Genomic DNA, 130,836 nt, shown 5'->3' with positions numbered 1-130,836 from the left:
TCATCACTCAGAGCCAGCGGGACAGGTTCAATGAAATCGCTTCGTCCGAGTAATAACAGGGAATAACAGCTCGCCGACAACGAAGCAACTACGAGAGAACGCGCGCTAGATGCACTGACAACGGCGAGTGCTTTCACGTCATTAATTCAGCAACTGTACAGACAACACGATCGGTCGTGCGCCTTCTACGGTTGCATTCCGCCGCGCGGCCGACGCAGCGTCCTGCCACTGTGTCCGTGTTCCGCGTGAAAATCACCGGCGTCAGCATTCTGCGACCGTGGTGACTGAGCACGGTGCTAGTGACAGTTGAACGTGGTTGCTCTTACGTTGAGATTACATGCAGTGCTGGTGGAGAGTGTACCAAGCGGAACAGAAAAGGTGTTTTAATACGCACATGCAAGTTGTTACTGTACACACACAACACGAAACTACGTATGTGCACATGGTCCTCACGGCGTCTTGCTGGGCTCAACAGCGTCGTCCGTTGTCACAAGCAGGAGCACTGCTCAACCGTCACTGACCTGCAAGGCGTTCGTCGTCATTCAGCTTCGTCATGGTGCCCAACGCAATTTCGCTGAACACTAACTGCTTCATCCGCGTCATCCGCCGCACGACACATTGATATGCACTTGTTCTACGCACTGTTGAAACCCCGTGATGGACAAAGGGATTTGTAAACGTTGCTAAGAGTAATGTAACAGCCAAGAGAACACTGCGTAACCAATAACGCGGCGCAGAGCACAGATATTGTCCGCCACAGCTCAGAACGAGACCTGGGGAGGCACACATTCCGCCGCCAGCCGCGGCCGCTCACTGCTAGACCAGCTCCACTGCTCAACACGTAACCATAGCAACGCCGCCATTGTGCCGTCTGAATATGGCCGCCATGATGTCATTTCCGCCACACTTTTTACGCCCTGCGCCGGCTGGGCATGCCCTCTCCTTACCTTTTTCCTTCCTCCGTGTACCCTGACCTATACCCAAGTAATCTTTGTCCACATTGTGGGAAAATAGCTTCATTAGAACACATGCTCTGGCAGTGCACCCAATTCGCTCATTTATCGCACATCACCTCTGCCAGGTGGGAGGCGGCAATCCGCAGCTCATCCTTGGCAGATCAGCTCTGGGCTGTCCACCAAGCCCGCGAGGCGGCTGAGGAGCTTGGCATCTCAGTCCCCACGTGGGAGCTGCCCGCAACACAGTGATCTGTGTTTTGGAGGACCAAATAAAAGTTTATCCAATCCAATCCACTGCTCCCCCTCCCCTCTGCCGGTGCACGCCTAGAGAATGAGGGCATGACGTGGACGTATGAATGGCCCTACGTACACGGCAATGCAGTGACGTTGGTCATCTACGTAGACGACTCTGCTCTGACGTTGTCAGCAGTATACCACGTGACATGGCAAAAAATATTTAACATAACATGCGTAGCTTATGTATTTGTTGCTGTAAGAGGTTAATAAAACTTGGCATAAATAATGAGACGCAATAAAAATTGTGCGCGTTCTTATTTCATTATTTCCCATGAAATGCTACGAGATGCGGGGCTAATGTGCCAGCGTTTCGCATGCGTTCGTGTCCCCGTGGTCAGTCTAGGTGGTGTTGATTGAGCAGACGACCGCCATGGAACGCTCCTGCGCGTTCGTGCACTTATTGTGCTCATCTACTCTACCGCGTCTAAGCTAGCGTATTCAGACCATCCCGCAGAAACAGGCAGGAGACCACAAAATAATGATGGTCAACAAAGCAACGCTGCTCGCGTGCTCGGGGGATGGACTTGTTTGAGCACATCATGCGCACGTCACCTCTTGGTCGGGTGCTGGAAAGGGTGGGAAAGAGCTTTGGCTTGCGAAGGCTACGTGGAGGAGCGGCAAGGGTTTCGAGCTCGCCTCCTCTCATCTTCGTTTCGCGCCGCTTCAAAAAACCTGTTTTCTCCGCCCGTGATAAACCAATTCGAAAAATTTTTGTGGCAAATTGTTCTTTATCGGACACCCAACAACTTCCACTGTCTAACTAAAATTTGGCATGGGGCCTGGTGAGTGGCCCTTTAAAGGAACACTAAAGCCAACAAATAAGTCGACGTTTATGTTGAAATGGCGGTCCAGAAACCTCGTAGGGTTACTTTCGTGCCAAGGAAGGGCTTATTTTGAAATAAAATCACGTTTTAGTGCTCCGCATCAGGTTAGCGCACTTCAAATTACTCGCCTCAAGAAGCGGACCAACCGGACCGTCTCACGTCACTGTTCCCGTGCACAATGTTCCCCGGCTTTACTGCGCTATTAGCAGCAGACCGAAAGCAGCGGGAGCCACAGCAGCAACAACCGCCATTGATCAATTTCCCACCATTGGCTTCGAGATTGCAGACGCTTTTGTTTCAACTGGCCCCACTAAACGGCATCATGCGAAAATTGCAATTGTTGAACCACTAGCGCCATTCCCCATAGTAACGTCCAGCGGTTCTTTTTTTCATGAATCAAACAGAAACGAACAAGTAGCATTTTATTACGTCTCTTGATGCACGGAAGGTTCTTTATTTAGTGGAGTTAGATCCATAACTAGTGAATAACTGTAGGCGGTCCATCTGATTTCATTGGGATCATTTTGAAAATGTCCTACTGTGGCGCTTGTGTTCTTGTACACTCACAATGTCTCCGTAAGTAGGGCACTGTTGTTGATAATATTGTCGTTTTAGATGTTGTCATACATTGAGCTTTCACTCTGACGTAAATTGTGATTTGACTTTAGTGTCCCTTTAAAACATTATCCACTCTCCGTAAATCAGTTGCAATGGAAGTAATTTATTTCACAACACACAGAAATGTTGCTCACATGCTGTAACATTGATTTTTCTTACGCGCAAAAGAGCAACGGGCAAAAGCCACGCCTTTCAACCCGCCGGGAACGTTCAGGTGACGCTGCGAGCCGCGCCGCTTCACCTAGGGACCTTAATAAGCGAAGAAAAAAGGGAAAGGTTTCGCTACCTCGGAAACTTGTTTCATCTAGGGACCTTACGCCACCTGTCCACCCCTCACTCTCCGCCCCTCAGTGAGCACACTGCCTCATTCTAGTCAACGCCTCCTTTATTGGGTAGAAGAGGCGTTGTTCTAGTACACTGTAACCTGCATGCACGGAGCTATGGTGGAGCCGTGCAGTGCATGATTGGTGCCGCTAGCGGCTAGGATAATTTTTCATGGCATTGAAATTCTCATTATAGAAACGGCTCATGCTGGAGTGCGCTAAGAGTGGAACACGCTGTGTGATCTTTCACCGGATTTGACGTTCGCGAGGCGCTCGTGCAGCAGCCGATTCGGCGACGTTCCGTCACACTGCGCTGCCGGATCGGGCATCGAGCGTACGTTGAAATTAGCAAATTTTTGTCATCTGCTGGGTCCGGTGAACGCACAGCCGTATATCCACAACGGTAAACAGTGTGGAAGACAGGGGACGTAGACCCGCTTGTGCTACCGGTTGTTTTTTTTTTACCATTCTGATCATTTTGACCGAGGATATATACCGGTTTTTTATTATTCGTTTCATATGCTAGCGTTCTCATGAAAATGATTGGCTACAATGGTTTCATTACGTGAACTATATGCCTAATCCAATAAACTGGTGCTCCAGTGTGCCACTCATTCAGAACAGCGCCAGCTTAAAGGCTATATATAAAAGCTGAGATCGGGAACCACGATGCTTCGGCATTTATCAGCCAAACAAGCGACACTACATGTGCCGAACCGGTTCACTTTGCTTCGATCTAGCGACAACCTTCCAATCGATGTTGTCGAGAAAACTGCTTGCGCATCTCGACGCAGGCTAGAAATCGCAGTCTAAATCATCTCCCAGTTTCATACCCAACCAGACAGACTTCTGTCGAATGTTTTACATTCAGGCTAGAAATGTTGCTTGCGCGCGATCGTGGACGGCGGCGGCATCTGCCCAACTGCTGCTCGCATGTGTTAGTCGGCGAGCGGTTGTCGCGTGTCTTACATTCGCGAAAGCATAGTTGTATTTAGCGTGTTATATTGTGTAAATCCCCCCCCCCCCCAAAAAAAACTTGCCTGTTGTGTCTCAGGATTACACACCATGGTTGCACAGCCCGCCATGCTGCCGAGTTCAATGGCACGGGCTCGCTTGCCGGCCATGGCGTTGGAATTTCGTTAGGGATAAATGCAAGACAAGAACTACGTGCTAAAATCGAACAGCCCTTTAAAGAATACCAAGTGGTCGAAACGAATCTCGAAGTTTTTACAACAACGTTTCATCACTCATCATATCGGGGTTCTTGTAAATGAAATCTCACCAATCCTCTTCCGTCCTGAAAGTAAGTCAACTTCAAGTGCATGCTGGTAACCACATCTTTATTATGACAACTTTCAAGATATGCAGTTCGATAGCCCATGGCTTTTCCCGTCGCCAGCTCAAAGGAAAACCAAACACGCTTATGACGCCTTTCACGGTGATGTTAAAGCATTGCAGCCTGCAGCACACGCGATTCCTCTTGTACATTATTCGCCTGTTATTGAAGTTCAAAGGTTCCACAGAGTTGCACCAACAAAATCTATGGTGCTTCAGTTCCCGCGCGCGCAAGAAGTTGTAGGACACGACGACGACAAAGCACGTGGTCACCAGGCAAGTTTTAGTTCTATAACAGAGGCTCTCCCACGGCCGCCAGGCTGCCTCCAAGATGGCAGGTATCCGAGCCCACAGAGATAAAATGGGGGCTTAGGCAGGGGTGTCATCTGTCATCCTTGTTATTCATGATGTACCTACAAGGATTAGAAGCCAAATTAGTGGGGAGAGGATTTGGCTTCAGCCTCTCTTTCTTCAAACAAGGAAAACTCATTGCACAGGCACTACCAGCATTGATGTACAAAATAATGACCTACAACAAGGCATCCGCAGTAATGAGGGAGATAAGTTAGATTGGTGACTCAGTAAAAAAATCAACAGTCATGATTTTTAATGATAACGAAGGTAGTGAGCTTAGGATACAGGAGGCCACGCTGTAGAGATAACTGATAAATACAAATATCTGGGCGTATGGATAAGCAATTGGCCCGAGTATTTATAAGGGAACATGAAATATACGTAACGGGTAAAGGTAACATGAATGCAGCGGTGATGAAAAATAGGGCACTGAGGAATTACAATTGGTAAGAGGTTGTGAGATGAATTTGGAAAGGGGTCATGGGTCCTGGTCTGACGTTCGGCAATGCGGTCTTGTGCATGCATGAGATCAGAAGTTCAAGCTAAATTAGAAATTAAGCAAGGTGAAATATAGGTATATAGGATTGCTTTAGGAGCTCACGGGAATAGACCAAATCAGGGAGTACAGGGTGATATATGGGATGGACATCATTCGAGGGCAGGGTAGCTAGCAGCAAGATAAAATTTGAGAAGCGATTGAGGGAAACGGGAAAGGAGCGTTGGGCTATAAAGGTTTCAGCTACTTGTACACGAGGAATGTCGATACAAAATGGAGGAAGCGTGCCAGAAAACTGACGGCTAAATACTTAGAAAAGAGCAGGGGGCCAAACCAAAAAGAACTATTGGTTAAGAAGAAGGGGAAGAAAACGGAGGCCGACATGTGGAGAATTGGCATGATTAAGCAGTCCGCACTAGAGATCTATCAAACTTTTAAGCAGGAAACAGCTAAGGAAAGGATCTATGATAATACTCGGGGTAGTTCTCTACTGCTTGAGGCCAGGACGGGAGTATTGCGAACCATGACTTATCGGACCAAATACAAAGGGGTAGACACGGTATGCAGTGCGTGTAGAAAAAAAGAGGAAAGTGCCGAACACTTGATAATGTTCTGTAAAGGGCTTCACCCTATAGTTCAGGATGATGGCGCAGAGTTCTTTAAAGCACTGGGGTTTAGGGACAAGGAGGGCAAAATAGACTTTATGCGGGTAGAATTAACTAGAAGGAGGTTATCTGATTGGTGGCTAAAGTCAAGGCACGAGTGAAAATTAAACCCTTCACTGCAAAGTACCAGTCCTCAACCTCACTATTTAAAGGGAAAAAAAGATAAATTTAGTTGTTGGTTCACTAAGTATTACGGCTAGGTGGCATTAGCCGCCGTCCGATCTAAAGGGTAGAGCCACATCAATCCATTTATTTTCGTGGTAGATGTTTTATGGCTCCGTGTTTTATGGCGTGGCTACAGTGTACTAGAAGTACACTCTAGCTGTGTGACGTGGCGTGTGGCCGATTGCACCGGCTAGCTTGCACGCTGGGCGAATCGGCGTCCGTGTTTTTTGTTGCCATGCCCCAAAAACTCGACTTCATGTGACAGTCTCTCACTGCGACGTAACAGAGATCCACGAAACAGAGAAAATGTCGGGTGTAATTTCAGGATGCAGTAGTGACTGTGCGTAAACGTCACCTGAAAGCAGAGTATCGTTCCATCATGGCGGCACCCTAGTGGTTATGGTAGAGTGTACTAGAAGTGTTGAGTGGCGTGACCGCGCCTCGCCACCTGACGCTTTCCGCGTTGCCCGTAGCGGCAGCGCTGCAGTCGAATAGCACTGAAAGAGCCACGCGCTGGAACTGCTAGGCGCTCCAGCGTCTCCGGTGCGCTTTTTTGATGCAGATTTCTTCGTACCTGCCCATCATTCATGTCTAGCTCTAGATGTCATAACCTTTGAAGTATTACACGTCAATCTACCGAATTTGAGCTCCATAAATGTCCGTGTGAGAGATCGAAAATTATTTAGAAAGGGCGTGTCTTATTCTGATTTTTTCTCTCAAATCTTTTTCGTTGAGCAGGCGTCTACAATATTAAATATAACTGAGTCGATTTATTGGAAGTTAGCTGCGCTCAGAAAGCTGTGAAATGAAAAAAAAAATACCGTGTCGAACGCACGCAGAACCAGGAGGCCGTAAGTAGAGAGGGGTGAGGAAGGGAATCTTAACTCCCTACACCGGGAAATGTTTCGTAATTTAACTTTTCACGGTATACTAAAATATTTACACGTATTCACAGCGACCACCAATTTCCAAAGTTAGTCGTTCTGCTGCACCTCCCCCCCCCCCCCCCCTGAAAAAAGAGAAAAATCCCGAGCAGTCTTGCGGCAAACGTTTACAGTTGGTGAAGCTGAATATAGCGTGCCTCTGTACTAATGCGCACCGTAAATTTCACCTTTTCGACAGTATAAGGTCTCAAAACTAGTTCATGTCTAACTTAATTGGACAAAAAAAATGCACGGTGTAAAAATAGCGGCTGCTCTAAGTGGCACTGTATATATATATATATATATATATATATATATATATATATATATATATATATATATATATATATATATATATATATATATATATATATATATATATATATATATATATATATATATATATATATATATATATATAGGAGTAATAATTCAATGGGCCAGTTAGTCTTCGTGAAGGTATGGGATATGGCACAACGGGAGCGTTGTCAACAAGGATAAATATATTTATTTCCCAACAGTTTCGGGAGGGGTCCTCCCTTCATCAGGGGATGAGTTATACTGACATGAACTTCCAAACTTCGTTGCTGCTGCGTCCCTCTCGCCTTGAAAGATGTTTGCGAGAGTGAGAGGGAACTAAAAAAAGGAAAGAAAACAAAAAAGGGGGGAAAAGACGAAAAAGAAAGAAAAGAAAGAAAGTAAAAAAGAAGAACCACTGTCAACACTGAGAACGAAACCAACTGTCCGTGTACGTCCACATACGGTTCATATCACGTGCTGTTCAGTTCTCGACGTGTGTCGGGCCACCCAAGATTGTCGCCGCAGTGCCGGGAGGGTCCGTGACGGCGTGCGTAAAGAAAGGGTTTCCCCGTAATGGGTCGGTCGGCGTGCGGCGTGCGTAAAGGAAGGGTTTCCCGTTAATGGGTCGGTCGGCTATTTAACTTTAATCTTCGTCCGTTTCCCTTCAATGGTCATCAAGTGGTAGGCGAACGTAAACACTTTGTATGTGCATTTGGAAAAAAAAAGGAAGAAAAAAAAGAAAAACAAAAAACAAGAAAGGACAGTGTACACATACGAGTCAGTCAGAAAAAAGCATGTGAATTATCGCGAAGTGAATTAAATTGAAATCTTGTGAATTATCGCGTGGCACCCGTTCTTCTTCCGACGGACCACCGCTACAGGGCAGCGGAAATAGCCCACGTATCCCGCATGAAGCCTTTCATACGGCGTTTTTCTTCGCTTTAGACTGCGGCCAAGAACTGCGGTCAGGATGACCGCTTTCACGTGGGGGGGGGGGGGGGAGTTAGTGTAGGCACTCATTAAGCACATCTACTATCTTTACACATATTCATCATCATGAGTGGTCGTCATCTTCATCTGCTGTGGGGACTTGGTTTTTCTGAGTTCCGTGCCTTGGGCGTGGTCACTTCATCGTGTCTTCTGGGCCTAATAAAGGTTGCCTTCACCGTTACATCACAATACATATAGTTGGCATAGATGATCAGAGTATCTTCTGATAACCGTAATAAAAATGATAAACTTCGAGAATAGTGCAGTATAGTGTACAAAACAATAATTTATTTATTTATTCTTATCAGTTTCGGCTGGTGGACCAGCCTTCTTCGGAAAATCTAAGCGAAATGATACAAGTTCCGTAGCAGAAGGCCACCCTCACTGTTTAGAAGACCCCGAAGCGAAAAGGAAAACAAGAAAAGAAAAAACGAATCGGTTAACGAGGCAAGCGACCGACAACAAGAAGACGAAGAAGAAGAAAGGAGCGAAGGAGAGCCGCCGGTAACTAGGGGTCGACGCGCCGCCCGAGGAAGCGACCAAGGAAAAAGTGAAACATACTGCCGCTTACTCGGGATGCGAGTAAGCGGCAATATGTTTCACTTTTTGTTTCACCAACGCCTAAAATGTTTCCCTAATGCCTGCCTACACTTTTGACACTTAATAAAAGAACTACATCTATGATACTAAACATCGCCATACATTTTCTCGCTTGAAATGGCGTTACGCATATATAATGTTGGGAAAGCAGTAAAGTTTAAGCTGTCGATACAAAATGAGAACTGATTACAGTGAGTTTACGCAGAGTAATTAACAAACTAGCTTTGTATACTATACAACTGGCACTCTTTAATATGTTTAAGATAACCTCTTTAGCACAGAGTTCTTGACTGGGAGGTACAGGCGTTCTTTCAGATTGGCTCACTGGCTCGGCCTCCTGGAGCTTGCATAAAAGAAGCAAATTGAGTGTGAAAGCACGCGGTTGAAACAAGAAATCCTTTCAGAAAGCAATAAATATTATTTTCCACAAAACTGGTGTTACATGTGTAGATTAACTGATGGCCAGGCGGTAGTGACAACCGTGAACAGTAGGCCATTAGGCCCGCGAAGAACACGAGAACATCTTGAGCCATTAGCCCAGAACGAACTGTTTTATTATTTTCCAAAACGGCCACCCCGCTGCTGTGCCCGGTTTGCACAGCTCAACACAACTATCAGCGCCGCGTAGGGGCGCTGCATTTAAACCAATATTGTAACAACTGGGATAATAAAACTAAATCGTCACCGATATAAATGTTCTGACGTTATTACTTAATTACAATCGGGTTCCTCATGAAACAATCAAGCGCATGTGGACCTATATGGGGACTTATACGAGCGTGGTTCTGATACTTCTCTCTTTTTGTAGCACGCCAGTAGCCACTTATGATGTAGCGCCACTCAAAGCAATGCTTGAGTGAAGAGCTAGGCGGATGCGTGCAAATTCTGATTGTGCATGTCTTTTTTTTTTTTTTTTTGTAGGCAGGCTCTCAAACAGTGAATGTCCCGACGCAATTTCTGCGTGACTGCAGGTTTAATCATGCACTATTGCGCTTAGCAAGTGTGCATACACTGATAAAGGCTCTGAAATGCATTAGACGCGCTAAAACAAGCAAATATATGCTTTCACGGGCTACTCGCACGCGCTCCCAATGCGGACGCTTTTGAGATCTTCAGTACCCTGCGACTCTAGCGCCGCCGCTAATGTCACCCGCTGGAGAATCAGCCGAGATACGGTGCGGCCGCCTCGTTCACTCCACTGCCCCCTCCTAGTGTATTGTAGTTATGGGTTGTTATGGGTTTTAATCATGGAGGAATGTTTTTAATGCATGAACCCTATGGGGAGCTTTTTCTCTAGAGTCTGTATGTTAGGTCTATGCCGCTACTACCGCTACCATAGCCTCCTAGATTTACCTTGCCTGCCATCGGCGGTCACTTGGGAAACGGCCGTCGGTGGAACTATGGTAGTGACGCTACTTAAGTAGGGGCCTCTTCAAATAAGCTTTTACGTTTTTAAAGCTTATATGCAATAAAAATAATGCAAAAAGTTTTAAGAAGGCGTGAACTTAATTATAAAAAACATTACGTAAGTGCCGTTGCTATAAATGACAAGCATTTTGCGCTCATTCAGCAGGCAACCTTTTCAATACAAGGCAAAGCCTCTGAAATTAGCAAACGCCAAAATTGCTTACCTCAAAGGCCAAGTACAAAGACCTTTACCCCTACGTAGGTAGCGCCACAATAGATGACGGGCGTTTCGCGCTCATCCGGCAGGCAAAAGAAATCTAGGAGGCTATGACCGCTACAGTGTAGCAGCACAGAACTTCTCAGGTGTTTTCCGACTTCTCTAAACAAGCATGGTGGGGTGTTTGAAGGTGGTGAGTATTTGTCTCCTACACGTCAAGCTCAACATGCTGTGTCCGGCAGTTATGTATGCTGGGAGCGTGTGTCAAGAATTTCTTTTTCAGCAATGAAGTATTTCATCGTAGTGGTACGAAGTGATCAGTTGTAGCCGAACATGGAATGAGGCCAACGTAGTTCTGACGGGGTTCGTCGTCACAGCAGCGACGGCGTGGCTGCCGTGGCGTTTACTTTCCAATTTCATTTCCCATCACTTACGCTAGTTGTGAGGTGTCAAACTTGTGCTTATTAAGAGGCGCGAATCCGTACAGTAGAGACGCATAAGCAGGATTCGCGTCCGTCCTATTTAGGCGTTTCTCTCCTATCTCTGTTCGATCCGTTACGTTTGCCAAGATGCGCAAGTCCAATCACCAGTTACTGCACGGGCATGGCCAGATGGGAGGGGGGGGGGAGAGAAAGGAACCCCTTTTCTTTAAACTTTTCGATTTTGTTTAGGTATTCACCGAGATTTAAAAAAGCAAAGACAAAAACTGATTCATAAGAAGCCATTACTGAACTAGCGGTGAGGGGGAAAGTTCATAAATTCATAGTTTTGCTTCAGGATACATTTGAGACACTATGAGGTAATCGACATTAGCGTTCACACAGTGAACGATAATCTTACTAGTATCATCAAAGAGTGTAATGGAAGTCGGAGGTACAGTCACTATAAAGGACACGGGCCAACTATCTCAAGAGACGAAAAATCTTATTAACAGACGACAAACTATGAAGAGCTAGTGGAGCTTTCGAAGTTATTCTATAGGTGTAAGATAGCCGACATCAGAAGGTATAACATGAAGAGAATTGAGCGGGCTGTAAAAAGTGGCAGAAGCCTAAAAGCTGCAAAGGCCAACTTGTGCATAAGCAAAAATATGAATATGCATTGAGCAATAAGGAAGGCGATGTCACTCATAACCAATTGGAATACACAGTGTTCATGTGATGACACTTCCGCCTTTGTCGCCCTCTCCCGCCATGCCCAGGTGCCTCCCTGGGTACCTATGGCAGTTCGCGTGCTGCAGCACGGTCTGTTGGGGGCTCGTCATCTGTTGCTGTGTACCATGTTGAAAGGGAAGCATTGTGGTTTTTTGTTGTCGTACTTTAACGAGCTCATCGTATCAGGAAGGCCTCGTTTGTTCACTCGATACAAGACGAGAAAATCAAGATATGCGACACATATACCAGCCACCACGTACACCGGCTGCCAGCTACGACCTACGAGGGCCCAGTATCCCGCTTTCACTACAAGCACTACCAATTGCATAGCGCAAGAACAAGTGAAAACCCAAAGTCTCTCGAGCCGCAATTTTAAGAGTGGCTGAGCGAAGAGCAGCAGCTCCCATCGAGAACGAGTCGTGCAGAGCTAGGCAAGTTTACAATAGATATAATATTAATGTATTGCTGCGGCCAGCGCCCCTCCCCCCCCTAAGTATTTTAAACAGTGCTGATGTCGAGCCTCCTTGATTGAAATCTGTGGAAACAGCCGAGGAAAGTATTGTGTGAGGCCGATAAAGACTTTGTGTGGTGCGTGCCGTGGTAATGCCGATCATCACTTTTTCTTGTGTATGTTTCGACACATTTTTAACCTTGTATTTTACTTTTTTGTATGCTAATGTACATTGGAGTCCTTGAAAATGATGGAGACAGTCTTAGGTAATTAATAGATCAATTTTTCAAAATCCTGACCACCCCCAACTCGAACCGATCGGCTATACTTCAAAGTGAAGTAATATTGTTTTGCATCCATTTTCACAGTTAGTTTCAATGCAATACCTGAATTTACGCGATCGCCATCACGATTTTAACCGCCTCCCTGACACGCTTATAGTGAACGCAGTGGTTGCGGACAAATTTGTATGTACAGTATCTTGGTAAGCTATCTCTGTTTGCAGGTAAGTGTTGGCTATGGCACTTACCCGGAATGAAGTTGCACCTGAAGACGCAAACAATCACCGAGTTTCTTCAAGTAGTTTTCTTGTTAATCCGCGCCAGCCAATCACGCTGGTACTTTTCGAAAAATCGCAATGTGCATTCTCAATTTTAGGCAATAACTTTTGGCGAAGAAACACCCCGAAGCTCTGCTCCCTCTTTGGGGGCTACTAAATCAACTTGCCTCACTAACAGCCCTCAAACTTGCATCGTGAGGCAAAACTAAACGGGCGCAAGCACGAGAAGACAACACGGCAGCGGTAGGCGACGGAGTTGGTAGGTACCTGGGCATGTCGGTGGCGCATTTCGGAAGTGATGAAGGGGCGCTGCGTGACGCACGTGCACACTACGTATAGGATAGTCGAGGTGGCAGAGAGCTGTACAGAAGCCAGAACAACCAGGATGATACCGTGACAAACAATAATAGCCAGAGAAGTTCCACATACTACCAGTAATGACAGGAAAAGTAAGGAAAGCCCTAGAGGGAATGCTAGGAGGCATAGCTGCTGGTGAGAATAAGGTAACAACGGACCTCCTGAAAGATGGTGGAGAAAATGTATAAGAAAAGCTGGCCACCTTATATATGAAGTATCTCTTTACAGGGAGGGTTCCAGAACCTTGGAAGAACGTCAAGATCATCTTAAACCATAAGAAAGGAGACATCAAGCACTTGAAAAATTACAGGCCGATCAGCTTACTGTTCGTTCCCTACAAACTATTTACAAAAATAATAGCTAATACAATTAGGGCGAGTTCAATCAACCAAAGGATGTTCTGGATGTCAACCAAAGGCAGTTCTGGATGTTTTTCGCAGAACCACTCTTCAACTGAATTCTGAAAAGTGCTGTTCTGGATGGCGTGAAATCACTATACTCTGTCACCTTGTAAGTGCTGCCGGCGTACAACCGGACCCCGATAAGGTGTGGGCAGTGCAAGAATTCGCGGTACCGTGCTCAACCAAGGACGTCCACAGTTTTGTAGGATTATGTTCCTGTTTTCGTCGCTTCGTCCGCAATTTCGCTCACATTGCCCGACCTCTTACTGATCTCTTAAAAAAGGACGCTTCTTTCACGTGGGGTGCTAAGCAAGCTGACTCCTTTTCTACCCTTATCCATCTGCTGACTACGTCACCAATACTGGCCCATTTTGACCTTGCTTCGCATACAGAGCTTCGGACCGATGACAACGGCCACGAAATTGAGGCCGTCCTCGATCAACGACAGGGCGGCAAGGATCAAGTAATTTCTTACACCAGTCGTGTCCTTTCGCCCACTGAGCAGAAATTCTCCATCACTGAGCGTGAATGCCTAGTGTTAGTGTGGGCTGTGACCAAATTCAGGTCCTATCTATATGGGCGAACGTTTTCCGTTGTCACAGACCATCAAGCTCTCTGCTAACTCTCATCACTAAAGGTCCTGTCTGGATGTCTCGGTCGCTGGGCACTACATCTTGAAGAATATTTATTTGAGGTACATTACAAGTTCGGGCGACTTCACACAGACGCAGACTGTTCGTCACGTTATCCAGTTGAAGAGCACAAACTACAAGACCTTGACTCGAACCCCTGCGTGCTGTTCATCGGTGCTTTGCTTGACATCGCCAATGAACAGCGACGGAACCCATCGTTAGTGGCTATTATTGACCATCTAACGTGCCCATCATCCGACCTGCCTGTCCGTCTGTTCGAGCTGAATGACAACATTCTGTATCGTCACAGCTTCAATGCTAATGGCCCGTATATACTACTTGTGCTACCCTGCCATCTATGCAACAGTGTCCTGAAACAACTTCATCATGTACCAACTGCCGGTCACCTTGGTGTCTCTCGTACATACGATCGAGTGCGACGTCCCTCTTTCTGGGCTGGTGCGTATCGTACCACCACATATCGTACCGTTACGTCACCTCATGTGACGACTGCCAACAACGAAAGCGCCCCTCGGTACAGCCTTCTGGCCACCTACACCCTATCTACATACCTATGGAGCCATTCTTTAGTGTTGGACTTGACCTGCTAGGTCCTTTTCCTACGTCCACCTCTGGTAATAAATAGGTTGCTGTTGCCACGGATTATAACACATGCTTTGCCATCACTCGAGCACTGCCGACGAGTCCGCGACTTTCTTTTGTACGACGTCATTCTACGTCATGGCACTCCTCGACAGCTGCTTACCGATCGAGCAAGGTACTTCCTTTCACATATCGTCGGCAACATTCTCCGTACTTGCTCCACTCAGCACAAGCTTACCACAGCCTATCATCCCCAGACAAATGGATTGACCGAGCGTCTCAATCGAACGCTTACTCAGATGCTGTCAATGTACGTTTCGTCTGGTCACCCTGACTGGGACAGTGAACTGCCATTTGTCACCTTTGCTTCACGACATGATACAGCAGGTTATTCACCATTCTATTTGCTATTCGGTTGCCATCCAGTGTTACCATTTGAGACCCTCCTTCCTTTGACCAGACCCTTGTCTACTACATACGCCAGCGATGTCATTGTTCGAGCACATAAAGCTCGACAAGTCGCCTATGACTGACTATCTTTGTCGCAAGCACAGCAAAAAGGTCGTTACTATAGTTGACATCGAAGCGTCCACTTCACTCCGGGATTTCTGGTACTCCTTTGGTCACCCTGCCGCCAAGTCGGCTTATCTTCCCGTTACAACGGCCCCTATAGAATACTCCGCCGACTCAGCGACGTCAATTATGAGATCGCACCTCTCGACTCAGCTTTGCCCAGGTCACCCCAAACAGGCATTGTACACGTTTCTGGACTGACGCCATATTACCCTGCTAGCTCTTCATCGCCTTAGAAAGCGCCGCGACGGCGCTTCCGCCACGAGAGGGTAATGTTATGGTGCGACATAGACATGAACCAGTGTAGTGGTTGCCGAAGATGAAGACGACGAGAAAATGTGGAGCTGGCGCTGGGTACTCTTCGGCCATATCGTCTGGCTGACGATCAGCTGTTTGAATAAACCTCGATCTAGCCTCCGTCACAATATTTACTTTAGAGCAATGAAACCTGAGCAGTTTATAGAAAATTTTACGCTGATTTCAAATAAACAATTTGTTTTCTTACAAGTTGCATACTTTTAGTTTTTCAGCATGACAAAGTGAAAACCTTAAAGCGGTACTGACACAAAATTTTGCAGCAGAGATAGCCTGTGGGGTCAATTCCCCTGAACATTTGTATATCATCAGCAAAATATCAAAAGAAAATATAGCTTGGAAGGCATTTTAAATTAATTTTAAAGTTTGCATGATCGCTTGACTCAGTTGTGCCATTGACACCCTTGAAAGAGACCCCTTAGGGACCGCTTACTTCCCTCACGTCACCACGCTGTAGTAATAGAACAAGTTATGATGTCGTTATAGCCACCATTTTTCTTTTTTCCTGTTTGTTCCCGCGGTGTATACTTTTCGGCGAATAGTCGCGAGTGCGTGGTCGTGGCGCACGCTTTGAAAGTTTTGGTTTAGAGGCACTGCTGTCTCGTTTCGTATCCGAAAGTAATTTTTGATATGGACAGTGTGGAAGTGTGTCACAGTTCTGTGTGCTGTCGTGGTCGAGAGCTGCACGCACTAGGTGGTGTAGTTAAACCCAGCGGCTCCTCGTTTTTGGAGCTAACTGAAACTGGTTGATAATAAGGGGCCTGAAATGAATTATCTCTCATGTGCTACAGCAAACAATGTGTCATGTTATATAACATGCCTCCAGCAACACATTGCAGCAGAAAAATGTGAGGCCAAAGTTTTTTGTGTCTGTATTCCTTTAAGCTCCCGCCCCCCTCTGTCCATCACTAAACTTACATAAAAACTTTCATAATTCTTTACCATTGATAGTTCATAATGTTTTAAATGATGCAGAAAACTAATAGGAAGTGCATACAAAATATGTAACAGACATCAAAATAATAGACGGGAAAAAGTCCATATTTCTTCTACACCAATAAAATAATTTTTATTGTATAATAAAAATATTGAAGTTTAGAAAGCATTTCTCATACTTTGAAGAAAAATTGGAGCTAAATTTTATGCAGATCCGAGTACCAGAAGTATCTCAAAAAGGGGGGCCACATGGAAAAAAAAAGCAAAATCTGTGTTTTGAGAAAAAAGAGTTTTCAAGTTGAAATTGAATGTTTATTTATGAAAGATGTCATTAAATGCGATGCCACACCAAAAAGAACAATTTGTCTTATAGTGGCCACTGCCACTAAAATGCGCCTGCAGCAAAAGTTTGTCCCTCGCGGCTCTTTTAGGCCTACTCCTCACAGACATTTCGCTCACAGACGGCATCATGAAATGCTTGCCAAACTTTTTCCGCTCCAGCTGGCAGAGCTTTGTGCCGACTGCAAGCTAGGGAGAAGTTCCACAGGACTTAAAAATCTAGACAAAGTCCAGTATCGAGGGAGACAACAGCGCTGATGCAATTATAGCTCTTGTGCCACATACTGTTGTCGTCGATAACGGCATAGTCGTCCCCGCTACCTACTTTCACTGTGAGCTTCCTTGACTTCTCAAGATTAGTGCTGATGGCGTAAACAAAAATTTAAGAAAAAAGTGAACAAAAACAAAATTCTGCTAGCCGCATCTCACCTGCCCATTACTGTTCAAAAGTTATCTTCCAAAATGAGGTGTTCCATAGAATCGCCAGCCATCACCAACTCTGCATTATTCTACACATGAAGCAAACCTTGGGCAAGGATTATTTTTGCCAAATTTTATGATTATAGACACCAGCCTTTGCAGCCGTCCCTGTGAATATTCAGTTGATGCATCAAATTCAGTTTTAATGCCACGAAATAACAGAAATGTTCACTTATGAACAGGAGTGTAGGCGAAATGTTTTTTTTTGGGGGGGGGGGGGGACCTATTTGAGATAGTCATTTTTGGCTCGGTGTATGTGCCATGACGAGAAACATTTTTTTTTTTTTGGTGGTGTAGGTGGCATGAGCCTAGTATGCCGCACGTACCCTGGCTATGACACTGCTTATCGATGTCTAAAATAGGCTAAAGTTACAGATTTTTTGCTTTCAATGAATGCATTAATATTGTTGGGGCACTGAAGGAGATAGAGCAGCGGATGCAGTAGATATAATATCCAAAGTTTCATGTCCCAAAACGACATGATTATGAGAGACGCCACGCTAGAGGGATTAGGAGATCATGATCTCCTAGAGTTCTTTAAAAGCAAGCAGCCCTCTGCAGTATTATGCCTTTATGGAAATGCATCTGCCATGGCCGGAATTCAATCCTGGAACCTTCAGTCGGCAGTCAAGCCCCGTAACAACTAGCCCACTAATTGCCACGCAATCGATGAAATTACAGAAGATTCTGATTAACTAAAGTCTGTTTGTAGCTAAATACAAATACACATCCATCTCTTTGGCTTCCAGCCTGGATTCGCAGCTTGAATTCACATGGTTCACATGCCAGTAAAGTCAAAGCATGGCTTCCAGATGGGTGGAAAGGCGTTCCACAGACACTCGGACTAAGATGGACATAGACCGCTGGTGCTCGTCGCACGGTTTTTTTGCTCACTTTAAGCGACAAACTGTGCAGGTGTTTGGTAAATTTTGGCATTTTTGGCTTTAAGGCGAAATGTGAATGAGTCCTTAGAGATTTGTGTCCACTCTATGAGAATCCTACTTGAGCATTAATTACGACGGTGTGACTTAAAGCCCGAAAAAAAGCCAAGTCTTCGAATTTAAGTAGCCCAAGTATAACCACATAGCCAAGTCGCCCAAGATGAAGACAAATTTTTTTTCTCTAGCCGATTTGGCTATATATAGCCAAACGTGGCAATACTAGATGGAATGCCAAATGCGGAGCATGCATGTTGGTTCATGAAGGTGGTGCATGCGATGCACTTAGCACATGCTAGCAAACCCTTCGCGCTTTTCGTTTTCGCACTGTACATCAACCGATACTTTAATAAGCCGATATTTCATGGGAGCGAAGATAAGCTTAGAATGTTCACTGCATCAGACTTCAATACCACACCCGCCAACTCTGCCGAATTGTCTGGGAGATTGCCGAATCTTGACCTAATTTCCCGATTGTATGAATGCTATCTCGAGTAATCTCCTGAAAAGTGGCCGTCATAGCAGAGGGATTTTTTTTATCACATGTGTTCGTCGGCCTTTACTGCTGCGACAGTTGCATTGCTACAGAAAAGCTCTTGCCACTGCACTTCTAGTTCTTGTAATGAAATTATAGAGTACCGTTAGGTATTTTCTAGGCATTGTAATACCGTACTTCTGGGCAAAGGCCTGTGGTTGTGACACCTGCTCACCACCCAATGGAAAGGAGGAAAGGGAAAAGGTACCAGAACTTTTGCATCTGTCTGCTTTGACCCAGTGTTTTGTACGCGAGGCCTCGACGTCAGTTGTGATTCTTACATGGTTTTGAGGGGGCGTGTTTCTCCGAGTTCAGATGGAAGGTCGATTGTGGGGTCAAAAGCAAAGGAGTACGTGCAAGTGTTTCTGGACTCGTACACAACTGAGTTTTAATACTTTGTAACCTCGCAGAAAAGTGGCAAGTACGGATTCTGTACCACTTGCCTGTGCTGTAAGCGCTTTGCACAGTGGCTGGGCCGACGTATCACTTCACAAGAGCATCATAACTATGTTCATGCTGCGGAAGGGCAGGACAACATGAGAAGTTTCTTTCAAAAGAGTTGCTAGGACAATGCGATCCGCCCAAAATGCCTATTAACGGAATTTCCTGTGGAGCACAACTTACCGCTATGCCAAAGTTATCATGCCGGATTGCTGTTTTAAAAAATGGTCCCGAAGTGCGAGGACGCAAGGCGGTATGGGTGCAGACATACAAGAACAACTGCCATTCCATTGGCGGGGAAGTGGCTGCAGATGCCAGAAGAATAATGCATGGAGACTCTAAATCGTTGGGTTTTTTTAGTAGCAATGTGTGGAAGCAACAATAGCGTGTTGCAAATGTCTTAGTCTCAGTTATATTTGATATGCAAATTATATATATATATATATATATATATATATATATATATGTGTATGTCACCCCCCCCCCCCCCTCCTCGCTGTGGTCTCTCAAATCATCATGGTGCTAGGCTGGCAGGTTTACAATAGCTTTATCTGCTACCAAGAGCGGCCAGTTGCAGAGAAGTATGTGAAAATATGATGAGCTTAAGGAGGGGACCAACAACTGGCCAGCACGTGTGATTAAATCCTAAAAGGAATGAAAAGACCATGAAATATAGTGACAAATTCCAGCATTCTTTTCACATTTTGACTAGGACTGATATTTTTAAATCGTGCTCAAAAGTAGCAAAAACAGTTATGTCGCACAGCCTAGCCAAAATGCCGTGAAACTTGATTATTGAATATGGAGTTAATCACTTTGCTGTACCTAGTCGTGTAGACGTAAAAGGAGTTGCACGGTCAGAAGCGGCACTGCCGTCATGGCCGCCAGTAAACCAAATCAAGTCACGGCGCATGTGCGTGGAGTGCATACAGTAAACCACCGTGCTCGATCAGAAACTGCTCCTGTGCTCAGCTCACTGTTTGCAGCATGTAACTTCATATTTGCTGCAGATGGAAAAGTTCTGATTATCACGGCGTTTTCAACAATTTTGTGATTAGACTTGCTGACTGGTAAGCATTCATTTGTGCTAAAGAAAAAAAGTTACCATAAAAACTGCTTGTCAGTTCTATTAAAGTGGTACCGACACAAAATTTTGCGGTCAAGATAGCCAGCAAGATCAATTCCCGTTAACATACATATATCATCTTTAAATATCAACACCGAATATGGCCTAGAAGGTATTTTTTCAATAACTTTTAATTTGCAGGATCAATCAACTTCTTTGAGCTATTGACACCTTCAGAGGTAACCCTCGGTGAGCCCCCCCTACTTCTCTCCCGTGACCGCACTGCATCAAGTCATGATGTCATAGCTGTAATTTTTCTTCGCTGCATTGGAACCAGCAGACTATTACTCGGCAGCTGCACCGAGTCGGTGGTCGCGGCGCATGGGTTGAAAGTTTCGTGCTTGGTGACACTGCTGTCCCATTTCGTGTTCAAAAGGACTTCTTGATGCTGACCGAAATTAATTAGCCTGTAATTAATTATCTGTCACATGCCGCAGCATACCATGTGCCGTGTTATGACTAACAGGCCTCCAGCATCACATAGCAGCAAAAAAATGCAAGGTCAAATTTTTTGTGTTAGTACCCCTTTAACAGTGAGAGCCTGCGAAAAATAGCTACAATAAATAAAACCACACATTTTTGGGCTTATTGGAAATCCAACGAGCAGCAGGCAGAGTCACAGCTAGATAAACTTCGTCCTAAAGAATACAGAAGCACTTTTTAATGCTTTCATGCACACAGGCGGGGAGGGAAAGTAGCCAACGAAACTGGGCGTGCGTCGCCGTTACGATGTTATGTACATGCGGCGGGTTTACAACTCTTGCTGCCAGTTAGTGCTGCACTGCCCATCAGTCAGGAGCTCGCGTGTTTCCTCTGACAATGGGCTGTACGGTACATAAGGCATGGTCGACCCCCACCCTCCTGAACAAAAGTTTCTTGCTACGCCCCTGAGTTGGTACAAAACGTATCTTAGCAGTTACAGAATGGGGGCACGGTATTGAACAGAGATTGATTTTTGCAGCCAACTTGTCATTTAAAAACTTGCCGTCGTTGCTGCTTCAGCCATTAGCCTCGTGGTTGCAACTCCATATCTTAGAACGGCAGTTATAAAACACCGTCTCGTAACGTAGCCCTCTCATCTCATTTCAACTTCAGTGCTTTCTAGAAAACAGCATTAAGCATTCACCAAACCTGGACGGGCCGGACTTAGTTTCCGAGCTTAGTACAATACTCGTTGTTTGAAATGGGACACTCTGAGCTTTTGGCCACCACGACATGCACTGCTGCTCGTGGGTGCTTGTGGAACCAAGGTATTGCATTGTGGCATAAATTGAAGGAGGTAACATCTACGCAAAAGATATGTGCCTTCTGGTCACCCATGAGCTGGTCTGCAGTTCACCACACAGCCCGGATGGTGTTGCAAGGCTTGTGTTGTGCTCTTCTGTACGCCGGCTGAAATGACTCCTATTCGTGGCGTAAACAGTGGATGCTCTTGTTACACAAACTTGTGCAATAAGGCACACGTGCTGTGCGTGCGAGCAAGGAAAAATATTCAGTCTAGAGGTTGTGCCTTACATGTGTTCTTTGACACTACATCGGCCACTGATTGCAAGTTGATGCAAGATTACACGAAGTGCGTTGAATATCGGCGAAGGAAGTGGTTGAATACACATTACTTTTTATGTGAATGTGATTTTTTGTTGCGAATAATAACTGTGACAATGGCAAGCCCTACACTTACAGAGACACTAAAGAGAAACAGTAACTTGGGTTAGATTGATTGACTGCACTCTGAGAAATCTAATGCCATAAGTTTCACTGTCATAAGTTCATTTTTAGCAAAAAAATATTAAAGGTTCAAGTTTAATTTTTAAATTTCACACTGAAATCTTCGCAAATGATTTAGGGAGTTACAAAATGTATTTTTCGTAATTTAGCAACATTAGCTCGATGAAATTTTTCTTAACTTTGTATGCTGGGTCTTTGGTATACGCAGATGACGATTTACTTTATTTTTATGGAGTAGAAGCTATGCAGGACCCAGAAGACTTCTTCAAAATTGACTAAGTCACTGTGGTGCGGGAATCTCATGATGGCGTCTCCGCCCACATCTTCTTTCCGTGCGTTTTCTCGCTTGCCAAGCATCATGTGGCAGTGAGAGTGGTGTTTTCGGGATTGTGAAATTGTGCTTTACTGATACGTGAAAGATCATTTTTAGTGTCTCTTTAGTTGTTAGTAGAAGGCACTACTTACGTGCACACTGTACAGTGCAATCTGAACCTTGAGTCTTCCTTGCACATCTTGTGGGCCACATCGCCAAAGTGTGTGTTACAAAGCCTTTCCTGCTCGTACTAAACTATAGCAAGTGTGCACAGGTGAGCCATATTAGTTGGCATACGAAAGCCTTGCAACACCACGCAGGCAGTGTGGCAGGCTACCTGGCCAGGAGCTATTCTGTTGTGTAAATATTCTCTTCTCTCACCCTCATTTTTGTCACCTTGGTTCCGTGAGCACCCACTATTGGCACTGCATAAACCACGTGCTCAGTGTTTCCCATTTTAATCTGTGAGTACTGTACAGTAGATTTTTTGTATGTACACCCGTCAGGAAACTAAGTGTAGACGCGCAAGCAGCGACCACAGTCTGATAAAACTGCATCGCCATGCTATGTCACAGAGCGTGCCTTCTGCTGAGCCAGTGCAGTGCATGTCCTTTCATGCTCGCAGCTTTGTATTTTTACTTGCTTGCAGTTGTCTAGGTGATAACATGTAGTGTGTTGCAGCACGGGTTCCTTTCATTGCTCAATCCGTCACGCATTCACTCAGTTCAATGTGAGCACTGTTTCAGCGAAGTGTATGAGACTTGCTTTGCTCTTATCAGACAGATTACACACAGCAGCCGGATCTCCTCGTTTTTACTCTTGTTAGTAAACTGATGAATTTTTTAGCAGTGTCAGTGTCGCATGTCAGTTGACCAAAAAGAATGTGCAAAAAAGGAAAATAATGCTGTATGTGGCACCAGTTGGTCACTGAGACGACATATTATCTCATAAATGAAGGTATGGCAAGCAGCATACGCTTCACGGGCACTGTGCCCCCATTGAACTGAGCACATGACAGATTAAACAAAGAAAGCAGCCCCTACTCGAAAATGCTAAATTGTTAGCTAGTCCACTGCAAGTGATTAAAAAGACATGACTGCACACATGAAAGGATGTGCATGCGTAATGCAGTGTCTCGACCATGGTCTCGACACCAGGCGCTCAATGTCAGATGGCATGGTAATGCAGTTTTATCCGATTTCGGTCGCTGCTGATATGTCTGAATGAATTCTGCTGCTGAGTTCAGTGATGGAAGTGCTGCTCCGATTGCTCTAAACTGCTCCAAAAGAGAAATGCTGCTGTATAATGCTTCGAAGAGCAATTTTTATAAATAGCTGCTTTAAACCTGCTCCGAAATAACACTGAGAGAATCAGAATAATGAACTTTTACTGTTTGACTAGCCCATAAGTCCTAAACAACTGAAAATAATCTGTATGCTACCGTGTCAGTATGCGACTAGTGTGCAGCATTATCGGCTCTGGGGGGGGGGTCTCATTTGTGCGACAAGAACTGGCATATTAAGCACATGGCTCATTTGACAGTTCTTTTTTGTTGTTGTTTTCCAGCTAGACTTGCAGGCTAGTACGGTGAAATATGAAAATTAGCAGGAGTGCCTCTATCTGATACCAATTATCAACCGCTTATTTGACGACAGTTATGTGAGACTGGTTACTTCTGAAATGCTCATTTCACAGCACATTTTTGACAACCGGCCATATGTTGAATTGTTTGCTTTTTGAAATTTGCATTGATTGTTGTCTGTGAAATATATTTTATATTAAATAATAATATTTATGAAATGCTTCGTCGATCTTTTCAATTCCAATTGATGTATGGCAAATTTTGTATCCGCTCCTAAAACATCATTAGCTGCTCAAAACTAACATTTTTTTCTGCTCCAAAAACACTTATGACTGCTCCAAAACTCCAAAAAGTAAAAAATAATTTTTATCACTGTGGGTGTACACCCTGCTGCTTGGGATTGATTATCGATGATTCCAGAGGCAAAGGGGCTTAACACCGTACAATGTCCTGCTGTCTATAAAGAGCCACCCAGCATCTACAGCAGATGTAGAATCTGAAACATCTGTGAACAACAAAAAGGTTATCAAAAGACTGTTAACCAGAGCAAACAATACAAAAGGCCACAGCACCGGATAAACACCGATATTCAACCACCCATCAGTCAAAGCATATCCAGAACAAAATAGAAGGCGATTATTCATGATCCGATGCACACTGCTTCGTCTCATCAGCATTCACTCCGCGGACACTTGTAAATTTTTTCTCCTTCTTTTCGCTTTTTTTTTTTCTCATGAGTCTTGGTGCTCTTCACAAAAAAAAAAAAAAAAGTGGGTGTGCAGGTGTAACAATCATGTGCAAATTTGATTGATTCTCCTTGGCAGATCAAGTCGCCCAACGAAAATGAAAAATGCCGGACGTTCGTTTTGGATGACCAAGATCATACGCTCGGAAATGCTCTGCGCTATATGGTAATGAAGAAGTAAGTTTGTTTCCTTGCTACAGTGTTGTAACACTAGCCTCAGTGTTGTTGCTTATTTTCAGCCCAGAAGTGAGGTTCTGTGGGTATGCCATACCACACCCCTCGGAAAGGAAGGTACATCTTCGTATAGAAACCCATGGTACGTTCTAGTCACACTCCTTAGAGACCTGTATGAATGCGGGGTTTTTTTGCTGTTTCCTTATTACTGTCTTTTTCTGTGCTTGTGGCACTTCATGTGATTTCATGTGAGACAGGTTAGAGGAAATCCTCGCAGGTAGGTCTGGAAAATCTGGTTGCCCCTCGAAGTGTAGAGGGAGAGCTCGCGGTCGGGCTGACAGCCTACGAGCGCTTCAGCAGCCGGCACCAGTGTGTTGAGAAAGCGGGCAAAATAGCGGGCTCTGACTACGTGGTGGGCGTCTTGTCACAGGCTTACACACGTGTTGGGACAGGCGTGGTCGCTACAATTGAATGAGCTGGCGTGACTAGGGTCGTCGAAACACTTAAGGCAGACAGTGCAGCTGAGCAGGTTTCTGCAGTGAATCCGACGGTGCGTGGGGAAGGGGCCAGCGTTGAATCCGTGATTGAGAGAGGCAACAGCCATGGACTCCGGGGCTGTGGGTCTCCGGGCTGTGGGTCTCTGGAACAATGAGTCGATTGGCACGGAAGGTTGGTCTCTGTTACTTGTTTGGCCAGTTATTGTTGGCAGAGGAACGGTCTGAACTGGCTGTGGTGCGGGAGGCGTCCTGGGTGGTGATGAGCCAGGTGCAGTTGTGTCGCTTTTGGGAGAAATATCAGGTTTGATGCTGTAAAACTTGAGCATGGCATCTCGCAGATCATCTTACGGGCGAGGGCTTCAGGAGAAGTATGTGAGGCAGCGTTCGAAGTCATGTGGAAGATGATATTTCAATACCGTGTACATGAACTCTTGGATCCATATGTCGTTGCAATCCAAGGCAGGCTGCCACAAACTCCTCGAACTGCTATTTTAGGCGAGAGGTCCAAAATGGTGGCAGTGGCGGGTCGAATTGAGGCTGCCAGGCTTGCACCGACTGGAACATAGTCGCGGAGCTTGGTGGCAGTTGTGTAGCCTCGGTCGCTTGTCCGTGTGTCCGTGGTCACCAATCTATAGCGACGTGACGGCGTCTGATGCAGACGTGCTGTCGTTCTGGTTTAATGAAAGGATGACTCAGGAAAGGAAGTAAGCTGCCGAAGTAGAGTGGTGGTGGTGGCGTCCAGCCAGCCAGATGCCAATGAAGGCTCTAGGCACCTCCTGCCACAAGCCACCAGTGCTCGTCATCTTTTTCTCTAGCCGGCTGGCCGCCACTAGCGCCACGCTACAGTACCATCTGTAAGCTAGAGTCATAAGCATAGGCACACGTGGAAGCAGGAGCGTTAGGTTCACAACGGATTATTTTTAGCCCTTTTTTTGCCGTTAGTAGCACCTGCGGTGTTGTGATGTTTTTGTACAACTATATTGCTGCTGCATTCAAAAGTTGAGCTTACTGATAGGGAACATACTGACTTTTCGCAGTTTCAAAAAACACATGCTCTCCAGATGATGGCATTGACAGTGTCTCAGACCTTACTAATTGGAAGATTGAATACATCACCTGCTATACTTTTTGAAAGGCCAAAGGAGGCTGCATCTTTTTTACATCCCGCAAACAACCTCACCAACTCGTAAGCATACTGCGGGGATCACATTTTCTGAATATTGCAGCGCTGTGCCCCGCATAGGCTCTTAATTTTGAAAAAAAGAAGTCCTGGGCCTGTTTCGATTGCTTAACCTATCCTACTTGTACGCACACACTGAATATCATTCTTTCGTCCGCTTTGAGGAAAGAGCGAGCGTATCCTGTATGTAAGACGGGAATGATTTCTTCTGTTTGCTCTCGAGGAGCCAGCACCTTGTTGACTTTTTTTGCCAGAAGACTTTCCAAGCAGGGCACTCATCATTTCTAAGCACTTTTCCCAGCTTTCAATTTACAGCAGTTGTAGGGAATCTGGAATGCTGATCAGCCACTGCAGGGCTCCATTGTATTGTGTTGTTACTCCACACCTCCACCAGATCATCACGAGGCTAAATGTATTTACCAAATATATACTAGGAAAACCAGCAGCAGCTTGGGTGGCAGATTGACAGCAACATGTGTGCTAGTGGTATTGTTGTCTTAAACATTGTCCTATCATTATTTCAAACGTTTGTAATGGTACATTATTCAATGTGCAGGAATGACTTACGTAACAATGTCGGGGTGAAAGAATTTGTTTCTGTATCTCATGTGTGAAGAACCCAGTATTCTGTCGTCCGATCAACTGTACCTATGCCTCGTGTGTACGAATCGATGACTGTGCACCAAACCAGTGTATGGTCATGGGGTGTTAAGATGACTCTTGATTAATGGACCTTAAGTTTATAGCGAGGGCCAGCGAAGTCCTCAGTCCAAAGCTGGACAGGGAGCCTGCCCACATGAGCTGTTCTATTTCTTCTATGCTACTGTTTTCAGACAAGCCGATACTGTGGGGTCTAGGTTGGTCTTTTGGCTGCAACAGCTAGTCAGAGAAGGGCTCAATTGCATGTTGTCTGGCTAGATTGTTGAAAGTCCTGGTTCGCAGTTGCCAAAGCTGATTTTCGTATCATATACCCAGCATTTTTGTGGGTTCTGGAATTTTTTTTAGGGGCAATAAATTCCAAACTGGAATAAAAGTAAAGCATTTTTTAAACTTAAACTTGACCCTAAGCATTATATTTGTTAGTTCAACAGCCTATTTTTATTTTTTCAAGGTACATACAGTGCATTTTTCAGGAGGGGGGAGGACTGGACGGTTCACTACAAAATAAGAGAGCAAAATGAGAAGTAATATAAATGAAAAATACCCTACGAGTATCATTGGAGTCAATGCCTGTAGAAAAAAACTATCCCTGGGACATGAGTCATGGAAGCACTGCCTTACCCTTTCCGTTATCCTCCTTTCCACCTGGTACAGTTGCTAAAGCCTCTCGTAGCGACTCGTTGCAGTTTGCAGCGGCGCTATTGGTAACTCAAGCAGACGTACCGAATCGAGTCGGTTGAAAGAATGCCAGCATTGTTGAAACCAATGGAGGAATTGATCAAACTAGAGCACGACAAAACGTATGTCGAACGCACTAGTGACACGATGTTGTAAACAAGTTGGAAATGATACTGTGCAAATAACCAGACATCGAGAGAGAAGCTGAAACACCCGTTCTTTCGGGAGATTTTCTTGCCGTGATTTCGTGTGTTCATGAGAAAAGTGATGTCTTATTGAGCTGTGTGTTCATCTTGCCTAGAAATTCAGTTTTTGTGCGTGCCCGAATGCCTCAGAAAAAGAGTTGCAGGTATCTTCGGAGAGCAGATTTTGGGACCAGTGACTTCGAGAGATGACTTAGCGCCTACATGTAATCCAGTTGTGTGCACTAAGAAGTAACCGACAAGAATGCTGCTTGAAAGGAAACTTCTGTTGCGAAATGTGCTTTAACAGAACTTTCTGAAAGGAAATGAGTAGCGCTTCTCTAACGCGCTCCATAAATGTGCAATCAAACACCCGCAAAAAGCAGCCGGCTGCTATACTCCACCGACACAACGTTGCCAACACGGTCACTCTCGCTGGCTCCACCGGTACAATCACTGGCACCACTCCATGGCACCTGCCCGAAAGGCACGGCAGCATGTGTCTATTGGCAAAGCTAGCGACGTCCAAGGCATAGTTTTTTCTAGGGGGCATTGTTGCAGTAAATATAGCTTGTGAAGTCTTAAGAGGAGAGCGTTGCTCTTGAAAAACACCGTCGTGGCCGAGCCAAACCAAACATTGTGAACTATAAAGATGATTTATTGCACTGGAGCTGTTAACTGATTGCGCACAGTTTCGAGCCCAGTCCCCTAGCTAGTGTCTCTGCTGCAGACATGATGCTGCTGACCTTGTGCTGATCTATATCCTCTTTATTTCAATTGGCCTCCATAGAAGAAGGAGCCATCAGTGGTTGTGGAACCGTAATACGGCTTGAGCCTTTGATTGTGTACAACCTCGTGGTTATGACGTCGCAAAGCATAAGGTGGTGTGAGAGGTTCTCCGAAATAGTTGAACTGGGAAGTTTTTTCGAGGATGCGGTAAAGCCCATTGTACTTTGGAAGGAGTTTGGAAGCAAGTCTCCGTGTGTGGGAGGGTGGGGGGGATGCAACACTGACAGCCATATGGAGTCACCGGGCAAAAAAACAAGAGTCAAGATGTTGGCACTGTGAATGGCTTTCTGGCAGTTTTAGTCGTCTGAAGTAAAGCGGCAGGCCAGCTGGCGACATTCCTCAATGTGTCTGCTGGCGTCCAGTGTAGGCGGATGCTTGGAGGCGTCTGCTCAATAGGGCAAAATGGTGTCAATCGTGTGCGTAGGGCGACGGCCGTAAAGGAGATAAGAGGGGGAAAACCCAGTTGTGGCTTGCGTCACGGTATTGTAGGCGTAGGTTATGAACGGCAGAGCCAGGTCCCAATTAGAGTAATCAGGTGTGACATACATAGCAAGCATGTCGCCAAGAGTTCGATTAAAGCGCAATCTATAGTGCCATTGAATGGTATGCAGTATGCTGTAGATGGTATGCAGTGCCTGTGCGATGAACAATAGCGCAGTCAGCAAGCAATTTTTTGATGACCTCGGATAAAAAGGTGCGGCCTCAGTCAGTGAACAATTATTTATTTATGACATACTGCAGGCCCAGGAAGGGCTCAAGCAGGAGGGGCATGGGAAGTACAAATTATAATAACCAGAGGGAAACAACATTGTAAGTATGGAACGGGAAAAGAAACAATACAAAAGTTGGCATATAAACTAAGCATATGCAAAGCATATACAAGGCAAGAACAAAAAGGCATACACAAGGCATATACAAAGCATAAAAAACTTAACATCTTAACTGAGCAATAGCGTCAATATTGGACAGCTGATCACAAGGCAAGTTGTTCCAGTCTGTTATTGTACGCGGAAAAAATGAATACTTAAATACGTTGCTTTTAGTGCTATAAGGCGTTAGGGATTCAGCGTGGCGATGCCTTGTCTGGCGTGCTTCGAGCGGAGTTATGAAAGGCTGCGGGTTAAGGGATAAACGGTTATTTTTCAGCAAGAACATAAATTTTAGTCTGAGAATTTTACGCCGTAGTTGTAATGTTGGAATGCAATTAGTTAGCATTAGGGTTGATGGGGAATCAGTTGAACGGTATTTGGAGAAAATGAATCTTATTGCTTTGCGTTGTATCATTTCTAATGCGTCAGTGTTACGTTTGGTGTAAGGGTCCTACACAGTGCATGCATATTCTAATTTTGGACGGATTAGCGAGTAATAAGCTGTTAGACGAGTGTTGTGGGGAGCCTGTTTTAATTTATGCCTCAAAAAGCAGAGCTTACGGAAAGACGACTTGCAGATGTTAGAGATATGCATATTCCAGGATAAATTGTTAGTAATAGTAACACCTGGGTACTTATATTGATTAACTTCAATTAGGGCTTTGGAAGCGATATTATATGGAAAGGATAACTCTTTAACCTTTTTGGTGATTTTCATATAGACAGACTTTTCTGCATTTAATTCCATATTCCATTTTCCACACCAGGATACGATATTTTGAAGGTTAGAATTAAGTGCAGCTTGGTCGTCTCTGCAAGTTATTTCATTGAACACCACACAAACATCGGCGAACAATCTGATTTGAACGGGCTCAGTAATTGTGTCAGTGATGTCATTAATGGACATCATTAATTCTGAAGGACCTCCGTGACGCAGCAAGAAGCGGTGCAGTATGAGTGGCGACCTCTTGTGCTGTAGCAGTCTGGAGAGTAACAGTCTCGGCATCGCGTGTTAGGTGGTCGACTGCCACTATTATCCACCGCTTTCCGGCAGGAGTCATGGGAAGGAACCCATAAACATCAATACCGACATGATTGAAGGGTCGGGACGGGCATGGCAAGGGTTGTAATTCTCTGGCTGAGATGGGCGGGGGAAACTTGCGGCGCTGGCATTCTCGGCAAGAGTGGACCAAGTTGTGAACGAAGATATACAGACCACGTCAGTAGTATCGGTGCTGAATTCTGTCATATGTCTTGAAAACTCGCGCGTGGCCACACTGTGTGTCAGTATGGAAGGAGGAGCAGATCTCTGATCTCAAAGCTCGTGGTATGACAAGCAACCATGCGTGTCTCTCTGGAACATAGTTGCAACGATAGAGCAGCTTGTCAAAAATCGCAAAACTGGCAACTTGACGCGGGAGCGTTTGCGATGGTGGGACTTGAGAGGTATTCGAGAGAAGATCCAGGAGAGGCGTAATCCAGGGGTCGTTGCTTTGTTCCGCAGCAATATTATCAAAGTCAAGAGAAGACAACGTGCGCTCACACACAGGGTCATTGGTCGGTTGTAGTGCAAGAGGTGAGCGGAAAAGCGCGTCAGCGTCAGAATGTTTTCACCCTGAATGATAAATCACGCATATGTCGTACCCCTGGGTCTTTGAGGCCAAACGGGCAAGGCGGCCGGGTGGGTCTCTCAACGTCGAAAGCCAACACAGCGCATGGTGGTCGATGACGATGTCAGAACAGCGGCCATATAATTATGGGCGAAACTTGCCAAGCGCCCACACAATGGCCGAATGCTCCTTTTCTGTCACGCTGTAGTTGCTTTCAGCCTTGGTGAGTGCACGACTCGCATATGCCACGACGTATTCTGTGTGGCCAGGTTGACACTGTGGGAGCACTGCACCCAGGCCTACGCTACTTGCGTCGGGGTGGACCTTAGTGGGAGCTTGGTGGTCAAAGTGGCAAATGATGGGTGGCGTCGTGAGCAGACGTCGCAATGTTGTGAAAGCCTCATCACAGGCTGGAGACCATGACGATATCGTGAGTGCCACCAAGAAGTTGCATCAGAGGGGATATAATCGACGTCAAGTTTCGAATAAATCGCCTGAAATAAAAACAAAGGCCAATGAAACTGCAAATTCTTTGATGGTAGTGGATTTAGGAAGCTTGGTAACGGTGCACAGTTTATCAGCATCAGGGAGAATGCGGCCTTGGACACATGTCCTAGAATGGTGAGCTGACGTTCAGTGAATCGGCATTTCTTGAGATTTTATTGTAACCTGGCTATTATATAGTAAAGGTTTGGGGAGCAGGCTTTACGAGCCGTGCGAGAGTTGCCGGTTAGGGCAGCAAAGAAGAGGACACAGGTACTCTGCATACAAACGTATATTTGAATGCACAAACACGAAAGCTAACAAGATACATACTACACTAACTACATAAGCTGGAAGCCCGAAACGTCTCTACAAGAGAGTTCAAATCATGGAAAGCTCACAGTTTATATGGGGCGAAGCGGTCGTAGCGTTGTCCATCGCAGACCCGTACGACGCGACGCGGTAGAGAAGTTCCTGTCTGGTTCATCAGCGTCGGGACTGCTAGGCGCCAGGAACAGGAGACACGTCATTTTAGAAGTCCCTCGGACGTTGGCGCCCTACGAGGTTCTTCCGAGAGATGTTGACCTGTACATTCACGCTCGGCCAGGCCAACGTGTCTTCACTACTTGCGATCCTTGCTTCGTCTCTGCTATGGGCCTTGGCTTGAAGGTCGTGGTTGCATCGCAGATCGTGGATGCTGTCAGGCGAGAAGGGCCAGGCGGGATGTCACAGGTGCTGCGTCCGCTAGGCGCTGGAGGAGAAAACGTCCCGTGTACGGAGTCCTTTGGCCGTTTACGTCTGACGAGGTACCTCTGGCAGTGTTGCCCTCCTGAACATCGTCGTTCTGCCAGGCCAACGCATCTTCTTCTCTTGAGCTTCTGGCTCCATCTGCTCGGCCAACGTGTCCTGTTCTTTGTTCTTTTGCACGTACCACAAGGGCACGTGCCGAAAACCGCTTCTGATTTAGTGCCCGTACTTGGGTGTGTTTTCCGCCGCTTCGTTGTCCTAGCAGCACTAGGGAATCTCATCACAGCGGCGTTAGTTACGCATGTAAGCACGTGCTGAAGTCGCCGCAATTGTGCTGGAAAATCAGGGGCGAACACCACGTTGTCACCGAGGTAACATAGGCAGATGTTCCATTTAAGACCTCGCAGAACAATGTCTATCATTCTTTCAAATGTAGCAGGTGTGTTGCACAGTCTGAACGGCATAACGGTGGATTACACTGTCATGCAGTTACACTACAATGTAAAAGTAATTGAATAAATGTACTGTAATGAAGAGGAGGTAGATCAGCACACGGTCAGAAGCATCTGAAAAGCATCGTCATCGATCCCTTTCATTATGTGCTTTATTTTGTCAGTTTCCGTCGTGTCAGCATTGACGCGTCTGCACAGATCAATGTCTTCAATGTAATTAGTGAACGAGCGTCTCACTCGTGTCCTGTGCAGGCGAGCGGAAATGCTGTTTGGCACGGAGTTTTCTGACGGCGGGTCGATCAAATACTGACGTGATTGCTGTCTTTAAGAATGACCACGTTCGGGTGTCGCCCTCGTGGTTCCTGAACAACAGACTTGCCACACTTGCGAGATAGAATGATAACCCGTGTTAACTTCTCCGCGTCGTCCCACTTGTTCAGATTGCTGACCCGTTCGTAAGTCGACAGCCAGGCTTCAATGTCGTTTTTGTCGGTTCCACCGAAGATTGGAGCTTTTGGCTGATCGCGCACAGTTCCGAGCCCAGTCCGCTAGCTCGTGCCTATGCTGCACACACGATGCTGTTGACCTTGTGCTGATCTACTGCCTCTTCATTACAGGTTATTTATTCAACTACTTTTGCATTGACAATATTGTCTGGCTACTCAAAAACGTCACTAGTGGCACGCTAAAGAAAGAATAAAGTTCATTGACTGTTACTAAACCAACTTAATACAATATTTCAATACACTTAATCAACATGATAAACAAAAGGAAATGCTAAGCGGGCATCGCCAATGCTAGACTCACCGCAAGAGGTTCGTGGGAAACAACCTGCACTGCCGTCGCCCACGGATCCGCCGCGAGAGACTGCCATCCGGATCGCCGCCTTAACACCAAAGAGACTCGCATATGTCTTCTGTGCGGCCACCCAGCCTCACCGCTGGGTGCACGACTTTACAGGGATGATAGCACCCCTACAAGCTTTTAACAAAAAAGAGGTGATATTAATGCAGAACATAAATAAAATATAAAGAAGAGTAAATTACAGACTGTGTGTTCATATTTGCAAGCTTGGTAAACACAACACTGGACAGAACTAGGTTCAGTTGATAGTTGAGTAAGGGCTTGTCTTGTGTCCATTTGCCTTTATTGTCAAAAGTTGCGTGCTTGTCAAGCCTCCATGCTCACGTACATATTATGTTATATTTTCTTGAGAGTGCTGAGCTTGACACTAGACATTAAGAAGGGCACTGTATCACGTGGTTATTGTACACATGCGTCAGCTCTCCCAGTCCCCATTATTATCATCATTTTTTTCCCTGTGTTAGAGCACCCAAGCTCAGGCCAATCATCTAATAAATTCTGTCTCTATGTCTTGTTTCAAATGGAAGTGTGCAGCGATAGTTAATGTATCGTGTTGGTTTACATTTATGGTGAAATTACATAATTTCACGGTATATTTATTAGGCATAACGGCAGTTGAAGCACTGAAAAAAGGCTTACAAGACCTGCACAAGATGAGTGAGCACATGCTGAAGAAGTTTGAGGTGTGTATTCAAAACGTGCGATTCCTCAAACATGTATTATAGTTAACACAGTACAGTCACAGATGTTCTCTCTCTGTTGTCATTACAGGAAACAGCGGAGAAGCACAAAACAGAAAACATGATGAATGTTGAGTAACACAATCTGTTCATTGTGTTGTCGCTCTGTGTCCAACAAACTTTACAAATATTCTGGCCCTGAGGATCCCAAACAACACACCGTGGAACCAGTCTAGGAATATGGCTTGGTGCATGGCCTCCCATTAATTGTCACCAGGGGTCAGTGGAGCCATGGCGGTAACCTGCCGCATTATTGAAGCGCCTATGCTACAAACAAGTGGAGCTGTGGCCATCACGATCTCATTGTAATGTAGCCCATTGGCATCGACCTATGCAACTCATTTTTGCCATTACTGTGCTCACAAACACTTGTCAATTGACTCTTTCAGGTGTGACCTGTGAAGAACTCTGTAAAGGCAGTCATGACACTTCGATTGCAACAAAAATTATGCTTTGGTATGTGTGTTTAGAAATACCCCCCCCCCCCCTTTTTTTGTGCTAAATTCAATAAAAGCTGTAAACTGGACAGTTTTTCATTTTGGTTTCAATAATACGATTGCTTTTTAAAGTCTGCTAAGTGGTTGTAGAGACAATGAAAAGTTATAATTTGTTGTTCAGAGAACACTGTCGAAAAGAGACCTGGCTCAGATAATAATGTCGACTTATGGCTGGATACTACGAGCGTAAGGAACACAACCGTTGGAATAATTTTTTATAATGTGGGTATTGCAAATTTTATAGCAATTTGAAGTTCAATCTCCCAACATCACTATCGTTTGGCCCAATCAGCACCACAACGAAAAAAATTTACAGAAAGACTAAATTTAAAAACCCATTCCTACATTGCCACATGTAGCTAGCTACATGCCAATACAAGAATCGTAGCTGAAGACTGAGCTATCACTGCTGGTTAAAAAATGACGAAAATAAGATTCTGTGAAAATGTACAAAAACAATCGACAACCGTTGCAATTGTGTGCAAAAGAAACTTGGTAACTTCCGACGAACAATTTATTTTACGAAGCAAGCCTACACTGTGTGCGTGTTAAACGTTTGTGTCGGTGTTTCCACCTACGGCGGCGGCATGTCACTGGCGCTGAGTAGGGGAGAGAGGTAGGATCATGATTAAAAAGTTGGTGGAGATAGAAACTTTGAAAAAAAAAATTGAAAAAAAATCTGATTCCTCGAAGATATGAAGCAGTTAATGGCATGTTTTAATGTTATTAATTTACGAATACAGCAGTCTCAGTTCTCGAGATGTTTAAAATCTTGAAAAAATACAATTTAAGAATTTACGCAATTCTTTTTTTCCAATCACTCAGCAGCTAGTCTCTGCAGATACCCATTTAGCTCATTCCAAAAATGCACGTTCTGCAGGAAAGCAAAAAACAAACAAAAGGAAACAAAAGCAATTCTGAATTTATTTAATGAGTGCAGTATTTAGAGGATGAAATCACTGGGCATGGTGTGCACAAGATGCAACGAAGGATATGGGTGCTAGAACACTAGAACTGCAGTGTTAACTGTTTTATTCATGCAGGAGGATGACTAGATTGCAAGTGCGCCAATGTTAGGGGCTGCAGCGATAAAGTACGCGCGTCAGAAGTATGCAAGAAACGCTGGCCATAGGGACGAAATATAAGCAATATTCCTCCGTAAAATAACAGATTATAACATAGTTATGTCATGTTTGCGGTGAGGTGACCGAACTAGCAACGAGTGTTCCAGTTTGACCAAAGTCTTACGCACTGTAAATCCGCTTTCTTCTGTCGAGTTTACTTGAGACAAAGATGCCAATGTTTTCGAAGCGCTTGCTGCAGACTGTTTCAACGTACGTGTGCCATTTTAAAGTTGCTGTGAGGGTTACACAATTTCTACCTAAACTAACGTACTGGACTTGCACCGTCATATGTAAATGAAGGGCGGTTTCTTCTTTGAAAAAGTTGGGACTACAGTCTTTTCGAAGTTTGCAATCTTTCACTCCCATTACAAAACTACGAAAAGAAAAAAAAATTCACAGATCCCACATACAATGAGAATCGATCATATGAGAAGCACGAATGAGGGAGGTAGATATGTCACTTTAAAATCAGCACAAGGTTACGAGATGGATGTCAATTATGCCGTACATGACTTTTATGTCATGATTATCATGTTTGAACATGTCCTTTACCTTGATGGTCCATTCATGTCATGTAATACTAAATTTGGTATATGTGAAGATAGCGAAACGGCTACAAGCGCATCATGAGCGTGGCATGTTGTCATGTCATGATTATCATGTTTGAACGTGTCGTTCACCTTCATGGTCCATTTGGGTCACGTAATAGCAAATTTGGTATATGTGGAACTAGCGAAACGGCCGGGAGCACGCTACAAGCGTAGCATGCAGTCATGTTTAACATGACACGCATATCATGATTATCATGTTTAAACGTGCCATTTACCATCATTGTCTACTCACATCACCCGATACCAAATTAGGTATATGTGGAGTTAGCAAAACGGCCGTGGGCGCGCTATGAGCGTAGCATGTTGTCATGTGGGTGGGTGGGTGGGTGGGTGGGTGGGTGGGTGGATGGATGGATGGATGGATGGATGGATGGGTGGATGGATGGATGGATGGATGGATTGATGGATTGATGGATGGATGGCATCAGTGAGAGGGTGGTAAGTATCATAATTTAGTTTAACAAAAGATACAAGATGAATTGTGGTACAGGCCTACGCGCCTACATCGAGCTATGATGATCATTTGGTCGAACGCTTTTATGAAGACGCAGAGTCAGCCATTAATAAAGTAAAGACATAGCATACTATTCTTGTGGGCGATTTAAATGCCAAAGTAGGCAAGAAAGAGGAGACCATGCAGTGGGAGACTATGGCATCGGCTCTAGAAGTGCCAGAGGGGAGTTAGTAGAGTTCGCAGAACGTAATAATTCATGGATTATGAATACCTCCTTCAGAAAACGGGCTAACCTTAAGTGGACGTGGCGAAGTCCTAATGGCGAAAATAAAAAAATGAAATTGACTTTACTCTATATGCTCGCCCAGACATTGTACAGGATGTAGAAGTAGTTGGCAAAATTAGATGCAGTGACCATAGAATGGTAAGAGCTCGTATTCACCTAGATTTAAAAAATCAAAGACAAAAACTGATACGCAAAAAGCCAATGAATGAACTGGTGGTGAGAGGAAAAATACAGGAATCAGAGTTTCGCATCAGAATCGATTCGAGGCACTAAATGAGATAACCTACATTAGCGCTGACACAATGAACGATAATCTTACGTATCATCAAAGAGTGTGCAATCGAAGTTGGAGGTTCAGTCACTAGACGGGAACCTGGCAAACTATCTCAGGAGACGAAAAATCTTATTAAGAGACGACAAACGATGGAAGCCTCAAATGCAACCGACAATATAGAGCTAGTGGAGCTTTCAAAGTTAATATATAGGCGTAAAGTAGCCGACATCAGGAGGTATAACATGAAAAGAATTGAGCAGGCTGTAAAGTGGCAGAAGCCTAAAAGCTGCGAAGGCAGACTTGTGCATAGACAAAAATCGGATATATGCATCGAGAAACAAGAGGGCAATGTGATAACCAAAATGGATAGGGTAGTCGAGATGGCGGAGGAGTTCTACAGAGAGCTGTACAGAAGTCAAAAGAACCAGGATGATGTTGTGAGAAACAATAATAGTCCAGGAGGATAATAGTCCGCTGGTGAGGATAAAGTGACAACGGACCTCCTGAAAGATGGCGCAGAAATTGTGTTATAAAAATTAGTCACCTTATATAAAAAGTGTCTCTTGACGGTAAGGGTACCAGAATCTTGGAAGAACACCAACGTCATCTCAATACATAAGAAAAGAGACGTCGAGGACTTGAAAAATTACAGGCCGATCAACTTACTCTCGGCTCTATACAAACTATTTACGAAAATAATATCTAATAGAATTAAGAATATATTAGAGTTCAATCAGCCAAAGGACCAAGCAGGATTTCGTACCGGCTACTCCACAATAGACCATATTCATACTATAAATCAGGACTCGCTCGCTGGATTTCGTGCCGACCGGTTGTGCCCTCGTGATCTCCGACAACAGCGCAGCTCTGGCCGACTGGGTTGGTCCTACGCCACCTCCTGCCGCCGGTATCTACGACAGCGCAGCTCTGACCGGTTGTGCCCTCGCGATCTCCGACAACAGCGCAGCTCTGGCCGATTGGGTTGGCCCTATGCCATCTCCTGGCGCCGACAAGAGCTCTCGCAAGTGGTGCCCCGTCCTCGGACTCCTGTGACCGTGTTTCCATCTTTCCTATCTCTCTTATGTCGTCGCTCACTGTCTTAGCGCTTCTCTCTCTCTCTCTACCTTTAATCCTATCTTTTAGATGCGGAGCATCTTATACTCGCGCCTTATAGTGCGCCGTCCGCACCGCTTCTCGAACATTCGACAGCTGACGCGCGCGCATGCGCCGACGCGCCGTCGCCCACTCTTCCACCATCTGTGCATCCCTTCCTCCTCTACACACCGCGCGCGCTTCACTCCTCCACCATCTGTGCACCCTTCCTCCTCTACACACCGCGTTCGACATCTACAATTCTCCTGATTCTCCAGTGGACGCGCATGTGGCGTCGCGCTTCGAGAACATTCAACAGCTGACAGGGCATGCGCCGTCGAGCTGTATATATACTCAAGGTCGGCGCTCGCTCGCTCAGTTGCCGCTCGTCGGTTGGTTTGTACGGCGCGTCGACGTCCAAGGTCGCGGTGAAATGAATTCCAACGAATCCACAAACACAATGATCGACGTCCCTTCGACCAGCGCCGCCCTTTCGCATACGTGTGTACGTGTTCACTCATTTAACACCCCCTCCTACAACCACGTTAACCAATTTAGCCATCGACCCAAGTAAGTCGCAATTTAACACCCCATTTCACAACCACGTTAACCAATTTAGCCATTGACCCAAGTAAGTCGCACTTTAACACCCCGTTAACCAATTATATGGTCCGCATCCTCCTCAGTGTTCCCCCGAGGGAAGCTGCGGGCAATTTTTAATCCCTCCTCACTCCCATCCCTTGTGAGCTACTGTTGAGGTGTCGCACGCTGATGCAGACAGTTACGGTGCTCACTTTTCTTTTCCCTCTTATAACCACAATCTCAGGTAATAGAGAAATGCGCTGAATACAGCCAACCCCTATACATAGCTTTCATAGATTACGAGAAGAAGGCGTGAGAACTGGTAGGTGTTCTGTGGTAACGCAGGCACTACGTAATCAGGGCATCGAAGAACCCTACAGAAACATACTGGAAGAAATCTACAGAGAATCCACAGCCACCATAGTTCTCCATAGAGAAATCGGCAGAATCCTAATAGAGAACGGTGGAGGAAGAAACAGGAGGATTTCAGGGCCCCGATATTGGGAAGAGTTGGGGATAAGAGTTATTGGAGTATCTTAGTAACCTGCGAAACGTTGCTGACATTGTTTTGATGAGTAACTCAGGTGACGAATTACAACTCATGATTACTGAACTGGACACGGAAAGCATAAGAATGTAGGTCTGAAAATTAATATGCATAAAACTGAAGTAATGTGCAACAGTCTCGGCAGAAAACAGCGCTTTGCGATAGGTTGAGAGAAGCTAGAAGTTGTCTATTTAAGACAGATTGTAAACGCGGAGCCGTACCATGATCGAGTGAAATAATGAGAATAGGGTGGAGCACATTCTGCAAGCACTCTCAAATAATGACCGGCAATTCATAAAGAGGAAATAATCCCTCAACAGGAAGGTATATAACAGGTGTACTTGCCTACCGAGCAGAATCCTGGAGGCTTACAAAGAAGGTTTAGCTTAAAGGGGCCCGCGAAACTATTTTAGCATGTATTTTTCATCGGTTCTTTTGGTGCTGTGGAACGCGCCGATATCGTTGCGCAAATGCCAACGCCGAAATTTAACCTGTTGTGTGACGTGTCGACAAGGACCGTTTGCTTTTTATTGGCTTGACGCGATAAATAGAGTGCAATATTCGTATAGCGGTAGCTAGGCCTTACAAGTGAATGTTAAAAAGAGCAAAACAAAAACGTTTTTACACTTTTTAAGAAGGGAATCATTGCCGTTTCTAGATGACGTATTTTCAGAACTACGAGCACAACAATTAGCCTGCAAACGAGGCAACTAAAGGTGGGGATGCATGCCGCGAGCCAAAATGTGACAGACGGGGGGCGCCGGCGTTGCCATAGAACGCATCTTGCAAGCAAGTCGAGAAGCGACCCCACCCAAAGCGGATGTATGTATCTTACGTAGTTTGACCGTGGGGGCGTCTGCTACCCGACGCACGTATACGGTCCATAGATGGAAAAAACTTGTTTTTTCTAGGGACCTTAAACGCATGTGCACATGGTTCGTAGTAGCCATGCTAACAATGCCGTCAAAAATAGCGGTAGCGAGGTATTGTAGGAAGGCCACCATGAGGTGACATTTCCGGTATGTCTTTACTAGATGCCCGCTATGATTGGAAGCGGTCTTTGACGTCAGCAGGCGGGTAAAATGCGAAAGAAAACGTTTCTCGTCGTTGTCTGCTCGAGTTTTGAACTTTGAGGACTCATAACTTCACTTTCCGTGCACTGTTATGATGGCCTGCCTGGCTTGGCGCCGCTTGGACGCATGAAACGTTGCGGCTGAGCCCACCCTTATTCCTTCCGGGTCAGGGCTTCTAGACATGCAAAGAGTGGCGACAGCACGAAGGTCGTTCATCGAATTATCCAGGGCCGTCGGAGCCCCTCGTAAAACCTTTTGGGCACGCCTGACCGATTGACGGATTAAGAAGAGCTGTTGGCTATCGAGGCGACTTGCTTTGTGCTCAGGGAGCCCTGGAAAATGGGCAGGCGTCTCAGATCCTTGTTCGGGTGCGTTCTCACATTTTTCGAGGTGCTGCCATGCCGCCGTTTCCACAAACCGTGGCCAACCCGGCGCCGCGTACTCATCACTGCAGCGGACTACCGAGTCGATATCCACAGTACTCAACGCCATGATCCAGTGGCGTAGCCAAGAGAAGGGGGGTGGGGGGTTGAAACCTTCCTGAAATTCTTCGTCCAACACCGCCCCCCCCCCCTTGCCACTTACTCAACTCATTCTTTTTGTCGCTTCGCGGTGACATGACTTACAAATTAAGCGCTGCTATCAATATCATTGCTGGGTACTTTTACAATGGATAATGTCTGCATACGGTAAAATATGTTGCGGTGTTTCTCAAGGCTTAGCATTCTGTGAGATTTTGGGCAGGAATCTCGGCCGCGACTGTTTTAAGTTGGCTCGGCCACAGGATTATTGCTAAAGCTGTGCTCATACTTGTACCCGCCGGAAGAGATCTCACCGGAGTCGAACACTACAATAATTTTCAATGGGGAAATGTTTCTTTTAATGGAAATAGCCAGACGCAGTTCCAAGGTCTGACAGGCCACGTTCAAGCATATTACAGTGTGACTCTTCGTACGTGTGCTCAGATATACTAGAGCCAAAGAATAACATTTTTGTTTGACCTTCGCACGTTCTGCTAACATTTAAACACACACGCACGCGCGCGACAGAATATTCGATTTATACACCTAACTCGGTTGGTATGCGAGTGTACAATATATTTATACATATCTTTATTATGCCCAAACGTTAAGGCACTCCGAAGTGTTGTCTAGTGACGAAGGTGAAACACAGGCAAACGTGCAGGCTAATCACGGCCTTAGAAAGGCCTGCTAAAATACTCATAATGTAACTTAAGCTCATAAATAAAAAAATGGGGGTCCTAAACCTAAAGCTGTGTAATGAAAAATGCAGTATGGGCAGCTGTAGTGAGCACAAGCTTTATTGTTCAGCCCTGTGGCAAGCAGCGCAAGAATAAGGAACATAAGGCTGAAAAAATATACTACAAATTGCATACATTGATTCGCTTCATCAGTTCGTTTCTTTACATTGACATGACTATAGAAGGGCACACCGAGCAATTTATGCAACTAACGACATGACGCACGACAAGAAATGCACAGAATGGAGAAACATAGGTGGGCGTGCTATGTGAAATTACGAGCAATATACATAGGAACCACAATTTTTTACAATGAATGAAAAAAAAACTTTGTGCAAGTAATGTCTCATGCCGCAAACAGACAGATTACATAGCGTAATACTGTTGATTATCTTTTTCAATAGACACAAAGATTATCCTGCGCATTGCATGTCACATTATATGCCCATATCTTACCCAAAATTTGCAAGAATTGCCACATGCAAAATAGGGTTGTTGCATTGTCGTTCACACCTTTCGTATCCGCTAACCCCGTCTGGAAGTCAAATGTGCCACTGGAAAGCAAGAAGTAGGCAATGGGAGAGAACGGAATCACTCTTCCATGCTGTCAAAGTGATTTTCAGCAATATGTTTCATACAGTTGAACATGCTTCCTTACAGCTGGATGAAAACTGTACCGCATACTGATTTTACCAGAACCGTATTTTTTAATACCTGCCAGAGCAGTCCAGTGGTTTTGGTGATCTATTGCTGACGTGCAGGTAGCGTGATTGAATCCCTGTCGTGTTTTCGATGTAGGCGAAAATGCTTGAGGCCCGTGCACTTTTGATTTAGGTGCATGGTAAAGAAGCAAAGCGGTAAAATTTCCGGAGCACGCCACTACGGCGTCTCTCGTAGTCATATCGTGGTGTTTGGAGGATCATCATCATCATCATCATCATCATCATCATCATCATCATCATCATCATCATCATCATCATCATCCTGACTATGTCCATGTCCACTGCAGGACAAAGGCCTCTCCCATGTTCCGCCAGTTAACCCGGTCCTGTGCTTGCTGCTGCCAATTTATACCCGCAAACTTCTTAATCTCGTCTGCCCACCTAACCTTCTGTCTCCCCCTAACCCGCTTGCCTTCTCTGGGAATCCAGTTAGTTACCCTTAATGACCAGCGGTTATCCTGTCTGCGCGCTACATGCCCGGCCCATGTCCATTTCCTCTTCTTTATTTCAACTATGATATCCTTAACCCCCGTTTGTCCCCTAATCCACTCTGCTCTCTTCTTGTCTCTTAAGGTTACACCTACCATTTTTCTTTCCATTGCTCGCTGCGTCGTCCTCAATTTAAGCTGAACCCTCTTTGTAAGTCTCCAGGCTTCTGCTCCGCAGCTAAGTACCGGCAAGATACAGCTGTTATATACCTTCCTCTTGAGGGATAGTGGCAATCTACCTGTCATAATTTGAGAGTGCTTGCCGAATGTGCTCCACCCCATTCTTATTCTTCTAGTTACTTCAATCTTGTGGTTAGGCTCTGCGGTTATTACCTGCCCTAAGTAGACATAGTCTTTTACAACTTCAAGTGCACTATTACCTATCTCGAAGCGCTGTTCTCTTCCGAGGTTGTCGTACATTACTTTCGTTTTCTGCAGATTAATTTTAAGACCTAGCTTTCTGCTCTCCTTGTCTAACTCCATGATCATGAGTTGCTATACGTCCCTTGAGTTACTACTCAGCAATGCGATGTCGTCGGCGAAGCGTAGGTTTCTAAGGTACTCTCCAGTAACTCTAATCCCTAACTCTTCCCCTTCTAGGCATCTGAAAACCTCCTGGAAGCACGTGGTAAATAGCAGTGGGGAGATTGTATCCTCCTGCCTTACACCCTTCTTGATTGGTATATTGTCGCTTTCTTATGGAGCACTATGATGGCGGTTCATCCCCTGTATATTTCTTCCAAGATGTTTATATATGCTCCGTCGATGCCCAGATTCTGCAGTGTTCGCGTGACTGCTGATAGTTCTACTGAATCAAACGCCTTCTCGTAATCTGTGAAGGCTATGTGTAGTGGTTGGCTGTATATCGAGCATTTGTCTATTACCTTATTGATAGTATGAATGTGGTCGATTGCTGAGTAGCCTGTTCGAAATCCTGCTTGTTCCTTTGGTTGATTGAATTCTAACGTTGTCTCAATCCTGTTAGCAATTAATTTTCTAAATATCTTGTATATGATAAAGAGCAAGCTTACCGGTTTGTAATGCTTCAAGTCCTTGTCACCTCCTTTCTTATGTATTAGGGTGATGTTACCATTCTTCCAAGATTCTGGTACTCTTCCCGTCAGGAGACACTTCGTAAACAGGGTGGGTAGCTTCTGTAACACAATCTGTCATTCGTCTTTTAGCATATATGATGTCATGGGATCCTCACCAACAGCTTTGCCTATTTGCATTCCCTCAAAGGCTTTTCTGACTTCTATCGTTACTCGTGGGTGCCGTCTGGGTTACTGCTAGTTCTTATGTTAAGGTCGTGGTTGTCTCGGCTATTGTACAGATGTCTGTAAAACTCCTCCGCTATTTTAACTATCCTATCCATATTGGTAGTTTGCCTTCCTAGTCTCTTAGTGCATACATCTGGTTTTTGCCTATCCCAAGTTTCCTCTTCTGCTCTTTGACGCGTCCTCTGTTCTTCAGATCGTGTTCAATTTTCTCCATGTTATACCTTCTTACATTGGATACCTTACGCTTATTAATGAACTTCGAAAGCCCTGCCAATTCTATTTTGTCTGTTTCTATTAGAGGCTTTCATGCTTTGACGCTTTTTAAGAAGGTTCTTCGTCTTCTTAGACAGCTTGCCAGAGTCCTGTCTAACTATCGTACCTCCAACTTTCACTGCACACTCCGTAATGATACTCGTGAAATTATAATTCATTGCGCCAACGCTAAAGCTGGTTTCCTTGATAAGAGCCGAGTACCTGTTCTGAAGCGAGACTCTGAATTCCTGTACTTTCCCTCTCAGTGCTAGCTCATTTATTGGCTTCTTGCATATCAGTTTCTGTCGTTCCCTTTTCAAGTATAGGCGAATTCGAGACCGTACCATTCGATGGTCCACTGCAACGTACCTTGCCAACCACTTCCACATCCTGCACGATGCCTGGGTGGGCACTCAGTATAAGTCTATTTCGTTCTTACTTTCGCCATTAGGGCTCCTCCATGTCCACTTAGTTTCCCTCGTTTTCGGTAGAAGGTATTCAAGATCAGTAAATTATTCCGTTCTGCGAATTCTCCTGATAGCTCTCCTCTGGCATTTCTATTAACGACGCCATAATCTCCTACTGCCTGGTCTCCAGCCTGCTTCTTCCCTACCTTGGCATTGAAGTCGCCCATGAGATGTCAAACCCTATCAATTGATCATTAACAACTACGTGTTTACTGCTGTTCAAAACGTCTCAATCCAAGAATGACTTCAATTTACCGTTATCCTTGATTGAGCTGGTGCCTATGGTTGATAATACACACACATTCAGCTGAAGCCGACTACGTTCCCGTTAAAGAACAGAGAGAATGTCTTTCGGACGGACTTCTACGTATTTCACGGTGGATGTTCAGAGAGAGATGTCAAACAATCTTTCATGTGTTGTTGTAGCTCTCAGGTACAACTTCAGCCGCCTCAGCTATGAAGAAACCCATTCTGCTTCAGCTGTGCTCACCAGCAAAGTTGCCGGAATCTTTAGAAGATGATGCACGTTTAGGAAGAATACCTCTTGGCAATGGGCAACCGCTTGCATCGCAGACGTGTTAAGCGTTTCTCGCTGCTCTCGCTTTCATTTCGCATAATCGTCCTGCTAACTCCCCTTGCAATGCTGAAGTTGAGATAATGTTCGAGTATACACGTCAGTAAACTTCTCAGCAGTGGGTAGAGTGGCAGAAGCGATGAAAGCATCTTCAAGGTGTGCCGATGCCTTTTAAAGCGCCCATTGAAGTGTTCTATTAAATAGCCCAGAAAAGGCCAGAAATACTGAAAGCCTAAAGTGCTCTTCCACACCAGCCACTGGTACGTTACTTCGATAAAGCTGCCTGCCTGTGACAAGCGGCATTCTCATTTTTGCCAGTTGTCAAGTGTGCACTGGGAGCAGCGTCGCTTTTCGAGAAATAATCACCAAGCATTATACCGTGGGCGTTTCGGCTCGATCATCGGGTCTCATAGAAGGGCGCTGAGCGACCCAGGACAGGAACTACCAAGAAATACGTATAGGCTGCGTATTTCAAGGGGGTGACTTCGAATTGCTAGGAGGCAACGAGCTCAGCAATGTTCGGGCAGTGACCCTGAATACGAGAAACGAGAACTTTAGTGACGATGCATGTCGCCTGGTAAAGTTCCGCCTTAAACACTGGCGCTTGTTTTTCGACTGGCGGAAAGATTCACAGGTATACGTTTCCTCCGCTTCCCTTCAGGTGCTGGCAAGGTTGCACTCGCCTATAGTATCTTGCTGTGCGCACGAGATGTCTCACGATTGTGATTGCGCCCATACGGAAGGCTGGTAGTTTCTGTCGCGTTGTGATGAAATACCACAAACGTTGATGAACGTGAAGGAGGGGATGGCAGTAGTGAAATTCCAGCGACTCGCATCAGAATGCCCGAAAAAGAAAACCAACAGGCATATGGACGGCGCACAGTAGAGCGTAAGTAAACTCGTGTTGCATGCGCTGGCAGTTCTCGCCGGTGCTCACGCGTTCTGAGAAATGGATTATGGTGCACTATGCTCTGGGCAACTCCGGAGTTCATTCCTTCACCACTGGTGAACCGATCACTGAAGATTTCGTGTAGTTAGAGGCTGCTCCCGTTCACGCTGGTGTAAGTGTTAGAAACATGGATGCACGTATGCTGCGTGGTGAAATATTCTGTACAATTCTAAATCTGTTCAAGTAAAGAGAAAAGCTGGCTACACGCTTGCAAACAACGGAAGACACCTTGCCGTAACGCTATCGTTTCAGGGAGCCGAGTGAAGAGAGCTACGAAAACAAACAAAAAAAACGAGAACATACCGCGTTCTTGCGCGTATTCAAGTGTTTTAGCGCATATGCGCAGCGACGAAGTTTTATGGGAGTAGGTGAAAAATAGGTGTGAGACCAAGTGAACATTTCTCATCAGTGATTACCTTTCCCTTGCAGATTGAACGATAAAACCTCTACGATTAAAGTACTTCATTGAGATCAACAGTCACAGTGCAACTGAAAGTCTCCCCGAAAAATGACGTGTGCAAAATGGTATTGGCGACTCGCAGCATATCTTAAACAAATTACTTATTGCGTATCACAAGCATGTTTAGATGCACGCAGTAAAGTAAGAAAAAAAATGTTGACTAAAACTACCACTGCGTCAGGGTGGTTTGACATATTGTCGCTAGGTGAAAATAACAGAGTACAGGACGACGGTGCGACCAGAAAAACGAGGTCTGTATTAACAGAACAAAAGAGCAGCCACTTCGACTTCTTCTTTCTCAGAGGAATCGTGGGTGCTGTCCACGCTCATCACTTCGTCGTCCTCTGTCTCCTTGCCCGGCCTTTAGCCGTGACAATATAGAGATTAATGTAAAAATTATTCCTATAGAGATTAAGTCACAGACATAGACAGTAAGAAATTTACTAAGCAAAGTAAGCAATACAAAAATGTAATTATGAATGTACAAAAAAGTGCTGTGCATACCTCTCATTCCTCGCTATAAGCGGAACTCTCCTTGACCTGTCAAACGCACTTCACCTCGATGAGCACTACGCATCTACGCTTAACAAAGATTAACAATTAACGATGTCTTCTTCGATCGGGTGGGTGATCGCAATAGTGCGTTTTCGAAGACTAGTCCATTCAATGGGGTGGCGAGAGGCCGTTGCTCCAAACGGTCACTGCAGCTGCCGTTTACTGTATTTCGAGTACTTCTCACAGTACTGCCCTGCCGCCGTGGTCTACTGGCTAAAGTACTCGGCTGCTAGCTAACCCGCAGGTCGCGGGATCGAATCCCGGCTGCGGCAGCTGCATTTTCGGTGGAGGCGAAAATGCTGTAGGCATGTGTGCTCAGATTTGGACGCACGTTAAAGAACCCCAGGTGGTCTAAGTTTCTGTATCCCTTCATTGCGGCGTCTCTCATAATCACATAGCGCTTTTGGAACGTTCAACCCCACATATCACTCAATCATTCTTACAGTACTTTTACTTACTCTTCACCACCAATCGCATGGGGAGAGGGGGGATCTCATGACTTTATATACATGTGCACCATCTGTTTAAACTACCGCTGATAGAGACGTCACAGAGAAAAGCTGATGCCTGTACCCCCCCCCCCCCCCACCCCCGAAAAAGTTTCTGGCTACGCCCCTGACGCCACCGTGCTGTACCCTGTCGTGCGCAATGTGCAGTGTTTTCCCCCTCGGCATGGGACGAACTTGGCGTGCCTCTTCCCTCCCTCCTGGGTAGGGAACGAGGCAGTGGTTCACTCTTCCTTTTTGGAGGCGGATATGACGATGGCAGTTTTCACTGGACTATCCGGGCCCACATTGTTTTTCTCTGTAAGGAATCCTGGGAAGACCGGGACATAAAACGCGAGTGCTGAGACGCTCCCGAGAAACTCCGAAAAGCTCCCGGAAGCTCCCGTCAAGCTTCCACCGAGAGCTTCCATGATGCGACCACCATCATGTGGTAACACGCTACCTGTAAATAATGTTAATAAAGGTTACTGGTAACAGCTTCGGACTCCTCTCTTCGATATCCCCCCGAGACTCTCACTGGTTCTGATCCTCTGGGCAGACCCCCGACTACATCAGCACCAATTTCTATAATTCTTCTTGCATTCGTCTCAGTAACAATCGCTACACGCGTTCTGGTGCTAAATAAGGCTGCCCCAAAAGTGTCGCAGGACCCCTTCAAATTGAAGACGACGCAGCGAGCGATGGAAAGGAAAATTATAAGTATAACGTTTAGAGAGAGGAAGAGGGCAGAGTGGGCCAGGAAACAAACAGGGGTTAAAGATATCATAGTTGGAATCAGACGAAGAAATGGACATAGGTTGGGCCCGTAGCGCCTAGGCAAGATAACCGCTGTTCATTAAAGGTAACTGACTGTATTCCCAGAGAAGGCAAACGCACGAGAAGAAGACAAGAGGTTAGGTGAGCCTATGAGATTAAAGTGACAGCAGAAAGCACGAGATTGGGTTGATTAGGAAATCATGGTAGAAGTCTTTGCCCTTCAGGGGGCGTAGCCAGGCTGATGATGATGATGATGAAACAATCGTGTGGGGGTGGAAGGTGGAAGCAGGACAACGATGGGGCCTGGGGCCGCTCTATATATGACCAAAGACTTTTGTGCCTCGGTGACCCCTCTGGCCCGGTTCACTGTCCGGAGCTCTGGTTACAACCCGCACAGAGCAGCCTGCTATCGCTCCTGGTAAGGTTCTGGCTCTTGCGACAGGGACTCAGAAGTTATCTAGAAAGAATAATTGGAGTTGGTTCTGGTGCTAGGACACAATCTGCAGTGAGCAGAGGTTTCGTTATGCCTATAAGGTGGGCTCTGCAACACATTCAACAGTGAAAGCTGTTATGAGATCACAACTCGGGTCACGCGCAGTTGTCCTCCGCCGCCGCCACCGCCGCCAGTGTCCATAACCACATCGCGCAAAATCAGAAAAAAAACTAGCAAATAATACACCGGGGCTCGAACCCAGGTCCGCTGGGTGCCAGCCCAGTATTCTGCCACTGAGCTACGCTGTTTTTTTTGTTGCTTTATTGCCTGTTTGTAGGCAAACCACAAGCACAACAAAAACAAGCAGTAACAGTCCGACACAAACTAAAATTCTCTATGTGCTGCCAGAGGCTCTGCCCTCGACAACCACTCAGGTACAATCTCCTGAGTTTTCTGCAGTTCAACAAACTTGGCCATACATTCACGGAAATACATTCGTGCAGACCGTGCATCCTGATCGCAATAAAAACGTTCCATATAGACCCGCCATAAACAGTGAAGGCCACATAGCATAATCAAATCAAAAGGCATTCCCTCTTCGTCGACTATTGGCAGTAATTTTATACCATAAGAATTTAAAGGTAATTTCATTTCTAACGTCCTTTGAATTACACCCCAAAAATATATTCCCTCCCGACAATGTGAAAAAAAAAAAACATGCTATATTGTTTCCGGTTTTTCACAGATAAGGCGATTTGTCCCCCAAGGTGGGTAAAAACCATGGTCTGCTTCAAATGTCCAGACAGATAATGTACCCGTGTGAAACTTAAAAAAAGAACTTTGCGGCAGAAACCACTTGCATTATCTTCACTTGTTTAAACACATCTTTCCCTTGCCCTCCAGTGCACATGGCACGATACAGAGGTTCAGCTAAAACAGCATCACACACATCGTTGTACAACTTTTTGCGAGTCACTGAAAACAAATATTCATTGAGAAATCTGACAGATAAAAATCGTACACGTTGCTTGTCATTTCGTGGCAAACTTGCCTTAGACAGGCTCGATGCCGGGAAAGCAATCATGTTAATACGACTTACAAAGCGTTTTAACGCAGTGGAAGAACAACCTATAGGGTGCCTCGATGCGCGCGCCCCCGCTGTGGGCATTCAAGCGCTCTAGAACAATCAGTCGTCGAACAATGCGAATAGCGTGACGAGTGGGCCGTGCAATGCTCCAACCCATTAGAAAATCTTGTTTTGTTCCTCTATTAAACTTCAGCCATAATTCGTCATCGTCGACAGCCACTGAAAAACAATTGACACAAAATTCCATGCAAGCGTTAAGCGGATACCACGCTTCTCAGAAGAATGACGAAAAATAACACAGGGAATGCTGGCCTACTACCAAAAAATTTATTAATAATGCCCTATAGCGGATATCAAGCTAGTGTGCTTGCAGTAGTTACCCAATAAGTGTTTCGAGAAGGCTCTGAAAGGCCGCTCTTCTAGCTTTCGTTGTGACTTCAGCAGTATTTGTTAGCAGTATTCATGTTGTGAAGAAATTTTAACAGCGAAGCTGTTTAGCGAGTTTTCCGCTCCGTACCAAAAAAACTATCACCATCACAGACGGGCATGCCTCCCACATAGTTCACTGAACCCCCCAAACGGTTATGTAGCCCAGAAGTTTACGTGACCCTTCGGAAAACTATCATCATCATAATAAGGTATCTGCCACAAAATAGGTCAAATATCTCTACATGCAACTTCTAATAAAAAAATGAAGCAAACAGTAAAGATGGCTGTGAAGCGACTGCAGCGGTGAGCCAAAGACGCCCGAGTGCATAAAATACCTTGGAAGCAACAGCGGCTTCGAGAAGGCCATGCGCGACGCGCCCGAATCGCGTCTGTGACTTAACTCTGCCCTGAGGATCAACGCAGCCACGACTTAAACAGGAGCAACCTAAAAACAACCTGCGCATCACCTAAGGCCTAGAAGCGTGCGATTTCGCTGATTTTTGGCTTGCGCAGGGCAAGCTTCACCAATTAAGCTTCACATGCAGTGCAGGGCAAGCTTCACCAATTTTTTACTCAACCGCACTTACTTCCTCATTAGCGCGTAAATTAAATGCTATAAGGCCTGGTGGGTAGATGCGAAATAATTATGAATAAATTTAAAAAGAAATAAAAAAGGCAGATCCTACGTACAGTGGGAATCGATGAGCACGAATTAGAAATGTTGATATATGTCACTTTAATATCAGCACAACGTTACGAGGTGGAGGTAAATGGTGCCGTACATGACTTCCGTGCAATGATTATCATGTTTGCACCAGTCATATACCTTAGTCGTCCATTAACGTGCCGTAATACCAAATTTGGTATATGTGAAGCTAGCAAAACGACCGCCAGCACTGCTTGAGCGTGGCCTGTAGTCATGACTCACATGACATGCACGTCATTATTTCCACGTTTGTGTCGGTCATTTATGTTCGCCACGCAGTCATGTCATACTATACCAGTTTTGCAACATGCCATGTGAACGAAACCTCCGCAAGAGCAGCAAGACCATGAAATGTAAATCACGACGTTCATGACATACGTATCATGATTTTCATGTTACGACTAATCAGTTATACTCGCCATACAGTCATTTTATATCATACCAATTTTGGTATAGGTATACCATTATCGAAACGGCCAGGAGAGCTAAAATTCGAAGGCGGCTAAGATAGATAGATAGATAGATAGATAGATAGATAGATAGATAGATAGATAGATAGATAGATAGATAGATAGATAGATAGATAGATAGATAGATAGATAGATAGATAGATAGATAGATACGCTCAAAGTCGCCGAAATTCGCTAAGAAATGCTTCGCATTTAAAATGAAGTGACTACAAGGAATAGGTGCACACTTCTGCTTTCTTTGACCTCGCGGCGCGCTGAAACGGACACCGCAAGAACTGGCACGCACGCATTCATCGTGGGGTCACGTTTAATGCGGAAACACGCGAACAACAAACAAACGCGCCACAAGAGCAGGTGCGGCGGCGGCTTTTGGTTTTTTTTCTTTCCTTTTTTCGTTGGCCAACCACGATCGCGGGTGTGCGTGTGGCGGCAGCTCTGCTCCCCACTCTCCATAAAGCGTTCTCTTCGCTATTACAGTTTCGGTTCCGTTTCTGGCCGCTTCGCCTTTTGGGTCGGTTCCCGTTTACGAGAAGACCGGAGCGAGGCGGCCCATCGAGCAGACGATGCAACAACCACCATCGGCGGTACGCACCGAATGAGTCGCGATGAAGTGGACGAGGTTTGCGCTGTTGCTGTTGCGTGTGTTGCGGTGAGCGTTGCTTCTTCTGTTGCCGTCATGGATTCAGTGAAGCGTCATCTGCATAGAGCACTTTGAGAGAAGAACACGCGCCAGGTGTCGTCCTGCTCCAACAGGTAAAACGTTCTCTCGTCCGCACCCTTCCCCCACTGTGTCGCGTACTGCCACTGTTTGAAACTCGGTGGACGCTCGTTTCGGGCAGCGCATGCGACAACTCCTGCACCATTCTGGCAATCTGTTTTTGTTAATTAATACCACTGATAGCGATAGAACCCCATGGGGATAACAGAGATTGGCTGCAGCGTAAGGAAGCCAATCGCGATCGTGAAATTCCATCGGGATCAGACTCTTCATCAAAAGTACCCGCGTGACACCGAAGCGTGAAGGATCGAAAACAATGGTGAAGGCAAGAACACGGACGCAGTCGGCACTTCCGATAAAATTATTTTGGTGATACCGCTACCACTTGCGGCGTCACATAATTTGATAATTTTAGTACATCTGTATTAACAGTCAGTAATCCTTCGAAAGGGCGCTGTCACACCCTTTTTTGTTTTTTTTTCTTCTTTTCTTTGACGGCGAATAGTCGGCAGGCTCAATACTTAATCTGATTTTCACTTTGATCATGTGGGCTTTCATACCTCGCGCCGCGTCTTCCTACGACAGCGTTTGATGAGGCACCTTATTAGTGTAGTGGATTCTGCATAGTACGTTTTTCGGCCTGATTCGTTTCACTTTTTATTCCCTGCCAACTTGGCGCGCTTTATACCATCATATTTTTGCCCAAGATTGGAAAATATGACCGTGGCAGTGGACCCTGAAATTCCACGTTTATTCTTCGGTAGCTCAAACAGCATTCCAACTATTCACGATTAATTAAGACACTCCGTCGCGAATGCAGTTTTTCGGCTTTGCCTTTCCGTAGAACCACTAGAGAATAAAGTGTAGCTCGAAAGGCACAGCTACTTCAACGTTGGTCAATGAAATGTGCGCTTTTTTTTCTCTCTCATTTTTAACCACTTTGGTTAATACAACCTTTGTATAATACGTTTTATTTTCCGGCTCCGTATCAACGAGACTTGACCAAGCTGGGCAAGGAAAGTGGGAAGAGTTCGTTAGACACACGAGTATACTGAGAAACAACAGAAATCAATGCATGTTTTCGCAGACTCCATGCATTCAGGTATTATTGCACGGTCAGCTGCCTTGTGCTGTTGGGGCGAACCCTTGCAAGTGTCTTCCCTAGAAATTTCTCTTTCAAACATATATCTGAATAGTCTGACTATTATATATAGCGCGTCCAACTTTTGTAATACCTGTCTTTTTTATTGTTTTGTAGCGTTTACCGGTGTTCCACACCATCAGTTGTGTAAGATCGCTACGGACGGTTGATCAGTTTCAGAAAGGAGTGAATAGGACAACGCATTTGCCCGGTTGGGAACCCATATTCGTTTATGAATTTCATCTGATCGAAGGCATGCTCATAATTTTTATATAGGTAAAAAAATTAAACCTACAATATTTATAAACACAAGATGGCCGCCATGTCAAGACGTGTGTCCGCCCTTGCGGTTTTTCCGAATTCACGTTACGGAGTTGTTCACGAAATCGTGAGCACCAAGTTTCAAAGTAAGCGTGAGGAGATGAAAGGAAGCTTGGAGTTGGTTGAACGAGTGGCTTAAGCCTTTTCACATCAGAACTGTTACGGTCGAGATGTGTCGAAAGTCGTATACAGAAAATTATCATCATCACGAACCACCCAAACACTGCGCCACCTATATACCGCTCTATGGCTGTTAGCCCTAAATGCTGCCTCGGCCGGGCTAGACTGCACCTGGCGCAGGTGCAGTTTAGCCTAATTATGTAGTCTAATTTTGTGTAGTAGGCCAGAATTCACCATGCTATCCTTCTTCATTCTTTGGAGAAGCGTGCGCGGTATCCGCTACACACTTGTTGGAAATTTTTGTTCAATTTTTCATGCAGTGGCTGATGACGATAAGTGGTTATGCGCCACAGTCAATAGGTGATCGAGAAGATGTTTTCTAATGGGTTGGAGCACTGGGCGACCCAGTCGGTGCGCGATTCGCATACGGTGACGCCCGGTTATTCCTTTGATGTTCTAAAACGCTTTGTTACTGATATTAACGCGATTCCTTTCCCGACATCAAACCTGCCTAAGGCCAGTTTAAAAACGAGTTCCTACCACTGTCGCGGCTCAGTGGTAGAATACTGGGCTGGCACGCAACGGACCCGGGTTTGGATCTTATTGTGTCATTAGTGTTTTTTTTTTCTTTACGGAGTTTTTTACGTTCGATACTCGCTGCGGTGGACAACTGAGGCGCTCCGCGTGACCCGTGCTCTCATAACAGCTTTCGCTGTAAAAAAACAAAAAAGGGTACTCAGGGATATCAATTCGCATCATATGTTAACACAGTTGCCTCACAGCAGAAGTAACCAGTGAGGACATATGCAGTGAAAATAAAATTTATAAGCCCTTCTCAAATAACAGTGCAGCGTGTGTGCAAACTCTTTTTATTAGGAAGAGGAGGAAGAGGAGGAGGGGGGAGGTAGGTATTAGCCTTTTCACGTACTCGTGTGAGAAGCTCCTGGATATCTGGAGAAAAAGGTGCTTGGAAAACTTTCGATCCATCATCTGATTATATGTTCGGTTCCATTATCTGGTAAATGAAATTCCGAGAAGCCTCAGTATATTTTAAAAGACCCCGTTGGTACTGCTACGATGTCTTACCCTTCTTTTTCAGCTGCTAATTGTACCTCGTTCGCGATTAATTCAACTTTTTTGCCTGTATCACTCCTTTGTGGGTGAAGTTAGAGTGTGGCGGGATTTTTATAGTTCCATCAATGAGAGTTGCTTTAGGTGGAAGTGTTTATTTACCTGACATTTCTGAAAATCTCGTTTCTTTTTTTCTCCCACTTAAAACGAGACATATCGCAGCATAAGAAATTTTGGCACTGGGAGCGCATTAGTGCTCGTGCAAATATAAGAAACTCAGAAACGCAGAGTCAGTACTATATTGACTACCGTTTCAAAAACGAAGCGCTCACATACGGGGGCTTTTATGAGTGCACTGGAAACAATGGAAACACGGTAGTAATGTTACAAGCCCGTCGTCTCGTTATTTACTCTGTCTCAACGAAGCAGCCTGCTTCAACATGTGCACTGAACATAAGTCGTCATTCTTTTTTGGCGCTTAATCTTCTCGCCAGAGCGCACTCTCATGTGCCGCGCAAAGTGACGTCTTTAGAGTCCTGACACGAACAAAAAATATTTGAAGTGTCTTTCTGCACCCAGACGCAAAAAGAAAATCTATGTAGTCGCGAATGCAGTCGTAGTCGCGGAAATACGTGAGGAAAAGCGAGGGAGCGAAGCATGCCTACTTACACATCGAAAGTTGTGCCCGGTGTCCGCTTCACACGATTCGCGCAGCCAAATGCCACCCAATAGCCCACCACCGTCGTCACTAACAGTGACCCAAGACGTGTTCGTAATCTTCCCGTTAAATAAGAGGCACCACACGCAACATAGCACAAAAACAACGCGAAAGCCACGTACGCTATACAATGTGCCCGTCCACTTTCTGCCATGGCGGCGCGTTGGCTTCAGCCATGGAGCATTACCGCTACTCCAGAAGTTTTAGTGTGACAAATCGTTGTATATAGGTGTTCTGTAGTCCTTGAGGGTAGTGGGCTTGCTGGGGTCCCCTGCTTGAGGTCGCATATGTCACATGTGTGGTGGCGCAACCAGTGACTTCGATGTAGGGCGCTGCCTCACGGAGGCGAAGAACATGACTACGTGATGCATGCTCTCGTGTCGCTAGCTTCATGCATATACCCAATTTGGTATTACGTGGGGCGAATAGGCGGCGAAGGTAAATGACCCGCCCGAACATGATAATCATATTACATGCGTGTCATGTAAAACGTTACTAAATGCTATGCTCATAGCACGTTCGCGGCCGTTTCGATAGCTTGACATGTACCAAATTTAGTATTACGTGACGTGAATGAATGACGAACATGAATTCCAGGCGCAAACATGATAATCATGACATGAAAGTCATGTACGGCATAATTTACGTCCGCCTCGTAACGTTGTGCTGATTTTAAAGTTAAATATCAACCTTCCTCATTCGTGCTTCGATGTCATCGATTCCCGCTGTGCGCGGGATCTGGTTTCTTTTTTCAAACTCTCTCATACAACGCGGGATTACACTGCATGCAGAACTTGCAAGAGATAATGCGATAATATCAGATGCATATAAGTCGCACTTATGTGTGATAAGTAGTATGGTGCGCTTCCAAAAGCTTACGCCGCGCGGCTATCAATTGTAAACTTAATTCTTTTCATTTCTTTAAAAAGGCTCTGGTTTCGTCACACACACCTTTTACGAGTTTCCGAAAATACTGCCATGTTTCTGAAATACTGCTTGGACGAATACTTGGGATAGTTTAATACGAGCGATTAAAGTTATAGATTCTAAAGCTTTTTAAAAATTGCAGCTGCTAATTGCTTCTACAGATCTCCACTACTTTGGCTCAGTAATTTGGCTGCTTTTGTACTGAGCATTTCTATTCAAAGAATGCGAAACTACACAGACAAGAAAAACAAGAGGTCACTCATTTGAATAAATGAATGTTCTTTATTTCACACATATCTTAAATAAAATGCGCACGAACTGTTCGGTCTCATACCAGTGGCGTACCAGGGTGGGAGGGGCGCAACCCGCTCCCCCCGCCACTTACCCACCTTTTATTATTTCGTAGCTTCGCGCTGACATGATTTAGAAATTAAGCGGTGCTACTATCACGAATATAATTCCTGGACGCTTTTACAGTGAATGTCTGCATACGAAAAAAACGTCGCAGTGTTTGTGAAGGATTTCACACTCTGAGATTTCGGGCAAGAATCTCGGCCGCGAGCGTTTTCAGTCGGCTCGGCGACGGGAATTGTGCTGCAGCAATGGTCGTACTTGTACCCGCTGGAACGTGCAGATATCGCCGGAGTAAATCATTACGATAATTTTCACTCGGCAGAGGTGAGTTTTCATGGTAAAAGCCATGCACAGTTTCAAGGTGATAGGCCACGTTCAAGCACATCACATAGTGAATCTTCGAACGCATGCTAAGGTGTACTCAAGCCGGAGACTAACATTTCTGTTGAACCTTCGCACGTTCTGCTAGCATCTGAACACACACACACACACACACACACACACACACACACACACACACACACACACACACACACACACACACACACACACACACACACACACACACACACACACACACACACACACACACACGCACGCACGCACGCACACACACGCACACACACACACACACACACACACACGCACGCACGCACGCACACACACGCACACACACGCACACACACACACACACACACACACACACACACACACACACACACACACACGTGCACGTGCACGACATATTTTTGCTGTGCCTTAACTGCTAAAGGCGCTCTGAAGTGTTGTTTAGAGAGAACTTGCAACGCAGGCAAACGTGCAGACCAATCACAACCTTAAAAAGCTCTACTAATATACCCATCATGTAACCCAAGCTGATCAATAAAAAGATGGTGGTCATAAATCTAAAGGAGCATCATGAGAAATGTCGTTTGCGCCGTTGTACGAATCAAGAGTTTTATTGTTCAGTAGTCTGGCAAACAGTGCAAGAATAAGGAACATAAATCTGAAAAAAAAATATGCGACGAATTAAATAAAATTACATTGATTCGCTTCATCTGCTCGTCCCTTTGCATTTACATGGCTGGAAGGGCACACAGAGTGATTTCTGTAGTTAGCGACATAACTGACAACAGTAAATGCACAGAATGAAGAAACATGGGTGGACGTGGACATGTTATCATGCAAGGTTAAGAACAGTATACGCAGTACAATCATTTTTAGCAAAAATGAAATAAACTCACGAGAATTCATATGCAAACTTGGGTCGTTGCATTGGCGAACCACGTCTGCAAGTGAAAGGTGCCACCGAAGAGCAAGGAGTATAGGTAATGGGAAAGAATGGAGTTATTCTGCCATTGTGCGAAAGTTATTTTAAGTAATATACTTTAATCAGGTGATCTTGCGCCCTTACAGCGGGACGAAAAGTAGCGCATAATGATTTCACCCCAACCGTCTTTTTTCAAAGTATCCGCCACGATGGTCCAGTAGTTATGTTGCTCCATTGCTGACTCGCAGGGCGTGGAATAGAATTCCTGTCGTGTTTTAAAGTGCAGGTGAAAATGCTCGAGGCGCGGGCACTTTCATTTATGTGCATGTTAAAGATCCAAAGTGGTAAAATTTCCGGAGCGCCCCACTACGGCGTCTCTCTTAACTATATAGTGGTTCTCGTAATGGTATCTCATAATCACCTTGTCGCCCACAGAAGATCACAGTGTCTGTGATGGAGGTCACCTTTTTTTCTTGTTTAGCTTATTTCGTGCTCGCGCTGATGACTCCACCTTTTCAGCGATTGACTCACCTTTGAGTGCTTCTAGAAAATTTGGCGCGTATAGAGCGGCGGCCCTGTGACCGTCACTCATTGTGGCTTCTGAAGATTTCGAGCGCGTTCTTTTGGCGCGTGAACGGAGAGAGGACCAAGCTTGCACCAGGACCTTGGTGAGTTCCCTTGCCTGAACTTTGTTGTCCAAAAAGCACACATGTCTTGCTCCCCCCTCATATTTGGAATACACCAGCAGCCAGGAAAAGATTTTCTCCCAGTGAGATCGAAACTTCAGTTTTCACTTACTAACAGAGTGAAAGCTGTGATTAGCACCATGATGGTTTCCATGTCGTCATTACCAAACGTTGTCATTATCAAACGCTCTCGTGTGGCCGGCGCGCTGATGCCTTCCCAAAGTCACCACATGATAGCGCTGCCGATCTCTAAGGCCCACCGCACGTCGGCGGCTCCTGCGCTATGAGTAGCGTAGCAGAGCACTTTCTGCAGTGAATCCAGTCTTCTTTGTTGCTTTTAGCACACTTGACAAGAGACTTGACCGGACGGAAAAAGATCTTACTGCCAAATAACTGCCCCAAGATAATCCTCTGCTGGTTTGGAATGATAAAATGGCGAAACGTTTCAAGATCTAAGTATACTATGCGGTAGAAAACACGGGTGGGAAAAAGACGAGGACAAGCAGAGTGGAGCGTTTCGCATGCACATACCTCAAGTCATCTGCTTGTTTTCGCGATTCCGTGCTTACGACGATAAGGACAAATACGAGGAGCCACATTAAATGTTCTACAGCTTACAAAAGCTGACATTTGAAACTAATAAGTAAAGGTTGACTCATTACATGCGAGAAATCGTGTCGTAAGATTGGCTCACGGCATTTTCGATGGCGAACAATAAAACTCCCTATTTTTCGCAGCTACACAAGAACGTTCGCACTCAAATTTTTCCGATTAACGGTGTTCTCGCAGCTGGCTTTCACTTGGTACATCTTACTGCTTTAAAAACCGCGCCACACGGAACTGAAGAACAGCGCTTGCTTTTTTTTAAGTCTTCATTCCGACCATTTCGCTTTGTTTTCAACGCAGTAATTTAACTCGAACTCGATCTAGTCAACTGCTAGTCACACCGCTCGATCAGTCGTCGTGATATTTTATTTTGTTAGCTACTTATCACACTCGGTATGGCGCAGCATCATGCTGAGTGTATCCTCGATGTGCCGAGATAGTCGGATCATGCGGTACTATAATTGTTAATCGCGAACAGATAGTTTGCCCGGGGCTGGTCAATGACAAGGCCCCCGTAGTGGCTCAAGGAATCCATATCCCTGGTCTGGTTTTTCAAGGCAGAAGATATATTTGAATTAAATCTAATTTATACCACTGCACGTATTTTTGCAAGCAAGCTCGTCCCGGCAAAACAAATATATTTTTCTTGCACAGTTGCTCATAGAGTCTCGGGCTGCGATTCGTATAAAAAGGCACTCGACTACCCAGCTCTCATCGTACGGCACGCCTTTCAGAGATTGTCGTTGGGCAGCAAGAAAGCAGATCTTCACAGCAAGTTGCTGCTTTCGAGGGGGTTGCTATACTCTTTCTTGCACTGCTGATTTATTCAGTGCCCCATTTAGGACTTTCATGCAAGCCGCTTGCTGCTGCACAGTGGCCATTTTCGTTTTCGCACAAGATACATTGACTTATTGTTGAGTGCAAAACTGACAGCGTGTTGCGCACTTTTTCTTGCGCCGCCTGTTTTGCACGAGGCTTCGTAGACATTTGCACTGCGCGCAGCTATCAACACCAAGCTGACACTTCTCGGGAAAATACAGTTCCCTGAATTCGGCAAACTTTCTCGAATCAGGTTTAGCCCACATCAGTCACACAGAATCTGCGATGCAGATTTCTTGATCAATTTCTCGAACATGCTAGCCACTTTCCTTTCCACGAAAATATGCTGTGGTCAGTACAGTGTGTGGCTGCGTAGGGCATCACAGCTTAAAACGTCACCATTATTTCAATAAATAGCGCGGCAACGTTGTTGTTTTCTGCGCAATAGCGCGCGTAGGCAATAGAGCGAGTTTGTGCTTCGGTCAACATAGTCCATGTCGCAGGGATTGAAAACTTGCAGAGCGGGTGCTGAGCTTGAAGTACGGTGGACTGAACGCTGCAACGCAGGCTCTGAAGTGCGTGCTTGATGACCCACTGGTGACATCTGTAACGGCGCTGCACTTTGCCGCTTATCGATGGTATGGTGACATATATTTCACACTTTCCTTTTAGGTTCCTTCTTACGCTGAAGGTGTTCAGGGTAGTTGTCGAATACCGTAGGTAGTGCGTCGGGGTTCAGGCGCGGTCTCTCTCTGGCGATCTCGTTGACGAGAACGCCCGCTGTAGCTTTAAAGGTTCTTTTACGTGGATGTCCTCAAAATGCTTCTCATAAAACACACATGTCTAGGTCAGCTTGAGCCGCTCCTAATGTGGCTAAGGTACACGACCGCTGACCCGCAAGTCGCGGGATCGAATTCCGCCTGCGACGGCTGCATTTTCGATGGAGGCGGGAATGCTGTAGGCTTGTGTGCTCAGATTTCAGTGCACGTTTAAGTACCCCAGGTGGTCGAAATTCAGGGAACCCTCCATTATGGCGTCTCTCATAATCTTATGGTGGTTTTGGGACGTTAAACCTCACGTATCAATCAATCAATCGCAGACTTCACTAAACAATCATTCCCTGTTTACGTGCACGGCAAGCGGTTAGTACTTCGCGAATTTCCGTCTCCCCGTGACGTCACAGTGCGATGGTAGTTCCTGGATATCGAAACCAAAGGCGACAAGTATATTCGATACATATTCAAGCAACACAACATTTTTTTAAGGTTCTCTACGTCTGTGCTTTTCTTTTGAGCAATGATTGGAACACAATTGATATGCGTGTTAGTACTTGTTAAAAAAATGCGTGCCCGCTTTCAGAATTCGCTGAACCCGAGGTTTCCACTCCCGGACGGCGCGGCGTCGCCCCTCGGCGGCTGGCCGTTGACCTTCAGAAGGGACAACAAAAGCGCCCACAAGAACCGGTCCCATTCACTGCTCTTATTGTGCGGACCCCGTTGTTACTTACATTTTTTTTTTTTTGCTTTTGCGCATCACCTGCTGCCGCCGGGTACATCTGCGCACGCTTGCGCGTTGGACGGCCGCGTTTGGTGCCAATCTCAAGAAACGGTAGGTGGAAAAAAAATTCGGCAGATCCCACGTACTTCGGAATCGACGTTATGCGAAGAATGCGGAGGGAAGGTGACCGTGTTGCAATTTTTTTATGCAGCGACACGTCATGAAATAACATGAATATATGTACAAATGTTGCACGCACAGAAATATGTTGAAGAGTGGCAGATGTTTATATAACCAGTCGTTTGCTCTTGCACAACGATGCCAACTGGAACAGTATCAGCAACACCGGAAGCTGACATAAAGCGCTGATGCTCGCGAGGATGCTGGCCCTGGACACTGCTACATAACTCAACTTCAGGCAACTAGCCACAATTGACGTTAACCCGACGTGACGGCTGTATCAAAGGCGTAAATATGTAATGTTTATAAAATTGGGTAGGCAGCACTGCAACCACTATTGACACTTCACGAAGATTAGCGTCTAGTTGAAAACTAATACCGAAACCTGACGTAGGTCTGTGGCGAAATGCTTCATTGCCCCGCAGAATCCTTGGGTCTGATTCTGGCTGTTACCCTGACATTTATTCTTTGCATTCGTCGGGTCGACCCTACCGATGTCGGGTATTTCTTAACGCTGGTGCCTTAAAAGTGCTTATGTGTGTTCTTGTCATTCCTGGGGTAGATGGTAAGTGTCAGTCACCTGTGGCACACGCCCGCATACCGGTGGCACATACCCGCCCGTGGGTATGTGCCACTGTCTGGCGGGAAGTATCTGACGACGTACGCGACGGGATTGTAAAATTATTCATGTCTTGACCAGTGCGTCATATTCGTCAAACCGTCTTACCCTTTCATGCTAATTTTGGTTCACGCAAAGTTGAGGGGGTGATCACGAAAACACCCAAACGTAAGCGGCTTGATAAATAGGTAGATAGATACACTCAAAGTCACCGAAGTTCACCAAGAAATGCTTGGCATTTAAAACATGGCCTGTGTTTCGACAAGCGGACTTGCCTTCCTCAAGGCTCCGACAGAACTGGCTCGACACAACCCCTGTCTATCCCACGGTACACTCCAAGTAGATATTTCTAAAAATATGAAGCGCTGTCCTGTACTGTCGTCGTTACTGTGCGTAACACTCCATGTGTATCACACTGAATGCGGACTCACGTCTCTTGCTTTTCGAGCGCCTTGATGACGATACTTATCTTCATCAGCAAAAAAACAACTAGTGCGCTGGGCGTAACGAAGCCAAAATCATGTGTAAAAATAGCAAGAAAAAAAGTAGCAAGCACGAAATAGGAATAGAAAGAAAGGAGAAAACACGGAGAAAAAGAATAAAAAGAGAAATAAATCGATAAAAGAGAGGAAAGAATATATAATAGAAAGCGAGAAAAAAGACAGAAAGCGGGAAAAAAGAGAGTAGGAAAATATTGAAAGACAAACCGAAGAAAAGCAAAGAAGTCTCACGGGCCAGCTTCGCATTTCTTTCAGGCTTGGCAACCCTAGTGCTAAGTTGCCTTCATTTTTTTTTTTACTTCTTACGTGTAGCAGGTGCCCCACGTAAATGGACAAATCATTGCTTCAAGGTAGTTGGTAATCTGTGACTACCAATTTTACACCATACAAGCCGATAGCTCCATGTCACTTGCAAAAAAATTGCTAGATAGCGCCCTATCCTGCCTTCTGTTCAAGTTGAATAATAATATAATTCGAATAGTTTTCGAAAAGTAATGCAACTGTTCTTAAAGCAGAGCAGTGCTAAGACCGTTTTGCGAAACAGCCCTGAGATTCGTTATTTTATTTGAAACAAATGCGCGCAAGCTTTATTAAAGCTCTGGTGAGAAAGAGGAACGTTAGTGTTACTGTGTAGTGTTGCTTTTAGCCGACAAGACAAAAATTGGCAGATCTCACGTACAGTGGAAATCGATGATATGCCAAGCACGAATGAGGAAGGTTGATATGCCACTTTCAAATCACCGCAATGTTTAGAGGTGGAGGTAAATTATGCCGTACACGACTTCCGTGTCATGATTATCATGTTTGGATGCGTCGTTTACATTCGTCATCTCTTAACGTCACGTGATGCCAAATTTAGTAAATGTGGAGCTAACGAAACGGCCGCGAGCACGCTATAAGCTTGGTATAATGTCATGTTCATACATGACACGCGTCTCATGATTATCATGTTTGCACCAGTCATATACCTTCGTCATTCATTCACGTCATGTAACACCAAATTTGGTATATGTGGAGCTTGCGAAACGGCCGCGAGCGCTGCATCAGTGTGGCATGTAGTTAAGTTGTTACATGACACGTATGTCGTGATTATCGTGTTTGGATGTGTCATTTACCTATGTCGTCCGTTCGCGTCGCGTAATACCGAGTTTGATACATGTGAAGTTAGCGAAACGGCCGCGAGCGCATCATGAGCGTAGCATGTCGTCATGTTGTTGCATGACACGCAACTCATGTTTATCGTGTTTGCACCGGTATCATACATTCGTCATCCATTCACGTACTGTAATACCAAATTCGGCTAGCGAAATGGCCGTGAGCGCATCATGAGCATGGCATGTACTCATGTTGTGACATGGCACGCATGTCATGATTTTCATGTTAGGGTCTGTCGCTTGTGTTCGCAACGTAATCATGTCGTACCATACCAGTTTTGCAACATGCCATGTGAACGAAACCACCGCAAGAGCTGCTGGACCATAAAATGTAAATCATGATATTCTTGACATCCATGACCTGATCTTCATGTTATGACTAGTCAGATATGTTCTTCATACAGTCATGTCATATCATACCAAGTTTGGTATCAATATCATTATCGAAACGGCCAGAAAAGCTAAATTTCGTAGGTGGCTAGATAGATAGATAGATAGATTAATAGATAGATAGATAGATAGATAGATAGATAGATAGATAGATAGATAGATAGATAGATAGATAGATAGATAGATAGATAGATAGATAGATAGATAGATAGATAGATACGCTCAATGTCGCCGAAGTTCGCTAAGAAAAAAGTTCGCTTTGCATTAAAAAAAACTTCGTTCCATCGATTAATCGAACCTTTTTATCACTTTGATTCAGATGATGGATATAAGAAAGCTGCGGGCTGAACTGTTAGCTTTTGATACTGCTATAGCAGTAAGAACAAGCGTGGTTAAGCGCTGTAAGTCACGTAGCTTTCCTGACTAAACTTATCGACTGTCCTATGTTTATTCCATGAAGAAATTATTAAGATAAAAATGTGGATGAGTAATCGCTGTATTTTCGGGTTCGCCCAAAAATATCGGATTTCTTCCTTTTTTTGAGGGGTTGAGGGTGTTGGTATTCATGACCAATGGGCATGAAGAATGAATTCAGTCATGCAACAGCAGTGCATAGTAGACGGGACACAAGCTTAACACCTAAAATAAAAAAAAAAAAGGCAGCATATCCACGGAGTGAATGATGGAGAGTGGGGCGAAGAATTCGTCCGTCCATTCGTTCTTGCTTCCGTACGCCCATGCGTCCGTCAGTGTGACCGTCCATGCGTCCATCAGCCCGTCCGTGCGTGCGTCTGTTCGTGCGTCCGTCCCTGCGTTCGTCCATGCAGCCGCCCCTGCGTCCGTTCATGCGTCCATCCATGCATCTGTCTATGTGTCCGTTCGTCCATCTATTCAACACTCTAAGTATATCTCGCATCTTTTCATCATATATTCGATGGATGGATGGATGGATGGATGGATGGATGGATGGATGGATGGATGGATGGATGGATGGATGGATGGATGGATGGATGGATGGATGGATGGATGGATGGATGGATATGGCTGTACCCTTTAGATCGGGCGGTGGCTAGCGCCACCAAGCCGTAATACTTAATTAACTCAAAACTATATTTATTTATTTTTTCCTTAAAAAGTGAGTTTGAGGATTCGTACTTTGCAGTGACGAGTTTAATTCCCCATATAGAAGTACCGCCATCCAGCGGACATTCCAAGGACTAAACGAGAGGTGGCACACGCACACTTTCTTACGGCTTGCGCTTCGGGTCCACTTCCCACCTTTAACCACCTCGAGTTCATGGTATATACTAGTTCACTGTATTCATGGCACTGCGGCCGAACGCTCGCTAAACCTTTCGAAAACCAAGGAGGTTACGCCCAGCGAGTATGACGTAGCAAACTTTTTCAGTCAGATAGTGCTCAATGTACATGCCAATGGCTGCTAATGGGAAATGAGAGGCGGAGAATTCGGCTTTTACTTTCTTACGGCTTGCGCTTCGTATCTACTTCCCATTTTTAACCACCTCGAGTTCATTCATGGTATATACAAGTTCATTGTATTCATGGCACTGCGGCTCAACGCTCGCTAAACCTTTCTAAAGCTAAGGAGGTTACACCCAGCGAGTATAACGTAGCAACCCTTTCTTGTCAGATAGTGCTCAATGTACATGCCAATGGCTGCTAATGGTGATCGCAGCCTGCGCGTAAACTAAAAGCCGAATGCTCCTGTCTGTCATTCCCCATTAGCAGCCATTGACATGTACATTGAGCACTATCTTTTTTTTTGTTCAACAACGCACAGAAGTAGTCTCTCACCGGCACCACCTTGGAGGTCAAAATGTTATACTTGTTACATACTACGGGGGACGAACGGGTGCCGCTATAAGGAGCTTCGCCCCTAAAAACAAGAAACGCGACACACTGCAGTGCGAAAGCGCAGACAGTCGTCAAGCGCGAACATCCCTTTTAATGACAGACTGCGTTGCTTTCACAAGTAATAGTAACGTTCAATGAGCTTCGTGCATCCGTTAAGCAATGGACGGCATGTATATTACCAGTAGGCTCGCCCCGCCGTGGTGGTCTAGTGGCTAAGGTACTCGGCTGCTGACCCGCAGGTCGCGGGTTCGAATCCCGGCTGCGGCGGCTGCATTTCCGATGGAGGCGGAAATGTTGTAGGCCCGTGTGCTCAGATTTGGGTGCACGTTAAAGAACCCCAGGTGGTCTAAATTTCCGGAGCCCTCCACTACGGCGTCTCTCATAATCATATAGTGGTTTTGGGACGTTAAACCCCACATATCAATCAATCAATCATTACCAGTAGGCAGCAGTCAAATCATTTTATTTTTATGACAGTTGGCTCACAGCGCTCAGAAAACGCACCGCTGGCTGCTTATCCACACTTACAATGTGACACGTCTGCCCCCTATAGCCCGATCTCCGAGCGATTATTTTTGTTCTCATTGTGTGCCGCATTTTTTTTTCAACGATAACTATTTTTGCGTGTATTTGAACGTGGCAGATGTTCACTATTTACAACAGCGCAGTGGCGTGAATCGTGGCGGGGGGGGGGGGGGGAGGTATTTGTCGGAGAATCATGGCCCCTGTTGTGTTCAGGCTGGGGGAGCACTTCTTGCAAGCGTCCCCCCTTGAGATTTATCTTTCGAACTGAGTTGTCTCTCTCTTTCAAAGAGGATTCTGTATAGATTTCGCCAGCCTGCTATGTTTTGCCGCAAGTGCTCCAGAAAAGTTGTCTCTCCCTGAAGGTGAGATAAGGACAACCGAAAACGCCATGGCTGCATCCGCATCCTGACGCTTTCTGCACCCGCTATTGCATTGCCCCCGGAATCAGCACGCCTCTGGCGAAGCGAAGATGTGACAACGTCGCCATCATAATGAGGCAAACTTAGTCCGATCGGTAGTGAGACCCGCACTTGCTACCAGCCAGCTCCACAAATAGAAGACCAGACCCGCGAATAAAAGCGCTGCCAGCCGTAGCCTGGCACAGAGACAGGAAGCCGCCCAAGTGCTCTCAATGATCATCGACTCCTTGCACTGCCCGCGCCTCGCAGGGGTGCACAGACCGGCCGGGGTTCTGCAATTGGATGGATTAGAGCCGTTTAGGACCTCACGCCCTGCGTTTTGTGGCAAGCTGCAGGAGGCCGCAAACAAGCTTGTTGTTCTGCGCACGCTGATAGCGAGATTCACGTCGCCTCCGCGGTGCTTTGATGTACGTAGATTGAAAGAACATCAGGTGGTCGAAATTTTCCGGAGTCTCGTCATCTGGTTGTCTCTGTGGACGCTTATCCCACCAGAAGGTGCGTGGTATCGATCCTCCCTGCGCGAGTTCTTTGGCGGCAGTGGCTTGCGCACAATCAACATCATCATCACGACGACTGCGTTCACTGCAGCACAAGGGCCTCTCCCGTGTTTCGCTAGTCAACTCGGTCCTGTGCCTGCTGCTTTTATACCTGCTAACGTCTTAATCTCAACTGCCCACCTAACTTTCTATCTCCCCCTAACCCACTTGCCCTCTCTGGGAATCTAGTTAGTTACTCTCAATGACCAACGGTTATCCTGCCTACGCGCTACATGCCCGGTCCGTGTCCATTTTTTTTCTTCATGTCAACTATGATACCTTTAACCGCAATTTGTTTCCTGATCCACTCTGCTGTCTTGTTTCTTAAGGTTACACCTACCATTTTCTTTTCCATTGCTCGCTGCGTCGTCCTCAATTTAAGCTGAACCCCCTTTGTAAGTATCCAAGTCTCTGCTTCGTATCCAAGTCTCTACCACATTTTTATTTTTCTAGTTCCTTCAATTTCGTGGTTCGGCTGCGCGGTTATTACCTGTCCTAAGTAGACAGGTAGTAGTCTTTCACAACTTCTAGTGCACTATTACCTATCTCGAAGCGATGTTCTCTTCCGATGTTTTTGTACATTACTTCATCTGGATAGTAATTTTAAGACCCACCTCTCTGCTCTCCTTGTCTAACTCCGTAATCATGAGTTTATTCTTTATTATTTATTCTTTATTCGTAAATAACCCCGCTTTGCCCGGAGGCGTTACAGTAGGGGGGTTACAAACATGAAAAAAAAAAAAACACATCTTCATTGTTACTGCACACTTGCTCAGACAGCTAACCATTCCACTCGTTGATGGTTTTCACAAAAAGCGAATTCACGTACAGGTTCGTCCTGACCCGGTATGACCTAATCTTTTGTATGTGATCCATACGTTCAGATATGTACTCTGGCTGTTTTAGGTAAGTGTCTTTCGCAATTCCTGTTTTATTACGAAATATCTGATAAAACAACATCAAACGTAGTTTTTTTACGTCGTGATGAAAGTGACTCCCAGTTTAATTCTTTTTTATTTCGGTACAACTGTGATTTCTTCCATACCGACTCAGGACAAACCTGGCTGCTCTGTTTTGATTTTTTTGTAGTTCATTAATCAAACCTACTTGTGACGGGTCCCAAAGAGTACAAGCATATTCTAGAATTGGTCGAGTACAGGTAAGGTAAGCCGTGTTTTTAAGTTGATAATGTGCGCATCTCAAGTTCCTTTTAATTAGGTTCAATGCCACTGCAGCCTTGGCAACCACATAATCCACATGTGCATTCCAGGAACAATCGTGCGACAATCATACACCCAAATATATGTACCTACATTTTTACCTAACATGTTTTCTCTTAAATAGTGGTTAGCATTATCATTTTTTTCTTTGAAAAACGCATATGGACGCACTTGTTAGTGCTTAAATTTATTTGCGACTTAGGACACCATTGATAAACACGTTCAAGGTCAGCCTGCAATTCACTGACATCATGTTCATTTCGAATTTTCTGTAAACAACGGAATCATCTGCAAATAGCCGAATATTGGAGCCTGTGTCCACTATAATGTCATTAATAAAAATGATAAATAATAGAGGCCCCAGCACAGACTCCTGGGGGACGCCGAATGTGACTTCAAGAACATCCAATTTAATGCCATTTAAAACAACACATTGGTGGCGTTGAAACAAGTAATTTTCACTCCAATTAAAATTTTTTTGGCTGTATTTAGCGCTTGTACTTTTCCATGAAGGAGAGGATGAAAAACAGCGTCAAAAGCCTTGCTGTAATCGAGAAAAATGCAGTCGGTTTGCCCACCCAAGTCTATTTCTGATGCTAGATCGTTAAAAAACTCAAGAAGCTGCGTTGTACACGAAAAACCTTTTTGAAAACCGTGTTGTTTTTTTGTTATTAATTCACGATCTAATAAATGCTTCATTATAGCCGTGTATGTTATATGTTCAATAATCTTGCAGGATATTGATGTAAGCGAAATAGGTCTATATTTCACGACGTCTTTCTTGGAACCTCCTTTGCGAATTGGGACTACATTTGCTACTTTCCAATCTCTTGGCAACTGACCAGTACACAAAGATTTTTCAAAGATCAAGTAAAGGTAAAGCGGAATTGGATGAGCGCACTGTTTTAGAACTCTTGGAGAAACGCCATCAGGACTCTACTTTCATCGAAATTCTCGAGCAAGGCCTCAATGCCACTAATTTCGAGTGGCTGCATAAAAGGAACACTACTATGCGTCAAAAGTGAGCCTAACGTACACTCAGGACGAAAGACTGATTGGAAGTAATTATTTAGACACGTGGCTTTTTCTAGATCCTCAGAAAGAGTGTGTCCATTGAAAATAAGTTCGTTTATTCCAACAGGATCAGACCCACATTCCTTTTTTTTAATATTGCCAAAAGGTTTTAGGATTTGTTCTCATACTTTCATTTAACCGTTTCAAGAATTGCTTCTATGCATCTTTTGATACCTCTTTGTACTCGCGTGTCAGTTCCTATAGCCTTTCGTAAAAAAACTTTACGTTCTTTTTGTCTCTTTTAAACGCTCGCCTTTGTTTTTTGATCATTTTCAGAATACTGTTAGTCACCCATGGTTTTTTACGCTTCTTAAGCCTAGCCGAGTCAATACTTGGTGTGAACTGCTCTGAAAATAAAGTACCTTATTTTTAAATGCGTTCCACAAGTATTCTATATTGTGCTCCTCCGCCAAGCACATCAAAACAGCCAAATAATCGAGAAGTCGTGCGGAAAATGACGTATAGTCGCCTTTATAAAAAAAAGAACAATTTTCTACCTGTACAATTTTTTACTCGTGGAGTTTTTGTTTTAATTTCTGCTACAACAACGTGATGATCACTAATACCTGGAATTATATCAACATACTTACTATATTAGGCGATTTACAAAAGATAAGATCGATGTTATGATTAAGTTTCGTGGATTCCAAGACGTACTGTATCAACCCAAAAGTATCAATAACGTTTTTCATTTCAAGATTACTGCGGCTGACATGCAACACCTCGCATGAATCATCTTTCCAGTTGCGATCGGGTAAATTAAAATCACCAGCTAACAATATGGTGTGGTCACATACCTCAGAAATAATATCACCTTATGTTTTTAATACACTGAAATTAGCGCTGGGTGGCCGATAAAATGTCTCAGCCACGGAATAAAGCCTGCTACCTAGTGTAACAGTGCACCAAACCGACTTGATTGCGTCATTCCCGATATCAAGCATAGAGCATGAAAGTGGTGAATGAACCAGCAAGAAAACACCGCCGCCAAGACTCGGCCTATCTTTGCGATATGCAGATGTAGTTGTGCGGAAACACCTCGCTATTAGTGATTCATTCCCTGAGTTACTCAGCATTGCAATCTCATCGGCGAAGCGTAGGTTACTAAAGTAATTTTCATTAACTCTTATTCCTTACTCTTCCCATTCGAGACTTCTGAAAACCTCCTGTAAGCACGCGGTAAATAGCAGTTCGGATATTGTATCCCCCTGCCTTATAACCTTCTTGACTGGTGTTCTGTTGCTTTCTTTACGAATCACTATGGTAGCTGTTAATCCCCTGTATATTTCTTCCAGGATGTTTATATATGCTTCGTCGACGCCCTAATTCTGCAGTGTGTGCATGACTGTTGATATTTCTACTGAATCAAACGCCTTCTTGTTATCTATGAAGGATGTAATCTATGAGGCTATAGTAGTTGGCTGTATTCTGAGCATTTTTCAATTACCTGATTGATAGTATGAGTGTAGTCGTGTGTTGAGTAGACTGCTCGAAATCCTGCTTGTTCCTTTGGTTGATTGAATTCTAACGTGGCCTTAATTCTATTAGAAATTACCTTTGTAAATAGCTTGTACGCGATGGAGAGCAAGCTGATCGGCTTGTAATTTTTCAAGTCCTTGTCATCTCCTTTCTTATTATCAAGATGATGTTAGCATTCTTCCAAGACTCCAGTACTCTTCCTGTCAGGAGACACCTCGTAAACAGGGTGGCTAGTTTTTCTAACGCAGTCTGTCCTTCATCTTTCAGCAGATCTGATGTTACCTGAGCCTTACTAGCAGTTTTGCCTCTTTGCATGCTCTCCAAAGCTTTTCTGACTTCTTCTATTATTACTGGTGGGGTGTCATCTGGGTTATTGCTAGTTCTTATAGTTGGTTCGTGGTTTTCCAGGTTACTATACAGACCTCTGTAAAACGCCCATCGCACAATAAACAAACACAAAAAGTGAGGGGTCTCGTAGATTCGCGAGTGCCCGGTGGGGGCGATTGCGTTGCGCCATCGGTCTGGTGCAGCAGAAAGCACGCGTAGGCCTGACGTATCGTCGCTAAGTCTGCGCGTGCGCGGGGGGGGGGGGGGGGGTCCACGCCGGCCTCCGGCAATAGATTGCGCCCTCGAGGTTTATCTGCCCTTCCTTTGTCGGTCATTGTTGATTGAACCATCGTATGATTACCAGAGATGCCGTAGTGGAGGGCTCCGGAAATTTCGACCACCTGGGGTTCTTTAACGTGAACCCAAATTCGAGCACATGGGCCTACACTATTTCCGCCTCCACCGAAAATGCAGCCGCCGGAGCCGGGACTAGAGCCCGTGACCGCAGCCTAAGCCACTAGACCACCGTGGTGGGGCTATTAGATTAGGCATAGCAGCCGGAGCGAAATCGAGTCTTGCTGGTCAGACAGGCCTCGACGACCGACTTGCAAGGTTTTGTCCCAGAATTTCGCCACAAACTGAAGGAACTCTGCAATGAAATGGGGTGGACGTGCGTTGTGGCTCAGTGAATCAGAATTAGGTGCGGTGAACCAGCACAATTTCACTGAATCGCCCTTTGGCATTTACGATTTTTTTATTACGCTTAGTCATGATGCCCGCTTACTTGTGCAGTTTAAAATTAGCCATCGCCGTCTGGAAGCCATGAACACCTGCACGATGGACGACAAGGCTGGCAGGTGCTCTATCGGCGCCGGTTCCTCGGCCGAGACAGGCGTGTTTCACGCTTGTTTCGCACACGCGTCGACGCCGAATAAAGTGTGCCCGCATCGCCAAGACGGCGAGTTTGTGCCGCCACAACATCAGCTCGTCCAAAATGACATTGAATTCCACCTGAATGGCTTCCAGCTCATCATTAAAGAAGCACTTTTTTGTTGTTGCAATAAGTATACCTAATGACCCTCTCATCATGGCCGGAAAGCACGAGCAGGCCTTTGGTTTGGTTGAGCTGGTTCATGGTCAATCTGGGAAAGCTCGAGTACGCAACGTTTAATTAACTGTATAGAAGTGGTTTTTTCGTCCTTTACATACAGTTAATTAAACGCGATAGGTATAGCAGTGCACAAGAAGGTGTAAAAGACCACGCCTCCTTAGGGTCGACAGGTAGTAACCGTGGAACTGAAGCATGAGAGTGAAATAACCGGAAGAATACGGATGGAGTGTATCACATTCAGCAAACATTCTCAAATCATGAATGGTAGTCTGCCACTAACCCTCAAGAAGAAGGTAAATAACAGCTGCATCTTGCCGGGACTTACCTACGGAGCAGAAACCTGGAGACACAAAGAGGGTTCAGCTTAAATTGAGGACGATGCAGCGAGCGATGGAAAGGAAAATGATAGGTGTAACCTTAAGAGGCAAGAAGAGGGCAGAGTGAGTCTGGAAACAAACCTGTGTTATAAGGATATCATAGTAGAAATCCAGAAGAAAAAATGGACATGGGCCGGGCACGTAGCACGTAGGCAGGATAACCGTTGGCCGTAAAGGTAAGTAGACGAGATAAATTGGCAGCAGCAAGCGCAGGACCGAGTTCACTGAGGCCTTGGTTCTCAAGTTGGCGTGGTCAGGCTTATGACGATGATGGAAATGGTTTTACACGGCCCTGCCACAATTTCGGTTTCGGAGAGCGCCGAGTGAGACAGGCTTCAGAGTGGTTTTCGTGTGCACGTGGCTGGAGCACAAAGAACCGCGCGCACGTGAGAACCTCGTGGACAACTTCTTTCCGCGAATGGACAACTTCTTTCCCGGTTGGGGCACGACACCGGTTCCGGAATGGAGCGCTTACCCTGTCTGCTCTTACAGGCTTTCCTGCTGATTTCTACTCCAGACGTGCTGCCTGATGCCGCCTTTCTGTGCGGCGTCACTTCATGCTCCGTGGAAATACCAGTGCATTTGACGCTACCGCCAGGAGTGGATAATCATCAGTTCCTACACCAGCAACCATGGTCATCGACTACGATAATCAACGCCACTATCTTCGGGGGAGGCACCGCATATAAGCATTTTCCCGGAGAGGCTTGCTTGGGGCACGACACCGGTTCCGGAATGGAGCGCTTACCCTGTCTGCTCTTACAGGCTTTCCTGCTGATTTCTACTCCAGACGTGCTGCCTGATGCCGCCTTTCTGTGCGGCGTCACTTCATGCTCCGTGGAAATACCAGTGCATTTGACGCTACCGCCAGGAGTGGATAATCATCAGTTCCTACACCAGCAACCATGGTCATCGACTACGATAATCAACGCCACTATCTTCGGGGGAGGCACCGCATATAAGCATTTTCCCGGAGAGGCTTGCTTGGGGCACGACACCGGTTCCGGAATGGAGCGCTTACCCTGTCTGCTCTTACAGGTTAGTTATTTAGACCGCTCTTGCTGTCCCCGCAGCAGCAATCGTTGCTTTCTTATGGTGTCGTGCCCAAGTGAACTGTTCCTTATGTTTGAACGCTGTAAGAATTGGTTTCGCATGTATACCAATAGCCTGCTTTTATTGCTATCCGGTGACGTTGAATCTAATCCCGGTCCTAACACAAACGAAGTTCTAACTACCGTCCTGGCCACTGTCCAGAGGATAGATTCCAGACAAGAAGAAATACTGAATGATCTGCGCGCCCTGAAACTTTGGCAGACATCTGTTGATGACGAACTAAAGCAGATATCCTCCCGGATGCATGCCGTGGAGGTGGACGTTATGGCTTTAAAGCAAAATGATGGTTCATCGACTTCCTTGTCACAAACTTCCGGCGTCAACATATGCGAAAAAATAAAGGCTATTGAATCGCGATGTGAAGATGCCGAGAACAGGTTACGACGTTCTAACCTGCTTTTCTTTGGCCTACCTGACGAACCGTCTGAGTCCTGGTTCTCATCCGAACAGAAAGTTATTCAATTATGTTCGCAGCACCTGGGCATAACACTTCAATCCTCGCAAGTTGAAAGAGCCCACAGGCTTGGAAGATACAACTCTGATAAGTGCAGACCGATCATCACAAAGTTCGCTTTCTTTAAAGACAAGCACAGCATCATGGAAATGGGCCACAAACTGAAGGGCACGCTCCTTGCCATCCGTGAGGATTTTGCTCCGCAAACACGGTTTGCTAGGAAAAAGTTGTTAGAATTTGGAAAAGCTAAAAACGTGCCTTTCAAGCTTTCAGTTGATAAACTGCGAATCGATAACGTTACTTACGTGTACGACGCAATCAATGACAAAATAACACCTGCATCGCAATAGCTCGCGCGTAGGTCGGCTACGCACACACTTGCAAACAATTTCCTGCCACATGCTGATCCCATTCAGTACAAGAACTTCACTTTATCATACACCAACATACGCAGTATTATTTCAAAGCGTACTGAGTTGTGCTCTTATCTTGAAAACAGCAACTGCGATATCTTGCTGCTTACGGAAACTTGGCTAAACCCTAATATCTCAGATAGTGAAGTTTTGCTTGACTCACCTGATTTCCATATTTTCAGAAAAGATAGGATAGGTAGAGCTGGTGGGGGGGGTACTTATTGCCATAAAAAGTCATATCACATCTTTTGTGATTGACATTCCGTCACGGTTGGAAATTGTTTGGGTGTGCTCCTCATCACATGCATCCAAAACAATTTTCGGAGTATGTTACAGGCCGCCAGATTGCTCGGAAAGTTTTGTTACAGATTTGCACGACAACTTGACAAATTTGCGCTCTAAGTTTCCTAAAGCTGACGTTTTCCTCTTGGGCGATTTCAACTACCCTGAAATTGACTGGTCCAATCTAACTTCCCTCTCACGCAATTCCAGAGAGTTCCTCGATCTAACCCTTGACTTCTCTTTTGTTCAATTAATTGACCAACCCACGCGCCAACACAACATTCTTGATCTGCTTCTATCGTCAGCTCCTGAAAAAGCTACATCAACCTTATATCTAGATGGTCTCAGTGACCACCGTCTCATTCAGGTATCTATTAGCTTACCTGCATCCAAGCCTTATGTCTCTCCAAGGCCAATACTTGATTATAAAAGAGGTGATTATCAATCCATAAATCAGAGTTTAGTTGACTTCTCTCACTCATTTATGGCCTCTTTCTTCAACCGCTCAGTCAACGAAAATTGGTGCCTTTATAAAGAAAAATTGTTGAGCCTGGTGCATGAACATATCCCTCGCTTGACAATTCGCGTAAATACATCTAAACCATGGTTTACCCGTACACTTCGCACCCTTCGAAATAAAAAGAAGCGCCTTTTCAGTAAGGCAAAGTTATTGCAATCTTCGGTAGCATGGGCGAAGCATCGTGATTCTGATAAGGTTTATTGTCATGCTGTGCGTCAGGCGAAACACAAGTTCTTTTCACATGACCTACAGTCACTTTTAAAAAACGACCCTAAGAAATTCTGGAAATCAATCGCCCCCACACGCTCTAACACTCGTATCACGATTTTGAACAGTGCCGGTGTTACGGTCTCTCCTGAATCTTGCCCAGTGGTGTTTAATAATTACTTCACTTCAGTTTTTACGAAAGAAAATTACACTAACATGCCTCTGCCACCTACATTTCAGTATCGTTTTATGGATCCTATAGAGATTAATCCTGCAGGTATCTCTTCCCTAATTACAAATCTCAAGACGTCCACATGTTCAGGTGTCGACGGCATAAACTCTAAAATCTTAAAGCATACCGTTGTTCCGTCTAGTACCATTCTCGGTCACATCTTTCAGCAATCGTTACAAACTGGCGAGATTCCATATGACTGGAAAATCGCTAAGGTCATTCCGGTCTTCAAATCCGGGGACAAATGCCTGCCAAGTAATTATCGTCCCATATCCTTAACGAGCATCCCATGTAAGCTACTTGAGCACATTATTTCTTCACATGTTGCATCACACTTAGAACAAAACCAATACTTTTTTAAAAATCAGCACGGCTTCCGCAAAGGACTTTCTTGTGATACACAGCTTATCGAATTCACGCATGAGATCTTTAACAATATGGATGAAAATTTACCAACAGACAGCATATTCATCGACTTTTCTAAGGCATTCGACCGCGTTGCACATTGTCGTTTAATAGCTAAAGTATCATCTCTGAACTTAGATTCACTTACAGTCTCTTGGATTAGGAACTTCCTGTGTTTTCGCAAACAGTGTACTGTAATTGATAACATGTCTTCCCCTCTCTCGGAGGTGACATCTGGTGTCCCTCAGGGGAGCGTTATTGGCCCTTTGTTATTTTTAATTTTTATCAATGATCTTCCCTCAGATATCACGTCATCAATTCGCCTCTTCGCGGACGACTGCATAATCTATCGCAAAATCACTTCACCATCAGATCATACAGCTCTGCAGCAAGACCTTGATCGTGTAACCACATGGTGCTCTGATTGGCAAATGTCATTAAACGTTGATAAGTGCAATCAAATGACCTTCACTCGAAAGCGCTCACTCTCAACATTTCAGTATTTCCTTGATGGTAGCCCTCTAAGACCTACTTCATCTTATAAGTATCTAGGCATCCATCTGGCATCGAACCTTTCTTGGGCCAGTCATATCAACAAGATTACTGCTGACGCGTCACGAACGCTTGGTTACCTAAAACGCAACCTTCGTGATGCACCTCCTACCACACGAAAGCTCGCTTACCAAACACTCGTGCGCCCTAAACTCGAATACGCTTCTTCTATATGGTCACCTGACCAAGATTATCTATCCCGAAGCCTGGAATCGGTTCAAAACCGCGCTGCTCGCTTTATCACCGGTAACTACAGCAGGCATTCTAGTGTAACTAAAATCAAGCAGTCGCTCTCTCTTTCCTCTCTCGCCTCCCGCAGAAACATTTCTCTTTTATGTCTGTTGCACAGAATCATCAACAGCAAGCACAGTTTTTCCTTGCCACTTCTCAAACCTCATCGATATTCCCGTCGTTTGCAGCATAACCTCAGTTTTCAGCGTCTATACGGGCACACTAACGCCTATAATTCATCTTCATTACCACGTGCCATTGTACTCTGGAACAATCTTCCTGAAAGTATAGCAAACGTGAAAGAAACCGAGATCTTTAAAGGCTTGCTTGAAAAACTGCCTCTTGAACTCTAGTTGTGTGCGCCTTACCTATTGTACTCCTGCTAGTTTCTGATTCTTAACGCGGTTGCCTCTAACACTGTAACGCTTCTTGTATTATATAGTTATGTAGTATCGTTTGGAATTGTATAACGTTATTGTTTGCTATTTTCTTTCATCTGTATCTTTTCTGCGCAGCCAAGTGCTTTTTGGCTTTTATAGAAAAATATTTCACAATTTTGTATTGCATACTTGCGTATTATCGTTCCGAATTATATAATGTTATTGTTTGCTGCTTCTTTCGTATCTTTTCTATTTTTACGCAGCCAGACTTTTGCATATGTATATATTTTCATCGCTCTTTGAAAATCAAAATGTACCCCCCCCTCACGCAATGTTCCCTCGTGGAACCCGTGAGGTACTTGTATAAATAAATAAATAAATGTAAATGTGCGTGCCCCGCCGCGGTGGTCTAGTGGCTAAGGTTCTCGGCTGCTGACCCGCAGGTCACGGGATCGAATCGCGGCTGCGGCGGCTGCATTTCCGATGGAGGCGGAAATGTCGTAAGCCCGTGTGCTCAGATTTGGGTGCACGTTAAAGAACCCCAGGTGGTCTAAATTTCCGGAGCCCTCCACTACGGCGTCTCTCATAATCATGAAGTGGTTTTGGGACGTTAAACCCCACATATCAATCAACGAAAATGTGCGTGACCCTCTAAAAATGCACTATCCGAGCCAAGGACACACGTTGCGGTTGGTCGTTTACAATAAGGTGCGTTTCGAAATTGATTTTGTATATGTTCTAGCCTATATTATTTTTTGTGTATTTTAGGTAATGCGCGTGTGCCCGCACAAATCATCTCGCCTTCGGAATCAAACGCTGAAGGCGACCGTCGGCGTCAGTACAAGTGATGCGAAAAATCATCATCACGTTGCTTATGGCTATCGTCATTATTTATTTATATATTCATATTCCCTACAGGCCTCGAAGAGCATTGAGTAGGGGGGGGGGAGGGTTACAGAAAAATCACAGTAAATAGTGCATAAAAAGAAACTACATTGATTGATTTGTGGGATTTAACGTCCCAAAACCACGATATGATTATGAGAGACGCCGTAGGGGAGGGCTCCGGAAATTTTGACCACCTGGGGTTCTTTAACGTGCACCCAAATCTGAGCACACGGGCCTACAACATTTCCGCCTCCATCGGAAATGCAGCCGCCGCAGCCGGGATTCGAACCCGCGCCCTGCGGGTCAGCAGCCGAGTACCTTAGCCACTAGACCACCGCAAGAAACTACATTGAGGAAGAAACGAAGAAAATTTACAATGTAAGGTAAAAGAACAAATGCTATCATAGGTAGTAAAGTACAAAAGGAAAAAATCTTTTTACAAAGATCATGGGAACATATAAACTTGCTCACGAAATTTCGCAAGGTCTCATAAGGAAACAATCTCACCGGGGAGACTATTCCGAAGTGCGATTGCGCGTGGCAATGCAGAACTATTGAATGGCCGTGAGTGGCCGAAGATGCGTCTGAAACTGAGATGATTACGGAGACGACGTGATGTACACGGAGCAACTTCAATGGAGAGGCGACTGCTCCACGAGTTGTAGTGGTACCTATAGAAGATGCATAGAAGGGTGACAGAGTGGCGGGAATTCAAGTTAGAAAGGGCGTCGTATTTGAACCTGGAAGAGCGATTGTACTGCAAAGTTATGAAACGGGCTGCATGATTTTGGATGGACTCCATTTTATCTCTAGTTATTGCTAATAACGAGACCAGAACAATGAAAAGCAGAAAAAGCAAAAGGGTGTGGCCGTGTGGCGGAATGCCCGCGAAATGGTCGCGCCTCAGATCCCCGCAATGGGTATAGATGTCTCAGGCTAAACATTGTCTCCACAAAACTTGAATCTGAGTTGCTGTCATCGTTGAACTCTAAGCTCGTCCTCACTCAATTCAGGTGGGGTTGTAAGACAGTTTCGAGTGGCACGCGGGGTTTGCAGCACTGTTGCGCACCCATGTGCACGTGATGAATACGCAATAGGAGTGAAACTATATGCGACCCTGTGTCTGATGTAACGCTACGAGCAAAACCAAAGCTACTGAAAACTCGCTGGGGAGGTCATCTCGACACTTTAAACATGTGGCGGGCTTTCGAAAATATATTTCCTAGAATAAAAATTTCCTGACTCTAAGCAACAAATCTGTATTAAATAGCTGGTATAAATTCTGGCTAATGTTACTGCTCAACACTGTCAAATCGCGAAGCTGACATTTTAGTTCAATCTTTGGCTTGCAAATTTTTTTTCATTACAGAACTTTGATTTTACTGTAGCATAACCACAAGGGGCATGCACCTTAGTCAAGGTAGCCAGTCTAGTGCACTTTTCCAACAATACACGCGCATTGCTTCACGCAAAGGTCTGTGTTTCCTTGCCTTACACCCTTCTTTATTGGGATTGGGAGGGTGAGTGTTGTGGGGTATTGGGCAAAAATGACGTTTTCTTGTATGTGTTTTGATATACGCACGCTATTTGTTTCCAGCTCCATAGGGTTAAAACCTAGCTCGCCAAGTATGGTCTCTTCAGCTCCATTGAACACGTCCTGTGCAGCTGCGCTTGCTACGACACACAGCGATGCCAGCTCCGGATGGTTTTGAATCAACTTGACCCCGGACCATTTTGTGTGCAGAAGATACTAGGACCTTGGGCATCTGCCTCAGTTGCGCAGAAAGCGACTAAAGCACTGCTACTTTACCTTAAGTCAACAAACCTGAGCGACCGCCTGTAGAATGTGTGTGCTCCCCGAGTGTGCTCGTGATTGTGTGTACCTTCTCATCTTTCTGCAACTCTTTTCTCCCCTTTATCCCTTCCCCAGTGCAGGGTAGCAAACCGGATGTGCGTCTGGTTAACCTCCCTGCCTTTCCTTGCATCTTTATCTCTCTCTCTCTCGCCAAGTATGCGTCGACCAGCCGTCGTAGTGGACAAGCGAGCCAGCTGCGAGCGTTGCTGCGCTTCCGCTACCTCGGCAGCACCGAGCACAAGCAGCTGCGGCAGCACCGAGCACTTGCTCGTGCTCGGTAAACACCGAGCACGAGCAAGCTCTCGGTGTTTGTGCGAACGGGAAGCCCCAGTGCTTTCTTGACGATCTTTCTGATAATCCAGCTTGTCCCACTCCGACCTAAGCCAGTTGTGCATGGCAATGGTGTAGGTAAAGTGGCAAGCACAAACACATTGATGGGCCTCAACAAATTGTCTTCCTTAAGGCCTCTATGTCTCCCTGAGATTCTTTTGACGAGTCGAAAAGCGTTGTCAGTCTTGGCGACGATCTTCCGCAGAGCGGTGCCGTTGCCACCCTTCGCTTCAGTAAACATCCCGAGGATCCGGTTGGTGCCTATACACTCGCTATTTTCTCCCCGTCACTCGTGTGAACGTGTATACCGCTTTCTTCGACGGGTTCGATGTGTATATCGCTTTTTTCGAACCTGTAGTATGCGAAAAATTGTGGGAAGATAGGTGCCGTTAGAACAGGCTATTCCATCTTCATGGTAGTAATCTTGCTGCATGTATGTGTGTAGCAATATCAACATGCGTGTAGGAATATTCAAGATCCACACAGATATGAGAAAAATAATAAAAACGCAATCAGAAGTACTATGTACATGTAAAACAATCTGGGGCGTATAAAGCATGAGCCTAGTCTATAGGGCATAGTTCAGTTCATACAGCATGCTTGCATCCCGGATAAAATCCGTAATGGTATTTTTATGCACTCACGATCTATGAGATGTGCTCTATAATGACTCAACCCTGTGGAAATGACAATAAGATACAGATCTGAAGTAAAAACGAAATGAAATGATGCCGGACAAAATGAAAAGGTTTGAAACATTAAAAATTACGTTAAGGCTACCGTACGCTAGCCTTGTTCACTGTAAAGTGGCCCAGCAAAGCGGGCTTATGTCTGTTTTAGAACGCTGCCAAAACACCGGGCGGTAGATTGCCGATACGCTATTGGTATATTGCCATCATTTCTGTTCAGTTTTTTTTTGTAGTCTGGATGAGAAGAGATTGCAGATATTGACGCGAATACCAGTCTCTTCCCTTTGCGATTATCGTCGCATTGACCCAATCTCGTGATTAGATGCAGCCACGTGTTCCGCAAGTGCTCTGGATACCACGCTCTTCTTTCTGACGTCATTCATGTGGTCTTTCAGCCGTCCTTCAAAGTTAACACTCTCCCCGATATATACATAGTCGCAGTCCGCACACGGGACTTTATAAGCATACCTGGGAACTTTTCTTTCTTGAGCGGGTCCTTCATGTGTACCAGTTCGTGTTTCAGTTTACGGGCAGGTACACACACGGCATGTACACGGTCTGGTGGCGCTCTGCCACCAGGTTCGTTGATCGTCTCGGAAGCGTTCTAAAACAGACATAAGCCCACTTCGCTGGGCCACTTTACAGTGACCAAGGCTACCGTAGGGTAGCCGAAACGTCATTTTTAACGTTTTTTTTAAACCTTTTCATTTTGGTCGGCGTCCTTTCATTTCGGTTGTCCTTCTTGCTTCTTCCCGACCAGATGATGCTTCGTCAAACCATTTATTTTATCTTCATTAAATTTGTGTTCATTAAAATTCACTTTCGTCTTCAATGATGTGCGGCCACGGTGCTAGCACTAAGCCAGATGTAAGTGTTCTTAAGTTGAGACGGTTAAATTGATCAATCACAATGAAATCTCTGCTGTCACCATGCAGGCGCGAGGACCACCGGAAGCGTAGGCCATGATGGTCAGCCCTCGTCTGCGGAAGTTGCTTCCGCTCATGGCCGTCTCTTTTTCTTTCTTTGCCGGTGAGTGTTCTCATGTCGACGCAACCTGTTTTGAAATTATTAACTTGAAATGGCTGTATACTTCCTCGTACTAGACCCCGTAACATGTGCTTAAAGTGTTTATTTGGCAGACATTGGCAATATATATATCTTTTTTGGTGTTGTGGTGATTAGGTGTAGCCCCTTCTAGCCATCATAATAATACGGCAAGGAGCGACACATGTTTAATTATCTGAATGTGGTGCACACGTAAGAAGACATCGAAGAGTTGCTTTACCATAGAATTGTGCGCATTTTCGACGTCATTTTAGTGACGGAATTATGTCGCCGAAACCTGGTGGACCAAGGAATAAAACACTTTAGTGTTAGAAATAGTCTCACCAACCTTAACATCGAAGATGCAATTTCAAAATCAAGCAGCTGAACTTGTGGTGACGACAACCTCGCAGAATAGAACGACAGAATTCGTGCGTTCTTGGCAGGGTAGAGCTAGTAGACATGGACTAAAACAAGGCACACGGACACAGAGAAGGTAGCACTTTTTGTCTGTTGGCCTTCTTTTAGACCCTGTCTACCATCCGTGACCCTTCTGAGAAGGAATGACAAACTCGCCCAAGAAACAGAGGAACTCGTACATTGGACAGTAACGAATAATAGCACGCTTCGATACGCTATAACTATAAGGTGTCACTGCCGACTACGGTTGGTCCAGTTTTGTGGCGCGTGCTCAGCCTCAGAGAGAATTGACGATTGCTGTCATAAATACGATTATAATCATGACAGTATCGTGTTGTCGATAGTAACGCAACTCGTTCGCAGCCACGGGCAGCCTGAGTCCCTTCCTGAACCTGCACTTGCGCACCGTCGGCCTCTCGGACGAGGAGGCTGTCCTGGTGACCACAGCAGCCGCGTTCGCCAGCCTGCTGGGTCCCGTGCTCGTTGGGCTGGTGGCCGAAAAGCGGCGCGCCTACCGGTCCTCGCTGGTGCTGTCGCTCGTGCTGGCGGCATCGGGCTATTCGGCGCTCCTGGCCGTGCCCCCCGTGGTGCGCATCCCGCGGAGCCCGCTGCTGGAGTTTGACTGCCCCTCGGGCTTGTACCTGGAGCGCTGCCCCGAGTGGGACGCCTGCACGGCGTCCGAGCTGAACCCGCTTGGGCTGGCTACGTTCCGAGTGTCCAACTGTCACTACCAGTGCGGCGGCAACCGCAGCGTGAGGCAGCCCATACACTTCTGCTTTCTCAGCCACGAGGGCAACCTGTGCATCATCCACGAGGCCGGCACGCGGGACAACTCCACGACCGAGTTTGGCGCCAGCTTCTTGGCCAAGACTGCGCGCACGCTGGCCGACGTGAGCGTGTCCAAATTCATTGAGCATCCAGGGCGGAGCGGTGACGAGCTGGTGGACGTGTGCAGCTTCGACCTTCTCGCGCCCATCGTGGTCAACCAGAAGCAGTTCGACGACTACGAGTGCCGGCCGCAACCCGACGGCTGCACCATCCGCTGCTCCGTGGCGGTGGCCGACAACCTCGGCAGACGCATGCAGTCGGCGCGCTGCATTCAGGTGGAGGGTGATCCGCAGCTCACTTTCTGGGCCACGCTGGCGCTGCGGGTGTTTGCCGACGTGTGGCTGGTTACTGCCCTGTACCTCGTCGAGGCAGTGACGGTGCTCTCCATCAACGACTTCACAGGTCTTTACGGACGAATCAAGTTCTGGGCCGCGCTGGGCGTCGTCGTATCCACGCTCGTCACGGGCGTGCTGCTCGACAGTGAGCTGAGTGACGACTACTCGCCGGCGGTGTTCGTCTTCGATGGGCTCGCGCTTGTCTCGTGCATTCTGGCACTCTTCCTGCCCGCCGTCGAGGACAACAAGGTCGGCCTGCACTATGGACTCGGCGAAGAGCCCCGCTTCTGCTCGCTGGACACGAGCGTGCTCTTCTTGGTCGTGCTCGTGCTAGGCACGGTGTGGGGCTACCTGGAGACGTACCTCCACTGGATGTACGCCGAAATGGGCGCCACTCACCTGCTGGTGGCGCTGTCACTGGCGCTGCCCATGGGCTGCGCGCTTCCTTTCCTGGCCATCGCCAAGAACCTGGTGCGCAACATCGGGCGCGCCAACCTGATCGTGTTCGGCTTCCTCTTCTACGCGACGCGCGCCGCCGGGCTCTCCTTCGTCACGGCCCGCTGGTGGATCACGCCCTTCGAGGCCATGGAGACGTTCACGCTGCCCGTGCTTTGGGTCGCACTGGTCGCGTACGCCCAGAAGGTGGTGCCCTCCACCCAGAGGCTCACCATACAGTGCATCCTCATTATTCTTCACTTCTGCATCGGTACGTCACTGGCTGGCCGACGCTTCGGCGCTCACTGCTGTCCCCCTCTTGCAGGCCGTGGGACGGGAACCATTACGGGCTTCTTCCTGAATGCCAAGTTCGGTCAGCGCGCCACGTTCCGCGGCGTGGCCGTCGTGTGTGCCTGTACGGGCCTGCTCTTTCTGTTCCTCTACCACACCTGTCTGCGCAGAAGACACTCAGCCGCCATGCCCGGTAGGGACACTTACATTCTGCGAAAATTCGCTCACTGATAAAGCGTGTCGATATGGGTGCAGATATCGGTGAAGTAGAAATTCGTGGTTGGCCAGTGGAAATACCCGAGATTTTAAAATGTATTCACCAAACGGCATGTTCTAGCACAACTTCGAAGCATAACGGTGATTCAGAAAGCCGCGAAAATTATTTTCTATTCGAAATTCAGTATCTACAGTATTGTCCTCACATTTACTTATCTGCGACAATAAATTACATAATTTTACGGGTAATATTAGTGATTTATCATGCCTGTGACTATACTTCCACAAACATTCTTTCCACAACAAACATGTGCCTATAGGTGCATGTTATCAGCAGAAACGTGTCATCTTTTGGAACCAAGATGCCAAAAGCCCCCTGGGGGAGCACGCATCTTCGATCAAACGTACACACCTTTCAATGATGTCACTTGTGCGAAGCAGGCCGACTTACCGCGTTGAACTGCACAGCTGTAGTTTTCTGGAAACGCGAACAAAAGAGACGTGGGCAGTTTTGAAGTTCATTGAGTTGGACAGCATCGAACCTAGATGTTTCCAGTGTGTTAAAGTGGGAATTGGTACGACATGAAAACGAAATGTGTTTTGCTGAAGTTGTTGGGTGTTTATTGGGCATTATTTCGCCACAAGGGCGACGAAATGAATGCTGCAGCGACAAATTGTAATGTCCCGCGAAGAACAGCAAGCAGCTTGGAACTTCCAGCGCGCACCCCAAGCAGAAAAGACGTAGAAAATGAGCGTAGACTGGATTAGTGCGGACTAACAACTGTCACAGGTCGACACTTGAACACAAAGACGCGTGAAACAAACGCAAGAGCACACACAGTACGAGTGCGAACAACCGTGACAACTTCTTCGGGTGTGAGCAGCCGTTGAGACTAGAGAAGTGACCTCGCTTCAAAGTAAAACGGCAGTGAAAACCAACAGCGCACCCATATCACGAGACAAGCCCGTGCTCATAGCAACGGCCAGGGCGACGATCTTTAGAGCGCGCCCTACGTGCTACCTTCGAGTGAACTCGCTAGTGATGACGAAAACGTGCTCAAGTCTCTGAAGACTACCAATTGGCATATAAATAGCTTGCCATTAGTGAGTTGCAGAACTTAACGTCTTGCGGCCTAATGGTTTTCCGCCGCGCGCTGCGGAGCGAAAGCTCGTGGGTTCGACGCCCAGTGACGGAGCTTTCTTTTAGGTTTTTTTTTTTTGCAATCCGTTAGTGCGTTAGAGCAGCCTGCCGTGTCGCCCTGAGAGGTGGAACTTCTCTGGATCATTAAATGAAATTCTTTCTACCTTATTCGTTAGTATATATTTTTACAACGTCATATCCGTGACAAAAGTACGTCAGGGGAGCCGTGGTGGACACTCGGATAACAAAAAAAAACACACCTTTGTGTTAAAAATGTGCACTCACGCATCAGCCTTAAGTATATTAAACGTTTGTTCAAGTATTTGTTACAGAGAAATTAATTATTGAAGCAATCAAATAGCTATTATCCCGCAGCTAGTTGCGCCCACTGTTATTATTGAACCGATATTTGTACGATAGCGCACCCTGTATACGTCAGTTGGTTCACGTAACATTTGCCGGTACATCGTCTGCAGAAGTGGCTGTCACTCTGGTGCAGAGGAAACTCTTTATCGGCCGATCAGTGAAGAGCAACTCAGTGTGTTAGCTATGCACGTTGTACTCAGACGGCGGCGATTACAATCACTGGCAGTCGGTGATGTGATCGTCGGCAGATCGCGCTGAATTGACGAGAATTCCAGCGTTTTTGCAGGTGTCCGTGCTATAACTGCAGAAGTGCTCTAGAATAAACATGACTGCTTGTGCTGTGCATGCAATACAACGGAACATTCTAAGATTATTGAGAAGTTTGGCAAACATTGCGGTGTTTCCTGAGCCCAGCGTGGGCAACGGGCTTTTGTGGTAACGGCCTTTTACTTAAGAAATAACTGAACGTCGCAATACGTATTGCGGACTTGTTTTCTCAGCTTTTCTAGAGAACATTGGACGTTATCCGAAATGGTATTTTTGTACGGCGACCTGCAATTCGGCTTACGATGAAACGGTATATGGTGTGCAGCGACCGTCAACGGCGGCTGGTACCAGATGCAGAACTCCCGGGCGAACGGCGACACGCCAGTCCACCGGCCCATGATGGGCGACCAGGACGATTCCGACACGGGCGGCTTCGAAGACTGCCGCAAGAACTGAGGTGACGACCCTATTATGTGTTTTTTTATGCCTTCTGGTGTTCAAAAATGTTAACAGATAGCGCAGTGGTTAAACCATCAAGACGGGTGCATCCGCGCCGAATAGTGATTCCATAGTCGCCATACGGCAGCAGACATTGTGAATGCTCTCGTATTTCAGTATACAGTAAACGATCAACTGCTTTTGTGATTACACGTTCTACTTTCGTGTTGTACTGATCCCCGTGACGTAGGGATCAGCCATGTTTTTTTTCTTATCGTTGTATAGCAGTAATATCAACACTCGCGAACGGCATTAAATAACAATAAAATTTCTTATGCAACCATGAACGCCCTTGTCGTCTGTGCTTCCCGCCACTGCCTGTGCACAACCACTGCTACTTGGCTGTTTGACAACTTGCACTAAAGAAAACAGGTACTTCGAAAGTTTGCGAGTGTTGAATGACTGTACACAACAATGCGAAAAAAAAAACAAACATGGCTGATCGTTTTATTATCGAAATTGGTATAACACGAAATCACAAAAGTGTGCACTGGTATATGAGAGCGTATACAACGTCTACTGCCTTGGAATCGACGTAAACACACACGCTTTGAAGCCTATCGCACTCAGAGTGCGCAGCGCTAATGTGGCAACTTGGCGCGTTTTGTCCCCGCTTACTTACCGGGGAAAGCCGGTGTCTGACAATGGCCACGCAAAGTGAGCTCCGCTTGCTGTGTTGCGGCTACGGACGAACAGCGAGCGCTCAGGAATACTTTAGATCGAGTGGTATGCATCGTGGTGCTCACTAACCATATGTATTGCGCCAAAGAACTCTACAGAGCCGTCGGTCCGACGTCGTGCTAATGAGCGTCTTGGCATGCGACAGATAATACTTATATCGGTGCGCATGATTTTCACGCTTTAGCAGAGAGCTGGTATACTTCAAATGGCACATTAGCAGCAAAAAAAGAAGTGCCTGTCTCTTTGTTTTCCATAGCTCTGTCAGTACGTCAAACGAAAGCATCAGCTATTACGCGGTGCCCGATTACATGTTACGAAACCCTCCTCGGAAATTTATTTTTATACTACGCAGATCTGGGATTGCGCACTTCAGAAGGCTGGTTCTGTTCTCTGAAAATACTTGCGTCTGTGCGGGCAGAAACCGGCTGTGGACTTTTCTTTTATTAGGTACTTATCAGCGCACAAAAAAGAAAAAAAAATGTACAAGCCCAATAACGCTGCAAATCTGTATGTCAACCACCACCAACGCACATGATCTACTGGTCAGCCATGTGTTCAGCGGCAGCCGCCGACCAGCGCTTGACAGAAAAAAAAAATTAGTCCCGTATCGTGCATGCTATTCTGCAAATATCGCCTAAAGACGATAGTCTTGCGTGTGAAGAGAGTGAACAAAACATTTATTTCATATTCTGCGCAAGAAAATCGGTGAATGGTACTCTGGAAGCGCAGTGTTAGAATGCCTCGAGCGTGCAGCGGAATCGAACGAGCACATCAAGTCACGTCACATGTGAGACATGAGCGCCATCTGGAAGTTTTCTTGGAGAACAAAGCGCGTGGCTATGAGACGGGTGTGCGTGCCCGTCTCAGAGGTGATAAGGTGTAGAACGCAAGGCGACAGGTAGATGCCGCCATCGTGTCGCCTTCCTCCGTGGTACGGCCTCTTGATGTGTGCGTGAAGGTGGAGCGTAGCGTCGGGTTGCAACAGTGTAGCTCATCGCTTTGCGGCTGAGGCTGCGGTGCTTTGGAAACGCAAAGTCGCTGCCGAACTTCTTCGCGGACAATGTCGGCGGTCGAGTCCACTTGAGGCTGTGCTGAGAGTAACAGCTTGTGCAGCTTCTTCCGCACGATCACTCGGATAGTCTGGCGCAGGTCGTCGGAGCCGAGTGGTTCAACTTCTGTGTACTCTGGCGTCAAGCGGTGATTCAATTGTCAGGTACGCATCTCGAGCGTCTTTTCAATCGTCGTCGCTTCGGATATGAATGCCTGGACAGTGAACGGTGGGTTTTGCGTCGGACCCGCGAGCAGCTCCTGCTTTACTCCTCGCACGAGGAAGCGAATGTTTTTAGATGCGGAGCATCTTATACTCGCGCCTTGTAGTGCGCCGTCCGCGTCGTCCGCGCCGTCCACACCGCTTCTCGAACATTCGACAGCTGACGCGCGCGCATGCGCCGTCGCGCCGTCGCTCACTCTTCCACCATCTGTGCATCCCTTCCTCCTCTACACACCGCGCGCGCTTCACTCCTCCACCATCTGTGCACCCTTCCTCCTCTACACACCGCGTTCGACATCTACAATTCTCCTGATTCTCCAGTGGACGCGCATGTGGCGTATATCATCTTTACTTCCCCTTCCCCGATCCCTAAAGGCGCTGAGCCGTGCCCCCGCGACGGGAGGCAGAAAATAGCGTCCTTTTTGTCTCTTCCTCTTTCATTAATCTCTCTCTCTCTCTCTCTGTGGCGTCGCGCTTCGAGAACATTCAACAGCTGACAGTGCATGCGCCGTCGTGCTGTATATATACTCAAGGTCGGCGCTCGCTCGCTCAGTTGCCGCTCGTCGGTTGGTTTGTACGGCGCGTCGACGTCCAAGGTCGCGGTGAAATGAATTCCAACGAATCCACAAACACAATGATCGACGTCCCTTCGACCACCACCGCCCTTCCGCATACGTGTGTACGTGTTCACTCATTTAACACCCCCTCCTACAACCACGTTAACCAATTTAGCCATCGACCCAAGTAAGTCGCAATTTAACACCCCATTTCACAACCACGTTAACCAATTTAGCCATCGACCCAAGTAAGTCGCACTTTAACACCCCGTTAACCAATTATATGGTCCGCATCCTCCTCAGTGTTCCCCCGAGGGAAGCTGCAGGCAATTTTTTTTTGCCTTCAGGCATCTCGGGGTCGGCGCGATGGAAGCGTTTGGTCATCTCTTCTGCGAAGAGCGACATGTTTTTGTTTGGGAGCTGCGAATGGGTGAATGTAGCTGCGAACGCTCGTAAATGTAGCGAGGAACTTTGTGCGGAATGTGTCCCATGTTGTCAGGGTTCGCTCTTGGTTCTCGAACCATGTACGAGAGGCATCTCGTAAGGCGGAATACACACGATGAAGCTTATTTTCGCTGGTCCAGGTATCGAAAGTGGCGACTCGATCGAATACCTCCAGCCAGCTTTCCGGGTCTTCAAGGGCTGAACCATGGATGGTCGGAGGCTCCTTGGGTTGCCGGAACGGTACACGCGGCACACGTTCTGTCATCGTTGCTGCGGCCATGGTCATGGTCTTATCTTCCGGGTCTTCTCACGTAGAGGCCCGAACTCTGGCGGTAGACCTTGTTGCCTGCGGCTTGTTCGCCGCTCGGGGTTGTAGTCGATGTCTTCATGACTGGAGCTGGCTTCATGGCTTGACGGTGGCGTCCGGTACATGGAAGGAGCAGCATCTCCACCACATGTCGCGGGGTCGTGACCCGGATGAAGGGAACAGACTAGGTGTTCAGGTTAACTCTTTCGTTACCACGCCTATTCAAATCTATCACCGCCGATCGACGCTTTTGGATAATCGATTTTGGCATGTTAAATTTGTTTCTCATGCGCCCAGTACTCTCTAGTAGTTATTACAGGCACTGAACTTTCAGAATCAATATGAATTTGGCCGTTTCGGCAACATAGTGATTTTTGACAGGCTTTTGCGCGAACCAATGTACGTGCATGGTTGACAAAGTGCACTAGGCTGGCGAACTTGACAAAAGTGCGTGCACCTAGTGATTATGGTACAGCAACATAGAAGTACTGTAATGAAAAGAACCTTTGCAAGCCAAATGTCGAATTCAAGTGTCAGCTTCGCAATTTGACTATGTTGAGCAGTAATGATAGCCAAAAATTTATGCCACATATTCAATAGGAAGCTGTTCCTAAGAGTCAGGAAAAATGTGTTCTACAAAAAAATATTTGCGAAGGTCCGCCGCGAGTTTAAAGTGTCGAGGTGGCCTTCTATGACAGTTTCAAGCAGTTTCTGTTTTGCTTGCATCGTTATATCAGACACAGGGCTGCATCTAGTGTCACTAGTCACACCTATGATGTCGTCGTCACGCGCACATACATGGGTGCGCATCAGCGCTCAAAAACACATCCGCTGCTCGAAACTGCCTTGCCACCTCACCTGAATTTAATGACGACGAGCTTAGCGTGCGAGGATGACAGCACATCAGCTTCAAGTTTTGTGGCGACGATGTTTTGCGTCATCCTGATACATCCACAGCCGTTCATGGGTTTGTTTTGTTTACATCCTCAAGTAGTTTCCCCCGCCGCAAGTGCGCATAGTTTCTCACCTTTGCGCTTAATCTTATAGCTACTCTGATTACGTGCGTGGTTTGCACTTCACTGTGGTGCAGTGTGCTGGCGCTGGCTGCAGAGCTTCTAACAACTAGAAGGCTTCTGGAGCAAATCTCGGCCCTGACTACGAAGCAGTGCGAAACGTTTTATAACTGCGGCGATATTGTCCTTTTTTTTTGATATGATATGCGCGAAAATAAAAAAATATATGCTTGGATGCATATATTGGAACGCCAACCTATGCGGGGTAAGGTGCGCGGCTCATATTAAGAAGTTACGCTAGATAAAATATTAAAATTCATTGGGTATCTTATTTATAGAGGGATTATTCACATCATGGGCATCCATCCACCTCTATAGGAACACCAGGAGACTCTTATTGTAACAGAATAAAGATTTACTGATAAAAAGTGTACAAGTACACTTGTGTCTCACAAAAACCATGTAGTGCTTCACCGCAAGGAACGAGCAAAGCAGCACCTCGGTTCTGATGTTCTTTTTCTATGCGAAGAGAAACATTTTTCACAACATTCATTACTTTGTATACTATTCCTGGGTCATTTATCTACAAAATGTATATTCTGAATTTCCTTTGTTTAGAATATTTTTGCCTATATGGTGTTTTTATTGCACTGTTTACCAGCTTGTGACCGAAAATTGTACACTATTAATTTTTTATTCATTGTAAAATATTTTAGTGTCTCTACAACATACGATTTTTTGGAAAGAGCATTTCGTTGTGCAAGTTTGGAATGCTGCAATCTGTGCTGGAGTACTTTTCCAACTGGCAAAAACGACCTTTCTGAGACATATCAAAAACAGCCATTTTCGCTCGGTAACGAAAGAGTTAAAGTGTTTATTCGGCCGAACTTGTGGCCACAAAAAAGGAAAGTCAGATTACAGCAACACACTGGCACTGACAACGGCGAGCAGAGCGTCGGCCGTCGATCAACTGACAAGTGGCGAAGCGTGTCGGCATTTATACACTTGCCATCGACGATTCTAGCGTTATTGCTAGCAGCGACGTAGGTTCCAGAATATTCTGTAATGTTAGTGAAGTCGGCGTAATCTTAACAAAATAATTTACAATAACCGGGAACCTTCTAGAACAATGAGGCGCAGTTTACGCTGGCCATTCCAGACAGGCTTTGTGGGCGAAAACCGAATTCAACATTAGTGTAATGAAGAAACGCGCATTATAGGTACTGCGTTCTTCGTCTAGGTGGAACCATCACAAAGCCGGTCCTGAGACCAACAGACGTGCACAGCCGATCGAATGGGAACTGTTTTACGTCGCGCTAGTTGCCACCAATCTCCATTAGGGTTAACAATCATAAAATAAAGAGGGAACGAGCAATCTGTAAACTATCTGGAACACCAGTGTAGCCATACTGTACTTAATGTGTGCTCGCGCATGCATTTATATGTGTGCGTGTATATTGCGCATGCAAAATTTAAGGAAATCGGGGAGAGTGGATGGATTGTGACCCCCTCCCCTTTGCATCGCCAGTGTCACGGAGAGAAACCGACTGAAACCGTGCCAACACAGGCATGCGTTTTCTAGTGACACCTACGGTCCAGTGTTTTTGACTATCAGCGTCCCACTATTTCGAAGGAGCGATGATAAAATTATATATTCGGCAGTTTCCCGGCCGTGTCTTTGCAGCTGTTATGAAGTACAAATACGCAATAACAAGAGATAGAAGTCCATTTTTTTTTCGCCGCATACAGACGCTTCCACTGCAAAGCGGCCAGGCGCAGCTTTGATGAGAAAACAGGGACATTTCGCCAGCAGCTACCGCAGTTGGGCTGCATGCATGTCCGCGCTTTAGAGTCCAGTAACTCCAGTCTGCTTTGAAACACCAGTGCACGAGGCCTATATAGTTTTCATCGCGATGGTGCTTTAACTGCAGTGCTATAGCTGAAGCATGAACCCAACCTACTGTGAATCCCGCGCCAAGACGATACCAACAAACACATTACGACGGCATTTCGAACCATAAAATTCTGTCATTAAGCTTTCAACTGTACTATGCTAAAATGCCTGATAAAAAGACCGTTCTTGTACCCGTATTCTCGCGTGCTAGTGATGTGGACATAATAGACGCTCTTGATCATTCTTATTCCGATTTTCTAACGTTTTCTAAAGAAAGTGAATGTTCTGTTGAGCGATTGTGGTGCTTTTTCAAAGACCTAATAATTAAATGTATCCAAAACTTTGTTCCTCACATACGCAAGATATTAAACCGGTCTAGCCCCTGGATTACGAAAGAAATCGTACGCCTAGGGCGCAAGCTAAAGAAGGCAAGAAAGCGACAAATAGAACGACCATCATTGCCTGGACTAGATAATATATCAGAGATGCGTCACACACTGAAAGCCAAATTGAAAAGTGCAAAGGAAAAATATCAAAGCGAGGCTTTGACAAACTTTCTCTTGACGTCACCAAATAAGTTTTGGCAATATCTTTCACCCAAAAAAAGTCCAGTATCAAGCTTATCTATTAACGGTGATGTTATAACCGACAAGAGGGAAATAGCAGGGGCGATGAATGAATACTTCCGTTCGGTGTACACGCGTGATAATGACGTTACCCCTGATTTCATCACCTATGACACCATGCCACCTATCGATGACGTCTGTATCACTGAAGGGGGTGTCTTATTGCTTCTGCTTACCCTCGATCCAAAAAAGTCACCGGGCATTGACTCTGTACCTAACGCCTTTCTGATAAGGTATGCTGAATGGAATGCCAAATACCTATGCTTGATCATTAAATCATCTCTCCTGCGCAGTGAACTTCCGAGTGATTGGACGCACGCTAAGATCACTCCAGTACCAAAAACTGATGACCATTCGCTTGTATCCTCGTTTACGCCTATCTCCTTGCTATGCACTAGTGTCAAAATTCTAGAGCATATAATATTCAAACATTTCTCCATGTTTGTCGAAAGAAATAACCTAATCATGCCCCTTCAGCACGGCTTTCGCAAAGGGTATTCTACGGTTACCCAGCTTATTGAGACGTTTCATGACCTAGCAGCAGCGATCGATAAGAATGGTCAAGTAAGATGTTATATTATTAGATTTTGAGAAAGCTTTCAATCGTGTGAGTCACCAGAAATTACTAATTAAGCTCAAACCAATTCTGAAAAATGAGAAATCACTTGCATGGATAACTGCTTATCTTTCAATGAGAAGCCAACGTGTTGCCATTGATAGTGTCACCTCGAGTTCCGCCCCCGTAAAATCGGGTGTGCCTCAAGGGTCAATTTTGGGGCCGTTGTTTTTTCTGTTATTTATTAATGATATGGTGCTAAACTTGCCCGTAAAAATAAAGCTTTTCGCGGACGATTGTATACTATATCAGGAAATTTATAGTTACAGTGATCAAGAATCTTTAAATACTGCACTAGCAACGCTACAAACGTGGTGTGTAAATTGGAAGATGACAATTAATTATAAAAAAGAGTAGCAATACGAATTACGCGTAAGAAACAATTGCTTCTGTTTACCTATCACGTCAATGGCCATGCGTTATCCGAAGTCACTAAACACAGATATTTAGGACTCGTACTCACATCAGACTTAAAATGGAATGAACACATAGAATATATTGAAAGAAAGTCAATGAAAAAGCTTGGCTATTTGCGAAGGAGGCTTGTGAATGCCACACCACACATCAAACTTCTGGCGTACAAAACTTTCATTAGACCAGTATTAGAATATGGAGCTGCAGTGTGGGATCCCTTTACTGAGTCCAATATTAAAAATTAGAAATGGTCCAAAGAATATCTGTCCGATTTGTTTTTAATTGTTATAGTTGGCGTACTTCCCCTTCACTTCTGCTAATTAAAGTGGATCTCGAAAAACTACAGGAGAGAAGAAGAATGGGGAGGCTGAAGCTTTTTTTACCTCATTTTCCACGACGAAATTGGTATCAACAAAACACTGCACATTAGACGAATAAGTGAATATGCTGTGCGCTCACATCATTCAAATAAAGTTTTAGATTACGTAAACCGCACAGACACATTCAGGTTTTCATTTTTTTCAAGAACTGCCCGTGAGTGGAATTGCCTATCACCCGATGCTGTACAGTGTCCAACAGTTGATTTACTTCTACATGCTCTCAATAACCACTAACAGTTTTTTTTTTTTTACAGTCATGCAGCCCAGAGTTGCGCAATGCTTCCATTTTTTTAGTACGTTTCAGTCAGCAAAGTTATGCCATTGTTGTAATGTTTTTCTTTAGTTTTTTGTACATCAATACAAAAGTGTTGAATTGTAACCACTGTCAGTATGCTGTGGGATGTCAGTTATGTTTTTGTAGTAAACATTTCTGTATGCCCATTCTTACTTAAGACCTGGTAAACAGGTCAACAGTATGTTATAAATAAATAAATAAATAAATAAATAAATAAATAAATAAATAAATAAATAAATAAATAAATAAATAAATAAATAAACGCTCAATGTGTTCAAAACGTCGTCGATTGAGGAGCATGGTGTGTGCTCCCCAGTTTAGAATAAGCTGCGCCTGGGCACTCAGCGCTTCAGCAACGCGAGAGGTTCGTAGCTTGAGCCGTGAACGTGCGCAGCCTTTGCACGCCCCGTTGGTCTCTGTATTGCTCCCCCAAGGCAGAATAATAATGAGAACTTTACAGACAATAAAGCCAACACGACATTTGCCTATCGACACCGCTGCCTTCCTTCGGCGCGCAGCAGCTTTGTTAGTCCGTGCTAACATCGTAATAAACAGTCATCAACATATGCAAACACTTCCGATGTTATCTCAGCCTTAATGCTATTGTTTTTTATCGAGCAGCGTGACTTGCAACGTGAGGCATTGGAGCGTGCGTGTAGCTCCTGTAGTATGATATTGTAACGGACTATAGTAAAAAGTAGAGAAGGAGAGGAAGACGAAGAGTCTTGGCACGATCGCAGTGCGCTGCCGCGAATGACCATCGCTCACCTCCTGTAAATAAAACCATCTTACCACAGCTCGCTGTAACAGTTGTGGTGAACGTGCTGGGTAATCGACACCCGAAGACGGAGGTTGAACCGCAAGTTCTTCGACGGAGCCGTCGCGTTGCTGGACTTCCACCGAATTCATCTGGGCTGGACATGTCCCACAACGCAGATGAACACCGACCACTCTCGACTTCTGCGCCGACCAGTTCGGCTCCACTACTGAGAGATAGATGCTCGTCCCTTCGCCGGCAGACCAGATGAAGACGTCGAGGCTTGGCTCATTCATTACAAACGGGTGAGCGCCGCTAACAGATGGGATGCCGCTTCTCAGCTTTTGCACGTCGCGTTCTGTCTGACGGATACTGCATTAATGTGGTACGAGAATCGGGAGGAAACGCTAATGACGTGGGACAGATTTGTTTCTGAGTTCAAAGAGCGTTTCGACGACCCAACAACGAAAAAGAAAAGAGCAGAACAGACGCTAATGCAACGCGCTCAAGTGCCAGGTGAAACTTGCACGACCTACATTGAGGAAGTCGTAAAGCTATGCAGGACCATTGACTCCGGAATGTCTGAGAAAGACAAAGCCGGGCACATTCTAAAAGGAATCGCCGATGATATTTACAGTTTCCTCATCGCGAAAGACACCTTGACATCTGTCACCAATGTCATTCATCATTGCCGCACTTTTGAGCAACTAAAGACGAGGCGCATCACGCCGAAGTTCGGCATGCTAGCCAACGCGACGACTATCGCGAGTATAAACAGCAACCAGGCGATTGATCTTGCATCAACAATCCGGCTAATAGTACGTGAAGAACTCGCCCTGTACGCGCAAGTGGCACACCGCCCAAGCACTCATCCCCCCTACCAGCCACCACAGTTCGAGCGAAATGTTGCTTCATTCTCCTCGCATCGAGTGGCGAAGGGCATTGAGTATTCTGATGCCACACCTCAGTATCAGCCAGGTCTCTACGATAGAGGCCCTGCCTATGACGCACGGTCACGACGAGGACAGCCGCATTCTAATACTCAGGACTCTCAGCCGGACTACGTCACACTGCGGCAAGGACAGTACCGACCCTACTACCAAGATGCAACTTGCGACGAATACAATGGATTCCAGAGTGTGACAGAAATCCGTTCTTCGCGTGATAAGAAACTTCCTCGCCGACAGCAGCGGCCCAGGATTCGTTCCGATGAATATAGTATAAACCGTGACCCTCTCGTGTGCTACAACTGTGGTTTCACTTGGCATATCGCTCGGTATTGCCGCAAACAATGCCGCCAAGCACGAAGGACACCAGCCATGTCTTCACCACTAAGACCCGGTGCTTCATATGACCTGCGGACAACCGACTTGTTTCCAAGGGACCGTTTTTCGCGCGAGACCAGTTGCAGTGATTCGCCAACATCCGAGCGGAGTTTGACACGTGCACCCTCCAACCGTTCTCGTCGCTCGCCGTCTCCTCTGCATCGTTCTTCTTCTTCGCCGCCGGAAAAGTAGCATCCGCGGCCAATGGAGGTGAGGTCGCCGGACGGTCTTTTGAAGACATACCTCTGCCTATTGTTATGCACAAAAACAAAGTGAACGTGTTGATTGATGGAATACCGACAATGACGTTAGTTGACACTAGGGCGACTGTGTCTGTGATGAGCCTCGCCTTCAGAAACCGCTTAGGTCGCAAAGTTATGTTTTCATGGGACGATACAATCACCTTTCATGGTGTAGGCGGCTAGTGGCCTAATTTTCTTGGTGTATGTGTTGTCAATGTTTCATTGGCTGGAAAAGTATTTGTATCCGAATTTCTGGTTTCATCTCGTTGTTCACACGGTGTCATTCTTGGTATCGATTTTTCTGGAGCAATGTGGTGCTTCCGTCGACTGTGGTAGTGGGGAAATATCATTAAACAATTTGTTTCTACCGTCGCTTTCCAAAGAAGACTACCGTGGCGAAGACAGGAACACATTTAGTGTGATTGATGAAGTGATAGCACCATGTTGGTGCCTGACACCCGTTCGTGTCTCTTGCACAGCGGTTGATGATGCTTGTGTTGACCTCGTAGTGGGGCCTATACGTAAGAACTGTTCTAAGAAGGACATACTTGTGCCCTGTTTTGTTGTGTGCATGACAAAGGAAGTAGCAACATTGTGGGCGCTGAACTGTTCTGCCACACCGGTTGTGCTTCTTCGCGGAATGAAGATAGCTCTCTTCGATGAAGCTTCATGCAGCTCGATAACAGCACTAGCTACGGACCTCACCACCTCTTCCTCTCTTTGTGATATTGACCATAATTATCTAATGCTCGGTATGATCACCAAGACTCTCAGTACGACGGAACGGCAAGCGCTAGTGCAGGTCCTTTCCCGGCATGTTGCTGCTTTCGACTTCAAACATAGAGAGGCACTCTTCCAGTTACCATCGTCCCGCGCTCGTCACAGAATAGACACTGGCTCTGCACACCCCATCCGCCAAAAGCCCTACCGAGTGTCATCCTCTGAGCGCAAAGTTATCGCCGAATAAGTAAAGGAAATGCTGAAAAAAGGTGTCGTGCAAGAGTCGCCCAGCCCGTGGGCAGCCCCGGTAATTCTTGTTAGGAAAAAGGATGGTTCCTGGAGATTGTGTGTAGATTATAGGCGTCTAAACATTGTGACGAAGAAAGATGTATATCCCTTACCGCGGATTGATGACGTCATAAATTGCTTGCATGTAGTTTCCTATTTTTCGACGCTTGATTTGCGGTCAGGTTATTGGCAAATACCTATGGAACCCGGCGACGAAGAAAAGACTGCTTTCGTAACTCCAGATGGCTTATTCGAATTTAATGTCATGCCTTTTGGCCTTTGTAATGCTCCAGCCTCCTTTGAAAGATTTATGGACACAGTATTACGTGGTCTAAAATGCGAGATATGCATGTGCTACCTTGACGATGTTGTGATCTTTGGCCGCACGTTTGAGGAACATAACAAGCGTCTCAGTCTTGTTCTCGACTGCATCGGGAAAGCTGAAATGGTTCTGAATTCTAAAAAAAATGTCACTTTGGTGAACGTCAAACTTTCGTGCTGGGGCACTTGGTCGACAAGGATGGCGTCAGACCCGATCCTCGCAAGATAAAAGCAGAGAGCTCTTCAAATCACCGCAGTCCGCATGCAAGAACTTCGCTAATTTGTCAGCCTATGCTTATATGTTCGTCGTTTTGTTCCACGATTTGCGGAGATCGTGTACCCGCTGACAAACATCTTGCGACAGGATGCAATCTTCAACTGGACACCAGAGTGTGACGCTGCATTCTCACCACTTAAGTTTGTACTAACGTCAGCACCTTTGTTGCGTCACCTCGATCCATCTTGCCTGACTGAGGTCCACATGGACGCTAGTGGTATCGGTGTAGGAGCGGCCGGTGCTTGTACAACGTCACAATGGCGCAGAGCATGTCGTGGCATACGCCAGCCGTTGCCTGAGCAAATCTGAACGCAATTACACAGTTACGGAACAGAAATGTCTGGCAGCTGTTTTCGCCGTGCAGAAGTTTCATTGTTATCTTTACGGGAAGCCATTTAAGATAATTACCGATCACCATTCGTTATGCTGGCTTGTCGGTTTGCGTGACCCCTCTGGCCGCCTCGCACGTTGGGCGCTACGACTTTAGGAATACGACTTTACGGTGTCGAACAAGAGTGGCCGTCGTCACGCTGACGCAGACTGCCTCTCCCGGATTCCTCTTGCGACTACCGACTGCGATGCTGAGAATTTTGACGACTGCCTTGCTGATGTTACGAGCACGTTCCCCAACGCGGCTGACTTCCAGAGAGAACAACGCAACGACCTCAACCTGGATCCTCTTTTTGCCGCCGCACGTGCCTTCGAACACAGCGGTCGCTTTACGGTCCGAGACAAGTTGCTCTATAAAACTAACTACTCCAAGCCTGGAGCACGTTTTCTTCTGGTTGTCCCCGACAGCCTTCGCTCCGATGTTCTACGTGCTATGCATGACGATGCGACGTCCGGTAATTTCGGCTTCATACGAATGCTGAACCGCACGCAGGAACGCTTTTACTGGCCCAAGATGTACGAAACAACGAAGCTTTACTTCGCTAGCTGCGAGACGTGCCAACGTCACAAGTGCCCGGCCACCGCTACACCAGGTCCCCTTCAGCCAATAACACCACCCAGCACACCTTTTGAACAAGTAGGAATTGACATTATGGGTCCATTTCCGTTATCTAACAATAAGAACCGTTGGATAATCGTCTGCGTAGATCATCTAACGTGGTATGCCGAAATCGCAGCAATTCCCTCTTCTACCGCTGCATTCGTGGCAGACTTTTTTGCTCCACTCCGTGGTCCTTCGCCATGGCCCACCGCGTGTTATTATCAGCGACCGTGGCCGCCAGTTCACTGCTGATGCCGTTGAAGAATTACTACGCATGTGCACGACACAGTTCCGTCATTCCACACCGTATCATCCGCAGACGAATGGCCTCGTTGAACGGAGAAATATAACGCTGACCAACATGCTTGCCATGTACGTTTCTTCCAATCCCAAAAACTGGGATGAAGTGCTGCCTTTTATCCTGTACGCGTAAAACATGGCAAAACATGAAACAACGAACTTGAGCTCATTTTATCTGTTGTACGCCAGGTTGCCACAAAGCCCTCTAGACACTTTCTTACCCTTCATTATACACAATGACGACTCTGTATCAAACACCCTGTGCCTCGCGGAAGAAGCCCGTCGAATCGCTCATCTTCGGACGCTGGCCTATTAACGTCGTTTGAAGGAACGATACGACTACCGTCACGAACCGGTTTTATTCGAAAAAGGTCACTTGGTGTTACTTTGGACACCGCAACGCAAGCGTGGATTGTGTCAAAAGCTTCTGTCACGATATTCAGGCCCATTTGTAGTTTTGGAGCGTCTAAGCCAGCTCACTTACGTAATAGCTCGTCTTTTGTCCAATGGTCGACGATCGACCAGAACGCAGCTCACTCACGTGGCTCGCCTGAAACCTTTCCACCCTCCTTGCGCATCATAACTCGCCCTACGGGCTTCGTCTGCTTGCGGGGGAATGTAACAGACTAGAAAAGGGTAGAGAGGAAAAGCAGAGGAAGACGAAGAGTCTTGGCACGATCGCAGTGTGCTGCCGCAAACGACCATCGTTCACCTCCTGTAAATAAAACCATTTTATTACAGCTCGCTGTAACAGTTGTAACAATATTGTTACGTGGAAAATAACAGTAACAAATAATATTTTGACTGTACCTTGCATGCTGATTTTATTGGGAGGCGGATTTTAAAGGTGTTTTGATATTTTGGCGACATTTAATACTTTTAACCAGACAGACCAATTTCTATTTGCCTAATAATGTGTCGGGAATTCGATCGTTCAAGACAAGGACTTATGCTTACGCCGAGAGTCCAACTGCAATGAGTTCCAGTTCAGTTAGATGAGATAAATTTTTAGACTTAAAACTGCGATTTCGTGCACATCATCTTTGATGGCATACTTTCCCCACACCAAAAAAAGGAGAGCTATTTACTGTTGAATAAGCTCATTCAAAGCTCATTACGAAGTGGATTGTTGTTCAGTGCATTTAATCTCCTCTCGGAAGGTCCTGCCCATTCAGGAATTCTTTTTATTGGCAAGTGACCCGCCTTTTTGGCGACAAGCTACCCTTCGAACGTCATTGCAGCAATCGCCGAGTGGTTCTTGCAAAGAGTCAAACAAGGATCAGGAAAGGCTTGACTGGGAGGCCATGTTGTACGTGCACACGCTGTCGCGCGGGGCCAAGAAGGTGACAAACACGCAAACGAGGACGCATCACCAGACATTCCAACTCTTTCGTTCTGTTGGAGTTGTATTCGTTTGTCTTGTGGGGAAAATGTACATCGGCCAGTCTGAAGGACGCATCAATGACGGACTTAGAGAACACGCACTAAGTTTAAGCCAAGTATGGTCGCCTGGTCGCGCACATTTCTGCATAAGGGTGAAAGCCAATTATCCGGGCCACTATGGAATATACTGGGCGAAAGCGAGCCGCGCGCTTTGCGAGGCCTGTTCCCGCTCTTGTCGTCAAGCGCAGCGCGTTGATGTAGTGGACACATTTGCTCATATTTCACTTTAACAGCCAATAATAAAAAAACGAACAGACGGGTAAGAAAGTACGCACGCAACACGCGCTCTCAGTTTTTGTTGTGTGCTGTTAAACTGAAATATGAAGTATTGCCATCTCGCCCAAGTAGCCGTTATATTTGCTTTTGACGTCTCTTTGGATTCCACTTGTCAATGTGAGGATAATAATTGTTGCCGTTCAGCGTCCCACAAACACCATGTAATTAAGAGAGACGCCGTAGTGAAGGGCTCCTGAAATTTCGACTGCCTGAGGTTCTTTAACGCGCAACGAAACAAACACACAAATACCAAAGCCCCATCATGTATTCTGTTGTCCTTTCATCCTCGTTTTCAGTTGCGCCAAATATTTTCTTGAAGGAGCAGTGACAGTAACTTCACACATGTCGCGTTTTTTTGCGCCAACGCGTAGTTATCAATTCCATAGTAACTATTCCTTACTAATAATGCGGAACAAATTAATATTTATATGTAATATCGATGAGTATGACCCGTATCGAACCCAATTCAAAACAGCTGTAAAGCCCGCCAATTTTTAGCGCTGCCAACGCTGCCAAGCGGTCACACCCTGCGGTCCCGCCCATCTGATCACATGGTCACACAAAATGGTTACGCGATCTTCAGTTGACATTTCGTCTGCTCGGCGCACACGTATATCTTCGCCATCCCAATTGTCCTCGCCGCCGTCATCACTGTCCACAAGCGATGATGAAAACACCAAAGAATATGGAATCGTGCTAATTCGTGGCGTGGCGAATAATTTTCGGTTTGAACCTCTTCTGTGTCGTGATTCTGAAATGGACGCCCGACTGAGCACCGACTAGGCAGCTGCAGACACACGGCCACGCTGGCTGGTAAGACATACGAACGCTGTGTGCGTTGCTACGTTTGGCCTTCGTCTTAGGAGACACTATTGTGCGTGAGCCGGGCTGCAACAATGCTTTCACGCCGATATCGGTGCCGGGTCGGAAGCACTACGCTGTCCTGTAGGAGGGCCAGGCAGTTTGCTGTGGGCCGGGTTACAATGAATTCGACGGAAAATTCGCGAACAACCCTTCGGGGTGCGGGGTTTAACAGCGTGAGACGGCGTCACGGTTCTCATGGAGTCGCCGCGGTGGTCTAGTGGCCAAAGTACTCGGCTGCTGACCCGCAGGTCACGGGATCGAATCCCGGCTTCGGCGGCTGCATTTCCTATGGAGGCGGAAATTCTGTAGGCCCATGTGCTCAGATTTGGTTGCACGTTAAAGAACCACAGGTGGTCGAAATTTCCGGAGCCACCCACTACGGCGTCTCTCATAATCATATGGTGGTTTTGGGACCCCACATATCATCATCACCATCACCAACAACAACAACCTCTCCACACAGCCATTGTCGCCCATACTGAGTCGTGACAAAGCATCGACGGTTCGAAAGCGTGGCGTGGAGTCGCAGTAGCGATTCTCAGGAATCGAGCACCTGGAGATCTGCGTTATAGAATGTTCTGGAACACTGTACCTGAACGCAGCCATGGACCTCTGCGTGCCCTTAGACTCTACCACCTCGCCCTGCGATGTTTTCAAGGCGTTGGCCGGGTGCGTAATCGTGTGGTGTGCTCGTGTTCCCCATCCGACATTCTCGCCCGTGTTCCTCATCAGGGGAGCGGTACAATTTTTGCACCTGTTCAGGTGGGTGCACCACTTAGACTTCGCCTGATTGGCGGAAGCAGTGGTCACCACCTTCTTTGGACGGCCGTATGTAGGACAAGACGGGCTATAAAAGCTGAAGACGTTTGTACATAATTGCTGAACCACTATAAAGTTCTAGTTCCCTTCCATTATGTAAATAAACCTTCGTTCTGTCACTAACAACGCGTCTCCTCACTGGCGAACATCACGCCTGTGGGCGATGGCGGGGAGCCAGCCATAGAGTTTCCTAAAATTAACTAGAGGAGACTCTGGCACTGCGATTGTTCAGTGACCATGGGGATGATGGGTGGTACACACATTTGCCTTGTCTTTGTACCTGCGGGCGGCGAATCGTACTTGCGGCTTCGTTTATTGCTGCGTTTCGGTTTTGTTTCGAAATAAAGATTCAACCCTTCTGATCGTCGTGGCCAAATTTGGAAGGGTAAGTCTAAAAGAATAGGGTGGTGAAGCGCAACCGCTGAACATTTGCTGATTTTTGTTTCGTGGGAAAACAGCTCCAAGCCACACGAACACACACGGAGCCAAAATCAGGCCAGAAGTACGAAGTTTAGATAAATGTGTGTACTACCCATCATTCCCATGCTTGCTGAAGCGCCGTGCGTTGCAGCTTCCATAGACACTAGCGCCAGAGTTCCCTCTAGTGTATACTAGGAAACTCTCTGGAGCCAGCTACCCTAAAAAAAGCCGCCGAACCCCGAGCCCTTTACAGAGTGTTACTTGTTCGCGATGACCGTAGCTTCAAATTATCACATTCACGATGACGACTCCACGACAAATCAACCGAAGCGGGACAACGAAAACGTTGGATTCACATGAACGTGCTGCGCGAACCAAGCTAAGCAAAGCAAGTGAAGCCGTCGCTAGGCAGCCAGGCGTCGCCACCACATGGAGACATTGCGATGACAACACTCTCGACGCTGCTCGCTCACTCGGTTCCTGACACTGGTTCCTGAGGCGTGGCCTAGAAGTTTGCTGAACACGTCCAAATACGGTCGATGTCTCAAGGCCGGGAATGCGCCGATGAGCCTTAGACGCTTTTTGCGCTCGAAATAGAACAACTTCATCCAATTTCTACGTAACGGACGCAATTCAAACTTCGCTAAACAGCTAGTGCGAACCAAGCAATTAAATGAACGCCGCACCTCGAATTTGAAATGTGGTGTCACTGCTCCTTTGAGCTACGCATAAACTCGCACAACGTCTGATACATTTCTTCTACCGTGAGCCCTTTCCTGTTTCTTTTGAGCCAAGCCCACCCTATGTGGCCTCCTCAAAATACACTGTGGGTTCGTTCAATTTCGTTTGCAGAAAAGTATTGTACCCCTTGAAGTTCGACGCCTTTTTGGCCATGCGCAGCTCTCGTATGACCTATGAAACGTGCCTGTGAGATTATAGATTCTGGACGCTGGAAACAGGCACGTTTACACCAGGACTAGTTGCAGGCCTTTGGCTACTGTTTGAATATTAGTCTATTCAGCTACTTGTCTAATGTTTGTCTCCAGAGACAGGCAGTTTGGTTCTTTCTTCTTTTTCATCTGTTCAAGCCACCATCTGAATTTGTGCATTTTGTCACTTAGAGCCATTAAGGCGGACCGTTGAGAAATACGGCAACATTCTGTGAGAGTTGTCATGCGCACAATTACGGTGAGCTTAAGATAAACTGCAGCTTAAAAAATGATGTTAATTAAGATGCCGGTAAAGAATGCCCTATGAAGTCGCGCTTCTGATTGAAAGAATCGAGTGTCGTGCAGCTGACGGAAGTGCGTTTTTTTTTCCTTTTCAGATATGTGATGGCCCAAGAATCCCGTGGAAGGAATGGGAAGAATGGCCTCTTCCCCGCAGGGCACACCTGTTGCAAAGCTGTAGCACATTTTCTCGGAGAATGCTCCAAAAACTATTTCCGGCGTAGCCCTTGAGAAGCACATGTCTGTCTGCCTGGCGAGTTGCTAAACCGTTCAGCACGACTCTGACGATGCTGTCTCATGTGCCTTCGATGACATCAGCTTGACTTGTATGTATACGAACAATCACCACCAACGTCACGAATATGCGTCTATGTAGACTCGCGACGTAGTTTTCGTTTACGAGGAAGGCGACGGCCAGCTGGGTCTCTTGGCCAACTGTGTTTACATACGAGCCGCCTTGAATGTCACTATATATGCTCCGTAAAACCGAGACTGCCAACGGAAGCTTTTTAAAAAGTGCTTCAAGTAACCGCTGGTGCGAACGAGGTTTCCAGCCGTAGGGAGTGTTGTTGCGCAAACGAAAATGCAAAATTTTTGTGCGACCTCAAAATTGGTCTTTATGTGCGTGATGCAGGTCGTGTGCTGTTTGTCCGTCAGATTGGCGCTGTAACGAATGCATCCACACCGAGTGTCGTTAATATGAACCACCATGCCTCGTGCTGTAAATAAAGTACACGTTGGTCATCTCTGTGGCGTCTCGCCATTACAGTGGCTTCGTGGACGTAGCCTTCTTGTTAAGCAAAGCTCATCCGTTAACCTACCCTATAATAGACAATATGCCAGCACTGCCACTGCGTCGCGATTTTTTTACAGGTAAACAACGTCGATGCAACTTCGGCTAGCGGCACCGGTGGTGCTTCTTGTACACTCGAGCGGTGCTCTACGTTGATCTAGGCATCACGCGTGAGGTTGGCTGCTGGCCACAACGCCAGTGCGCGCCTCCGTGGAGACGACCGAGGTGCATCGGCATCGTTCCGCGGGCGCTGGCAGACGACACGTTCTATCAGTGCAGGCGTGATTTACCGCTGGCTCTGTCGCTGAACACAGGAGGTTAAACGTTCGTGAGCTGTAGTATCACGCTCAGTGTAAGCCGAGCGCGCTGCAATGTTGTACCATAGCCTCCTAGGTTTCCCTTGCCTGCCGGATGAGCGCGAAACGCCCGTCATCTATGGCGGCGCTGCCTACGTAGAGGTAAGGGTCTTTGTACACAACCTTTGAGATCGGCAATTTTGGCGTTTGCTACTAATTTCAGAGAATGCCTTGTATCAAAAGAGTTGCCTGCTGAATGACGACGCCACTTACGTGGGGTAAGTATAATTACGTTTACGCCTTTTTAAAACTTTTTACGTTATTTCTGTTGCATATAAGTTCCAAAAACGTAAAACCTTATTTGAAGGCACCCCTACTTAGGTGGTGGCGCCGCCACCATAGTTCCGACGACGGCCGCTTTCCTAGTGACTGCCGATAATCCGGCAGGCCAGGGAAATCTAGGAGGCTATGGTTGTACACTAGCCTCGATTGTGGCATATTTTCGAGGAGAGGGTTTCGCTGATCCTTGCGAATGCAGATAACCCCTACAAATTGCTTTCACCCTCGCCCTTCTTCATTTGGAAGAGCCTTTTGCCTTTCCTGTTAATCGCTGATTCTGTCTTTAAAGGGGAACTCCGGCGTTTTTTTATTTTTTTTTTTGATAACCACCGATTTCAATGAAACTTTGAACATGTATTCTCGTCGGTACCGTGGTGACACGTGCCAAATTGTGCAACCGTAAGTCATTTAGTTTTTTAAAACATCATCGGCAACGCATTCTCGTGACGCTATTTGATACCCACCATTCAGTGAGCTACACAAGCCACGAAACGTTGAAATCAGAAAAAGCAGAACAGCAGAGACGTCTCTCCTCTGCGTTTCCCGATTTCGACGTTTTGTGGCTTTTGTAGTTTTTTTCCCAACAAGCAACTCTTCGATACCCACCATGGATGACGGAGCTGCTCCCTGTTTCTGTCTTGGCTCGCTGTTTATTGCTTAATTAAAATAATTGGCGAGTGCATCAATTGAACGACCCTGGCTTTTGCAGGACTGTCGATACTATTTGAAAACAGCATTATCTCAGTATGGACGAAAATGCACCAGAGTTCCTCTTTAATGAAGAAAAATTCTAGAACAATACAGCGACTTGACCGCCCACCAGACGTGTCACATAAAAGATTGAGCTTTGTGCAAGAATAGATGTGCAAATGATGTTTAACTTAACTTTTCATGAGAAAAGGGAGAGTCGGTGACAACACGGGCATACATACTTTCAGTAAAACTTTATAGCAGAGCTGTGCTGCCATTGAGTTGCTATTGGGGATCGGTATTAGCGTTTCCTTTATGGGCACGGCAGCTTTTTTTTGCTTACAAATACTACGGTTATGAGAGGTTTTAATGACACTACCTCTACCAGTCAAGGAAAGGGGGAGGCAAGAACCGCTTTTCATAGATACGTCAACGTGCGCAGTAGTCTCGAGCTATAAACTTGCCTGCTTTCCGAGATAAATCATCAAAATCGATTGCTACAATAAAAAAGGACCGATATTTATGTGAAAACGAAACCAACACTGCTTTTTTGTTTTGTTTTGCGTAATATGTTTCTTTTTTTCGTGTGTGTAGCTGTCACCGCTTTGTAGCACAGGCTTGTAATTTGTATTTTTTGTTGTTTTTCTCCCCCCTCCCGCCCCATCCTCCGAGAACATTTTGAATCACTGCAACCTAACTTGAAATGAATCGAGGACAGCACTCCTCTGCTTTATAGATTTTTCTTTCCAGATGGCGATTACCAACAGGGACACGCGCCACCACTAGGAGATGACGTCACCACTAACCCTCCTAAAACTAACACGCTAACAATGAGAATAAGCCTTTGACAAAGATAGGTCCTCCTATCAAAACGTCGGCCAGCCTGTCTGGGGCACTTCTACTGTTCACCCTGATTTTCTCACTAGGTGTTTCCATCTGTCGGCTCCCATCTTCATTTTAAATAGTAGGCCTGTGCGATTATTTGAATACTTCGAATATTCGAATGAATAACACAGTGTTTTAATTCACTTCAAATTGAATTTAAATTATTGGAAATGTCAAAGTATTCGAAACGAACAAATAGGTTTATATTAATCCGCATGTAACTTTGTAAAGGTGGTTTCTCTGCTGCAAAGTCATGCTAAAGCCTGTTTCACATGCGAGCGAACGAGCGGCGGCGGTCGCGGCGATGAGCGGCTGGAGGACGCGCGGACGCGCGTTCGTTTCACATGCGCCGCTGCTGTTGCGCGACGCCCACCGCTCTAGCGGGCAGTGTTGTCCGCGGAAGGCGCCGGTCAACCGCTGTTTTCAGTGGTATCTGAAAGCCGTGCTCTCCTCCAAGTGTCCTTCATTTGGCGCCCCTGTGCTACGAGGTTCATCATCAATAGCCGCTCGACTTTTACGCGTCTGTACACTGATTGAACTAGTTTTAACATGTATCTTACAACAAATAAGCAACGTTTGCAGTTGCTTTTTGTTTTGTCCTAGCTTTTTCACGTATGAATCTTGTTGCGCGCTCATATAACTAGTATAACTTACCATAGAGAAGCAAAAAAAAAAAGAGTTTGCTTGTATGGTTTTATTATACAGCTGTTCCAACTAGGTGAATGCTTAAGAACTGCGAGCGCGTTTGGCGCCACACTTCCCATGTTTCTCCGATTCATTGCTTTTGGATTCAGCGATTTAACATTGGGACACTGGACGAGGTTTCTCTCAGCCCAGTATACACAACTCGCAAAATTTATACCTAAATTTTTGTACCTGTTCGCTTGAGTCAATATAAGAGTTTTTATAAAAACTCTAAGTAGTAAGCTACTGCAGTGTTTGTGACCACCCTTTGGCTCATGCGCACACATCCTTCATTGAGGTTTTCTGAATGGTCTACATCTCTTCTGGCGCTTGAATTCGTATGCTTTCACCCTAAAGAGTAAGCCTCTTAGATTTTTCAATAGTTCAATAAAGAACTCCAGGATGAAGAGTTTCATCAACGGCAGATAGCATAACATACGTGATACGCTCGTTGTCCCGGTTCTTTTACTGCTGTATATACACTTGTGTGCGACGCAGGTAAGGGACTACGCAGCAATTGTTGCTTTAGCGTCCATAAATGCTGCGGTTGTGAGTAGGAAACCCTAAGTATCACATCATTTCACACAACACACCTTTGCCGTCGGGACATAGTGACATTCAATTGGTAGCATTCGACCGTGTAATTTAAATGCATGTTTCTAGGCATGTGTTGCTGCTCTGGTGCCTGAAATCAACACCTGTTCTTCGTTATCTACGCAGTGTATGTTGTGCTCGCGACCGAACACCTATTTTAACCTAGCCAGCCGCCCATTCCTGCACTGAATGTCACGGAGAGCAGCTGACCAGTGTGGCAGGACCTGTCGACAGCCTGCAAACTTGAGCGCTCTGTGGTGCAATTGGTCATTGCGAAAAAAGTGTCGCAGAGGACGCAGACAAATCAGCCAGTGTATTAGTGAGAAATCGAGGTGTTGTTGAAGGGGAGAACAAAAATAAAGACCCCTGATTCGTACCTTATTTCCCCGAACCATGACAAGAAGCTTCGCGCCCCTTCTTTGTTGAGTCACATCACGCAATTCCTTTTCAGTGACCTGTGTGGAATGCTACTTCTCAAGTCAACTACCGTAGAAGCCGTCCTTGCTCTCTCGTTCGTGTGAAGCCTTTCATCTAGGCACCGCGACACCACATGTCATCATTTGTTAAACCAGCAACAATTGCTGCCACATAGAAGTACGGCGTGCCATGCGGCTCCTCTACGTGGGAATAACTTTCGCTGAAAACTCAAAAACAGAGAAAAGAAAGTAGTAATAATGTTATTGAAATAAAAAAAAAAGACACCGCACGCGATTGTCACTACGGCTAAAGCATCGTCGAGAGCAACGAAAGGAAAACAGCTGCACTTCGACTTCACCAGTGAACATGGCCAGTTCAAGCTGCGACGTTTACTTTATGGAAGTATGCGACTTCGGCAATTTCTTCCCAAATAATGCTCTTCTTATGGTTTTTGTGGAAATCCTCCATCTTGACGTCCCAAAGAAGAGATCGTTTCAACAGTTTTATCAGCGACTTGTTGAAAGCAGTGCGAAACATTTGTGAGCCGGGGAGAGGACGGATGTCGTCTGCTACTCAGTCGGACCGAGTTGTTCTGTGGAACCAGTTCCTCGCAGTGCGCGCGTCAACTTCTCGACTCCACCCCCGTCATCACGTGTCAAACGACGTCACTGGTCGCTCTGCCGCTTGTGCCGCTAGCGAATTTTTCCAACTCTGGCGAATTTCACAAGGGCGTCTAGTCGCCACGGTAAAAACCTGTTTTGGCCTCGTGCGGCAGCTGCCGCTCCGCTCTTGGAGCAAAATCGCTCGCATGTGAAACAGGCTTAAGCCGTGGAAACGTGTTCGGGGGCAAGCCTGACTGACGCGAAGCCCCACTTTGAGGGGAAATGAAGATGTTAGTTACTCTCACAGTGATTCATTTTTAGATGCGGAAGCATCTTATACTCGCGCCTTGTAGTGCGCCGTCCGCGCCGTCCACGCCGTCCGCACCGCTTCTCGAACATTCGACAGCTGACGCGCGCGCATGCGCCGTCGCGCCGTCGCCCACTCTTCCACCATCTGTGCATCCCTTCCTCCTCTACACACCGCGCGTGCTTCACTCCTCCACCATCTGTGCACCCTTCCTCCTCTACACACCGCGTTCGACATCTACAATTCTCCTGATTCTCCAGTGGACGCGCATGTGGCGTCGCGCTTCGATAACATTCAACAGCTGACAGTGCATGCGCCGTCGAGCTGTATATATACTCAAGGTCGGCGCTCGCTCGCTCAGTTGCCGCTCGTCGGTTGGTTTGTACGGCGCGTCGACGTCCAAGGTCGCGGTGAAATGAATTCCAACGAATCCACAAACACAATGATCGACGTCCCTTCAACCAGCGCCGCCCTTTCGCATACGTGTGTACGTGTTCACTCATTTAACACCCCCTCCTACAACCACGTTAACCAATTTAGCCATCGACCCAAGTAAGTCGCAATTTAACACCCCATTTCACAACCACGTTAACCAATTTAGCCATCGACCCAAGTAAGTCGCACTTTAACACCCCGTTAACCAATTATATGCTCCGCATCCTCCTCAGTGTTCCCCCGAGGGAAGCTGCGGGCAATTTTTAACACGGAATTGTTTCATGCCGGGGTCCACCACGACTACGCTGACGTATTTCTGTCCCGGATATGACGTAGTAAAATATACACTAAGAGAAGGCAAAGAGAAAAACGAGATAGAGAAATTCCGTAGCGGGGCGTCGAACCAGCGACATCTCTCTCACTTTGGAGCGTGCGACGCAATTCACTGAGCCATGGAGCGTCCACTGTCCATTTGGCTAATGCAAGTCGTTTATATACACCATATATCGTTGGCGGTTTTCGGAGCCCTCCACTACGGCGTCTCTCATAATCATCATCATGATCATACCTCCCTCTAATAATCATATGGTGGTTTTGGGACGTTAAGCCCCACATATCAATCAATCAACCGTTGCCGGTTCTCAGAGCTTCTCAACTCTACCACGTTCTGGTCATCAGTAGCCAGATGGCCCAACAAGCTCTCGTTGGGTACAGCATTACCGTATCGTTGGTCGCCTCTCGCGTTTTTTTTTCCTTTTTTTTTTTGAGCGCACACTTCCACGTGCATGGCCTCTCCTGCGCGCGCGCTTATCAGATCATAATCGTCATTCTGAAGAGCACAGAAGGGGCGTTCACACTTGGGCTCGAAGGGAGCGAGAGCGGCAAAGCTCACCGGAAATTCACTCACTTCGGTGCCTAAGCAGCCAAAAAACTACGCTGCGAGACTCGAACGAAAAAAAAATAGCCCCAACCTTCCCGAAGGGAATCGCGCGGAAATGCAAATGCATTTATTCTTACACCGAAAGTGGGTACCGTTGCCGTCAGACATTCGCCTTCACTGACTTTGGCCATCACCTTGAGAGGCACCCAGCCAGTGAACAGTTGAGAGTGAATAGCGAGCGCACGGGAGATTGGGGCTCCAGCGTTCAGGAATCGGCGTGGGCGTTTCACAGCGGCGACTCGAGCACACATTTCCAGATGCTGTTGAGAGGCGCCCAGCCAGCTAACGATTGATAGAGAGGCTCGAGTGGACTGGAGAGTGGGATGCAGGGAGGAGAGCAAGAGAACGGCGAAAGAAGTAGCGGCGAAGCGCTGAACCTGCTCTCTCATACACTCTCTCGCACCACATGCTCCAGTTGCTAGGGGCGCGGATAGATGAGCGCGCGCGCCCACAGCTGTGGCTATGGGAAAGGTAGTGAGGGTTGAGAGATAACACCTGCCGGCTAGGGAGCCTTCATGTGCACGTGTCTCCGTGTTTTAGGGTGGTGACCACTCCGATCATGGTTGCTTACGACTGGCTAAAACGGCCGCCATACTTGACGGGCCGCCATGTTGGTTCTGAGTGGTCGCTCATTTACATTGACGGCAGCGTGGGTTTCAACGAGAAGAGGGTTTTTTTTTTTTTCGTATAGCAAGTGCTGAAGGCTGAAGGGTTGTTTTCTGAAGTTAGCCGTGGTTTTGTAGAACAGGAAAGACATGTTCGTGACCCGAGTTTTTATAAAATACTATTAAAACAGTTCGTTTCTCCCACTTGGTAGACCCACCGCATTGGCGAAGTGAGGTTATTTAGGGAGCCTATATTTACGAGGGGGAGAACCTCGATGTCACTATGAATGGACTTCAATGTCTGCTCGCCACTCATGAAGCATATTCACATTAGCACTGCAAATACCTCAAAGGCCTCTTAGTGCAAGGCTCGAAACCGTGCTGTTTATATGATGGAACTCGTAACGACAGGGAAGGCAGAACAAACAACTGGGTAGCTCGCGATGTTCTCTGTAAACCGAATAGCTCAGCTAACCTGTTTCTCATACCCCAAACATTGCGTTTCTCCGTAATATAATTTCCTACAGCAAGTTTAGTTCCTGCGAGCGAATCTGTACAATTACTGCTTAAAAACCTTACAAGCTGTAAGCATTGCCCGAAAAAGTAGGGCACTCGATCGCATTACCCTGTCCTCCCCCTATGCCCACAAGCCTGTATATTAGGCTAGAAGAAAAGCAAAGGGGAGCAACGAGGGACAAATCAAATTTTTCTAGGTCAGATTTTATTGTAAACAGCATCCAAACGGCATCTGGTTTTGTGTCTTCAAACCATCCTGCCTCCTTTGCTGGAAGCTTGTGTCCTCGCAGTGGGCCTAGAGTAAAGCAATAAGACAAAAAATCATACACGGCTCCGACCACATATACGGAGTGCATAAACATTTTCTCTACAAGCACTAAATAAAGGCGGAGTTTACGATATCAAATCATCTGTGTGTCTGGTTATGAAACAAAAGGACGACACAAATAACGATGCACCACATAGGGCATATTTGAGTTATGGGCTGACAACCGACTTGCTTAGTGCACATATACTGCTCCGCTCAGCATCGACAGAGAGACAGAAGGACGGATGGACACGAATAGTAAATCTGTCGCATTCCATATGATTAAAGAGATATATCCTTTTGCAAATATTGAGCGAGTTTCGGTGTGGTAGCGCGTGTCATTGAAGCGAAGAACGAATACCCCATGGCAAGCCACACAAAAAGTTAGTTGCGTTGCAACTGTGCAGGACAAGCGCCTGCAGGGAACGCGTTGATAGGCTCGTCTGTCTATCTATCCTAATGCCCTTCCTCAGCAACCGAGGTAAAATTGCAGGAGGTAATGCGAACATCTGCCAGAATGGGAAGAAGCGAACTGGAGCGTCTGTAGGTGGTTTACGGGCCTGGCGTTTTCCGCGACGAATGCAGTGACGGCATCGGAAACCGACAAAGTGCAGATAGTGAATGCATGCAGGACCACACATTCGACTAGTCTTATCATTCGCTTGAGGAACTGCGCTTTGACTACAAGAATAAACAAGCATACTCAACCATCTTCCGCTCACACAGCGTAGCCGAACGAAGCCTAATTTATTATTATACTGTGCACGTTGTCGTGCTTACTTTGCTCAAACTGCTTTTCGTTGCATGGCTAAGTCAGCCATTTCACGAAATGTGCGGTGATATACTCAACTCACTCGCAATACAACGGGTGCTCACCTCACAAACACGGCGAGAAGTAGTCGCCTCCAAGCAGTCTCACTTCACTTGTGTAGCCCAGCGTTTCCGTTGGCTAGAGCAAGTCAGGAAGCGGGAAGGTCTCCAGATGGTTTTGCATTTGGCACGCAGCTCCCTGGCATATAGACTTCAAAGTTTTTTTTATGTGTGGTTAGCACGAGGATGGTGTCGTAGCGGAAGCTACGTCTATGGGGTAATCAAACGCAGCTCATACCGCAGCTTGCACACCCGCGCCAACATGCAGCTGGTGCAAGGCGATGGAGCAGGAACGCCTGGCCGCAAAAACCAACATGGCGCCTGTTGCCGCGGAAAACGGGACGGGCAACATTGTGTTTTAGCGGGTGGCGGCAAGTGGTGAGTCAAAGGCTGACACCACCCTAAAACACGGAGACGCGCGCACATGAAGGCTCCCTACTGCTAGCGCGCGGACACCGCCGCTGACAACGCCGGCTGCCTGACATATAGCCCGACTAAGAAATGCATTCGCATTTAGGAAAAAAATAGTAGATTCCACATACAGTAGGGATCGCTGATATGCAAAGCACGAATGAGGAAGGCCGAATTGTCACAGTAAAATCAGCATAACGTTACGAGGCGGACGTAAATTATGCTGTACATGATTTCCATGTCACGATTATCATGCTTGTGCCTGGCATTTGGGCTCAGTCATCCATTCACGTCACGTAATATCAAATTCGGTATATTTGAAGCTAGCGAAGCGGCTGAGAGAGCGCTATGAGCGTAGCATGTAGTCATAAATTTACATGACACGCATATCACGATTATGATGTTTGGACGTGCTATTTACCTTCACCGCCTATTCACGTCACGGGATAACAAATTTGGCTTACGTGGAGCTAGTGAAACGGCGGCGAGCGCGTTATGAGCGTAGCATGCAGTCATATTTTACATGACACGCACAGCAGGATTATTATTCCCGTTACGCAATACCAAATTTGGTATATGTGGAGCTAGCAGCACGGCCGCGAGGGCATCATCAGCGTGGTATGTTGTCGTGTTCTTACATGACACGCATGCCATGACAATCATGTTTGCACCAGTAATATACCTTCGTCATCCATTGAAGTCACGTAACACAAATTTCGGTATATGTGAAGCCAGTGAAATGACCGCGAGTGCACTATGAGTGTACCATGTAGTCATGTTTTACATTACACGCATGTGATAATTATCATGTTTGGAGCGGGCATTTATCTTCGTCGTCTGTTCACGTCAAGTAAGACCAAATTTGGTGTATGCGGAGCTAGCAAACCGGCCATGAGCACATAATCAGCGTGGCATGAAGTCATGTACATAACGCGCATCTCATGATTAGCATGTTTGTACCAGTCACATACCTTCTTCATCCTTTCACGTTCCGTAATACCAAGTTTCATATATGTGAAGCAAGCGAAACGACCGCGAGCGCACCATGAGCGTGACATGTAGTCATGATTTACATCACATGCGCTTAACAATTGTCATGTCACTTATTTTCGCCAAGCACTCATGTCATACCATACCAGTTTTGCAATATGGCATGTGAAGGAAACCACCGCAAGAGGAGCAAGACCATGAGATGTAGATCATGATATTCATGTCATACATGTCATGATTATCATGTTATGACCAGTCACTTATGCTCAATATACCGTCAGGTTATTTCATACCTATTTTGGTATCGATACCATTATCGTAACGGCCAGGAGGGCTAGAAGTCGTAGGTGGCTTGATAGATAGATAGATAGATAGATAGATAGATAGATAGATAGATAGATAGATAGATAGATAGATAGATAGATAGATAGATAGATAGATAGATAGATAGATAGATAGATAGATAGATAGATAGATAGATAGATAGATAGATAGATAGATACGCTCAAAATCACCGAAGTTGGCTAAGAAGTGCTTCGCACTTAAAGGTTCGCATGTTTAAAAACTGGGCAGCAGAAAGCCCAATAGCGGGTTGATTGGTAGATTATAGGTGAGGCTTTTGCCCTGCAGTGGGTGTAGTCAGGCTGATGATTATAGTGATGATGATTAACTAGTGAAATATAAAAGTTCAATGTACAGAAATATTTCGCTGTAGTGGGACCAGAATCGTACAAGAAATGGTAATCCGAAGCACATTGAAAGCTCGTCGCATGACTGATAAGCACTGGCGCCGCAGTGAGGCAGCTAGCAACAATGCAAAACTTCGTTTATTAATTGATTTATATGTGGGGTTAAACGTCCAAACACCACCGTATTGAACATCCCAACACCACCATATTGTTACTACATGCGATTTCGGTATGAGCCTCTGAGTAGTGGGTTGAGTTGAGTTGAATAAAATTTATTTGTCCAACGGTTGTTGCTGTGCCCGGGGCTAGGCTTCCAGGGACATATCGTACGAGGAACATCTTAGAAAGTTCTCGGTGATGGCCCTGGCCCGCTGGATGGCCCACACCTGGTCTTCGAGGGCCTCGCTGAGAAGGGCGGCTTGCCATCGCTCAGCAAGGCACCCCGTTTCGGAGGGTCCCTCAGTTGACGCCGTCCTTTCTCGGGGCCCATCTTCATCTCTTGCGCATTGCCAAAGTATATGTGCCATATTGGCTCGTTCGTGCGCGCACCACGGGCAGCCAGGCGATGGGTGCAGCGTGGGCCATAGGCGGTGCAGATGGTAGGGGTTGGTGAACGTGCCCGTACGCAGCCTTCTTAGGTCTGCTGCCTGCGACCTGTCCAGGTGCACGTGGGGTTGCGGAAATTTCTTCCGGTCTTTCCTATAGTGCGCAAGCACGTCGTGGTACGTAGCAGGAAATTATTCTGCACAGCAGCCGGCGCACCTCTGTTTCTTTGCCTCTTCTGCACCAACTTCAGTTGCCGCAGCAACAGAGGGGGGGGGGGGGGTAATTGCGGCAGTGCCGGTACCTGTGGCCACCACCTTGCCTCGGCTGGTGCTCCTCCCAACCACAGCGGTGGCTGCTCCCTGGATGCCGGTGAGTCTTTGGTTGTTGGAGTTGCGGCTGCTGGTTGTACGGCTGTTGGTGTTGATTGTTGCAATGCCTCCCATGTGAGCGGGAATCCACTTGAGGGTCTTGTCAGTAATCTTCCCGGACGTGAATTCCCCAGCCCTGGCGTTAAGCATGCGTGCCACCTCCTCGGACACCCAGCCTTTAATATAACTCCGAATCACTGATTTAGAATCGCTAATAATCAGGGTGTCGTCCGCACCGCTGTACAGTACCACTAAAGCTATGGTCATCTCTTCTGCGGCTTCGGCTGATGGCAGCCGTGCTGATGCCGTGATCCGAACCTTTCCCGTTGTATGCAGGACCGCCATGGAGAAAGCAGGTCCCGCCGACGTTGACCGGACTTGCTGGTGATGTTGCCGATGTCGCTGCAGTCGTTGTTGTCGTAGCAGTAGCAGTGGTCGTGGTTTTAGCGCCTCGGCTTCGTCTCGCTCGTTCACGTGTAGCGGCGGGGGTTCCGAGCGTCCTTCATCGCCGCCGCCGGCTGACAGTGGACACCTGGCCGCATCGACGAAGAGAACACCGTCTTGGCTTCCGTGCGTCTTCAGCATTGCTGCAGCTCTGCATTTGCGTCGTTGCAAGTTGTGAACAGGGTGCATGTTCCTGGGGATGTTTTCTGTCAGTATGGCATCCCTGACTTCCAGTAGCAACGCTTCCTTTAGTCCCCGTGCCTCATGATATCGAATCACGAGCAGGTTGAGAATGAGTCTTCCCGTTCTTGTGCCAGATAACCTCTCGAGCTGCGCGATCCTCTGCGCTTCTGCTATCTCTTTGAGGGTGTTGTGCAGAACCATCTCGAGAAACCTACGAGTTTCCGTGTACCGGGGCTTAACCAGGGCTACCTTGAATGCTCGACGAATCGCCACGTTTAGCTTCTCGGTTTTCCTTCTGTTCCAGTTGGCGTACGCGGCGACATACGCTATTTGACTCTGCGTGTACGCATGTATTAACTTCGTCACGTTGTGTTCCTTTAGCCATTTTTTTTTCTTCGCTACTCGACGCACCTTGTGCGTCGAGTAGCGAAGAGAAGTGCGGCGGCCACTTTCTTTTGCAGTCGCGCTACCAGCTCGTGGTTCGCACCGCTCTCTTCCAGCCATGGCTGGAAGAGAGCGGTGCGAACCAACCAACAAATACCAACCAACAAATACCAACAATGTCCAAAATACGAGTGCTCGGCCTCTGCAGAGGCCGAGCACTCGTATTTTGGACATTGTTGGTATTTGGGTCCCCTCCTTCGTCGTGATGCGGATGCCCAAGCGACGAGCGTCCAGAAAAGCTTGCGAGTGAGGTCCTTTTTTGCGTGTTTTATGCAGGAGGATTTCTGAATTATCAGGAGAGCAGACGAGTCCCGTACCTTCGAGGTGCCGCTCCACCACCCGGACGGCCTGCTGCATTCTTTCTTGTTTTTCACCAACGCTCGTATTCGCTGAGGCCCACACGGTCACGTCGTCTGCGTAGATCGTGTTATCTGCGTAGATCGTGATTGATGCCCCCTAGTGCGTCGAGACGCTTTGGTAGTCTGATCATGATGAGGATGAAAAGCATGGGAAAGAGCACCAAGCCCTGCGGCGTACCCAGACCCCCCCATGTCAACTGTTCATGGTGGGGCACCGTCGACCTTCACCGTCGCCTTACGCCCGGTCAGGAAGCTGCTGACGTACCGGTGGAACCTCGAAACAAGATCTAGTTGGCTGAACTTGTTCAAAATGGCCACGTCTTTTACTGTATCGGAGGCGCTTTTGAGGTGTAATCCAAGCAGGGCGCGTATGCGTGCTTAGTGCGTTAACGACCTGTTCCTTGATCTGCAGCATAGGATCCTGGGTCGAAAGTCCTCTGCGGAAGCCCATGATGTGAGTGCCGAAGGCATCCCGCCTCTCGAGGATCGTCGCCACTCTGTTGAGACAGGCGTGCTGCATGACTTTACCGACACAGGACGTCAGAGATATCGGCCTCATATCTCGAACCTCAAGCGATGTACCTGGCTTGGGTATTAGTGTGACATCCACTGTCTTCTATTCTTGTGGAATACGGCCTTCCTTCCAGCATGTGTTGACACACTGACGTAGCTTCTCGATGGCGTCGTCGTTCAGGTTCGTCGGAATTCGGTTGGTGATCTTGTCAGGGCCGGGCGCCTATTTAGTCTTCAGTTGCTGGAGGACAGCTCTAGTTTTCTGCATGGTAAATTCCGCGTCTAGTTCCTCGTTGGAGAACTAGACGCGGAATTCACGAGGCCATCATATGATGGCCTCGTGGTATTGCACGTGACGCTCGCCTGCCGGGCGAGTGAGGTGCGTCTGGATGATCTCCTCCATGAAGACCTGCGGGTCGTCTTTGTACTTGTGCCGCAGCTTGGCCATCTGGACACGAGTCATCGTTCTCGTGCTGGTTGGGTCCAGCAGGAGCCTGAGAATCTTCCATGTGCGCCCTGCACTCATGTTTCCGTCCATCGTATCGCACAGCTCCTGACATTCCTGTTCGTTCAGTCGAATGCAGTGGGCCTTAATCTCTCGTTTTTTTTATTTACACTCGTACCCACAGCGTCATTTAGGCACTACAGTTTTACATGGAGAATTTATAAATCACACATTTCAAGAACATTGGTAGTAAAAAACTACGGAGAAATAGCGGCATATATTGTTGTAAATACACATGAATTTCATAAAGATCAGCTAACCCAGACGAAGAGAGAAAACAAAAATGAAATTTATACTGTACAAACTTAAGAAAGACAAAAACTAAACACTGCATAAAATTCGCCTGCAGCTGAAGACAGAATAAGATGACAAAGAGCGGCCGCAAAAGCTTCGTTATCTATTATGCTGACCTTGTCAGCAGGCAGACGATTCCATTCAGAAATAGTTTTAGGGAAAAAAGTGCTTTCAAAATGATTAGTCCTGCAGGTATATTCTCTAATCATGAGCTCATGATCTGTTCGTCTTCATACATAATGGGGCTGAAGAATATACTGATTACTATCTATTCCAATGTGGCCATGATATATATTGTGAAAAAGATTCAAGCGCAAAATCTGCCTTCTTTTTTTCTAGAAGCTCCTATTTTAATGTTTCCTTTGTAGCAGTATTACTAAGGTTTCTCTCATAGCTACCGATAACGTATTTTGCAGCCATGTTCTGAACTCGCTCAAGCTCAATCCCAACACCTTACATGCCCTTGCAGTAACGTAATCGGCGTGCCTGTGCCAATACATGGATGATGTAAGGAATACGCCCAAGTACTTATACTCTGAAACAGTTTGTAACGGAGAACCAGACAGACTACAAAGTGTCGATGCCATACGTGTTTTTTTGTGTGAAACGCATATGAACGTTTATTTTCACATGTGCATCACGGCACCATTTTTCCGTTTTCGTTAAATCATTTTGTAAAAGAACGGTATCATCGACGCTTGTAACTTCCCTATATATTATTAGATCATCAGCAAACAATCTGATGGAAGAAGCGATGGTGTCGGGAAGATCATTTATGAATAACAAAAAGAGCAAGGGGCCCAACACTGAGCCCTGAGGGACACCAGATGTTGCACTAGCCATACCCGATTTTGCGCCATTTACCACTTCGTACTGAGAATGCAAGGAAAAGTATTCCCGAATCCATGTTATCATCTGTTCATTGATACTAAACCAACGTAGCTTACGTACAAACAGCCCGTGATCTACAAGGTCCAACGCTTTCCTGAAGTCTACAAATATCGAATCAACACAGAAGCTTTCATCCAGTCAACTACAAACTTCGTGAACAAATTCTGTTAATTGAGTTATACAGGAAAGCCCTCGTCTAAAACCATGCTGTCTTGGATTAAGAAGATTTTGATTGGTTATGTGTGTCATTACATTGCTGCACAAGACGTGCTCTAATATTTTGCAGGCTATACTTTTCAGGGATATCGGTCTGTAATTGTTGACTAATTCACGAGGACCTGATTTATACACAGGCACAACGCATGCCACCTTCCAGTCGCGTGGCAGGCTTCCCGTTCTCAATGATTTCCAGTATAGAACCTTAAGGAAAAGCGCGATAAACAGTGCACACATTTTGAGAAAACCGCCTCTAAATCCATCCGGTCCTCCTGCTTTGCTAGGGTCTAAGTGTTCGAGAAGACACTGGATGCCGTTTTCATCAACAGCTACGTCATCCATATCTGTCATACCTCTGTTAGTAGGCGTAAGCAAAACGCTTTTTGACGAACACGACAAAAATATGGAGGGAAAAAATGTGTTAAAACAGCTGGTCTTATCTAAGCTATTTTCCATTTCTTTATCGTCATGCTGAAGCGAAGGAATACACACTCCATCTTTTTTATTACATTTGACCAGATTCCAGAACAACTTTTTTGTTGTTTTGAATCGAGAAGGCAGATTGTTGAAAAATTCTTTTTTCACATGATGGATTTTTGTTTGCAGAAGTTTTGTGATGGTTTCAAGTTGCTGGCAAGTCTCAGAGGTGGGGTTTTTCTTAAATTTTGTATATGCTCTATTCCGTTTACCGGTGAGGTGCCGCAGCTCACCATCAAACCATGGATTCGATTTAGTACGACGTGTAGTCTGCACCCAGAAAGGCACGTACTTTTCTTGTAGGTCAAGCATTTTTGTTTTAAAAAGGAGCCATAACTCTTGAATGCTGCAAGCACCGGAACGGTGTTCGAATTCTGGAAAGAAAGCTTCCAATGCAAGGCACATCTGGTTTACGTTTCCCTGGCTATAATTTCACATCTTTCTTGATGCGGCTCTCTGAGTCTTTTCGTATGTTAGCTTCATTTCACACAAAACAGCTTTATAGTCGCTAATGCCAGATACCACCAAAACCGTTTTTACCCAATTTGGCTGATTAGTTAAAATATGTCTTAGATATTATTTTGTCTCTTGCTTTGCTTTACCATCTGAGTTAAGGAAAAGCTGTTAAGCATGTCCAACATTTCCCTTGCTGCTGCAGATGTAGCCCCCGCACTGGAAGACTGATCATTCCGCGAAAGCTCTGGAATATTAAAGTCCCCGCCTATAACAAGATAATCAGTATGAACGGTCTCTATAGTGTCTTTGAAAAATCAGTCATGACAGTTGTAGAACTTGCAGGAGGCCTATAAAATGAGCACACTGATAATGTTTTTCTATTTGGCAATCTGATCTTGCACCATACATCCTCGCAAGTTCCGCCACGTAGATCAAGTGCGAAACAAGACAGCGAACTATCAACAACCGCTGCTGTAACGCCTTTGGGCAATGCGGGGTAACCTTTGAATAAAGAATAATGAATAAAGAAAAGTATAAAGACTCCACCACCATGACCATTTATATCGTTCCTAAAGCAGTTGTAACAGCTTGGAAAGACCTCGGCGTCTCTTACGTCAGCATCTAGCCATGATTCGGTTCCAAGCACAATGCTTGGTTTTACCATGCAAAGCAGGTTATGGATATCTTCCACTTTGTTTTTGATGCTACGGCAATTGGCAACTATGAAAGCTACATCTGCTATAGAGCTGCGCGTGCGTCATGTAGTTTGCACAACCTGGCCGCGACTTTCATCGTACATGTATATTTGCCCATTTAAAACAGTTTATCATATTTCAGATTTACACGAGCACCGTTAGAAGCATTCCTTTTGCCGAATTCCCAGAGAAACTTTCTTTCCCTGCGCACTGCCTCAGAGAAATCTTCCGATATACTAATACTGGAGCCTTTTAGCTTCTTAGCGTTGGTTAAGATCGTCTGTTTATCTTTGTACGTTGAAAACATTTCAATAAGTGGTCGAGGTTTGTTATTCTGGTACCATCCAAGCCTGTGTGCCTACTCAATCTTCACTGACGATAATCCTAAACCGGATACGATTTCTTGAACTTTTTTTTTCTCAGAAGCAGTGGGCAATTCACGACTTTCACTGTCCGCGACAACATAAAATATCAAGTTACATTGCCTGCTGCGGTTTTCCAAGTCATCCAGAGGATAATCCTTTTGCGGATAAATCCTTTACGATACTATGCGTATCTTCAGTTTTCTTTCTGCATTCTGTCACAGATTCTTTCAAGTTTGCTAACTGGGCTATTGCGCTTTCCAGTGAATCTATCCGTGACTTAAGCTTTTGTATAGCTGTGTTACTTTGATTTTGCGACGTTTCAATAGCCTGTAATTTAGCATTTAAGTCTTTCTGACCATTCAAAATTTGATTTAGCCCCTCTGCCGAAGTGGGACCAGGGTTTAACTCAACGTCACCACACAGAAACAAAAGCAAAAAGTAAAACGCGTATTTGCTTAGTAAAACAAAGCGACGTCTAGTATAACAACACACAACACGGCATTGTAAGTCCGTGCTTGAACTACGGGGCATGATCGGCATCATGAATACATGAAAGATGAAACCCTCATTTGAACAACCACCAACCTGCATTAGCAGAAGAAAATGCGTGAGTGGCACGGTCATGTTGGTGCCGTCCTCACACCCCGTTGCTGTACTGATCCAGTCCTGCTTTTGTACTTGATAGACACGGCCTTCATTCGCCCAGGGTTCGTTGATCGGCAGTTGACACTGTCCAAAATGGGTAGCCGGGCACAAACCGCAATGGTCGTCCTGGCCTCGGTCCTCGGCTCTGCACAGTGTAGTCGCCGTTGTATGTCGCTCAGTGCTTGCGCTGCCATTACGATGATGCTCATTTGCGACGGAGCAGTAGATAACCTGCGTTAGCAGAAGGAAATGCGTGAGTGGCATGGTCATCTTGGTGCCGGCCTCATGCCCCTTGATCTCGGCAATCTTGTTGCGTATCTTGCGGTTTAGTTTCTGCTGACTCGCTCTTCGCTGCATAGATTTCTTGGCCGCTACACGATGATAAAGCCGGCTGTACACACTGGATGGCTCGGGAACGCTGTTGTCGATGCTTCCGCTGGGCCTGCCACCACCTTCTTTTCGCCTGTCTGGCCATTCTATATTTTTGTAGCTTTTTCTACGTCCACGAGTAGTTCCCTGCACCATTCCCTGATATCCTCGATTGGTCCTTCCTGCTTCTCTCGTTCTCTCTGCTCTCGAAACTTGTCCCAGTTCACGACTCTAGCTTTTTGGCAGCCGTCCATCTTGCCTTCATCCTCTCCCATAGTCTCTGTGGTCGCTCCCCAGATCCTCAAAGGTGTTCGACCAGGTGATCGCGCCCGCGTCTGACCAAATGGAGAGCTCAGGGGACGTGTCGTGGCACGCGCCCTGTCCAATCCGGGTGTGCGATGCCGGTTCATTGAGTAGAACCAAGCCAAGCTCGTTCATTATTTCAACTAGCCTCTTCCCTTTGGGCGAGTCGGCTCCATATCCCCATTCCGTGTGCGGTGCATTGAAGTCTCCGCAGATTAGGAGGGGACTACAGGCGGCTTTGGCCATCGCTTGGCGAAAAGGGGCACTAAAGTTGTGAGTGATGCCCCTTTTTTGAAGGAAGGCTGTACACGTTAAGCACGAATAGGCCGGTCTTCCTGTTTCAAATGCAGGGCATGACCTCAATGAGGTTGTGGTCTATGCCCGACTCCTCGCTGATATCAAGTGAATGGTCGATAAAGGCTGTCCCTCTCTTAACCAGGGTACACACCTTCATGTCGCTCCCCGTGCATTCGCCCGGAGAACCACACGCCACATAGCCCAGTAGCTGAGCCTGGTCGAAAGGTTCTTGCACGGCAACCACGTCAGGAAGTTTGCTTTTCGAGAGAGTTTTTATATATTGCACAATTGTAGCTTTTTTGTTTTTGAAGCCCCTACAGTTCCATTGCCAGACGATGCGTCTGCCGACAAACTTGCGGGACGCAGCCATGGTTGTTGTGCGAAGGCGTTGGGGGGACGCGACTGTCCGTGCATCCCTCCTCTTTCAGTGTGGGTGGCGTTGACGTTGCTGCTTCTGTTGAGAATGGTTGATGCGTCCCCTCCCAATTCGTGGTGGCCTTGTCGCTGTTGCTGCAACTGCGCCGTCCCGTGTTCCAGATATTTGATGCGCTTATTCACGGCCACAAGTTGGCTGTTGACTGCGGCATACTGCGCTTTCTTTTCCGCGTCAGACTCGTTCAGCCGAATGAGGGGTGTTTCAAACAGTCGCTCTGTATTGTTGGTTAGTTTGTCTACCATTTCTTTGATCGCGTCTATATTTCGGGTTCCGGGTCGTGCCCACTTCGGTTCTTGCGTGTGATTTTCCGCGCTTTCAAAATGTTGAGAATCACTCGGGCTCTTACGTTTAAAGCCTCAACGCCACCGACGCTTCATATTCACCTCTACAGCACATGTCCGTGTCCCCGTCTCCTGCTGCTGAAGTTGTGTCGCGTTCATCGGCAGCTTCATGGGACGATGAGGCGCCAGAGGATGGGGTTTCTGCGGAGTGTCCTCTCATTCTCTTGAGGATTTCGTTCAGTGTCTGTTGTAGATCTTCAATTTTCTGCGTTCATTTTTCATTCTGCTTTCTGGCCTTGGCCAGCTCTTGTCTACGCTCCCTATTTATTTCTCCATGTTCTCCATCCTCGCCGCCAGGCGTGGGTCGGTGGCTGCCCACGGGTGGCCGGAGAGATGGTGCGCCTGCGCAGAGTCTGCCTTTGTTCCCGCGACTATGTTGCACCAGGTGATTTTGCGCGACCCTTTCTGTTTTCCGCCAGGTGTGGCCCCTCGTATGTCTTGTTGGGGGCGGTGTCGGTTCTCGCTGCGGCTTCTGCTCCGACTCCGACTTCTACTCGCATTACGACTTTTGCTCCGTCTTTTTATTGGCGAGGGGGATTCGGATCTGGTTGAACGACCCATGACCTGTTGGGAGTGGGTTCTGGATCTCGAGCGGCTAGGGTGGCCTCCTTCCACCGCACCAGCATTGCTATCTGATGGTGACGGGGTTCGCTCTTGAAAGTCTCTGAACTTGGCCTTCCACCTTCTCTGCTTCATTATGGGCGGCCCCTTCTATTTGGCCTAGCACATCCGGTCAGCCGTAGAGTGCGCTTCACCACATATTCGGCACTGGGGCGCACACTCCTGTCCATTGATAGGGTTCTTTAATCCGAAATTTGGGCACAGTTTGATATCTGGTCTTGGGCACACGTCAGGTCTGTGGCCTAGCCTGCCACATTCCTTGCAGAAGTCTATCTGTTTCCGGTACAGAAATACTCTTATCATAACGCTGTCGAAGTAAACCCACGTAGGGATTCTGTTTCCTTCATAGAGCAGTATCACGCTGGTCGTACTGCCAAGCCTCTTCGCATACGTTAGAGAGGGGTTTCTTGTGTTCACCAGCATTTCCACGAGCTGATCTTGATTATATTTAAGAGGTACGTTGCGCATAATTTTTTTTGTCATATGCTCAAGCACCGAAACGTACGCGTTCGTTTCGTACCTCTTTCCATTGATAGTCAAAACATTCATCTTGGCGATTTTCGTCACTGTGCTTTCCTCCGGTGTGCTTATCGCCAAAATGTTTTGCGTGGGGTTGGGGCAGATCTTGATCATCTCCTAATCGCCCACTCCTGCTCCGTTGCGCATCACCTCATCAAGACTCACACTGCATGTGCTCCTCATATTCAGCCCGTCCTTCGGTCGAACAATAACCTTGATATCGTCCCTGGGCAGTCTGGCCATCTTGCTTGCTCGTAGAACCTTGCTGACGATGCTTCGGTGACCTTCGTGCATAGGGCTTTGTGAACGAGCGTCTTTTTGTCTCACCATCTTGTTTTGGTTCGCGCGTCCTCTTTTTTTTTTTCGTGTAACTTCAATCCACTTATCTGCAACGCTGTCAGCGTCTTCGTCTTCACTCGTGGAAACGCTTCTTGTTGGTTCAGTTCTGTGGTCTGTGGCTTTCCTTGTCCCTGCCTCGTCTACGTCCATCTCGGCTGTTCTTTCAGTCTTCAATTTCGACGAGGCCTATAGAAGCTCACTTGTATAGTCCTTGCTGTTTACGAGCCTTAAAGCTCGTAAAGCTCACGCTCACCCAAAAAGCTGGTATCCGTGAGTTTGCGATGGCTTGATCTGTCCGATGATGTGCACATTTCAAGGGTAGAGTCCGAATAACCCGCAGAAACATTCACAAATTGACGGAGCCGATGTGACATGCGTTTGCTCCCACTGGCGACCGTAGTGCCTCTCTGGGTAGCGGGAAACACGCAGATTAAAGAAGAAGACGTTCGGCTAGCGAGATAGCTAGGCATCCGGTGCACGACACCTTCAAATCTACTGGTACGCCAAAGCAGAATAAATACATTCCTAAACGTACCAGAGTGGTGTAGGTGCTGGGTACAGCACGTCAACGAACCACGGAGCCACAGCTGTTTGAACTTCGCCGAAGCCGTCGTCTTGCCGGTCTGCCACCGACAACAACCGTCATGGCCGAGAGGGAAGGTCACGGCTTCTCAACCACGCAAAAGTCAGTGCCGACTGCACCTCGGTATTACTATATGGAACGCCGCCCGTTCGCGGGAAGAGCAGGAGAAGATGTGGATGCGTGGCTGACACATTACAAAAGGGTGAGCTGGTACAACTGCTGGGATCCCACCGACAAACTGGGAAATGTCATGCCGTTTCTCACGGAATCCGCCCTGATGTTGTACGAAAACCACGAAGATTCCTTAGCAACGTGGGATCATTTCACTGAAGAACTACAGAAACACTTCGTGACTTTGGTTCGAAAATGAAAAGCGCAGAGCGCACTTTAGCTCAGAGCTCTGACTACCGGAGAAACATGTACCACTTACATAGAGGAGGTTCTAATGCTCTGCAAGATCATAGACCCGTATGTGTCCGAAGAGGACATGGTCGGACACCTTCTGAAAGGTAGAGCAGAGGACG

General features: G+C 46.3%; 2 protein-coding genes across 6 annotated transcripts; both read left to right on the top strand.

Moving 5' to 3' along the window:
- Nucleotides 1-10,441: 10,441 nt before the first annotated feature.
- Nucleotides 10,442-35,129, top strand: Polr1D (RNA polymerases I and III subunit AC2 l(2)37Cg). 3 transcript variants are annotated; one of them, XM_037429413.2, is made up of 5 exons: nt 10,468-10,663; nt 24,758-24,855; nt 24,918-24,994; nt 34,467-34,546; nt 34,635-35,129. In XM_037429413.2, the coding sequence occupies exons 1-5, from the start codon at nt 10,643-10,645 to the stop codon at nt 34,680-34,682; spliced, it is 324 nt and encodes a 107-aa protein (XP_037285310.1). In that variant the 5' UTR covers nt 10,468-10,642; the 3' UTR covers nt 34,683-35,129. The 3 variants fall into 3 exon arrangements, with proteins under 3 accessions (XP_075738392.1, XP_075738393.1, XP_037285310.1); XM_075882277.1 differs by lacking the exons at nt 34,467-34,546; nt 34,635-35,129 and adding an exon at nt 33,252-34,041 and having other exon boundaries at nt 10,442-10,663; XM_075882278.1 differs by lacking the exons at nt 34,467-34,546; nt 34,635-35,129 and adding an exon at nt 33,252-34,041 and having other exon boundaries at nt 10,442-10,663; nt 24,899-24,994.
- Nucleotides 35,130-46,897: 11,768 nt separating this feature from the next.
- LOC119178208 (uncharacterized) lies at nt 46,898-108,481 on the top strand. 3 transcript variants are annotated; one of them, XM_075882276.1, is made up of 6 exons: nt 46,898-47,076; nt 84,059-84,152; nt 84,951-86,456; nt 86,511-86,669; nt 88,792-88,923; nt 107,832-108,481. In XM_075882276.1, exons 2-5 carry the CDS (start codon nt 84,086-84,088, stop codon nt 88,920-88,922), a joined length of 1,863 nt encoding a protein of 620 aa, XP_075738391.1. In that variant the 5' UTR covers nt 46,898-47,076; nt 84,059-84,085; the 3' UTR covers nt 88,923; nt 107,832-108,481. The 3 variants fall into 3 exon arrangements, with proteins under 3 accessions (XP_075738391.1, XP_037285299.1, XP_075738390.1); XM_037429402.2 differs by lacking the exon at nt 46,898-47,076 and adding an exon at nt 53,038-53,291; XM_075882275.1 differs by lacking the exon at nt 46,898-47,076 and adding an exon at nt 75,028-75,610.
- The last annotated feature ends 22,355 nt before the right edge of the window (nt 108,482-130,836 follow it).

Source organism: Rhipicephalus microplus, chromosome 2 (assembly GCF_043290135.1).
Source record: "Rhipicephalus microplus isolate Deutch F79 chromosome 2, USDA_Rmic, whole genome shotgun sequence".
NCBI classification, from domain to species: domain Eukaryota; kingdom Metazoa; phylum Arthropoda; class Arachnida; order Ixodida; family Ixodidae; genus Rhipicephalus; species Rhipicephalus microplus.
Note: the sequence above shows the minus strand (reverse complement) of the source record. Positions and strands in the feature narration are given on the sequence as shown.

Bases quoted from the DNA above. Each gene is read 5' to 3' on its own strand.
- Polr1D (XM_075882277.1), top strand. From the start codon at position 10,643: ATGGTGGGGTGTTTGAAGGTG. The intron at 24,856-24,917 runs GTAAGTTTGTTT...GCTTATTTTCAG, and splicing joins CGCTATATGGTAATGAAGAA to CCCAGAAGTGAGGTTCTGTG. The intron at 24,995-33,251 runs GTACGTTCTAGT...TGTCCTGTGCAG, and splicing joins TCTTCGTATAGAAACCCATG to GCGAGCGGAAATGCTGTTTG.
- LOC119178208 (XM_075882276.1), top strand. From the start codon at position 84,086: ATGATGGTCAGCCCTCGTCTGCGGAAGTTGCTTCCGCTCATGGCCGTC. The intron at 86,457-86,510 runs GTACGTCACTGG...CCCCTCTTGCAG, and splicing joins TATTCTTCACTTCTGCATCG to GCCGTGGGACGGGAACCATT. The intron at 86,670-88,791 runs GTAGGGACACTT...TATGGTGTGCAG, and splicing joins ACACTCAGCCGCCATGCCCG to CGACCGTCAACGGCGGCTGG.